The sequence below is a fragment of the Chenopodium album genome, chromosome 4 (genome assembly GCF_948465745.1).
Source record: "Chenopodium album chromosome 4, dcCheAlbu1.1, whole genome shotgun sequence".
Lineage (NCBI taxonomy): Eukaryota > Viridiplantae > Streptophyta > Magnoliopsida > Caryophyllales > Amaranthaceae > Chenopodium > Chenopodium album.
Window position 1 is genome coordinate 1,363,913 of NC_137837.1, and position 141,797 is coordinate 1,505,709.

The 141,797-nt window shown below is 36.0% G+C and overlaps 14 protein-coding genes, 2 non-coding genes and 1 pseudogene across 18 annotated transcripts in view; 6 read left to right on the top strand and 11 right to left on the bottom strand.

Moving 5' to 3' along the window:
- Positions 1-372: 372 nt before the first annotated feature.
- Positions 373-456, bottom strand: TRNAL-CAA (transfer RNA leucine (anticodon CAA)). The gene has a single exon. It is a non-coding gene; the product is annotated as a tRNA-Leu (tRNA).
- A 3,324-nt stretch (positions 457-3,780) lies between these two features.
- On the bottom strand, positions 3,781-5,495 carry LOC145626209 (putative F-box/FBD/LRR-repeat protein At4g13965). The gene is made up of 3 exons (XM_081678637.1): positions 4,509-5,495; positions 4,230-4,379; positions 3,781-4,131 (listed from the first exon to the last, which is right to left on the bottom strand). Exons 1-3 carry the CDS (start codon positions 5,493-5,495, stop codon positions 3,781-3,783), a joined length of 1,488 nt encoding a protein of 495 aa, XP_081534763.1.
- A 5,320-nt stretch (positions 5,496-10,815) lies between these two features.
- Positions 10,816-22,283, bottom strand: LOC145628432 (xanthine dehydrogenase 1-like). Of its 2 annotated transcripts, XM_081680727.1 has the most exons (14): positions 21,877-22,283; positions 20,285-20,384; positions 19,783-19,891; positions 17,464-18,972; positions 16,852-17,094; positions 16,414-16,728; positions 15,658-15,897; positions 14,125-14,409; positions 13,758-13,979; positions 12,867-13,028; positions 12,630-12,764; positions 12,310-12,546; positions 11,706-11,879; positions 10,816-11,264 (listed from the first exon to the last, which is right to left on the bottom strand). In XM_081680727.1, the coding sequence occupies exons 1-14, from the start codon at positions 22,013-22,015 to the stop codon at positions 11,022-11,024; spliced, it is 4,113 nt and encodes a 1,370-aa protein (XP_081536853.1). In that variant the 5' UTR covers positions 22,016-22,283; the 3' UTR covers positions 10,816-11,021. The 2 variants fall into 2 exon arrangements, with proteins under 2 accessions (XP_081536853.1, XP_081536854.1); XM_081680728.1 differs by lacking the exon at positions 21,877-22,283 and having other exon boundaries at positions 20,289-20,369.
- A 1,280-nt stretch (positions 22,284-23,563) lies between these two features.
- On the top strand, positions 23,564-25,787 carry LOC145626213 (uncharacterized). Its single transcript, XM_081678644.1, has 2 exons — positions 23,564-25,067; positions 25,150-25,787. Exons 1-2 carry the CDS (start codon positions 23,564-23,566, stop codon positions 25,785-25,787), a joined length of 2,142 nt encoding a protein of 713 aa, XP_081534770.1.
- Positions 25,788-35,528: 9,741 nt separating this feature from the next.
- LOC145628433 (xanthine dehydrogenase 1-like) lies at positions 35,529-45,701 on the bottom strand (annotated as a pseudogene). The gene is made up of 15 exons (XR_014111446.1): positions 45,424-45,701; positions 44,977-45,141; positions 44,321-44,420; positions 43,277-43,385; positions 41,339-42,823; positions 40,854-41,096; positions 40,415-40,729; positions 40,024-40,271; positions 39,146-39,430; positions 38,785-39,006; positions 37,866-38,027; positions 37,635-37,769; positions 37,308-37,544; positions 36,823-36,996; positions 35,529-36,370 (listed from the first exon to the last, which is right to left on the bottom strand). The product of XR_014111446.1 is annotated as a xanthine dehydrogenase 1-like (transcript).
- Positions 45,702-47,647: 1,946 nt separating this feature from the next.
- On the bottom strand, positions 47,648-51,745 carry LOC145626273 (1-acyl-sn-glycerol-3-phosphate acyltransferase PLS1-like). The gene is made up of 11 exons (XM_081678704.1): positions 51,665-51,745; positions 50,650-50,772; positions 50,513-50,552; positions 50,229-50,302; positions 49,783-49,842; positions 49,215-49,292; positions 48,974-49,132; positions 48,592-48,717; positions 48,320-48,412; positions 47,985-48,071; positions 47,648-47,878 (listed from the first exon to the last, which is right to left on the bottom strand). Exons 1-11 carry the CDS (start codon positions 51,743-51,745, stop codon positions 47,648-47,650), a joined length of 1,152 nt encoding a protein of 383 aa, XP_081534830.1.
- A 1,062-nt stretch (positions 51,746-52,807) lies between these two features.
- LOC145626257 (polyadenylate-binding protein RBP47B'-like) lies at positions 52,808-57,351 on the top strand. The gene is made up of 8 exons (XM_081678691.1): positions 52,808-53,035; positions 54,247-54,730; positions 55,331-55,416; positions 55,515-55,645; positions 55,864-55,960; positions 56,070-56,225; positions 56,837-56,937; positions 57,042-57,351. The coding sequence occupies exons 1-8, from the start codon at positions 52,901-52,903 to the stop codon at positions 57,148-57,150; spliced, it is 1,299 nt and encodes a 432-aa protein (XP_081534817.1). The 5' UTR covers positions 52,808-52,900; the 3' UTR covers positions 57,151-57,351.
- A 3,932-nt stretch (positions 57,352-61,283) lies between these two features.
- LOC145626368 (putative F-box/FBD/LRR-repeat protein At4g13965) lies at positions 61,284-63,334 on the top strand. The gene is made up of 4 exons (XM_081678789.1): positions 61,284-62,384; positions 62,515-62,664; positions 62,759-63,082; positions 63,185-63,334. Exons 1-4 carry the CDS (start codon positions 61,284-61,286, stop codon positions 63,332-63,334), a joined length of 1,725 nt encoding a protein of 574 aa, XP_081534915.1.
- A 19,164-nt stretch (positions 63,335-82,498) lies between these two features.
- LOC145626566 (F-box/FBD/LRR-repeat protein At4g26340-like) lies at positions 82,499-84,679 on the top strand. Its single transcript, XM_081679021.1, has 5 exons — positions 82,499-83,584; positions 83,723-83,872; positions 83,945-84,277; positions 84,497-84,512; positions 84,615-84,679. The coding sequence occupies exons 1-5, from the start codon at positions 82,499-82,501 to the stop codon at positions 84,677-84,679; spliced, it is 1,650 nt and encodes a 549-aa protein (XP_081535147.1).
- Positions 84,680-87,841: 3,162 nt separating this feature from the next.
- LOC145626258 (origin of replication complex subunit 1B-like) lies at positions 87,842-94,501 on the bottom strand. Its single transcript, XM_081678692.1, has 16 exons — positions 93,481-94,501; positions 93,075-93,210; positions 91,972-92,124; positions 91,744-91,893; positions 91,510-91,661; positions 91,337-91,436; positions 91,117-91,239; positions 90,879-91,040; positions 90,739-90,796; positions 90,413-90,591; positions 90,185-90,299; positions 89,880-89,950; positions 89,542-89,637; positions 89,196-89,272; positions 88,545-88,628; positions 87,842-88,234 (listed from the first exon to the last, which is right to left on the bottom strand). Exons 1-16 carry the CDS (start codon positions 94,287-94,289, stop codon positions 88,171-88,173), a joined length of 2,529 nt encoding a protein of 842 aa, XP_081534818.1. The 5' UTR covers positions 94,290-94,501; the 3' UTR covers positions 87,842-88,170.
- Positions 91,987-92,064, bottom strand: LOC145629826 (small nucleolar RNA snoR28). Its single transcript, XR_014111960.1, has one exon. It is a non-coding gene; the product is annotated as a small nucleolar RNA snoR28 (small nucleolar RNA).
- Positions 94,502-95,526: 1,025 nt separating the features above from the next.
- Positions 95,527-100,018, bottom strand: LOC145628435 (aldehyde dehydrogenase family 3 member F1-like). The gene is made up of 11 exons (XM_081680730.1): positions 99,781-100,018; positions 98,880-98,948; positions 98,581-98,677; positions 98,270-98,476; positions 97,732-97,856; positions 97,522-97,626; positions 97,239-97,405; positions 96,831-96,921; positions 96,556-96,705; positions 95,682-95,987; positions 95,527-95,625 (listed from the first exon to the last, which is right to left on the bottom strand). The coding sequence occupies exons 1-10, from the start codon at positions 99,958-99,960 to the stop codon at positions 95,727-95,729; spliced, it is 1,452 nt and encodes a 483-aa protein (XP_081536856.1). The 5' UTR covers positions 99,961-100,018; the 3' UTR covers positions 95,527-95,625; positions 95,682-95,726.
- Positions 100,019-101,283: 1,265 nt separating this feature from the next.
- LOC145628434 (aldehyde dehydrogenase family 3 member F1-like) lies at positions 101,284-106,260 on the bottom strand. Its single transcript, XM_081680729.1, has 10 exons — positions 106,035-106,260; positions 105,174-105,242; positions 104,909-105,005; positions 104,573-104,779; positions 103,932-104,056; positions 103,720-103,824; positions 103,434-103,600; positions 102,713-102,803; positions 102,454-102,603; positions 101,284-102,089 (listed from the first exon to the last, which is right to left on the bottom strand). Exons 1-10 carry the CDS (start codon positions 106,212-106,214, stop codon positions 101,829-101,831), a joined length of 1,452 nt encoding a protein of 483 aa, XP_081536855.1. The 5' UTR covers positions 106,215-106,260; the 3' UTR covers positions 101,284-101,828.
- A 6,467-nt stretch (positions 106,261-112,727) lies between these two features.
- On the top strand, positions 112,728-114,326 carry LOC145628436 ((S)-8-oxocitronellyl enol synthase CYC2-like). Its single transcript, XM_081680731.1, has 2 exons — positions 112,728-112,886; positions 113,024-114,326. The coding sequence occupies exons 1-2, from the start codon at positions 112,848-112,850 to the stop codon at positions 114,167-114,169; spliced, it is 1,185 nt and encodes a 394-aa protein (XP_081536857.1). The 5' UTR covers positions 112,728-112,847; the 3' UTR covers positions 114,170-114,326.
- Positions 114,327-114,499: 173 nt separating this feature from the next.
- On the bottom strand, positions 114,500-123,047 carry LOC145628438 (uncharacterized). The gene is made up of 12 exons (XM_081680732.1): positions 122,562-123,047; positions 121,781-121,851; positions 121,400-121,483; positions 121,011-121,304; positions 120,426-120,565; positions 119,827-119,914; positions 119,378-119,557; positions 118,693-118,854; positions 117,630-117,823; positions 116,376-116,526; positions 115,254-115,419; positions 114,500-115,123 (listed from the first exon to the last, which is right to left on the bottom strand). The coding sequence occupies exons 1-12, from the start codon at positions 122,980-122,982 to the stop codon at positions 115,041-115,043; spliced, it is 2,034 nt and encodes a 677-aa protein (XP_081536858.1). The 5' UTR covers positions 122,983-123,047; the 3' UTR covers positions 114,500-115,040.
- A 328-nt stretch (positions 123,048-123,375) lies between these two features.
- On the bottom strand, positions 123,376-130,094 carry LOC145628439 (uncharacterized). The gene is made up of 10 exons (XM_081680733.1): positions 129,698-130,094; positions 128,300-128,374; positions 128,167-128,220; positions 127,966-128,044; positions 127,727-127,854; positions 127,527-127,610; positions 127,047-127,130; positions 125,456-125,607; positions 124,769-124,919; positions 123,376-124,203 (listed from the first exon to the last, which is right to left on the bottom strand). Exons 1-10 carry the CDS (start codon positions 130,064-130,066, stop codon positions 123,799-123,801), a joined length of 1,581 nt encoding a protein of 526 aa, XP_081536859.1. The 5' UTR covers positions 130,067-130,094; the 3' UTR covers positions 123,376-123,798.
- An 8,721-nt stretch (positions 130,095-138,815) lies between these two features.
- Positions 138,816-141,797, top strand: part of LOC145626259 (transcription factor MYB83-like) — a 3,564-nt gene continuing 582 nt past the window's right edge. Inside the window, exons 1-2 of the mRNA XM_081678693.1 lie at positions 138,816-139,498; positions 140,979-141,797. The exon at positions 140,979-141,797 is cut by the window's right edge and continues 582 nt beyond it. Of these exons, the coding sequence (XP_081534819.1) occupies positions 138,978-139,498; positions 140,979-141,797 (1,340 nt within the window). The 5' untranslated portion in view covers positions 138,816-138,977. The remainder of the gene's footprint in view (positions 139,499-140,978) is intronic.

Genomic DNA, 141,797 nt, shown 5'->3' on the forward strand with positions numbered 1-141,797 from the left:
ATTTGTTGTGTGACTAGGAATCCACTACATACTTATATCGAAAGATATACATAAATGTATCGATCATGCCATCCACACTTCTATTTTTAAAAATTCGACTCAATTACTATAGTTATATACTTTTTATACATGTGTAAAGTTTATCTATCTTCACTTTGTCGGTTGATGAGAAATGTACGCTTTTGATTTAGGGCCTAATCTGATTGAATATTTTATGAGGAAAGAAAATTAGAACCTGAACTGAAAATAACCTGAAGAGAACAGACCCTAGATGATGCAAAATAATACACTACTACAGTATTAGAAAATCTCTCCAATTAATTTGAAACCAATACAATTGTACTATATACTAAAATCATTCTAATAAAAAAATGTCAGAAGTGGGGTTCGAACCCACGCCCTCGTAAGAGGACCAGAACTTGAGTCTGGCGCCTTAGACCACTCGGCCATCCTGACTTATTAATGCTATTATCATTAATTTAATTACGGATTTACATCAACCATGAAAGATAAACATCATGTGAACGTCTGTTAATTACAGATACAATTAACAAATCATGCAAATAAAATACTTCGTATATAATATGCTTTTTAAATATTTTTGGTATTATTTTATGGACTCGGTACAACCACTTTGATCCCTATGGTCCACCATGATTTTAATGGGCTTGGTGCACATTTGATCCAACTTCATTTTTATGAACCGGTTATAGTAGTAAGCCCAAATACATGGCCTACAGAGTATAGACCAATTTTTTTTTTTTTTTTTTGAGAAGGTAAGAAGAAATAAACATTAGGAAATAGGAAGCCCACCTCATAAGGGGAATTCTAATGTAAAAATGTAAGATTTTCACCACTAGAACGCGGGATCTATAACTAAGTACAGACCGTAGTTGGTTAATAGCAAAACACTACAATCCCTAATATAACCAAGTTATGATCACCTTAATCAATCTAGCTTATTTACGACTATATTATTACTGTACTATTACCATGTAAGTTGTAAAGTCTGTACACTTTTTTTTCCTTCATGAAACTACTAGTTTGAATCTGAAGCATGCAATAGCAAAAGACGTATGAAAACATTTGGAAACTACTCGTAGTAGCACAAGATCATCAATCCAGAAATATAAAATATACACAAACTCGAATAATTTCATTATTTCTTATACAAACAAGTACACGGTACAACAATTGAGGACATTTATTACATATAATCTTAACATCCAAGCATTAGTAAATGAGTAAACAAATCGAGGAACGAACTAAACAACACAGCTTATTTTTTCATAATTTTTAAATAAAGTATAAAATTCACGGTATGTACTTGTAGGAGTACATGAAAAAGTGAGTATATGGGCAATTTTAATTAGTAAGGAGGAGACTTGTAGTCGTAGGATGGAGGCTTGTACGAAGGGGACTTGTAGGAGTGCTTGGGTGAGTGGTGATAATAGTGTGGTTCAGGAGACTTATAATAGGATGGAGAATAGTAATACGGAGGAGACTTGTAGGGTTCGTAGGACTTGTAAGGTTTAGGAGACTTGTAGGAGTACGAAGGGGACTTGTAGGGTTCGTGGGACTTGTAAGGTTCAGGGGACTTGTAGGAGTACGAAGGGGACTTGTAGGGTTCGTGGGACTTGTAAGGTTCAGGAGACTTGTAGTAGTACGAAGGGGACTTATAGGGTTCGTGGGACTTGTAAGGTTCAGGAGACTTGTAGTAGTACGAAGGGGACTTATAGGGTTCGTGGGACCTGTAAGGTTTAGGAGACTTGTAGGAGTACGAAGGGGACTTGTACGCCTTGTAGGGTGGTGACTCATGATAGTATGGTTCAGGGGACTTGTAATAATCATAGTGTGGTGGAGACTTGTACTCGTATGGAGATCGATCTTTGTAGTTGTCGTATGACCCTGCAGCTACATTAGTGAGCAATGGAAGTAGTGTAAAGGCGCAGGCAAAAATAATAAGCCCGGAAGTAGCCATTATTGTATGTGTTGTGTGCAGGCTATTTGTGAATGTTGCTTCTAACTTGGAAGATATATGCCTCATTTATATAGGTAACATATCGTACGATTTGGTGAAGGGTTTGTACTTTGTAACATTTGTTAGTTGGATTTTCGTTGAAGATTTCAACCTTCAAACACATATATTATATCATAGCTGATCACATACACCCCCTTAATTTCAAATTTAAGATTGGTTTGTTAAGTCATCTTATATTTATTTGTCCGTTCACGTTACACACGAATACATGTCTAACAAAGATGACATTAATTTCACCTTATCTTTATTTGCTCTTTTACTATGTCAAAACTACATTAACTAATCAGACAAATTACAACATCTAGAATCGGTCTACGTAAATGTACATCATGATCATGACCCTTAGCCTAAAACATAAAAATTCTTTTTTTTTTTTTTTTTTTTTTTTTTTTTTTTTTTTTTTAAGTAGAAATGGTCTGTTACACCCTTAGGGCTGGAAATCGTACCTTGATTATTCATTACAAGTACATAGTGTTTGACTTTGCTCCTACCAATTCTGAGATCAGTAGATTTATTTAGCTTATTATGTATGTAAAGGTTATTTGACTTTGTTTTTCTGAAAATTGGATTCATTAGCTTGAAATTTATTATGTGAGCTGATTAAAAAATGATCCATAAATTCAATATGCTATACTATGATCATGTATAAGCTAAAGTTGCAATTCATATAAGTTTGGTTCATTTATTAGCTCGAAGTTTATAGTCATTTATAACTAATTTTTCGACATTGGCTAATTATTATTTTTTATTTACTTATGTGTTATGTCCATCTGTTATAAATTCTTTTTCCCCTTCTCTTTTTACTTATGTAAAGCAAATTATAGTTCAGCTCATAACTAAATGTGTTGAAGAATAGACCTTCCTAGTTTCACGACATACTCCTATTGTCATATAGTTTTGGGATCCTTTGAACTTGTGAAGTGAACTCTCTCTCTTGATTTGCGGATACGGTCTAGACCCGTATTAACAGAATGCCTTTAATCAATATGCACTTTCAAATACTTAAATACTAGTATATATCTTGACGAATTCTTACAGATAAATTTGGTCAATTATAGATGACATCAGGAACGTGAAAATCGAATTAAAATTAGAAGGTTTTGGAGTTGTTAAAATTGGATCTCACCATATTTGAAATTATGTGATTAGTTTTATGTTTGACCGTTGACTTTATGAATCTAACTCAAGCAAACTTGAGCTTTTACAATAATTCATGATTTTCAACATTTTAATTCAGCTCTAGCATTTTTTGAGCCGAATTCATATTTGAGCATCAATATTCAAGTTCATAAATTCATGAATTCGAGTCATATTCTTAAATTCAATATTCAAGCTCATAAGAGTTCGTACAACGAGTTGATGCAAGTATATATGCAACATTAACAAAATATGCTTGGTTATTAAGTGGACCTGTATATGTTACTCAAACTTAGGTACTCGATCATATTCAAGTGTGCACACTCAGCTAATTTGTGAAAAAGTCTAACGGACTTAAAAGTGGTAGGGGAATCGAGTTTGAACCTCAGATGAATTCGTCTTTCTTTATTATTACCACCGTATATATAATAGCATAAGAAGAATGATAGAGACGTGGCTCACAAAACATTTAAAAGAGAGAAACAGGATGTAGAGTGGCATGAGATTGAATAATAAATATGCAGTAATTTTTACTATCATATAGTAGAGCCACACAATAAACATAAATTCCGAAATCATAATTTGCAATCCTATTTAATTTATTATAGAATCACCACATCAATACCTTCTCGAATTCGCTTTGCAAGTAGTTGTATTTGTTTTCTCCAAAGGTTGATATTTTCAGTCATAATAACATTTGCACAGTCCACATGTATGTGTGTATTTTCATCCATTTGGGAATGATGAATATTAAAAATTAACTTGTTAAGATTGGAAGCATGCTCGGCCAGAAAAGATGCTAGATTCACCTCTGATTCAGTTCCTGAAAAACGAGCAAACTCTACAGCAGCAAGGTGCTTATGGGCACGTATTCTTTCAATTTGAACATCACTTTGTACAAACTTTGCCGCCCTCTTTCCAGGCGATCTTGATAGTCCAGGAGTGGGAAAAACCTACAAACCAACATCAAATGATAGATAGACCAACCATCATTAAATCACATCTTAACTAAGCATTTATTAAATTTGTAAGGTCAAAACAAAAATTTTACCTTCAACTTTAAGGTGTGCAACACAGGGCAGGCCTCAATGAAAGGGATCAAAGCAAGAAGGTCGTCTTTTCCATCTTTTAAAAGCGTAACATACATCTCCAATTGCTTAACATTAGGAAAACTCGGAAACTTAGTTGGAAGAGATTTTTTCTGCATACAACATTAGAACAACCCAAATCCAGTTGAAGGTTAAATATACAAGACATTAATACTATACAATAAACAAGTAATTGATTTCGACACATAATAATTAAAATAGTTAAGCTTCGGATGACTAACCTTTAGAGACCAGGAAAGAGAGAGTTGCTCAAGTTGATTAGAAAAGTTTGAAAAGACGTTGAATTTGCGATCGTGGTACCAATATCCACCCTCAAAGGTTACATTTACAAGTGCCGGAACACTAGTATACTGTATTTTTGTATCAACACCCATGAATTTAAACCAAGTAAGATTTGGAGCTGAAATCTGAATTGATTTAATGTTGTCGCAGTCATATAACTCTAAGTGCTTCAGCTTAGAGGAGGAAACAACAACTTGTGTTTTAGGTAAAATCCCTACCGATCCACACAAGTAAAATATACAATTATTGACGGTTAGACGATCAAGATTGAGACAATTCGACAAAACATGTTCAACCACATCTCCCTCGACTACTAATGTTTCCAAGTGAATAGTTTTGAGGGTAGTAATTCGATTATTGGAGAGAAAATCCTGTCGAAGTATGTAACCATTGGTCTCCATACAGAGGCCAATACTAGTTGAGAAGTTCAACTCCAAGTTGCGTACATTTTTGGTCAGGGCCATAGCTATCCACTTATCAATATCAGCAGTATGTGATTCATAAAGAGGAAAATGAATTCTGAAGGTGCTCAAATACGAGGCACGATTCACATTCACAACTTGATTAACCCATTTAATAAGATATTTATCATAATGACCTAGATCGGTCCAACCCCAGTGTGGGTCGATCAAGTAAAAATCAGGGTGTTCGAAATCAAGATGAGCTAAGTAAGTCCAAACATATCTCCACCTTTTGGAAACAAGGCTAGTTGTCACTGCTGATTTCATATCCACAAAAGATAACAAGTGCAACAATATATCATTAAGCAAATCACTAATTCTATCCACATTGTTATTATTATTTTTGCTTCTCCTTCTCTTTGGAATAAGGTTGAAGATGTCTTTTGAGCTAATAATAGTCTTATTATTATAGTCCTTCAAATTCCTCGAACCACAATTTAAAGCTCTGTTAATGATCGAATCCATAGTCGAATACAACTGCCTCCTTAATGAATAACATAAAAACTAGTTAGTACTAGAGCCGGAATTATAGATTATTGTTTGATACTTAATCGTTTAACCAGTATTATACATTAAACTAGTTTGTATGCTTCCACACAAGTAAAATTCACACAATTCTCGCAAGTAATCTAGTTAGCATTAGTAGTCGTGGGAGATATTAGGTACAAATTAACATAAAAACTAGTTAGTACTAGAGGGCGTATTAATTAGGTACAAATATTGCATACAGATTGATAATTATAAACAATTTTTATTTTAATTTAATATCAGAATGTATATAGTATTAGTATATAGTTCAATAGTCTAAGAACCCTAAATTAACGAACCAGAGGATTTGATTAAATTAAAGAAAGATTTAATTAAATTAAAGGTAGTGTGAAAGTAAACTCTAGATTATACATATTCCAATGATTAAAAAAAAAATGCATACCTCAATGTAGCGTGAAAAAATCGATCTGAAATTGCTAGGCAAGGCAAGGCAAGGCAAAAGCTTGAAGGCTATATATTCTTATTGAGCATCCAAAATATTAACTTAAAGAAAATAATATTACTCGTATCTTTCTGTTTGTTTGAAGGAAATAATATTATATAAGGAAACAATCCTAGTTTAATTTTATATGCCCATAAAATATACAAGGAAACAATCCTAGTTTAATTTTATATGCCGATAAAAAATATACACAAATAATAATCTACTTAGGATTTAAATTATTTTTTTTTAAAAAAACTTATCAAATTAAAAATTTTACCCTACTATTTGATGACTGTACAATATGTACTCGTACCGTACAAATTAAAGTAATTATTTTGACTAACAAAAATAAGTGCATGCTATTCAAAATCAAGTCAATCAAACACAATTAAAAATCGACTCAAAATGTTAACGTGTCAAGTCTAACTACCCTAACACGAACTCAAATACACGGAGTAATTAATAAATGTGGATTTCTCACAAGGCAAATAAAAAGAGAAGGCATATATATACACTTTGAGGGTGAGAGATAGCTCAAATGGTTAGAGCTCCCTCTCAATTCCGAGAGATTTTGAGATCAATTTATATAAAATTTATATATACATCACTTACTCAAACATGACAAATTATAAGCTACATGACTACTTAAAATTGACTTAGTCAACCACGGTAAAATTAACTTGATTAACTCTTGACTCGAAACTTTAACAAGTGAACTCGAGCTACTACATACATAACCATACACGATTCGACTAGTCGACTAGCATCATAAGCTCACCCCTAATTGCACACTCAGAGCATAATTATTATCCAAAAGCCCAAACTGACGTGGACAAAACAAAACTCCTGAAAATTTAAAAGACGCGCGCTCATTCTCTCTCTGTCTAAGTTGTTAGATATTTCAAAGTAATTTGGAGTAAATAAAAACAGAGTTCGTTACAATTTGTTATGCCTCCATATCTCTCTATAAATATTAAATATTCTACTTCATTCTCTCTCACCTTCAACTTCTCTCTCTAAAATCAACTCAAATCCTCTCACTTCTCTCTCCAAAACCAGTTAATCAAAGTCGCTCAACTTCTCTCTCTAAAACCAGCAACTCAACTTCTCTCTCTAAAACCAGCAACTCAACTTCTCTCTCTAAAACCAGTTGATCAGCAATGGAGGAAAACAGACCAGAAAAGGTTGCGAAAACGGAGGAGAAGTCGACAGTTACTCAAGAAACAGTGAAGAAACAGGAAACCTCTGAAGAAAACGCTGTAATGGAGGATAAGAAGATAATCTCCGACGTAAAAGCTGAAATGGCGGTTGATAAGAAAACAGAGGATACTGATTCTTCTCAAGAAAAGAGGAAGATGATCTCTCAAGGAAAAGCTCCAATAGTGGAAGAGCAGATTATATACCTTGATTATGATGATTATGAAGATTTACTTGATGAATTTCTCGCGGAAAAACGTCCGAAAAAGGAGATGAATGTTGATGATCGTAAGTTTTCAAACGATTTTCTAAATTTCTTTTCCAGTTAGTCTAAATTGAATGAATAACCTAGTGATAGTTCTCGAGGATAACAGTAAATTCGTAATCGAAATCAATTGATGAAATTATGCTGTGTTAATTTTATGGTTCTTGATTACTTGATTTACGACTAAATTTTGTGTTGTGGTGTATTTCAGTATTTGTACTAGCTACATTTCTAATGCGGTATAATTATTTTACAGCATTATCGATTAAATTTTATCAAGATTAAATTATATTTGAGATGAGTTTTCTTGAGAAAATGGTTGATTTTATAATTCATCAGATCAATTGAAATGATCGACTATGAAGAATTCATATCCAAATTAATTTAACACAAATAATTTTGTACGTGTAAGCTTCGATTAATTGATGTTATCTTGAGAGCTAAGATCGAATTGAATAAATAACCTAGTGTTAGTTCTTGAGGCAAACAGAAAGTTCGTGGTCGAATTCAATTGATGAAATTATGTTGTGTGAATTTTATATTTTTTATGGTTTCGTGATTACTCGATTTTATTTTGTGTTGTGTTATATTTGTACTAGTTACATTTCTAATTTTCCGTCATTAGCGATTAATTGAGTCATACTTAAGAGTTTTCATGAGAAAATGGAGAGATTGATTAACGGTTGATGCTATTTTTCATCAATTAATTAATTAATTGACTATGAAGAAATCATATCGTACATAGTTTAATACAAAAAGAAAAATTATACGTGTAAGCTTCTATTAATGTAAGGTTTAAATCATATTGCAAACTATAACTATAGTTGTATATTTCTAAAGATTTTTTTTATAAAGAAATATGAAATTAAATGTCTTCATTTTTTTTTTTTTTTTTTTTTTTTTTTTTTTTTTTTTTTTTACAGAAAGTTGGACCGGTGCTGAAAAATTGTTTCAGAATATTGGAGCTGATACTGTTTATACTGCTTATACAGAAGCTTTCCAATCGAAGAACATTGAAAAACTCGATCGTGAGCTCAAACCACATGGAGAATACTCAGGGATTTTAGTGATGTTCAGCATGCAGAGCCACAAGAAGTATAAGAAGACAGATTTATATTTTTTGCTGAATCTTCTCAACAAATATGTGATAGAATCGGAGTTTGATGTCTTTGGTTTCAGTGCGAGCTATGATGTAACAGAGGAATATCAGCCAACCCTGCAACGCGGAATGTGGCATGTGATGTTCATTTTTGATCAGGCAGATGAGGTTCATAAACCAGCAGACATGGTTGCAAAGGCAATTGTAGGTGCTTATACAACAAGGATTTGGGGTGAAGAAGTTTTCTCTACTCTATACACCTTTTTGAGGTCTCGAAACGTGAGTAAACTGAGGGTTGCATTCGCCACAGTTACTGCCTTGGTAAAGCGTTATAAAGACGAAAGCAATCAGGAACTGTCCACAGTGATCCACAAAATCAAGGTCGTTGAAGCCATGTCCAAGATAAACGTACCTAAACTCCCTACAGGAGTCCAACAGCATGCCAGACGCTGTGCTGAAGAGCTTACAGATTTGCCAAATCCACCAGAGAGTGTGTCTGTGATTGCTGCTGATTCTGCTTCTGGTAAAGCAACTGAATTGGAGAAGCAGGTACAATGACTGCATTATTTTACTCGAAATCAAATCGTGGTTGAACGTGGAGACTTTAGCTGGGGATCATATATGGAAGAGTTACATATATACCTGTAGAGAAACCTTACCTTTGGTACAAGTTTTAGAGCTATGATCGTCTTTGTTACTTGATAACTGTCTATAGTATGTAGTAGAATAATGAGGCTAGCTAAAAGCTGTTGATAAGTGTCTTAGTAAGAGTTAGAGAGATGCATGGTATAGTATAAACTTGGACTATGTTAGCTGATTACTGTCTATATATAGTATGTACTAGAATAAGCCTGTTAACATTCTTTCTGTTATTGCTTAGTTGAGGTGCAATATCTTGAATTCATGGTATAAATAAAACTGATAGAAGTATATACTTTGTCGTAACAAAGTTTGCCTTGTTAACTGTATCTTTGTTCAACTGTAATGTTTCATTGCTGTATGGCCTGTATCTAATGAATGGTATACCACTTTGAGATCAGAGATTCAGGATTATGTCAGATTCTGATTATCGATCATGACTGTTGCATTCTCTACTGCTGATCAGTATCACTATCAGACAGCTATTTAGTTAAGCTAGTGCAGTGTTGCATGCATCAGCTGAGGAAGATGTAAAACGGCCAACCTCCGCCTAAAGATCCTAGAGAATGCGACCTTACATGAGCCAGCAATAACTAAATGTCAATGTGCTTCTAGCCTTCTATAAATAAATAAATGAACAAATAAATAATCAGTGTTAATTGAGGGTGTCTGTCAGATATGGTATCTAAATAAAAAAAGAGCTTAAAAGATTACATAGATTAAATTGTATAAATCTACATAGTTTTATATTCTTCCAACAGATTTGGGTACATGCCAAAAGCAACTAATTAAGTATATGATAAGAGTTATACATATATTTGCAAAATTCAATGCTGATCTTTACTTCAATAACAAAATTTTGCAGAATGAAAATGGAGTTTCGATTGCTAGCAAAGATAGAGGTCAGAATGTTAAATGGTCCCTGCCAAATAGGGGGAACAAGAAACTCAACACTGCTTGGAGCTTGAAGGGTTCTAACCTGATTGGTGGAGGTGGTGTTATTCGAAATGATGACGGGTCTTGGCTTGCAGGTTTCTCTATGAAGTTTCACTCTATTTCTCCTGAAGCTGCAGAGCTTCTTACAATAAGAGAGGGCCTGATTACTGCTAAGAAGTTTAATATCCGGCGTCTTGAGCTGGAAACTGATGTTGATGAATTGAAAACAATGATCCAATATCATGAAGATTACCTTAATCATGAGCTGGGCATGATTATCCAAGACATTGTGGATTTGCTTAAGAAAGATTGGATAGTTATCATTCTTCGAGCCAAAAGAGCTGCCAACGCTGTTGCTTACAATTTGGCTAAGTTTGGTTTACAGTTGACTGATGATGACATCAAGTTTCACTACTTCATTCCCCCTTGTGCTCGTGATGCCTTTGAAAGAGACTGCGAAAGGAACTGACCTGCTTTCGCTGCTGCCTTCGAGTGCTTGGGATGATAACCACACTTCAGACTTGTGCTTATCTTTATTTGTGTTTGCTGTTACTACTAGTTGTATGCAGACTAATGTAGTTTACCTTTGTTTAAGATAAACTTTAGCAAGGTTATCTTCCTTTCTACCTGCCTTGTATGTACTCATCATTCTTGAACTGATTATATGTCAATGTGCTTCTATAAATAAATAAATGAATGTATAAATAAATAAATAATCAGTGTTAACAAAAGGTCTGTCAGATATGGTATATAATTAAAATAGAGCTTAATAGATTACATAGACTATATGTATTAATCTACATATTTATATATATTCTTCCAACAGATTTGTGTACATGCCAAAAGCAGCTAATTGAGTACCATACACAGCTTATTAAGCGCTTAGATACTGAGTTTAGGACGGAATTTTGAATCAACAAATCTTGAGGTGATTTCATCAGTACAAGCCATGCGGATTCTCTCAGGTGTAGCAGGATTGTCCAGAGGAAACCACCCACTGTAGCCTGCTTCTGTTCTAGCGGCTGTGATTGCATCCTTGATAGCAAATAAGACAGCAGAAGCAAGGAAAAATGGAGGTTCGCCAACAGCTTTTGAGGAATGTATAGCTTTAACATTTGGAGATCCCTGCATATCAGCCAAAAGTAGCATGTTATAGAATATTTGAGACAGATTCTTATTTGTAGTGTCACACAGAAATACAACTTTAAACAAACAAGGAATATTAGCAATAATCATATGGGATCACTTTTACTTTGGCCATGTATATGCTTCTCATCTAGAGACAAAGTTTCATAACGATATAAAAAAGACAAATTTTTAACCATCAGCATCAAGCTCGAGCTTCCTTCTTACAGCCATGCCCTTCCGGAGTTTAGAGGCAGTGAGGCCCATACGGCCATACTACATTTACTACAGAGTATGTAATAACTGGAAAGGATTTATTGGCAGAATACTCAATCAACCAGATGGTTTTTTAGCCTACTACAGATCCAATTCTATAACTCACAAATTGGGATGTATATAGAAGCATCTAACACTATAACTGAAAACGACAGGTGTACAAACCTTCAAAAGAGAGACGCTGAATTTTGAGGGAACATCATTCAGGGATGGAATTTTATAATTTCCAGGTCCACATGTGTAAAGGAAGCCAGGAGGTATCCACTTATGAGCTGAATCTCCCCACTTGAGCTCCTCTAAAGCAACCCAACCCAGCCCCTGTACGAATGCCCCTTCAATCTGCAATAAACATGGATTGTACAAAAATGAATATGCAGGATATACATTCAGTAAAGTTCAGCATTGATTTTCTGTGATTAATGTGCGACTATCCTGAGCTCTACACAATCAAGCGACAAGAGTCAATAGTATCATGAAGACACGGACGGTAAAAACAAAACTAATAAACAACTGCAGTCAATCATATAACAACATTGCTCCTGACATTTGCCCCATTTAATTTTTTATTAAAACGAGGACAAGACTCACTACTTACTATTCTTCAAAGTAAATACAGAAGATAAAATATAAAGGTTTTAAGCAAAGACCAATTTTGAATAGGTTAAAACCAAACCAAACAATGCAACTTCTACCAATATTTCCAACCATTCTTCTATCTAATTCATTAAGCCCAAGCAGCTAAGATGGAGATTTCTGCAGTGGAAAGTACCTGACCAACATCAATGGCCGGATTGAGAGAATGTCCAAGATCAAGAAAGATGTTTGCAACTCTTGTATGGAAATCTCCAGTTAATGTGTCGATTTCAACCTCAGCAAAAGCAGCACCATACGTGAAATAACTGAAAGGTTTTCCCTTGCAAGTTTTCCAATCAAAGCCGATATCAGGAGTAGCATGGAAACCATGAGCAGATAGGTCTATTCTCTCCAAATAGCAAGCATGTGCCAACTGAAAGAAACAAAGTGGTCATCATTTCCTAGAGGAAAAGGAAATTTTTTTGGAAAATGTATGTTATTATCTAGACACACTACCTCAGCAAATGAAAAAAAGTTCTGTTTTGAAGCAATAGGCTCCATCCTTGCTTTTATTTGCTCACAAGCATCTAGAACTGCAGCACCATACATATCAGAGCTTGCTGATGCTGCAGTTGGTGATGAATTTGGAACCTGTTGGCCGCAAACAAAAACAGCATAATAGAAGTAAGTGCCTGTAGATTCTACAGTAAAATATTTATGTATGCGAATTTGAAATCTTCTGCTGCTTGTTACCTTGTCTGTACTAGTTTCGGATATGAATACAGAGCTAAGAGGAATGTCAAAAGCAGAAGCAGCAATTTGGGCTACTTTTGTATGTAAGCCTTGACCCATCTCAACACCACCATGAGTAACTAGTACAGTGCCGTCAGTATAAACTTGGACAAGGGCACCTGCCTGCATTCATTGCAATCAATACATAAGAACAGTGAAAAACAAGAGATGAAACACCTCTCCCTAGTCCCTACTCACTTTATAGACATGCCAATCTTTTTAAAAAAAATATCCTCTGTACATCTTAAATCACACTGCATGTTGACACATTATTGACCAATGTAAATCAAACCTCAAAAGTCTATAGGAGGCAATCTTTATTGAACGGAGGGAAGCTTGTCACCTTAACTTGCATGTGTATGGTAAATTGATAACATGTAGAGTCAACAATGATAGAAAATGCACACAGGAATGGATACTTTGCAGGCTCACATCAAGGATAAAAATGTAATGCATGATCTTTCTACCAAAGATTCAAATCCAATTTCACAGAACCTAATTCAAATAGAATAATAAATCATTGCCACATACAATTGACATTGGTATGAATTCAATACAACCAGATTAAAGCCTCAAAATTCATGGAAGTACCCAATATTGCACTTCCCACAAGAAAAATCATCATCATGCCTGGGTCTGATTAAGGTTAATGTAGACGACAGGAGCGAAAAAATAAATTGTGTTGACATTTTTTAAAAAAGGGACCTGGTCATGCCCACTAAGTGGAGGAGAGTTGAACCACTTATAAGCCTAACAGGGTTTCATCCCAAAACCAAGGAAGTATTAGCTTCTCAAGTAGTCAAGTATAAAAACTGTTAGGCAATTCACAATGTCTATTGCATTATAGGTTACCTGATTCATAAATTTGGTTGTAAATGAGATGCCAAATTTAGTGGGAATCATAGCAATTCCACGTTTTATCCATCGATTTTGAACATTAAACTCATCGGCCTCTGCACGTGCCTTTGGAAAGTTGCATGATGATTTGAGTTGATTCCACAGCTCACGCAATGTGAAATGCTCAAGAACTTGGCCATAATGCAATATTGATCCTTCACTTTGGAAGTTTATTTCCTAAGACAGCACAAATTTGAGAATTATTTAGAACTCAACAAGTATATTCACAAACAAAATGTTGATTTCATCAAAACTGATGATATTTTGTAAGCAAAGCCTCAGTGCCTCACACAATAAAAACATATACAGCAGTTAGTCTTACCCTGATCTCCTCTGGGCTCTTCTTGAGCTCCATGGCTATCCTCTGGATCCAATTTTCAGCAATAAGCATCCCTTGAGGGCCACCAAATCCACGGAACGCAGTGTTGCTTGGAAAATTAGTGAAGCAAACATTTCCATTAATCTGAACATTAGGTATCTCATAAACATTGTCCGAATGAAACATGGCACGTTCAAGGACAGGAAGAGAGAGATCATGTGAATTTCCAGCATTGTTATAAATCTCAAGGTCCAGAGCAAGAACCTTCCCCTCATTTGTAAATCCTACCTGCTCAGTGATATATTACATCAATTAAGTTAAAATGTTTAATATCAGGATCCGTGAAACAAATTCATAGAGAGGCTATCTTCATAAAGAACTGTCAATCTACACACACACACAAAACTGAGTGAGACAAGGATGCTAGGGTTTCAAAATCATCCATATTTGACTGAAAGCAAGACAACTTTTCACTTGAAATCAATTATATCACATACCAATGGCAGATGGTTGATTAACTGTGATGCAAACACACACACACACACACACACACACACATCATAATACCCCCCTTTATTGTGAAGTAAAATTTAGAGTTTGATCCCATAGATTTCTCATGGTGTTTCTCTCTATGGTTAGTGTAATATTGTCCCATACTGTAAAATTTCCACTTAATTTTTTGGTGTGCCTATCTTGTATCTTCTAGTACATTATGTTGTGGTCCAATACTTCCTTTATCTTAATGGCCCATTTGGTTATAGTTATAAACAATGGTAATGGGAATGGATTTGTATGTAAATTCAGAAAGAAAGTCAATGTTCATTCCCAAGATCACTCAAGATGACCCCCAAATCTTTTTATTTTTCTTCATAAATTTCCATTCCCACCTAATATCACTTCCCAAGTGGTAATGAATGGTAATGGTAATGGGATGAGATTGTAATCCCATGTAGGTTGTTTTCCAAACTAAATTACACTTAAAATTGATTTCCATTACTGCAATTTATTACCTGCTGCTAAATTGGCTGTAATAGTACATACTACATAACCCATACCATAGTCCTACCATTGCTATGCATAAGTTATGAGCACAAATCATTGCTATATTGGCATGAAGCAAAAATCAGCACCTAAAAACTTGATAATTTAATCATCATTGGAAAAGTATGGAGGTAATTTATTAATGCAATTTTTACAGGTTGGAAATATTCTTGATCACTAATCTGAGGTTCTGGTGACTACTACTTTGATCTTGAAATTTTAAAACACCATAATCCATTTAATTCCCTCCTCTTCTCCTTTCAGTACATTTCAAAAACCAAATTTAGAATTATCTTTGTTTATGCACAAACAGCGTAAAAGTTTGTTGGAGCTTTTCATTTGGAATGAAGATGCTGTTTGAGGGAATAATAATCTAACGTGTGAGGCTTTTTAAGGATTGTTTAAGTTTACAATATACTCCAAGTCTCCAACATGCATGTCAATCACAGCTTAACAAAATAATTGTATTAGCCAACTAGAGAAACTAAACTGTACCTTATACTTTCCAAGAAAGCTGTGACGCTGTCCAGTTATCATCATGTCTACATCTCGGTCTAAGGTGAGTTTTACATGACGATTTAATAGATAACATGGAACAGAAGCTGCAGCAGCAATAAAAGCTGATCTTGTCTCCTTGCCACCAAATCCACCACCAATTCTCTTCGTTTTGCAAACTACTTTTGACATAGGAAGACCGAGTACGTGACTGACATACTTCTGGTGCTTCTGAGGTGCCTGCAGAGGGATTATTATAATGCGAACTAATAAACAAAAAAATAAAGAAAAATTTCATGCAGAAGACATTTAAAAATTAAACATTTAAAATTTTATTCATAGGGCATATGTCATGTACCGACATGGCTAGGTATTAAACAGTAACTAATGGCAGAAAATTGCAGATTAAAGAAGGAATAATAAAAGCTAAATGTGAAATATTATAATTGATGAGATGAAATGACACACACTAACACACTAAACAAACTACTCGTAAGATAGATTATCAAGCTTTCGAGAGGCTTGATTCTCTCCCAATCGGTAACTTTAGGTTACCACTCTCCAAGTGACTTGAGGTCACAACTCTCAACAAGTTTCATCCAATTTTTTGCCTACCTATTTCCTTTCCTTCCCTCTCTATTTATACTAAGGACTATTAACCTAGTGAGCTAATATTAGTAGAATACCTATACTACCCTTCCTTAGGTTGATCTATTACAGCATAAGAGAAACTAGCAACTTAAGTATGATAGATACCTGAGTGGATGAGATCATATGGACCTCATTACCACTGTCCATGGTCCACACTAAACTGCTCATTGATTCCAAGTAGAAATGTTCCTGACCACCTACTTGTACTTCACCTTCTATGATCCTGTCGCACTCACCTGATTGAAAGCAGAGATCAACATCACCTTTCTTGAATTGCCTCTCTGAACCAGGATGAAAACTTCTAGATTTAATTGCATCTTCTATAGATAAAATAGGAGGCAGCTCTTCGTACTCCACATGCACGCTTCTTGCTGCTAGTTTTGCATTTTCATGGGTATCAGCAACAACTATGCCAATCACCTGTAAATTCACAGATACTAGTCAAAAGCTGCCTGAATAAGATTCAAAAGAGGTATCAAATTCTTTTGGATGAGCTAATAACCGATAAAATGAACTCAAAAATTCAGTAAGATTGGAGTTTACCTGGCCCACACAAGTTACCAATTCTGAAGCAAAGAGCTCCTCATCAGCAACCACGGGCCCAATAAAATTATCCCCAGGGACATCTTTGGCATAAAATATGCCTTCAAAGCCAGGTAAAGACTTTGCACCGGAATCATCAATTGAGACTATGCGGGCATGAGGCTTTCTACTCAGGATCAATGCAGCATGTAAACCATTAGGTGGCATTGCTATATCATCAGCATATTCTGCCTCGCCTGTTACCTAAAAAGAGTGACAGAATAATATGGTAAAAGCGCTAAGTATAATGTATAAAATCTATCTTGATAACATGATTGAATAAATAGGAATAACCATTTAAAATTACCAAGCACTTCACATTTAAAAATATATTACATTAATAATGCCAACTTCAGCCAATAACTTTATAATGAGCAACCAGTTGTAATAAAAAAAAAAATAAAAAAAAAAAGGTTTAGTGCATTAACCACAACCCTGATCCTTAACCACCCCTCCCCCCCCCCCCCCCCCACCCCCCCCAAGTCCCAACACACAAACCCACACACCAAAATAGAAATATTTTAAAGCAAATAAATCTCTGCGAAGGGATATTCCCAAAATATTGTTGCACACCTGAAGTGTTGCAGATAGATGCATCTCGGGAGATCCTACAGCTGTCCCATGTTTGACAATCTCATAGTCCTGACTCCCAATCACAGGTGGCTTATGGGATGGCTGTATTGCTGACAAATATGATGGAGGTACACTCTCTGTCAAAGTTGTCTTTACATCTAATTCTCGAGATACCCACAAAAAATATTTGAAGAAAAAACTTAACGTCAAAGATTTTCTGAACTCCACCATCCCACCTGGTGCATCTTCCTTAAGTAACACATCCTCCTCCAAGACTTTTAAGGCTCCATCTAGCAACTCCTTGTTCCAACTCTTTCCTATGAGAAAATCTTTTGTTTTTGCCGCAAAAAAAGAAACAGCAGCAACCCCTCCATATACAATTGATGCATCTGAAACAAGCCATTCTTCGTTCTTCTTCTCAAGGTGAACACGCATCCCAGCATTAACTAATGCAATATCATCATCTTTACGATGAGCTTGCTTAAACTCTTTCACAAACTCAAAAGGCCTTGTCCATGGTAAATGTATTGATAGTAAAATCTCATCACTTGACAAATCAATCTTACGATACCCCAAGAAAAAGTTCTCTGCCAAAATTGTTCTAATGTTTCCCTTGCTATTGATAATGTGAAACTTTGCTCCGGTAGCCATCCAAAGAGGATTCAAATCTGATATTGGACTAGCAGTGCATATATTGCCACCAACAGATGCAACATTTCTTATCTGAGTTCCAGCAAACCATTTTATTTGCTCAATAAAAGCATTACAAGATGATACTTCATGAGCAGCACGGTCTAAAGAAACTCTTCTAAGAACACTCAGAAGCTCAGACAGTTTCACAGCAGCCCCTATCTCCAATCCGTTATCTTTCACATGTAAGATGTTTAACTCAGGCACCTGTGCAACTGACACAAGAACTTTATACTGCAACCACTTCAGCCTCATTTCGATTCCAACCTCAGTGTTACCATTTACCAACTTTGCCTCTGGATATTTGGCTTTTAACTCTAGAACATGTTGAAGTGACACAGGTCGATACCACTTAAGCCCACCAAAACCACTCAAGCTTAAAAAGGTAGATTTCCTTAGCAATAGCTCAGGTGGAAAAATAAGCTCTCTATCATTGTATTTGCTACCATCAATATCACTATAAGAAAGTTGTTTGTAACTTTTATTGCATGCCCCGCTTTCCTTCATATTATCAGAGTTGCAATCAGATTTCAATCCACAAGAGCAGGGTTTACCAGTAGATGGACATATGAACTCATTGCCTTGACGATCTGCCAAGGTAGCACCAGTGTATATCATGTCATCGGTTTTAGCAAAAACTCTGAAGGCATCAATAATTGGCCTATAACCTGTGCAACGGCACAAATTCCCTGCCAAACTTTCTTCAAGTTGCTGCTCAGTTGGAGGAGTTTGACAGGATCTTAATAAAGCATACATGGACATGACAAATCCAGGAGTACAAAATCCACACTGGGAGCCATGTGAGCTTGCCAATGATTCCTGCAAAGATGACATATAATAAATAACAGAAATGTTGCAAAACAGTTCCTTTTCCTCATTAAAATTAGTCAGGAAAGTGCTATCCTGTCAACGAAGGAATTTTAGATAAACAAAAGCCGAAAAATTAACACTAAGGGCCTGTTTGTTCACCTAATTTTCACTTTCTTCAGGAAAGTTCAAATGATATAAGTTTTGGATAAATAAGTTCCAATAAGATTTGATAAGGGTTAATAAGGGCTGCCCAAGTTCAATTTACGACTAAATTAAGTTCTAATAATGTCAAATAAGTTTTGACAAGTTCAAATAAGTAAAAATCAGGTTAATAGAACAAACACTAAAATTTTATAGACCCATGCGGAGTTTATTTGTAAGTATGGACCAATAACGCTAGAGGGCATAACTTTGGATTTCCCCTGCCTTGCCTATTTCTCATAATCACCAACCAGAAATATATTCATGTACAGAGTAAATTCTCAATAAGAAAAAGAACAACACCCGGTTAAAATTTGGTTTTCGTTTTAGAAACATTCGTCTATCTTTACCAAAATTTAAATTTGGGATGGGGGAGTAGTCTATCAGGCAAATCAACTCCGCATCTTCTTTATCTAATATAGAATAGGATAGGAAGTTAGCTGTGAGTAAGGATATGCTAAATCCTTCATTTTTAAGTATCCTTTCCTCAAGTTTGTTTGATGGAGAACTTGCAAAACAACTCAGCATCTGAAAAGCTCTGGGTTACTTATAAATTATAATGATGTATGCAGTACGCACCTATTTAGATGAAATCATATAAAATGGAAAGAATTGAACCTGCACGGGATGCAAGCCAAGTTTACGATTTCCAATGCCTTCCACTGTGATTACATGCATTCCTTCTACAGAGTACAGTGGGGCCAAACATGCATTAACTGCATGGTGCCTGTTAGAGGAAAAAAATAAGAAATTGAAACAATCTCTTTAATTTGGTTTGTCAACCATTATAGATGCGACGATTATGAAAAAAAGATGCTCGACCCATATGGAATGATGTCATAATCCTGCTAGAACAAAGTGCAGCTATGCCAAATATCAAACAGACGTAACTACTATCAGAATGGCTTTATATGATTCAATGCTCCCTACATTCACTCATAGCCCTAAAAAATAACAGCTGCTTTTGGCACCATAATATTAGTTTGCCATTTTTAATATTATTCAGTAGACATATGTGAGCATAGTAAACAGATGACAGGGACAGTATCCACTTAAGTTTCTTATAATTAATTTACGTTAGGAGCAAACAAGCAGATAATTTTGTTTTGCAGAGACTCACACACATTTCTTGTGCAGCTGATCAAAGTAGGAGACCATAACCGTACAAGCACCACAACCTCCTTCACCACAGCCTAATTTTGTCCCAGTTAGGCCAAGATCTGCACCAAAAGCATTGATCACAACATCATTAATCCACAACAAATCAAATAGCAACAGAAAAATAATACTACATAATACTTAAAGCCAAATCACAAGATTGGTAAATAAAGAAATTAAAAAATCCCTCAGCCACTTTGAAGGTGTTAGTGCATGACTGTATGAAATTGAACAGCAGAGATCCTTTGGGCCTATTTTGTCATCGGATATAGGTAATCCTCCTTATTTCATCTTGGTTTTCCCAGCTCCTTTCTCTTTCTCTTCCCTTGATTCACCTCTCCCTCACACAGTCTCTTTCCCTGCTTCTCCTCCCCTTTCCACTGCCATAGGAGATAAGAAAAACAGATTGCTCCCTATCTAAGGCTCTAAGCTTGATTACAGTTGCATTCTCAATGCATCAAACTATGCATAACAAATTACTAGATAGGCTTACAGTTGCCCACCCTATCTTTGTTTTCTTCATTGTATGATAAGGGGGTGAAGGAAAAAATTCATACGGATGAGAAAGAAACTCAACATAGTAGATGGATATATTGTCAACTTTCCATGAAGTAATCAGAGTATAATATTCATTTGCACAATATATCGAGTGCCAAAATATGTCCATCTCTTCACTAGGGTATTGGGGTGGTAGCTTGCTTAAAAAAAATGGTTGGTATTTGATACATTAGAGAAAGTCCTACGATGCAAAATGAAACCGAGTAAATTGCAAGACAAGAATCGTAACCAGAAAATTGCAATAAACCAATTACTCTATATTGCCTTCATGTCATAAACTCATATTTATTCCCCAACAAACCTCACTTTCAGGGTAGTTTACTTTATTCAATTGAAGCTCCTAATCTATGTGATCAAAAAGTTTCACTAAAGAAAATGGATGGATTTTTGGGCTCATAATTGATCAGATAGATCTTTTTTTTTTTTAAAAAAAAAAAAAAGAAAAAAGAAAAAAAAGAAGCATAATTTTATTGGATTATCCCTCTTTAGAGAAAAAGGGAAAAACTAAATTTCTTTTGGCTAAAAGGGTAAAGTTGATTCTTTTTTCTTAATCATTTTCTCCAACACACCTCAATCAAAACCTTCTAAAGCAAAACCACTTTAATTTCATTACATGATACAGTTAAAGTTAACATAATTCTACCATTATCATCTACTCCTTTCAAATTTGAGGATAACTTGATCAAAATTCAACTTCAAAACCCGAAACCGACACAAATTTTTGAAACCAGGGAGTAAGGGCCTATGATTTAGCTAAATTCCTTAATTTTACTGTAACAGTCATACAATTCTATGATTTCCATAAAAATTCATCAAAAGTCAAACATCATTGCTCAATAACAAAGCACCGTAACAACTAACAACAGCATAACTCATGATCATAAACTTTACAAAATACAGAATTTAATACAATCTTCAATTTAATATATTCAAAATATACAATTAAAATAACAAATTAAAAACAAAATTAGAGAATAAAAATTAGTATTATCATACCTCTGAGATACTCAAGAAGAGTCAAGTGAGCTAAACCATCAGAAAGAACTTTACGAACACCATTGATGTAAAGTATAGCTTCATATGATTCTTTTTCTTCGATTATTCCAACTTTTTCTTCACTCATCAAAGATCCCATCTTTTTTTCTTTTAGAATATCACTATGAATATTCTCCAAAATTAAATCAAATCTCCAAATTAAAAAGAAATAAATTAAATTTAGAAAGAAATAGACAAAAATTGGATGAACAAAGAGTAAGTGAATTGAGAATTTCTAGTATAGTTTCGACCAAATAAAAAGAAAGTGATGAAATTTGATGAGATCGGATGTTTGAAGAAAAAAAATTGAACACGGAATAAGTTAATTCATACTTCGTAAATCGTACTTTTGTTTTCTAATCTTAGTTTTTTTTTTTTTCTTTTTTTTTTTTAAACAAGAAACAACTCTTACCTAATATGTTTGTTTGTACTTGTGGATAAATAGTGGGATAGGTCCACCAAAAAAAAAAAAAAATAAATAAATAAAATAAAAAGGGGGTTTTTAAATATCGCCCTCGATTTTCTAAGTAACGCCCGCAAAATGAAATTAAATTACGTATTTAACCTTATTATAACGATTATAAAAATAATTAATTTTACCTTAATTTCATACTTTTACTGGACACAAAATTTTTTACCGCTCTCTCTAGTGGTGAACGGCCACCGACCTTCATCGGACAACCACCCCAACCACCGTGAAATCAAACAAATTTTATAAATTTTGCAAAATCAATTTCGTTAGATCTTATGGACAACAACGAAATACCAGAAACACAACCTTTGACGCTTGCCGAAGGCTCGTCGAACCGATCAGAATTGGTACGTTGCGTTAATTTTTTTAAAAAAATCGAAACCCAGAAAACGCCTAGGATTTTCGAATGACCTAGGCTGAAACGCCTAGTTTTTTCGAATATCCTAGGATGTTTCGAAAAAACTAGGCGTTTTAGCCTAGGTCATTCGAAAATCCTAGGCGTTTCCTGGGTTTCGATTTTTTTTTTTTTTTTTTAATTTTTTATTTCACGTATTGGTTGATTGTCATTGGATTTTATACTTTTGAAATTATTATTGTTATTAAAATTAGTTATTATTATTATTATTATTGTTATTGTTATTATTATTGTTATTGTCATTATTATGGTTGAAAGTTTTTTTTATAATTAGTTGTATTGTTATTGTTGTTATTACTAATAGTCGTCTTCTTTGGTTCTAACTTTTATTAATATTTATATAGGATTCTGAGTCCGAGGATGGTGACGGTGTGGACTATAGTGGACATTTTTTGACAAACGAAGTGTTTCCGAGTTTTGAGGATGCTGTTTTATGGGCACAAAATGTTTGTCGACCGCTCGGATTTATGTTAGTGAAGGCTTCTTACAAGACCGATCGGAGTGGTCGACCGTATCGATATGTGAGTTGTGATCGTGGAAAAAAGGGCATGATAAGAGACATGATGAACGCGATACGCAAAGACACCAAAAGCAAGGCAAACAATTGTCCCTTCAAACTCAAGGTTGAGTATGTCAGAGTAGTAAATGGTTGGAAGCTTAGTTGCTTGAACGGAACTCACAATCATTCTTTGGTTGTTTATCCCGAGTGACATCGACAAATTAGTGGTCTTAGTATTGCTGCTAAGCAGGTAGTGCGTGACATGACTCAGGCACAGGTGCCACCTCGACATATCATGAGAACTCTTGTAGAAAAGTTTCCCGGAGACCATCCTAACATCAGGCATGTCTACAACTGCAGAAGTAAAATAAGAATGGAGCAATTTGAAGGAAGAAAAGTAGTTCACCAGGTGCTTCATTTGGCCAGACAGAGCAAATACCTCACTTGGGTTTTTACTGATTCCAACAATGTGTTGCAACATGCTTTCATGGCACACCCGATCATGACAAATTTGCTTCGCACATACCCGTACGTGATAGGTATGGATTCCACTTACAAGACGAATCGATATGGCATGCCATTCTTTGAGATTGTTGGGGTTACACCGACTAATCAAAACTTTCTTGTTGCATACGCATTCATGAGGTCAGAGTCTCAGGAAAGTTATCGGTGGGTGCTTGAGTGCTTGAGGTTGTTGATCGGTTATCATAGAGAGCCATCGGTACTACTGACAGATAGGGAGCTTGGCCTTTGTGCAGCGTTGAAGAGCGTGTTTCCAAACACAAGACACATGTTGTGTGTGTGGCATATTAACAAAGATGTTGAGGCGAAGGTTACTTCCATGTTTGAAAAAAAAAAGGAGATTGGTGCCAAGTTCAAAAATGGGAGGTGGAGGCTTGTGATTAATGCTACATCTGAAGAGGCATATAACAGAGAACTTGCAGTGCTGAAAACCAAGTGGAGTCGATGGCCGAAAGTGATTGAATATGTTATGGACACTTGGCTCGTACACAAGGAGAAGTTTGTATTGTTTTGGACAAACCAGGTACTACACTTTGGCAATGTTAACAACTGCAGGGTTGAGAGCCAGCATTCAGCATTGAAGTGTTGGATTGACAGTTCAACAGGCTCTTTGGACACGGTTTGGGCTCAAGTGCACTGCTCGATTGAGAACAAGATCATAGCCATTCGTAATGGATTGGAGGCATGTAGAACAAGTCATGGTCAGAAGTACAAGCATAAGCCTTTACATCAGCTGAACGGAAAGGTATCCCACTATTGTCTGTCTATTCTTCTCGGTGAGACAAACAGAATGCGAGGGTTGAGTACGGATATTCATCGACGCTGTGGGTGTGCTCTACGTACTACCCACGGCTTACCTTGTGCGTGCCAAATATATGACTCGATTGCTGCAGGGAAGGGGTTGTATTCTAAGAATATTCATCCATTTTGGAGGACCCTTGTCATTGGAGATGGTGTCGACATTCCTAATATAGTTGATGAAAATGATGAGGATCGAGCTCATTTCCGCACCCTTGTTGATCAGATTATTGCCAGTGATCCTGTGATGCTTAGGCACATGTCACGAGTTATTGAGGGTGAGATGGATCCTAACTACGATGACCTTCAGGAGCCTAGAGTCAACCCCCGTGTAAGGGGACGACCACCCGAGAATCGTAATAGGCGGGATCCTTCATTTTTTGAGCATGTTGAACGTAGTGGGCGAGAGAATCGATCTAGAAGTAGACCGCCCCCATCTAATACAGGTGATCATCGATTTAAATAATATGTTTATTCATCCTAAATTTTAATTTAACTATATGTCATATTATGTTTTTAATTTTGTAGGTACTGGGTTCGACATGCGCCAATGCAGATACAGCTACGCTATTCCCAACATCATTTGGCCTTACGTCGTAGGTGTTAAGGATGTAATTGGTGATGGGAACTGCGGATTTCGTTGCGTAGCAGATTTATTGTACGGAACTCAGGAGGAGTGGCGATTGGTTCGGCATCAAATGGCAAATGAGGTTGGTTCTCACCCTTGGCTGTACAGCATGATTTACTACGACATATGGGGCCAAGGGGTTGGTTCAGGACTGCAAAGGGAGATAGACCGGATTAGATGGGATGGTGATGCGTGTGGAGAGGAGCACTGGATGGTAGCACAACAAGATTTTTTTGCTATTGCCACATTATGGAATGTGGTGGTGATTTGTTATGGAGTAGGAAATAGACCGTCGAGCTACTATCCATCTACTACTGTTTTGCCGTTGAACAATCGTGGACCTTTAGATAGGCCTTCTGGGGAGTTTGTGATTGGAACTGTTGGTGGATCGCATTTCATTCGGTTGCATATGGAACATGACCACCCACTACCTCCAATTTCACCAATGTGGTTTAACGCTCGACAGACAAGTGTAAACGGGTGGGAGAGAAGGTACGATAGAAGGCTTCAATTGTGGCAGACATTAATCAACTCTTGAGTACCGTTGAGTATTGTTGTGGATTTTGATTCAACTTTATTTTAACTTTATTAATAAACATGGTTATTTTTTTAATTTATTTTAAGCATTTCTTTTGTGAAGCAAGTACACAGTCTATTAGAAAATAAAAAAAAATAAAAAAAAAAAACTCAAACATAAATGTCAACTTGATTATTTCCAACAAATGTGTAAAACTTAAATGGCCACTAACAACATCCAAAACATAGTCAACATCCAAAACATAGTCTAATAAAAAAAATAAAGTCCAAGCTACAAATAAATATTACAACTAATCAGCAAGTCCATTTATTACATTCCAATCAGAAATCACTTGCTCCAACATTGCTCTGGTGTCTCTCGATAGTGTAGGGTACTCACTAAGTGATCGCTGTGCTGTAACCATGAATCGTCCTACCCACTGCATAAACAATTATAATTATATTAATAATAATAGGAAAAATAAATTAAATAAAAAAAAACAAGTAATAAAAAACTTACGTAATCAACGTTGGTCCTCTCAGGAAGACCGTGATCATCCTCAACATTAGGAGTGACGATAGGATGACTAACTCTCCTAAAACATGATAGGTAGTCAGGTGCACAAGTATGTCCGCCAGGCGGAACTCTAGTATATCCACCAAGCAGAAGACTGAACGCAGCACCGGGAACAAAACCATTCCACATGCGAGTAGTCATCTGAGCTGAAAAACTGACCCTATAAGACTTAACACTAACTGGTCTATGAGCATCATCAGGCCTAATCATGTCACCGGGAACCTCCTGTATAAACCCCAACTGTCGAACAACTCGACCGGGCATATATGGCTCTATGATGCCTCGATATCGAATACATCCAGTAAACGCAGTCCTAGGCACCTGTAATGCAGGAAAAGCTCCGTACGGCAACCAGCATACCTACAAATTAATACAAGAGTAAATCAACTGTAAATTAAAGCATTGTAAAACAAATAGTATTACGTATCTATTTATACCTCATGGTCACCCAGCTGGTCAAGTCGAGTACGAAAGGACACGAGACGCTGTTGATGCTTCCGCGCCATACCAACATCCCATAACCCTGCACGTGCATATGGAACGTCTCGCGTCAACACACCCTGGTAAGGCCGAAAACATGGAAAGTACTCATATATCCAAGACTGGAGAAGAGTTAGACAACCCGCGATAGAATCACATCCATTTCGGGTGGCATGCCCGAGCTGACGATACAAGTACGCTAGTGTGGCTGAACCCCAGGAGTATCTCGTCAACCTCTCCAGGTTATGCTCCACAAACAACTCAGTGAGAAAAGAAGGGTGGGTACGACAACCGCTCTTGTCAGTAAAGAGCGTGTTACCCAAAAGGACCCACATGTAACCAATGACCTGAACCTCCTCTGTAGTCTCTACAGTACGACACCTATCAAAAATCTGGTCAGTATGGACGCCACCATTCCTATATATGGCAGTCTGAGTCTTGACCTGTAGCTCCTCTGTAGTCAACTGTAACAACTCAGCTGTAAATGTCTTATACCGGTCACTAGATAGATCCTCGGCAACCATATCACCTTCAACCCGAATACCAAGTATGTGGTAAACGTCATGCAACATGATGGTCATCTCACCAAAAGGTAGGTGGAAGGTGTTTGTATCTGGCTGCCATCTCTCCACAAAAGCAGAAATCAGCGGAAAATCAAGGTGGTCGTGCATAATGCTCGGCAGGTGCGACAACCCAGTCTGTCGTATCCGCGTAGCAGTGTCTGCCGTAAATCCCTCCATCCATTCACTCAACAATCTACACACACTAGCTCTAGTATGACACCGCAAAAACCGTCGATCATGCCCGTCCCAAATATATCGAGCAACATGGGCCCCAAAACTAGGAATAACGGTCCCAACATCGGGTCCACCGTCCATCGGCCCCTGAACAAGCCAAGGCGCTACAGATCGAGGTGGTCGTGAACTCGTAAATCTCCCATCAGGACCTCTCGTCACGACAGTCGGCTGCTCCTCAGCATCAGCATCAGCATCATCGTCCTCAGGTCCATCATCATCGTATCTCGAACCTGAACCCGAAACCGAGCTAGTAGTCCTCAACAAAGGATTAGGACCGGCTCCCTCCCGCTCATCCAAATAAGTCCCAGAACTACCCACTTCTCTATCGCGCTCCGGTAAAGAACTACCTTCCCGTATACTAATCCCCGGCCCCCTATCTCTCCTAACCGACGCGTTAATGCCGCGTGATCTAGCATGCCGTGGACCAGAACCCTCGACTACATTCTAAATTTAGAATAAAATGGCATTAATACTAACAAAATCAACCAACTAATATTTTTAATAACTAACAACTAAATATTCAAACTTTCAACCAAATAATAAACTAGTACACATATCATCCAATTAATTATAACAAAATCCAACAAATTTCTAATAATTAACAACTAAATATTCAAAATTTTAACCAAATAATAAACTAGTACACATATCATCCAATTATATATAACAAAATCCAACAAATTTCTAATAATTAACAACTAAATATTCAAACTTTTAACCAAATAATAAACTAGTACACATATCATCCAATTATTTATAACAAAATCCAACAAACAATATTTCTACATTATTCCTTAGTTAATCTTGCATTAGCCGACATAAAGTAATGATATAATACTAGTATCACCATCAACTATAAGAAATAAGAAATAATGACCGAAACCAAACTATCATTACACATTCACGTTAATTCGAGAAATCTAAGGAACTTGCACATAGACTAATCAAATTGCCGATTTTAAAATTTCTATCGGTAAAAAAAAGCTATCTTTCTAGTCAATTTTGGAGTAGGGTAAAGTCAAGACAATCTTGAAGTAACGGAGCAAGCAACATTTAAAATCTAATCAAAACCCATTTTCCTACTCACATCTTTATAGTAGATAAAAAAAAAGGATCAACAAGTATAGGAATATAAAAATCAGCCAATAACCATTGCTTATAGTATGAAAATCTGAAAAATGAAAAAGAATCAAGAATGCTCAACAAGTATTTTCATATAGATGAATTCGAAATCATATTTAATCCTCATCAACTATATATCAACACAAACCACCCAAAATATCAACAAAACTTCAAACTAAACATCACGAAAATTCTCAAAAAAAAACTTCCAAGAAATTCTATACGGGCATCGAGATAGATAGTAATGGTTGGAACATCTACGAGGCTAATATCTAAAACAATAATAACTCTTAATCAATCCAACAACACTTAAAGAAAATCCATTATATACAGAGTACAAATATTGCCAACAACGTCATTTCTCAAACACAATACAACTAACTACTACATATTTATAATCCGATTGTAAAATCATATTAAAATGTATAGGGTGTGAATATATGAGCACAAAGCATAGATATCTCACTACTTTGTTACACGAGATGCTAAAACCATTTATGATTGAATTAAAATTAAAGCATTACAAAAATTAAATCTACACTAACAAATCCCAAAATCAACAACTAAAAACCAAGCAATTGAAGTCCTTCACTTTAGTTGATTAAAACCCAAAAATCTTGAACTTTAGTTGATTATTTAATTTCCAATTTCCAAACAGTTCTTAATAATAATAACAACAACGAATTTACAAATTCAAAGCCAAGCAATTAAAACCCAATACCAAAAAAAAAAAAAAAACGAATTTAAAAAAAAAAAATAAAAACCCAGGCAAACGCCCAGTTTTTTCGAACAGCCATGGCTGAAACGCCTGGTTCGTGCGTACAACCGTGTGGTTGTACGAAAAAACTGGGCGTTTCACCTCAACCGCCCAGATTTTTCGTACAACCACACGGCTGTACGCACGAACTTGGCGTTTCAGCCATGGTTGTGCGAAAAAATCAGGCGTTTGCCTGGATTTCAGAAAATAAAAAAAATAAAAAAACACAAACCTCTTCTCCGCCGGCGATTGACTTGCCTTTGTCCTTCCGCGGCATTATCACGGTGTAGATCGGCGCTCAACCACTGCTCCGGCGCTTTTATCTGCGGTGATAGTGGTGGCGGCGGTGGATGTTGTGGTGGTGGAGGTGGATGTGGTGGTGGTGGTTTGTTTAGAGAGAGAATGAGAGTGAGTAAGGAATGAGGGTTTTGTTGGGGGAGGGAGGTAATTTTGTTTGAGGGTTATTTTTTTTTTTTATAAAAAGGGTAAGAATGTAATTTTAATTTATTTTGCGGGCGTTAGTTAGATATTCGAGGGCGACGTTTAGCTTTCCACAATAAGGATAGTGGGATAGGAATTTTTTTTTTTTTTTTTTTTTTTTTTGTTTTTTTTTTTGAAGGGGATAGTGGGATAGGAATTAATAATGCATTGTATTATTATATCCCATGAATAAAAAATGGAGTAATCCATCTATTCATATATCCTTTTTATATTAGCTGATTAGGCCTCATTGAATAAATTGCTTCTCGATTTTCCGTAATAAAAAAAAATATATATAAAAAAAAAAAGGATAAGGGGGCAAGTATAAGATTTGGGACTAAAATGGAAAGATTAGTAACAATAGTTAAGTAATTTTATTACTCATCCCAATTTACTTCCCAAAACATACCAAAGGCAAACAATAGGTAACATAATTTAATTTCCTTCCCCCATTCTTATCCTACCTTTTTACCCTCATTATCTTTATCGGTGTTATCGATATTGCTAAATGTCCATTAGTTATTAAATAATCCCTAAAAATGGATTAAAAGACAAAACTACAAGTAAATTAACAAAAAAAAGTATAGTTAGTACGGATTACATAGTATGACATGTCTGTAAATATATTAGCTAGACCTATTAAAAAAAAGGGATTAATTTATTTACAATTTTGACACTTTATTATTTAGAAGATAAACTTGTATTTATTTGTATAGAGCGACAAGTAAATCTACTAAATGTAATTTGTATCTTATACGGAGTATAAAATGTTTGAAAAAGGACTGTTAATAATAAATTAATAATACATCTGTCTCTTATCGATAGTAATATATATTTTGATCTTCACGGTTTTCAACGCACATTATGTACATATTCAATATAATTTGAGTAAATTTTTTAATAAATTAACATTTTGAAAATATATGTTAGACAAATACAACATTCCATTATATTCCAAAATTTCAAAACAGAAACATAACTCATTCTTGGTACTTTATAGACATCTTTATAGGTGTAATATGGTTTCAACTTTCAAACCACATTATATGACCCCGGGAGTCACCCCACGTATTTTGTTCAATTTTAGAGAAAATGTCAAAAAATGACCCAAAATCGTGTATTATAGCCTTCAATTTGGGACAATTTTTCACTTTTTTAGACCCGGAAACAAAAATTGCCGAGATGCTTCCCATGAATCCTAATACACCCCGGGAGGCCATTTTGGGAGGGTAAAACCATCCAATATACCTTCAAACTGTCAATTTACCCGTTTACAACTAGCACCGATTTCATAAACTCAAGGCTACCACGGACATTTATGGCAACATATAATGATCATATATGGTTCCAAACGTCACTATATGACCCTGGGACGTATCTACTGGTATCTCGAAACTTTTTAACACCGGCCCGGGTCCCGAAACCTACGAAATTACCACAAAAAGCGTGTATTACAGCCTTCAGTTTTGCCAATTTTTGACTTTTTATAGACATCTTTATAGGTATAATATGGTTTCAAACCACCTTATATGACCCCAGCAGTCACCCCAAGTATGTAGTTTAGTTTAGGAAAAAATTTCAAAAAATGACCCAAAATCATGTATTATAGCCTTCAAATTTGGACAATTTTTCACTTTTTTAGACCCGGAAACAAAAATTGCCGAGATGCTTACCATGGACCCTAATACACCCCGGGAGTCCATTTGGATAGGTAAAACCATCCAGCATACCTTCAAACTGTCAATTTACCCGTTTACAACTTGCACCGATTTCATAAACTCGAGGCTACCATGGACATTTATGGCAACATATAATGATCATATATGGTTTCAAACGTCACTATATGACCTAGGGATGTATCCCCTGGTATCTCAAGACTTTTCAACACCGGGTCCCGAAACCTCCTAAATTACTACAAAACGCGTGTATTCAATTTTGCCAATTTTGACATTTTATAGACATATTTATAGGTGTAATATGGTTTCAAACCACCTTATATGACCCCAGCAGTCACCCCACGTATTTAGTTCAGTTTTTGAAAAAATGTCAAAAAATGACCTAAAATCGTGTATTATAAGCTTCAATTTTGGACAATTTTTCACTTTTTTAGACCGGAAAACAAAAATTGCCGAGGTTCTTCCCATGGACCCTAATACACCTCGGGAGTCTGTTTAGGTGGGTAAAACCATCCAATATACCTTCAAACTGTCAATTTACCCATTTACAACTAGCACCGATTTCATAAACTCGAGTCTACCACAGACATGGCAACATATAATGATCATATATGGTTCCAAACGTCACTATATGACCCTGGGACGTATCTACTGGTATCTCGAAACTTTTCAACACCGGTCCGGGTCCCGAAACCTCCGAAATTACCACAAAAAACGTGTATTACAACATTCAATTTTGTCAATTTTTGACTATTTATAGACATCTTTATAGGTGTATTATGATTTCAAACCACCTTATATGACCCCGACAGTCACCCCATGCATTTAGTTTATTTTTTGAAAAAATGTCAAAAAATGACCCAAAGTCGTGTATTATAGCCTTCAATTTTGGACAGTTTTCACTTTTTTAGACCCGAAAACAAAAATTGCCGAGATTTTTCCCATGGACCCTAATACACCCCGGGAGTCCATTTGGGTGGGTAAAACCATCCAATATACCTTCAAACTCGCAATTTACCCGTTTATGACTAGCACCGATTTCATAAACTCGAGGCTACCACGGACATTTATGGCGACGTATAATAATCATATATGGTTCCAAACGTCACTATATGACCCTGAGATGTATCCCATAGTATCTCGAGACTTTCGACACCGTTTCCCAAAACCTAAGAAATTACCACAAAAAGTGTGTATTACCACCTTCAATTTTGCCACTTTTTAACTTTTTATAGACATCTTTATAAGTTTAATATGGTTTCAAACCACTTTATATGACCCCGGGAGTCACCCCATGTATTAAGTTAAGTTTTTGAAAAAATGTCAAAAAAGACCCGAAATCGTGTATATTAGTCTTCAATTTGGGACAATTTTTAACTTTTTTAGACCCGGAAATAAAAATTGCCGAGATGCTTCCCATGGACCCTAATACATCCCGTGACTCCATTAGGGTGGGTAAAACCATCTAATATACCTTCAAATTGTCAATTTACCTATTTACAACTTGCACCGATTTCATAAATTCGAGATCACCACGGACATTTATGGTAACATATAATGATTCAAAACGTCACCATATGACCCTAGGATGTATTCCCTGGTATCTTGAAACATTTCGACACCGGGTTCCAAAACCTCCGAAAATTACCACAGAAAACGTGTATTACAGCTTTCAATTTTGCCAATTTTTAACTTTTAATAGACATATTTATAGGTGTAATATGGTTTCAAATAACCTTTTATAACCCCTTGAGTCACCCCACGTGTTTAGTTAAGTTTTTGAAATAATGTAAAAAAATAACCCAAAATTGTGTATAGCCTTCAATTCTGGACAATTTTACACTTTTTTAGACCCAGAAACAAAAATTGCCGAGATGCTTCCCATGAACTCTAATACACCCCGAGAGTCTATTTGGGTAGGTAAAACCGTAAAACAATCCAATATACCTTCAAACTGTCAATTTACCCGTTTACAACTTGTACCGATTTCATAAACTCGAGACTACCACGGACATTTATGGTAACATATAATGATCATATATGGTTCCAAACGTCACTATATGACCCTGGGATGTATTCCCTGGTATCTGGAGACTTTTCGACACCGGGTCCCGAAACCTCCGAAATTACCACAAAAAGCGTGTATTACAGCTTTCAATTTTGCCAAGTTTTGACTTATTATAGACATCTTTATAGGTGTAATATGGTTTCAAACCACCTTATATGACCCTAGCATTCACCCCACGTATTTAGTTCATTTTTGAAAAAAAGTTTAAAAAATGACCTTAAATTGTGTATTATATAACCTTCAATTTTGGACAATTTATCACTTTTTTAGACCAGAAAATAAAAATTGTCGAGATGCTTCCCATGGACCCCAATACACCTCAGGAGTCCATTTGGGTGGGTAAAACCATCCAATATACCTTCAAACTGTCAATTTACCCGTTTACAACTTGCACCGATTTCATAAACTCGAGGCTACCACGGACATTTATGGCAACATAAAATGATCACATATGGTTCCGAACGTCACTATATGGCCCAAGGATATATCCCCTGGTATCTCGAGACTTTTTGACACCGGGTCCCGAAACCTCCGAAATTACCATAAAAAAGCGTGTATTACAACTTTCAATTTTGCCAATTTTTTACTTTTTATAATCATCTTAGTAGGTGTAATATGGTTTCAAACTACCTTATTTGACCTTGGGAGTTACCCCACGTATTTAGTTCAGTTTTTGAAAAAATGTCAAAAAAATGACCCAAATCGTGTATTATAGCCTTCAATTTTGGACAATTTTTTACTTTTTTAGACCCGGAAACAAAAATTGTCGAGATGCTTCCCATGGACCCTAATACTCCCCAGGAGTCCATTGGTTGATTAAACCATCCAATATACCTTCAAACTGTCAATTTACCCGTTTACAATTTACACCGATTTCATAAACTCAAGGATACCACGAACATTAATGGCAGCATATGATGATCATGTATGGTTCCAAACGTCATTATATGGTCCTGGGATGCTTCCCTTGGTATCTTGAGATTTTTCAACTCCGGGTCTCGAAACCTCCAAACTTACCACAAAAGGCGTGTATTATAGCCTTCAATTTTGCCAATTTTTCACTTTTTTGGACCCGGAAACAAAAATTATCGAGAAGCTACCTATAGACCCTAATACCCCCCGGGAGTTCAATTGGGTGGGTACAACTATCCAATTTGCCTTTAAGCATCCAATTTAATAGTTTCCCTATACGCCTCTTATAGTGACTATATCACTATAGGCTTCCACGAGGCGTGTAGTGGTAACATCATATGCTGCTGGAACAAATGAGTGCAAATGTTTTACAGCCAAAATTAGACCCTAAAAACACCCAGATGTAAATAACAGTATACCCTTTTGGTTGGGTCTCTTTGTTGAAAGAACTCGCTTCACACACCCAAAACTGTTAGATTCTCAAAGCCTGACTGATATTTACCATCGAATAACTATTTTACAACAAGAAACAGCTCAACCAATAAATGATAAAGGTGTATCCTGAAGTACCTTTAGGATGCTTTGATCTTCAGTCCATCTCTTTTTGACAAAGATATACTCAGAAAACCACAGTGACCAACCAATAACCTGCATTTGGTGCACGAAACTATTGATTAAAAACGTAAAGGAACACCCTGTGATACCTGACTGTCACCTTGTATTAAATTGCATAGTAAAAAAGGGTCTAATAGTATGGAATCATCATATATCAATATGTAAGGAACTGATGAACTGCATAATCATACATAAAATAATTTGACTGCAATAGCAACGATCATCATTAGCAATCTCAAATTCTCAAGAGATTTATTTAGTTAGTCAAATGTTTCTTTAAACATTATAACTCAGATTTCAGAGTAACATGTAGATCATAAAAAATGAACTTGAACATCAGTTGCATAAATGTAGATTTGCTGTCAGAGAAACACAGTAGTCTCATCCATAGAAACTCACTGGAAGTTGAAAATCTCAGACATGAAAACTCCTAATGCAAGATTACAGCTCATGAGGAATTTCACCCATATTACATTGAAATCCCAATCTCTCACAACAATTGAAGCAATAGGAATTCACCGGAAGATACTTTACGAAATCCATCTCGATAGCCATAGGCCCATAGTAAAACCAAGGCAACCTGCTCTCTGTTATAGAGCAAACACACAGCTGTAAATGACTTGGTTGTATGTACTCATCAGTCTTGAACTGATTAAAGGCCCTTAGGCCATTATAATCTTTGTATATAATATATATATCACCTTTATGTGTGTCAGTTAAAAAAAAGTACATGGAAAGGTTATTTCTTTTGGAAGGTAATGTAGGATAATAGCATAGGTCCACTCATACATACGAATCGACCTCAAAACCACCAGGGTCAGAGTTATCTTTGATTACAGGTAGAGACATTTTTCACCAAACACTGCTTAATTAGGTGCTCAGATACTGAGTTTAGGACGGAATTTTGAATCGACAAATCTTAAGGTGATTTCATCTGTACAAGCCATGCGGATTCTCTCAGGGGTAGCAGGATTGTCAAGAGGAAACCATCCACTGTAACCTGCTTCTGCTCTTGCAGCTATGATTGCATCCTTGATAGCAAAAAAGACAGCGGAAGCAAGGAAGAATGGAGGTTCGCCAACAGCTTTGGAAGAATGTATAGCTTTAGGATGTGATGATCCCTGCACATCAGTCCAAAATTAATATGTTGTAACATATTTAACTCGCAATCAGATACAGGATTGTAATTTGTAGTGTCACACATAAGGACAATTTTAAGCAATAACACAAGGAATATAAGCAACATTATTAGGGGTCACTTTTACTTTGCCCATATATATGCTTCTCAACTAGAGACCAAGTTTCAAAATAATATAAAAAAGATGAGATTCTAGCCATTAGCATTAAGCTCAAGCTTCCTTCTTACATGCATACCCTTCCCGAGTTTGAAATCAGTGAAGCACATACTACGGAGTATATAATAAAGAGCATGGATATATTGGCATCATACGCAATCAACCAGATGTTTTTTTAATCTTAACTACGGTCTATGGATTTCATTCTATATAACTCACAAATTAGGATGTATACAGAAGCATCTAACACTACAACTAGAGACAACAAGTGTACAAACCTTCAAAAGAGAGACGCTGAATTTTGAGGGAGCATCATTCAGGGATGGAATTTTATAATTCCCAGGTCCACATGTATAAAGGAAGCCAGGAGGTATCCACTTATGAGCATCATCTCCCCACTTGAGCTCTTCTAAAGCAACCCAACCCAACCCCTGTACGAACGCCCCTTCAATCTGCAATAAACATGGGTTATGAAGAACTGATCATGCAGGATATACGTTCAGTAAAGTTTAGCAGTGATTTTCTCTAACTTATGTGAAACTATCCCAAACTTTACAAATTTAAGTGATAAGAGTCAATACCAAATTCCAGAAACAGTTGGTAAAACAAAATTAATAAACAGCAGCAGTCAATCCTATCAATATATGGGTTGTCAACTTATAACCAAACCAAACAATGCCATTTACACTTGACTTCCCCAACCATTCTTCTAATTCAATAAGCTCAAGCAGTTGAGATGTAGAATTTCTGCAGTGAAAAGTACCTGACCAACATCTATAGCCGGATTGAGAGAGTGTCCAAGATCAAGAATGATGTTTGCAACTCTTGTGTGGAAATCTCCAGTCAATGTGTCTATTTCAACCTCAGCAAAAGCGGAGCCACACGTGTAATAACTAAAAGGATTCCCCTTGCAAGTTTTCCAATCAAAGCCAACATCAGGAGTAGCATGGAAACCATGAGCAGATAGATCGATTCTCTCCACATAGCATGAATGTGCCAACTTAAAGAAACAAAAGTCGTCATTAACATCTAGAAGAGAGGGGAAAACTAAACAATGGAAAAAGTATGTTATTGTCTAGACATATACTACCTCAGCAAATGAGAAATAGTTGTGTTTTGAAGCAATAGGCTCCATCCTTGCTTTTATCTGCTCACAAGCATCTAGAACTGCAGCACCGTACATATCAGAACTTGCAGATGCAGCAGTTGGTGAAGAATTGGGAACCTGTTGGCAGCCAACAGAAACAACAAAATACAGGTAAGTGGATTCTACAGTAAATTATATCTGTATGAGAATTTGACACCTTCTGCTGCTTGTTACCTTATCTGTACTAGTTTCAGATATGAATACAGAACTAAGAGGAATGTTAAAAGCAGAAGCAGCAATTTGGGCTACTTTTGTATGTAAGCCTTGTCCCATCTCAACACCCCCATGAGTAACTAGTACAGTGCCGTCAGTATACACTTGAACAAGGGCACCTGCCTGCATTCGTTGCAAATTTGCAATCAACAAATAACAACAATGAAGAATGAGAGATGAAACACCTCTCCCAACTCACTTTATAGACATGCTAGTCTATGAAGAAGTTATACTTTGCACATTGTAAATAAAGACTATAGGAGGCAGTCTAAAATTGAACAGAGGGATGCTTGCACCTAAACTTGCATGTGCATGTACGCATGATACCATGTAGGGTCAACAATAATTACAAAATAGCGAATACACACACGAACGTATACTTTGCAGTCAGTCACATATCAAGATTAAAAATTCATGCATGATTTTTCTAACAAGGCACCAGAAGATCTAGAGGCACAATTATCTTATACGGCATAAAACATAATTGTAAACTAAAGAAAAATACCCAGCTCACTTGGATAAGTAATCAATCAAAGCCTTAATCTCATAAGTGGGATCGGCTACATGAACCAAAAATTGATTATTCCGTGTAGTCATCAACAAAAGTCTTCCTCCAACCCTTATGATCCAATGCCTCATCCTCATGCAAACCCATATACATGATAAGTAAACAAACATTCGAGAAAAAATGAAGTTGAGAAGGACAAGGAGGGTCAAGTACCCACTACTTGACTACTTCCCTTCCACGAGCAATACCATCATCATACCCAGATCTTATTAAGATTAATGTAGAAAACAAAATATAAAACTTAGAAAGTTCCATCCCAAAAGTTCCATCCCAAAACCAATTGGCAATGATAGTATTAGTTACTCAAGCTACCTGATTCATAAACTTGGTTGTAAATGAAATTCCAAATTTTGTGGGGATCATAGCAATTCCACGTTTTTTCCATCGATTTTGAACATTAAACTCGTCAACCACTGCACGTGCACTTGGAAAGTTGCATGAAGATTTCAGTTGACTCCACATCTCGCGCAATGTGAAATGCTCAAGGACTTGCCCATAATGCAACATTGATCCTTCACTTTGGAAATTTTTTTCCTAAGACAACAAAAAATAGAAAATTACATAAATCTTTATAAGTATATTCAATGTTATTTCATCAAACTGATAATAATTTTATAAGCAAAGCCTCAATGCCTCACAAAAAAAAAAAAACTAATACAGCAAACAGTCTTACCCTGATCTCCTCTGGGCTCTTCTTGAGCTCCATGGCTATCCTCTGGATCCAATTTTCAGCAATAAGCATCCCTTGAGGGCCACCAAATCCGCGGAAGGCAGTGTTGCTTGCAAAATTAGTGAAGCAAACATTTCCATTAATCTGAATATTTGGTATTTCATAAACATTGTCTGAGTGAAACATTGCACGTTCAAGGATATTAAGAGAGAGATCAAGTGAATTTCCAGCATTGTTATAAATCTCAAGGTCCAGAGCAAGCAGCTTCCCCTCATTCGTAAATCCTACCTGTGTTCAGTGAAATTTCACATGTTTTACATCAACTTAGTTAAAATATTCAATATCTAAAGTCCGTTAAATAAGTTCATAGAAAGGATAGAAAGGCTATCTTTTACATAGAAAGGACACAAAGGCTATCTTTCACATAGGAAGGGTCGCATAGAATGCAAGGTTTCAAACTCATCCATGCTCAACTGAGAACAAGATACAAGTCATACAAGGGTAAGACATCTTTTTCACTTGAAGTCTATAAACAACTGCCCAATGGAGGATGATTGATTAACTGTGATGCAATAAGATATAATTTTAAATAAATAAATAAATCAAATAAAGGTAGAGATAAGAACATTTTGTTTAAAAAAATTTCTCATGGCATATACCTTATTCTATACCATGGTTATTGGCCCATAAAGTTTTCATGAAATCTCCAATAATTTGTGAAAGGAATATTCCACGTAGATTTTGTGGTGTATTCTAGTACACTATGTTCTTTATCTAGATAGTACACTATGTTTTAGTTTACAACAAACAAGTCTCCAAAATGCATGCCAATCACAGCATAACAATAGCCAAAATAACAAACTAGAGAAACTAAATTGTACCTTATATTTTCCAAGAAAGCTGTGACGCTTTCCAGTTATCATCATGTCTACATCTCGGTCTAAGACTCTAAGGTGAGTTTTACATGACGGTTTAGCAGATAACATGGAACAGAAGCTGCAGCAGCAATGAAAGCTGCTCTAGTCTCCTTACCACCAAATCCACCACCAATTCTCTTGGTTTTGCAAACTACTTTTGACATAGGAAGACCAAGTACCTGACTAACATACTTTTGGTGCTTCTGAACTGCCTGCAGAGTGATTGATTTTATGAGAATTGATTAACAAAAAAATAAAAAAGGAAAACTTACAGGCAGAAGACATCTAAAACTAAACATTAGCAACGCCGTCAATGGTGCATAAGAAAAACATGCAACTTTACAAAGATGCATACCTGAGTAGATGAGATCATATGGACCTCATTACCACTGTCCATGGTCCAGACTAAACTGCTCATTGATTCCAAGTAGAAATGTTCCTGACCACCTACTTGTACTTCACCTTCTATGATCCTGTCGCACTCACCTGATTGAAAGCAAAGATCAACATCACCTTTCTTGAATCTTCTCTCTGAGCCAGGATGAAAGCTTTTAGATTTAAGCGCATCCTCTATAGATAAAATAGGAGGAAGTTCTTCGTACTCTACATGCACGCTTCTCGCAGCCAGATTTGCATTTTCATGGGTATCAGCAACTACTATGCCAATCACCTGTAAATTCACAGACATTAGTTCAAAAGCTGCCAGGATAAGGTTCGAGCAAGGTAACTAATTCTTTTAAATGAGCTAACAACCAATAGAGTGAACTCAAAAGCTCTGTATCATAGTAATATACCTGGCCTACACAAGTTACCAATTCTGAAGCAAAGAGCTCCTCGTCAGAAACAATGGGTCCAATAGAATTATCCCCAGGGATATCTTTAGCATAAAAAATGCCTGCAAAGCCAGGTGAGGACTTTGCGCCGAAATCATCAATTGAGACTATGCGGGCATGAGGCTTTCTACTCAGGATCAATGCAGCATGTAAGCCATTAGGTGGCATTGCCATATCATCAGCATATTCTGCCTCACCTGTGACCTATAAAGAGTGACAGAATAATATAGTAAGAGCACTTAAAAACTATGTAAAATCTAGCTTTATGAACAAGATTGAAAATATAAGAATAATCATTCAAATTTATCAGGTAATTCACATCTATAATTGTACTTCAGATTACATTAATGACGCCAACTTCAGCTTGTAACATTATAATGAACAATCACAAGTAGAAATGAAATTTCTGTGTGAAAAGGGATATTCCTGAGATTATTGTCACAGACCTGAAGTGTTGCAGATAGATGCATCTCAGGAGATCCTACAGCTATCCCATGTTTGACAATCTCATAGTCCTGAATCCCAGTTACAGGTGGCCTATGGTATGGTTGTATCGCTGACAGATATGATGGGGGTACACTCTCTGTCAAAGGTGTCTTTACATCTAATTCTCGAGATACCCACAAAAAATATTTGAAGAAAAAACTTAATGTCAAAGATTTTCTGAACTCCACCATCCCACCTGGTGCATCTTCCTTAAGTAATATGTCCTCCTCCAAGACTTTTAAGGCCCCATCTAGCAACTCCTTGTTCCAACTCTTTCCTATGAGAAAATCTTTTGTTTTTGACGCAAAAAAAGAAACAGCAGCAACCCCTCCATAGACAATTGATGCATCTGAAACAAGCCATTCTTCGTCCTTTTTCTGAAGGTGAACACGCATCCCGGCATTTACTAATGCAATATCATCATCTTTACGATGAGCTTGCTTAAACTCTTTCACAAACTCATAAGGCCTTGTCCATGGTAAATGAATTGATAGTAAAATCTCATCACTTGACAAATCAATCTTACGATACCCCAAGAAAAAGTTCTCTGCCAAAATTGTTCTGATGTTTCCCTTGCTATTAATAATGTGAAACTTTGCTCCGGTAGCCATCCAAAGAGGATTCAAGTCTGATATCGGACTAGCTGTGCAGATATTTCCACCAACAGAGGCAACATTTCTAATCTGAGTTCCAGCAAACCATTTTATTTGCTCAATAAAAGCATTACAAGATGAAGTTTCATGAGCAGCACGCTGTACAGAAACTCTTCTAAGAACAGATAGAAGCTCAGACAGTTTCACAGCAGCCCCTATCTCCAATCCGTTGTCTTTCACATGTAAAATGTTTAACTCAGGCACCTGTGCAACTGATACAAGAACTTTATACTGCATTCTCTTCCGCCTCATTTCAATTCCAACCTCAGTGTTACCATTTATCAACCTTGCCTCTGGATATTTGGCTTTTAACTCTAGAACATGTTGAAGCCCACCAAAACCACTCAAGCTTAAAAAGGTAGATTTCCTTAGCAATAGCTCAGGAGGAAAAATAAGCTCTCTATCATTGTATTTGCTACCATCAATATCACTATAAGAAAGTCGTTTGTAACTTTTATTGCAAGCCCCGCTTTCTTTCATATTATCAGAGTTGCAATCAGACTTCAGTGCACAAGAGCAGGGATTACCGGTCGATGGACATATGAACTCATTGCCTTTACGACCTGCCAAGGTAGCATTGGTGTATATCATGTCATCGGTTTTAGCGAAAACTCTGAAGGCATCAACAATTGGCCTATAACCTGTGCAACGGCACAAGTTCCCTGCCAAACATTCTTCTATTTGCTGCTCAGTTGGAGGAGTTTGACAGGATCTTAGTAAAGCATACATGGACATAACAAATCCAGGAGTACAAAATCCACACTGGGTGCCATGTGACCTTGCCAACGATTCCTGCAAAGATAACTTATAATAAATAACAGAAAGGTTACAAAACAGTTCCAGTTTTCACTAAAATTTGTCAGGAAAGTGCTATCCTGTTGTCAGAGGAATTTGAGATAATCAATAGCCAAAATGAAAAAGAAAACGGTGCTGCATCTGCAGTTCTTCACCAAAGTGCTATCCTGTTGTCAGAGGAATTTGAGATAATCAAAAGCCGGAAAAAAAAATGAAAAAGAAAACCAAATTTTATAGACTCAGGTGGAGTCTATTTGTAACATGGAAGAGGATATGAAGTTAAGAATTGCTAAATCCTTTATTTTTAACTTTTAAGCATCCTTTCCTCAAGTTTGTTCAATGAAGATCTCGTAAAACATTTCAACATCTGAAAAGCTCTTGTGTACTTATAATGATATATGAAGTATGATCCTCTTTCGATGAAATCAAATAGAAAGGGAAGAATTGAACCTGCACTGGATGCAAGCCAAGTTTACGACTACCAATGCCTTCCACTGTGATTACATGCATTCCTTCTACAGAGTACAGTGGTGCCAAACATGCATTAACTGCATGGTGCCTGGTAGAGGAAGGAAAAAAAAATGAAATTAAAGCAATCTCTTTAATATGGTTTGGTTTGTCATCCATTAAAGATGCAATAGTAAAATAATAGTGCTCAACCAACATGGATTCATGTTCTAATCCTGCTAGAACAAAGTGCAGTTCACAGAAGTAACTACTATCCAAATGGTGTAAAAATTAAGCAGAAAAATGGACAAGACGAGTTTCTGCGGATGAAACTATGCCATCCTTCTAAACTTCTAAGGTAATTCCTGATGGTAGAAAAAGTATTATACAGTCATCATTGCAATAACAGTGACAGAAGCAGCACCTGACTAGTTACTTTGTACTTCATGAGTCACAATTATCACTGCATCAATTGATACATTTACAAATACTTCGATTCATCTTTGTGATTCATTATATTTGGAGGTTAATCATAGGCTATACTGCATAACATAATTTTTGAAGAATTCAGTCGTTCAGATGATATTAAAGTATCAAGGTGCATCACGCCAATATTAACAGATTGCTAATGCAATAACATGATGGGCTATCAGTCACAACTGATTTCATAGTGCTAGTTAACACACATAGTCCAAACTGCTTTCCGCACAACAGTTAGTTGAAAAACTTTACAGAACTTTGTATGACAGTAGTCTTTAATATGACCCAAGCTCCCTACATTCATTCATAGCCAACAAAAATAACAGCTGCTATTAGTTTGCCAATTTATTATAATTCAGTAAATTTATTTGAATAGCTGTTTGAAAGGAAAAAACAAGGTAGGACCATTAGACTATCAAACGCTCCAAGCAAAGAACCTCCCAACTCTTCTAAGCAATACCCAACTTATAGGCGGCGACAGTAACCACTTTAGTTTCTTATAATTAATTTTAGTTAATGGGCATAAATCGAGCCAAACAGGAGCAAACAAGCAGATAATTTACTCACACACATTTCTTGTGCTGCTGATCATAGTAGGAAACCATAACTGTACAAGCACCACAACCTCCTTCACCGCATCCTAATTTTGTCCCAGTTAGACCAAGATCTGCATCCAAAAGCATAGATCACATCATCATTAAACAAACAAATCAAATAGCAACATGAATATAATGTTATACCCATGAATACTTACAATCAGCCACTTGTAAGGTAATAAGTGTATGACCATATGAAAAAGAGCAATGAGCCTATTTTCTCATAGGATATAGATAAATGGGTTCATTTTATATCCTCCTTATTTCATTTTGGTTTTCCCTACTCCTTTTTCTTCCTCTTCCCTTGACTCACCTGTCTACACAGGTGAGTCATTTTGGTTTGCATTCTCAATGCATCAAACTATGCATAACAAGTTATAATTATTTTTTTTTTTATTTTTTTTTTATTTTTTTTCTTCATTGGACATTAATTTTGGATCATAGGGAGTAGGGGACTATCATTAAGCTAAATCATTTCTCAACAACAAAGCATAGTAACAACAGAATAAGTCATGATCACAAACTTGCAAAATACAGAAATTAATACATACTTGAACTCAAAAAAGTAAATTTAAGATTACAAATTTAAAACAATAATGAAGAATTATAATTAGTTTAGTATTATACCTCTGAGATACTCAAGAAGAGTCAAGTGAGCTAAACCATTATAAAGAACTTTCCGAACACCATTGATGTAAACAATAGCTTCATATGATTCTTTTTCTTCTGTTACTCCAACCTTTTCTTCACTCATCAAAGATCCCATTTTATTAATCAAAGAGCATCATCTACCTGATAAAGTTATGGGAAAAAAATGTTGGAAAGCTTAATTATATTGATGTGATTCTATGAGTATATATATAGTACATGAGTAAGCAATATAATACGACTGGATACATTAGAGTACAGAGTACTTGTCTAGGTACATTAGATAAGAATAAGGATATCTTTGAGTATCAACCTAAACAGTGAATCAAGTGATTGCTAACTATAAACAATATCAGTAAATATGATTTGATCAAATCCTTTATACTACCTAACATTCAGCCCACCTTTCATGGAGGCAACACTCACCCATTCCCGATACCACCAACATTCACCCAGAAAAATCCACCTCCATGAATCCCACCACTATTTAACCAAAAAAAAAAAACTTCTTCTCACCCATTAACAACGGCTTTATTTACTCAAATTTGACCATTAAAACCTCCACATTAACTTTAATGGTGGTGATGAAACACATAAACAAGGAATTTGACTGTTAAAAACTCAACCTTAACTTTAATGGTGGTGATGAAACACAGAAAGAAGGAAGATAGAGGAGGAAGAGCCCGTCATCCGGGTCGTTGCTGGTGAGTGGTGGGGAAATTTTGGGCCCAAATCGGGCTTGCTGAGCTTGAAAAAGGCCCCTTTGTTTTTGGGCTCAAAATAGTGGACTCGAGTACACGTTTTTTGCCGCCCGGTCTAAATGGGCCAACTTGTTTGACCCAAGCTCAATCCGATCCATTGGTGATCAAGTTTACCACATTGGATACTTATACCCAAATATTTTAGGGGTAGTTTGGTTCATTAAGCTGAAATGGATCGGTATGAGTCTCATACTTGCATGATGTGGATTCTATATATCATATCAATATAAAGTTGTTTGGTTTAAGTTGTTTGGTTTAAGCCGAATGTATTCTCATACTTGAGTGATAATATGAATTATTATGAATCTTTGAGGGGGAAGTGGGTATGAGATTTCAAGGGAATGGGGTGTGGAATTAGTATTCCCTAGATATGAGATTTCATACTTAAATAGCCAACCCATTTCCAAGAAGTTCACCAAACAACACCTAGCTTTTAGGGTAGTTTTGTTATTTGGATAGTTCTTTTCATAATTAGTTTCACTTAAGCATTTTTATCCCCATTTTTAAAAATAAAATAAAAATAAATAATCTTACATTTATTCTTCAAACAGCGCTTCATTCCCCTTCCCGGTCTCGATTTTTTAGTATAAGTTTATCTTCCTTCTCTTTTTCCCAATTCAATTTCATACATGAATATAATCTCTATTCCCTCCTTCCTATTACAAATTACAGGTAAGTTTGAATTTTATTTCTCTTCCTTTTTTTCCTTCCCCAATTATGAATTTGTGAAGTAAGGTAAATTTTGATTACTTTACTTGTGAAGTATTTGGGTTGAATCATTGTTTTTTTTTTTTTAGTAACAATTTCACAAACAATAAGGCATGGTTCTATGATCATGATTATTTATTTTTATATACTTGATTATTTGCAAAATTTTATCAAACATATACTTATAAGAAGGATGATTATTTAACCATCGAATCCAATCATCAACCATGTTATAAATATGAAAATAAATGTATATTATTGCATGCAAATCACAAGATCTAATTAACTTTAAAAAATAAAAAAGGACAACTTAAATATCAAATATATATTATCACTAAGAATAATTAAAGTAGCTACCCGGTGCAACGTCCAGGATATACACTAGTTATATAATAAAATAAAAGGCACTTAACCAACAAGTTTAACCCCTACATGGCTAAATTTTACTCTAGTTATTTCCGGAAATGGTCTTTTTAATAGGTAATTTTTGAAATAAAAAAATCTAGTCAAAAAATTCTATCATAAATACATTTCTTAAAACACATTTCATAGAAGAACTATATTTGGAGGTGAGGCTAGTGAGCAATAGATATCAATTATTAACCCTAATATTCCTCTATGATAATTATAAAGATGATATGATAATATTCTTCTAATATTTCTAACATGAACTGAGCTGAAATGAATATTTTATGAATGAGAAAGGGAAATTAGGAGCTGAACTGAACTGAACTGATTAGAGCTAAACTGTACTGAAATTAAGTAAATGTGAACAGGCCCTAAGTCTTAAGAGTGCCAAATCAACCTATACAACTCTTCAAAGATTATTGTAATAATGTAATTTGGAGTATTTGGAAATACAAGAATATGAATTAATTAAGGTCTTAAGAGTTTTAAATCAAGCTATACACACTGCTTTATATATATCAATCACTAGTCCCCATATCTAGAAAATTATTCCTGATTTGACTTTTTTGTCACACAATCGTCATCCAAACAGGAATAACTTTTAGAAATGAAGAAATTATACAACAATAAAATGATATACTCTAAAAAGAAATTGGTTGAACAAAAAATTAAATGAAAGGAATTCAAGTGACTTAATGCCCAACATTTACCTATGATTACAGTAAAGTTCATCCCATCCTAAGGGTTTTCAGTCATTGCTATGAAAAATCTGTTCAACTTTGAAGAAGAATCTCTTTCACTGGATCTTGTGGCAGTATTGTGATAGGCGTAGAATCAATATTAAGCTCGGACTGAGAGAACAGAATGATGATCTGCATGGTGACTATAACAAGTAGCAGAAACACAGCCGATACTATTACTCCTTGCCAAGTTGAGAAGAGGCTGGTCCATAACAAGAATCCGAAAGCACCCATACTAACTAAACACGACCAAACAATCATCACCTGTTCGTAAACAAAGCAGATCAATCATGCATACACCAAAAGAGTGAGTATAGTAATCAGTACGTTTTGAGATAGATGTTGCAAGCCAACAATTTTAATGCCTTACAGTTAATGACTGCTTTGGTCGACCAAGATCTTGAATTTCCTCATTGCCAAAACTGCCGCCTGAAAAGTACTTGTCCAAAAATGCATCCTGGTGGTGGAGTTCAAAGGACACAGGATTCACATCAAGCAGCCTCACAAGGATCAACTGAGGATATACTAGTTCTCTTTTCTTGTTTGGAAAATTTCTTGATAAGAATGATCTAAGTTTATTTTTTGTTTCAATGCAAATTCACAAGTATATTTGCAACAACTTAAATAAAGTGTTTACATTATTATTCTAAGGTGCTGCTAATTTTATAGGTTCTAAGTTCTAACTATAGCTCTTAGTCTTCTCACCTTGGCCACAAACAAGTTTGTGCACCACTGTGCAATATCATCGCTTGTTTCAGGCAATTCATGCATCAAATGCCGCTTAACTTGCACTTTTACCTGCAACATAGAGTAGCTATCACATCAGCATCAAGAAAGTCTCAAAAGGCACTAATAACTCATCATAGCAAACAAAAGAAAGAAAATGGGGAATACCAAAATCAGCAATTTTTATTATATTAGCTAGATTTATTTTACTATGCTTCTCTTACTATAATGACAGATCGACTGCTACTTACCACAGAAGATTTGCCCTTTAATAAAGTTAGCAATGAAGGTGGGGAATTATCTCTTGCTACAGTGAAGGTAACATCATATACTGCTGGAACAAATGAGCGCAAATGTTTTACAGCCAGAATTAGACCCTGAAAACACCCAGATGGATACATCATACATCAGTATACATCATTAGAAGGTAGTTCAAACCACATAGATAGTCCAGATAACAGCTAGAATAAGACTCTGAAATCAACCAGACGGAAGGTTATACTCTCTAGAACAAGCAACAAGAGTAAATTAGGCAATAGGCACGTACACATACACGCATGCACTCACACACAAGATAGGGAAATTAATAAAAAGAAAGAGCAAGCTTAAGAAAATCGGTAAAAATAGAGAAACCTTTGTACGAGGAAGCAAAACGTTTCTGGGAACAGCTAATCCTTTTGAAATAGCAAACTGCTGAGCATCTAGAAGTTTTGGGTGTGTGAAGCGAGTTCCTTCAACAAATAGACCCAACCAAAAGGGAAAAGGAAAATCCTTTAATTTCTCGTAGCCTGACTGTGTGATTTATACCATCAAATAGTTATTTTACAACAAGAAACAACTCAACCAATAAATAATAAAGATGCTCTTGAAGTACCTTTAGGATGCTTTGATCTTCAGTCCATTTCCTTTTGACAAAGATATATTCAGAAAACCACATTGACCAACCAATAACCTGCATTTGGTGCACGAAATTATTCATTTAAAATGTAAAGGAACACCCTGTATACCTTGACTGTCACCCTGTGATAAATTGCACAGTACAAAAGGGTCTACTGGTATGGAATCATCATAAATCAGTTTGCAAGGAACTAATGAACTGCATAATCATACATAAAATACTCTGACTATGATTAGTTAGCAACGATCATCATTAGCAATATCAACTTCTCAAGAGATTTATTTGGTTAGTCAAATGTTTCTTTTAACATTCAGTTTAGACTTCAGAGTAACATATAGATCATCAAAAATGAACTTATACATCAGTTGCATAAATATTGATCTGCTGTCGGAGAAACACAGTAGTCTCATCCATAGAAACTCACTGGAAGTTAAAAAACTCAGGCATGAAAATTTCTAATTCTAGTTTACAGCTTGCAAGGAATTTCACCCATATTACATCGGAATACCAATTTCTCACAACAGTTGAAGCAGTAGAAACTCACCGGAAGATACTTTAAGACATCCTTCATGATAGCCATAGTACAACCAAGGCAACCTGCTCTCTGTTATAGAGCAAACAAACAGCTGTTAATGACTGAAAATTGAACATTTGGATGATGATCAAATGATAATTATATAAAATAAAATAAAAAATAAAAAAAATAAAAATAAAAAAAATAAAAAAAGCCATTCTGATATAAATGTGCAAGTTTTTTTTAATTATAATTCCAAAATTGAGTTATTATGGCAAACTAGCCGTAGCTAGTGCAGTATACCTTTTTGGTGCAGTATATCTAATAACATCACACAATTTTATCAGCATACAGGCATTCAGCACTGAGGTACTAGACAAATGTAATGCAACAAAAGAGTTATAAATACAAAATGAGTGCTGCATTCATAGAGTTATAGTAGTTCTAGGAACTAGAATAAAGTTTTTGAAGAGCACCTGAGCTAAAACCCATCCAATAAGCCAATCAATGTCACTTCTGTGGTTGGAGATAAGAAGAGCATGTTCTTTACCTGTAAAAGGTGTCATTAAGTTGAAAAAAAAAGGAATACATTATAAAATAACCCAAATCTGGAAGCGATATTAACATTGCCTGTGCAAGAAAAAAGAGGTACAAGAAATAGGATACAGAAAATTGACCCATTTAGATACTTCAGAAGAAACAGAACAGTTATGAAGTACGACTTATATAAAGTAGTTCTTAGAGCTAATGTGTCTCTCACCCATCAGATTAAATGTCTCAGAATCAGTGTGCAGCTCCACCTATAACAAGCCAAATTTTTAACAAAGGAAAAACAAAAACAGAGAGTGTAATTGTGTAAATGTGTCTTATAGCAAACTGTCAATGTCGAATTCAAACCTTCACACCAGCCCACCAATCAAAGAGCCAAACAGCCTCCAACCATAGCAGTTCTGTTACTACTTTGTTAAATCTCCGATACATATTCTTTGACAGGGGTCGAACTAAGACATAAAGAATAGCCTGAAAACACAAGAAAAACAAAGTAAGTGTTTAAGATATGCATATCAGTCAATGAAAATCATCACCAACACACAATAACAATTATACAGCAACTTATTACAGAAATAATGACATAATCCTGTTTTAAGACAAACAACATGATATTTTTGTGTTAATATTATTTCGTGGCCTTGGATCATACTACACCGCATCATGACACAAAATTGTCACATCCCAGTTCACTTAACACGAGAAAGTCTAAATCCAATTGTTCACCCACCTCTATGGCAAAGAGCATAACATAAATGGATTATATATCAACCATGTCCTATTCTCCTAGCAACAAGTATTACAAGTTAACAAGAATCCCATTATTGATCCCACTTTCTCTAGAATTGAAGATTCTAATGTACATTGTAATTTGGGGGTCAATACTGAGACTTGTTCCCAAAAACCCTAGTCCTATAAAGTATAAACAACCTTCAACCATTACACATTCACCATTTCATTCCAACTTCTATTCAATTGTAGCCTAGACAAATTGAACATATGAACTACTTCCCTTTTTTATCAAACATATTTACATATACATTTAAATGCTAAACTTAGTGTAAATTACACTAATATACCCACAATGCATGTTATATAATAATCCATCAGATGATTAATATATTAGCCTAATCAAACTTCAATTCAAAGATAATATATTCTAGGCTAGCAATTTTACCCAGCACTAATTTAAAACCCCATCAAACAATTTTATTCAGCAAAACCAAAATTAAACTCACTATTGAAGAAAAACCCATCAGAATTCAGAAGTATATTCAACAATCAATTTGACTATAAATAAATAAATAAATAACAACAAATTATAAACTTCAACAGTAAATGAAGTGGGGTTTAGTGTATTTACCTGAATGAGATTAATAATGAGGCCTGAAAGAAGGAAAACTAATCCCACAGGAATAATTACAAAAATAACAGGTATTTCCATTACTTGATTGACACCTTAAATTTAATTTTCCAGCTTAAAAATAAATTAGATTGTTAAATTAAATGAAGAAAAATAATTAGGGAGAAAATGATCTGAAGAGAAAATTGGGAGACCAATCTAAAAGTTCAAATGCTGGGAATAACATAGTTTGTAATTTTGTATGCACATGACGTGTGAGCAACAACCCAGAATGATTAATTAACTTATTAAGTACTCTAATTTTTTTTGAAAAGTATTAAGTACTCTAATTAGCAGCATAATAAAATAGTCATAAGCATCTTATTTTGGAGTTGACTCATGTCTTGAAAATGATATGACTTCAGGTATTGGGCTCTATGAGTACACCTTGTGGGCTTGTATGAGTTGTATCTATTGATGGTTGTTGGCCGTGTCGATTGAGCTAGTGTGAATTTAGGTTAGTTAGGCCTAACTCATAAACTATGAGTTGTATGTGTTGAAATTTACAAAAGGATAATCCAAGTCTATGTGTCAGTATGCTGATTAAATAAGACAATGATAATTTTTCTAATGTCAACACAAAATGTCACTTACAAAGGCTAAAATTAGATGGAAATTAGTTTCATGGCTACAACTAATTAAAGATCCCTCGTGTTGGTTTTACCAAGTATCGATATGAAATTTGGATTGAAGAGTTGCCGAAGCTAATACGAAATTTATAAAAATCATAACTTTTGCGATTGAAGGTTTATTTTATATGAGCATGTAATGGTTTTTATTTTGGTGTAATTTTTAATGATATCAGCGTGTATTGTACGGAATCTAAGCTAGTACAAATTCATTCATACGTGAGGCAAAACCAATTAAATGTTAACAATTGTACATTTTTTTTTTTGACGGGAACAATTGTACTTACTACCTCCGTTACATATTATGTGTAACAATTAGACATTTTTCCTCTATATTTTATTTTAAATCGTAGCACATAACCTGTAAGGCTGTAACGGAGATAGTAATTATATTAGTAGCGGGTTTTACATTTTCTAATGTCAAATAACCGGCAATCGCTAACACGGTAACACCCATTAGTATTACACAAGAATTCTGCCGCTCTACTTGTACAGTTCTACTCAAACAAACGAAACGAAAAGAAAAGAAGGTTAGGAAAGTTGAGAAGTGCGAAGACAAACAACAACAATGGCAGCTCCTCACCCTCAACCGCACCATCATCAACCACAAACCCTAGAAGAAGTTCGAACTCTTTGGATTGGTGACCTTCAAATTTGGGTTGATGAATCCTATCTTCACAGTTGCTTTGCCCAAACTGGAGAGGTATCATCTCTCTCTTTCTTTTTTCTTTTTTTTTGATTGAGTTCTAAATTTTTCATTTGTGATGCTCCTTTTATGATTTTTGAGGTGGGGTTTTGTGGGTTTTCTGATTTTGGTTGTTAATTATAATTGAAACACTATTTCTGGAAGCAGAAATCCATTAATTTTGTCGGGTATGTAGCTGTTTAATTGATGCGTTGGTTATATATTAATTAATGAATTAATTGTGAATATTTTAAAGTTTGAATTTGGCTTTGTCTATTATTTACTGAAGAAATTGTGAATAAAGTTCGATTTTTCAAAGAGTAATAGCAAAAATTAAGCTACTTTGAATGAGCCTTGTTTCTTTGAGCTAAATCCAGGTTTTCTAAGAATGTAGTTTGAATTTGTGATATGTAGTGCTTAGTTTAGTCTATTTGAGACTTCCTCTTCAATGCTCTTGTATGATCCTACTGTTAGTCAAATAATCACATTGGGAGTTGGAAAGATGTTCGGATATTAGGTTTTGGAGGTCCGGGAGGCGGTTGGTGGGGACTGACTGGCTGAGGGCCTGATATGTGGGTGCCATTAGGGGGCAGGGTTTGGTTTCAGGTTGTACAAAGATTATCATGGTAAAATAAGCTGTGGAATATGTACATTATATGCCTTTTATTGTCATAACATATATCACCATCTAGTGAGGCGGTTAGGCCTCTCCAGTTTTCTCATTTTTCCCCCTGTAACAATAAGAAAATGGCGTGTCACTAATTTAAAGTTTTGAGCACATTATCATATCGACAAGTAATGCAGCTCACTTTAAAAAAAAAAACAACTAGTGGTGGAAACTTAGAATACTTGGTGTAAAAGTTCACATATAGGAGTTAGAAACTTAGAATACTTGGAGAGTGTAGAAAATTGCTTTGTGGATATTCTGTTTAAAGACATACAAGAATGCTCCCGAGGATCTCAAGTAATTCACTTTCAGAAGACATGGATTGAGTAGCCTGGCTAAGACTAGTTTAACTTGATTTTAATTTCTTTGTTCATGGGAAGGGGCTCCCTCCCTCTTGAATCATTGATAGTTTCTATGACGAGTTAGGAGAAAAGCAGTGTACGTTTTGGCCTCTCCTGACCGTGCCTCTGTGAAATTGATACAGAGTGTGGTTGTTGTTTTTACTGTTATTGTTATTGGTAATGTTGATGTCGTAGTAAAATGTTGTGAATTATCTTTGTAGGTTATTTCTGTGAAAGTCATACGTAACAAGCTTACTGGCCATCCAGAGGGGTATGGATTTGTTGAATTTATTTCACATGCAGCTGCTGAACGTGTTTTACAATCATATAATGGAACTCCCATGCCAGGAACTGAGCAGCCTTTCAGATTAAATTGGGCATCTTTTGGAATTGGAGAAAGAAGACCTGATGCAGGTCCTGAGCATTCTATCTTTGTGGGTGATTTAGCCCCTGATGTTTCAGATTATTTGTTGCAAGAGACATTTAGGGCTCACTATCCTTCAGTTAGGGGAGCAAAGGTTGTAACTGATCCTAGCACTGGTCGTTCAAAGGGATACGGGTTTGTTAAATTTGCAGATGAAACAGAGAGAAACAGAGCCATGACTGAAATGAATGGTCAATATTGTTTGTCAAGGCCCATGCGTATTAGTGCTGCCACTCCTAAAAAGTCACCAGGGATTCAGCAGCAGTATTCTGTAGCAAAAGGTACCCTATTTTCAGGCATATAGCATATCAATACTTATTTTCAAGTCTTCTCAGGACATTTTTGCATCTAGAACTTTTCCTCTGCGAGTTTGATTATGCAGCATGTTGTAATAGATTAACTAGCTGGAATTGTAATTTAATTGAGATTAAGGAAATTAAAGGCTGAAAGCTTGAGTACTTGATTTACTGATGGTTGAATTACAAAAGGATAGGCATAACTTGAGGTTATGAATCTCACAGTTGCTTGAGGCTACAAGTCTCTCATGTGTTTTCTCTAATTTCTGGATAAATCCTACCAACAGCTAAACTACACTACTTATACTCAAGAGTTAGATAATACATGTGACAATGATTAACTAAAATGGAAACCCACAACATTGATGATTAAAGGCAGCTTCTAACTTTCCCTCACTTCTCTTTAATTAACCTTGTCCTGTTGCTCATTGTTGCTTCTCACAATTGACCCCTGCTGCCTTTGTGTTGCTCTGTTTTGCGCGCCTGCTATACACCAAAATGGGTGGCTGGCTTGGTTCCCTGGGTTCACTGGCCTTGTTGACTCGCTCCATTACACATGAATTCAACTTTTTGTTACTGTGACAGCCTTATATCCTGCTCCAACATACGTAGTGCCGCCAATCCAACCAGTACAACCATTGCCAGTAGAAAATGATCCTAACAATACTACGGTAAGTGGGATTCAGAGATTGACCATGTGTAATTTTGACTTTTTAAAATTTCTTATTAGCTTTTACATGTACTTTTTTTTTTTCCCTTTTTTCTGCAGATATATGTCGGCAATTTGGACCCAAATGTGACAGAAGAAGAGCTTAGACAGCATTGCTTGCAGTTTGGAGAAATTGGCTATGTCAAGATCCCAGCTAGTAAGGGATGTGGCTTTGTGCAGTTTGCAACTAGGTAGGTGTATGTAGCTTTCTGAAGCTGGAATCTTGTTCTGGAGTGCCAACATTGCAGGATTTTATTATAGATATACTGTCTATTTCTCTGCTTTTCTAGCCTCTTCTGAATTGGATTCTTCTTTAAAATTACCTGAAGACTTGACTTTGTTTCGATTATATGTTATCTTTCTCTTTTAACTAATAACTTAGCACTGAAATATATGGTGCTGTTTGCAGGGCATCTGCTGAAGAAGCTATGCAGAAGCTGCAAGGAACTGTGATCGGTCAGCAAGTAGTGCGTGTTTCATGGGGCAAGAGCCCTACTGCTAAGCAGGTAATGTTTACCTGGAAAATTTAAGTCCTCTGTGTATATTGCATCCTTTTGGAGTAATTTGCTTTCAGCTTTGTTTTTAAGCTGATACTTGACTCTAAATTATCTATAGGACGCTGCTGCATGGGGTCAGCAAGTGGATCCAAGTCAGTGGGGTGCATATTATGGCTATGGGCAAGGTTATGATGCTTATGCATATGGTGCTGTTCAGGACCCATCCCTATATGCTTACAATGCATATGCTGGGTATGCTCAATATCCTCAACAGGTGTGGTTTTTATCCCTAAGTTCTTGATACAGTTGTTTGCTTGTTTCTGTCATACTGGAAATGGAATTGAGCCTTTGCCTCAACTTTTCCGTAACATACCATGATACAAACTTCTCATGGTTGGGTAGGGTCTGGGGATGATATATGAATGCTGTTTCTGATGAATTTTGCATAGGACTGAAAGGAGAACATCCTTTAGCAAGAAGGGAAAAGATGGGAATACTGGCGACTTAATTAAAAAACTGGCATGAATGTGTGAACAAATGATATAAACCATTTAGTCTGAATAACATCAATAATAATTTGAACTTGCTAGATGACTGGTGAGCTGATACGGTTTTTTAACTTCTGAAGCTTTAATTAAAGCACTAAATTAAGATTTAGTTATAATGCTTGAAGCTTGGATGTTGGACTTAGCAATATGCAGAGTCTTTCTGCTATAAATTTCTTTTTTGTTGGGTGCTGGGGATGGGAAGAGAGTGTTTATGCCTAGGACACATGACCCTGTGATGTAGCACAGAGGTTGAAATTTAGTAGATAGCTAAAAATGTCAGTCTTGTGTCTTTTATTGCTCGGGTATTCATCTTTACCAGTTGTGGTGTTGATTACAGCCTGAAGGTGTTCAAGACATGGCTGCTGCAGCCAGTGTTGTTCCAGGAATGGAGCAGAGGGAGGATCTCTTTGATCCCCTGGCTACACCAGATGTTGATCGGTACTCCCAACTTCTTTTCCGCTGTATTTTCATCTGAAAAATTTTCATTGCAAATTCTGATACTAGCATTATTTATTAATTATTTCTCATCCTACTCCATCCAGGCTCAATGCAGCTTATCTTTCTGTCCATGGAAGTGCAATTCTGGGCCGTCCAATGTGGTCAACAACCTCTTCACTTGCAAGACAGGCTTCAGTAAATGGACCCCAGTAGTTACGTCATTTTCGACTGTTTTCAGTTTTCATCAGTCTAGTCATGCAAGCTCCATCATTAGCAGCTAGTTTTTCAGATGCTGCTGCATAAGATCAGTAGATTCAGTAACAATACATAAATATGTTGTGGCAGTCTTCTAGTGATTAAATTTTTGCCGTTGTATTATACGTAATATATCCAAAGGCATTTACTTTATAATGATCTCTTTTGAGCTAATTGTATGATCTGTTGGTGCTGGTTACAATGGTAGCTATGAAGCAGCTTTGCAGGCTATTCCTTCTCACATTTTCTAGGACTAAGGTTGGAGGCCACTAGATTCAGTAGATTGAGGGCGTTGTCAATCGTATTCCTAGGAAGTGGGACACTCGGCTAGCTAAGGATAACATGAAAGTAGCTAATTTGTACGAGTATTAATCTAAGCTTATCAGAATTTAGTATACTATACACTACATACTTTTATACCATGAATTCAAGATATTGAACCTCAACTCAGCAATAGCAGAAAAAATTTAAGCAGGTTCATTCTACTACATGCTATAAACACTTATCAAATAGTCTAAGATTATACTACTCTGTATACCAACATATACGACTCTTCTATAGACACTTCTCAACATCAGCAGCCTCATTTTTCTACTACAGTTATCAACTAACAAAGATGATCATAACTCCAAAATTTACACCAAAGGTGGTAAGGTTTCTCTAGACATGACATATGCAACACTTCCAAGTATCCCCAGTTACAGCGCGCTTCCACAAGACCACAGCCATGATTTGATTTCAAGTAGAAGAATGCAGTCATTGTACCTGCTTCTCCAATACAGTAGTTGCTTTACCAGCAAGAGCAGCCATCAAAGACGACAAACTCATAGTTGGATTTGGCATTTCTCCAAGCGCTTCACAACAGACTGTTGCATGGTTTCGGATTCCCTCAGAGAGTTCAGTCAAGTTCATCCTGCCCATGGCATCAACAATCTTGGCTTTATGGATCATCGACGACAATTCTTCACTGCTTCTCTCTTTGCTCAACTTTGCCAAGACAGTAATTACGACAAATGCAACTCTATGTAAAGTCGTGTATTTAGACCTCAAAAAGATGCTTAGAGTAGAGAAAACACCATCATCCCAAATCCTTGATAGATACGCGTCTATAATAGCTTCTGTAATCATTTTTGCTGGTACATCAACCTCGGTTTCCAGATTAAAAATGCACATCACATACCACATTGCACGTTGCAGGATTTCCTGCAGCTCAACTTCTTCTGAATCAAACTTCTTAGTGAAACCAACGACATCAAACTTGGATTTTAGCATGTATTCCTTGAGAATTTTCAGCACCAAATATACCTCTTCCTTTGTATACTTGTGGTTGTAATAAACACAGAGCATAACTAGAATCCCTGCGAAAGCTTGATGAGGTTCAAGGTTATGACTGAGTTTATCAATGTTTCCGGATTCCAGGGCTTCTTTATAAGACGCAAGAACAGTCGAAGCTCCAATTTTCTGAAATAATTCATCAACAGAGATCCAATTTTCTGTAATAAAAAAATCAAAAATAAATAAGAAATAATTAATTTCACATTCCTTTCTATAAAATTCTTTACAAATATATTTACTATTCCGTATATAATTATATATTTATATACACGTATAATGATTGTTGTGTCCCGTGTGGTCGTGTCTAAATCATCGAACCGGACACTTGGATCTTATCATACATTTTTTCCCGATTTCATCTAATATAGTTGTAGTATAACACGAATTGCATATACAAGTATAATGACTAACATATTAATATGCTTGTATCAAAAATGACTAACAAGTAATTAGTGTGATTGTACGACTAACAAGTAACAATATATTCATAGTAACATCAAAATTTGCTTATATCATATAATGTTCTTATTATACGACTAACATACTTCAAACGGAGTATATTAAAAATAATTATTGTCTTGATAACAAAATCGATCATAAATCTTTTCTTTTCCTTGATTAAGAACCCTAATTTTTACTTAGAAACAAGTAGATTATAAGCTAGTAACCTGAAATCAATTGAATAATAACATCATTCATGAATTTTGTGATCTCCTCAAGAACTAACACTAGGTTATTTAATTTAAATCTTGATATTATTAGTTAATCGTAAAAACTGGAAATGAAATTCTGAAAGCATCAGAAAATTAAACTTACGATCAGCGTCATTTTCTTCGATTAAACTTTTTTCAGCGAGGAATTCATTGAATACATGATCGATTTCATCATAATATTCAAAATCAATCTCAGTAATCTGCTGCTCCGCCATTTTAGGTGGTGAGATATTCTTCTTCTCCTTCGCTTCTTCTGGTGAGATTTTGGTCTTCTCCTGTGTTTCTTGAGAAGAATCGTGATGCTCCTCTGTTTTCTGATGATCCGCCATTTCTGTTTCTTGAGTCTTCTCCTCCGTTTTAGCGAATTTAGCTGGTCTATTCTCCTCCATTGTTGGTTAGCTGATTTAGAGAGAGAAGTTGAGTGTATTTGAGTTGCTGATTTTAGAGAGAGAAGCTGAAGAGAGAGAAAGAGGGGTTGAGAAATGAGGAGGAATAACAAACTCTGAGTATTTGATTCGATTTTGAATAAAATAAGAGAGAGTTAGCGCGCGTCTTTGAAATAGGTTAGTCTGCATAGCACTTTTTTTTTATACATATAATTTCTCTCTCCTATGAAATGCTCGTATAGTTCATATTATAATTTGTGAGTAAAAAAATCACTGAATTCGGTATGATTTTTAACGTATAATTTTCCTAAAATTTTGTGCAATACGCAATACATAGTATTACGAGAATTAAAAAAAAAATGGATGGAACATAAATTACGAAATACATACATTGTATTTATTAAAGATTACTATAAAAATATATATAGTAATTAAATTAAAATATCTTAATTTGATTAAATATTTAATATTACTATATAAAAATTTATATTTTAATTATATAAAAATATTCAACTTTCTCACGAGCTTTCGAGTCAAATAACAAGTTGTCCATCTAACAACTCGACGCATTAAGTCATTAATGCTTCAAAGGCGATTTTGAGCCCGTGTCGAATTTTTGTTAATTTTATGTAATTTATAATGTAACTTTATGTGATAATGTTGATTTTATGTAATTTATATGAAAATTAAATTAATAACCAAATTATAAATATGGTATTTCCTTTGTCAGTGATTAGAATGTAAAAAGATAACTTTTTTTGCTTTATTAAATAATTCAAATACTAAATAATTAAACTATTCAAATACTAAATCACCAGTTGTAATTTTTTTTTTATGCACATAAAATTAAACTATTCAAATCTCAATCGTTAAGCGATTGATTTTTTAATTTTAATTCCAAACTTAAATAGTAATATTTTTTTCCGTTAGTCAAAATAAAGATGTTCAAATTGAAAGAATATGTGCCGGTATAAATCTCATTCGTCAATTTTTCTTAAAATTAAAAAATTTAATGATTTAAATCCGATTATTACTGGTGTTGTTTTTTACCGGCAAAAAAAAAATAAAAAAATTAGGATTGTATATGTTATTATTTCCTTATTCCTTCAATAAATAAACAAAAAGATACGGAGAACGGATTTGCATTTTTCTGATTTTTTTTTTTTTTTTTTTTTTTTTTTTTGCTATAATCTCTTATTATAAGGAGTATATATGTTGGATGCACAATAAGAATATATATTTTGCCATGTTCTATCGTTCCTAAGAATATATAGCCTTCAAGCTTTTGCCTTGCAATTTCAGATCGATATTTTTTACGCTACATAACCTTCTTTTATTGAGGTATGCTTTGTTTTTTTTTTTGTGTTTTGTTTTTTAATCATCGGAATATGTATAATCCATGGTTTACTTTCAAACTACATTTTATCTAATTTTATCTCTCTTTAATTTAATCAAATCCTCTGTGTAGCTAATTTAGGGTTCTTGGACTATTGAATTATATACTAATACTTTATACATACTGATATTAAATTAAAACAAAAAAAATTGCTTATAATTATCGAATTGTTTGCAAATTTTCAACACTAATTTTATGTTGCTAATTAGTTGCTAATTAGTTTTTATGTTTTTCATTAATGAGGCAGTTGTATTCTCGAATATGGATTCGCCAAGGGATGATTATATCCCAAGCTGTTTTTCGATCATTTTCGGAGCTTTAAAATGTAATTCTTTTCTTCTTGATAAAGCCAAAGCAATTCTTGCTGAAAGGAATTTGAAGGACTATGGATTTTATAAAAAGGTTGTTACCTCAGAAGACTTGTACAACTTTTCAAAGAGAAGGAGAAAAAACGATGATGTTAATGAGGTTAAGTTATCAATCAATAATAATAATAGTAATGTGGATAGAATTAGTGATTTGCCTGATGATGCATTGTTGTACTTGCTATCTTTTGTGGATATGAAATCTGCTGGGAGAACTAGCCTTGTTTCCAAAAGGTGGAGATATGTTTGGACTAATTTAGTTCATCTTGATTTCGAACACCCTAATTTTCATTTGATCCGCTGCCCTTTTCCCAGACCATTTGATTATGAAAGAGATAGATATTGTAAATGGGTTAATCAGGTTATGACTGGGAATCGTGCCTCGCATTTAAGCACCTTCAGAATTCATTTTCCTCTTAATGGACGACGACGATGGAATACTGCTCATATTGATAAGTGGATAGCTATGGCCTTAAGCAAAAATGTAAGCAACTTGGAGTTGAACTTGTCACATGATACGGGATTTTGTATTACGAATAAGTATACTTACATAATTCGACAGGATGTTCTCTCCAATAATAATGGAATTACTACCCTCAAAACTATTCACTTGGAAGCATTAGTAGTCGAGGGAGATGTGGTTGAACATGTTTTGTCAAACTGTCTTAATCTTGATCGTCTAACCGTCAAGAATTGTGAATTTTACTTGTGTGGATCGGTATGGACTTTTCCTAAAACACAAGTTGTTGTTGCCTCCTCTAAGCTGAAACACTTAGAGTTATATGGTTGTGCCAACATTAAATCAATTCAGATTTCAGCTCCAAATCTTACTTGGTTTAAATTCATGGGTGTTGATACAAAAATACAATATACTAGTGTTCCGGCACTTGTAAATGTAACCTTTGAGGGTGGATATTGGTATCACGAGCACAAATTGAACGTCTTTTCAAAATTTTCTAATCAGCTTGTGCAACTCTCTCTTTCCTGGTCTCTACAGGTTAGTCGTCGGATGCTTAACTCTTTTTAATTACTATGTGTCAAAATGAATTACTTATATATTATATGGTATTATTGTCTCTTATTTTTAACATTCAATTGGATTTGGGTTGTTCCAATGTTGTACGCAGGAAAAATCTCTTCCAACTAAGTTTCCGAGTTTTCCTAATGTTAAGCAATTGGAGATATATGTAATGCTTTCAGACAATGGAAAAGACAATCTTCTTGCTTTGATCCCTTTCATTAAGGCATGTCCAGTATTGCACACCTTAAAATTGAAGGTAAAATTTTTGTTTTGACCTTACAAATAAAATAAATGTGTAAGATATCATGTAATGGTGGTTGGTCTATCTATCATTTGATGTTGTTTTGTAGCTTCTTCCCATTTATGGAATATCATGGCCGGCGAAGTTTGTACAAAGTGATGTTGAAATTGAAACAATACGTGCCCATAAGCACCTTTCTGTTGTAGAGTTTGCTCGTTTTTCAGGAACTGAATCAGAGGCGAATCTAGCACTTTTTCTGGCCGAGCATGCTCCCATGCTTAACAAGTTCATTTTTGATCCTCATCAGCCTCAAGTCGGTGGAAATACACACATGCATGTGGAGTTTGCAAATATGATTTTGTATGAACATATCAGCCTATGGAGAAGAAAAGCAGAGGATCTTGCAAAACGAATTCGAGGAGGTGTTGATGTGGTGATTCTATAATAAATAGGATTGTTTTCATTTGAAATTGGACAATCATATTGTTTTAGGATTGAAAATTAAGATTTCAGAATTTATGTTTATTGTGAGAAGGCAAATTTTGTTACGACAAAGTATATACTTTTATCAGTTGTATTATTTATACCAAGAATTCAAGATATTGCACCTCAACTAAGCAATAACAGAGAGAATGTTAACAGGCTTATTCTACTACATACTAAAGATAGTTATCAGCTAACATAGTCTAAGTTTATACTATACCATCTCTAACTCTTACTAAGACGCTTATCAAAAGCTTTTAGCTAGCCTCATTATTCTACTACATACTATAGACAGTTATCAAGTAACAAAGACGAACATAGCTCTAAAACTTGTACCAAAGGTAAGGTTTCTCTACAGGTATATATGTAACTCTTCCATATATGATCCCCAGCTAAAGTCTCCACGTTCAACCACGATTTGATTTCGAGTAAAATAATGCAGTCATTGTACCTGCTTCTCCAATTCAGTTGCTTTACCAGAAGCAGAATCAGCAGCAATCAAAGACACACTCTCAGATGGATCTGACATGTCTGCTAGCACTTTAGCACAGAGTACTGCACGCTTTTCGACTTCAACGATTTTGGAAACGGCTTCAACGATCTTGGTTTTGTGGATCACCATCAACAGTTTTTGGTTGCTTTCCTGTTTACAAATCTTTGCCAAGGCAGTAACTACGACGAAGGCAACCCTTAGTACACTCACGTTTGGAAACCTCAAAAAGTTGTATAGAGTAGAGAAAACTTCTTCACCCCAAAGCTGTGATTCATAAGCATCTACAATTGTATCTGCCACCATGTCCACTGGTTTATCAACATCAGCTGCCTGATCAAAAATGAACATCACATGCCACATTCCGCGTTGCAAGGTCGGCTGAAAATTCTTTAATAAGCCATAGTTATCATATTTTTCAGTGAAACCACAGACATCAAGCTCCGATTCTATCACATATTTATAGAGATTTCTTGTAAGACATTTAATTCTGTCTTTTTACACTTCCTGTAGCATTGCATGCATAAAATCACTAATATCCCTGAGAACTCTCCATGTGTTTCGAGCGCACGACCGAGTTTTTCAATGTTCTTCGATCGGAGAGCTTTTGTGTAAGCAGTATAAACATCAAGAGCGTCCAAATTCATAAAAAAGTGATCAGCAACGGCCCAACTCTCTGTTAAAAATTTATAAATAAATAAATCAGAAATAAATAGCTCATATTTCTATACAAAAAATTCAATAGAAATATATACTGTAGTTATATATATAAAATGATGATTCATGATTGCATATAACAGATTAAAACATAGAGTATATGATTTGTAACTAAGTTTGCAATATGATTTTAACCTTACACGAAATATAGCATCTCAGCTCTCAAGATAACAACCTTTACATATAAAAAATTAATTACGATCTGATTTCTTCATAGTCAATTAATTAATTGATAAAAAATAACATCAACCGTTGATCAATCTCTCTATTTTCTCAAGAAAACTCTTAAATATTATAATCCTGAAACTATTAATCGCTAATGGAAAATTACGAATAATGCAACTAGTACAAATATGAAATATAGCACAACACAAAATATAGTCGTAAATTGAGTGACACACCATAATTTCATCAATTGAATCCAATCAAGAATTTTCTGTTTTCCTCAAGAACTAACACTAGGTTATTTATTCAATTCGATCCTAGCTCTCAACATAACAACAATTCATCAATGCTTACCCGTGCAAAAAAAATTGAGTACTGTTAAATTAATTACGATATGATTTCATCAACTGAATATATAGTCGTAAATTGAGTAATCCTCAAGAATTATAAAATTAACACAACATAATTTCATCAACTGAATTTGACATAATTCAATACCGAATTTACTGTTATTTATACAATTTAGATTAACTGGAAAAGAAATTTAGAAAATCGTTTGAAAACATACGATCAGCATTCGTCTCAATTGCCGGCCATTTTTCCAAGAGAAATTTATCAAATGCTTCATCATAATCACGGAATTCAATCTGATCTTCCGCCATTGGAGCTTTTCCTTGAGAAGAATCAGCCTCCTCTGTTTTCTGATCAACCGCCATTTCAGCTTTTTCGTCGGAGATTATCTTCTTATCCTCCATTACAGCGTTTTCTTCAGAGGTTTCCTGTTTCTTCACTGTTTCTTGAGTAATTGTCGAATTCTCCTCCGTTTTCGCAACTTTTTCTGGTCTGTTTTCCTCCATTGCGGATTAACTGGTTTTAGAGAGAGAGGTTGAGTTGCTGGTTTTAGAGAGAGAAGTTGAGCGACTTTGATTAACTGATTTTAGAGAGAAGTGAGAGGATTTGAGTTGATTTTAGAGAGAGAAGTTGAAGGTGAGAGAGAATGAAGTAGAATATTTAATATTTATAGAGAGATATGGAGGCATAACAAATTGTAACGAACTCTGTTTTCATTTACTCCAAATTAGTTTGAAATCTTTAACAACTTAGACAGAGAGAGAATGAGCGCGCGTCTTTTAAATTTTCAGGAGTTTTTTGTTTTGTCCACATTATTTTGGGCTTTTGCATAATTATGTTCTGAGTGAGACAAGGGGTGTGCTTATGATGCTAGTCGACTAGTCGGGTCGTGTATGGGTATGTATGTAGTAGCTCAATTTTACTCGTTAAAGTTTCGAGTCAAAGTTTAATCGAGTTAATTTTTATCTTGGTTGACTAAGTCAATCTTAGATAGTCATGTAGCTTATAATTTATCACGTCTAAGTAAAAGTGTAGGAGTCCTTAAAAAGTGTATAATGCCTTCTCTTTTTATTTGTCCTGTGAGTAATACATATATGATGATACGAGTATATATAAACTACACATTTATTAATTATTACTAAAAAAATTGTATTTAAATTAAAAAAAACTATTTGAGTTTCACACAAGGTAACTTATAAACATTTCTAACGGACTCAAGCCTATAGCTTTTTTTAATTAGGTCAAACATTAAAAAGCTACCCATATTTCAAAATCTACGCTCTTGTAGTTTTATCTCTACATCGAATATACCTTACTACTAACACGTCCCAAGACCCAACATCAAATCTTGTAAACGAGGCCCTTGAATTGGGAGTTCAATTCAAAGCTTTCTAGATTGTCCATAAATTTGATTTTATTCACTTTCCAGGTAAATCCTCATATTTTTCAGTTGATACACATCAGATAATAATGTACTAGCTTACCACATAGTAATTAGCAATCCTGATCAACAGTAGCGCATACAAAAGTATAATCACTAATAATTGGAATTATCTGACATATCATGAATCTTTCAAAAGTGGTACACCGCATTCATTATTTTAGGTACAACAAAGCAATGCAATGCAACATTATACTTGAGCAAAAAAACAATGAATAACAGAAACTATATACTACATACTTTTATACCATTATAATGCAAGATATTGAATCCAGCAACATTAAGAATGTTAAGCAGGCTATATATGACTCTATATATGACTCTTACAGTCTTACTATATATGACTCTTACAGTCTTACTACATTAGACATGATTTAGACAATTATCAAATAGTCATACTATACCAACATCTATATATGACTCTTACAGTCTTACTATAGACACTACTAAACATCAGCTAGCCTCAATTTTCTACCTCAGTTATGAACATCAACTAACATAGATGCTCATAACTCCAAAATTTATACCAAAAAGCAAAGTTTCTATACACTTAACACTTCCAAGTATCCACAGCTATAGCACCCAAGGACAGTTTCCACAACGAACCATTTCCATGTACTATAAATTTCGAGTAAAATTATGACGAACTCTCTGATGGCAACGGCATTGCTTCAAGGGCCTTAGCACATCGTTGAATAGTTAACCGGTATTCGTTCATCTCCTTCACAGTTTCAACAATTCTGCTTTTTATAGAGCACCGCTGTCAAATCTGGTCTGGCTCTATATGTGCAAAGCTTGGCGAATGCAGTTACAAAGGTCAATCCCACAGCCTTCAAAGTCTTGTCTGGACACCTCAAAAAACGATATAGAGTCTCGAATGCTTCATCTCCCCATACTTGTGCATCATAAGCATCTAGAATAGCTTCTGCAACAATGTTAACAGGTTCATTATCTTTCCCTGCCTTCACAAAAATGCACATCACTAGTAACAAACCACGCTGCAAGGTAGTCAGTGCAGTAAAACTCTCCTCTAACTCATACTTCTTGACAAATCCAACCACATCGATTGATCCATTCTCTATCAAGTATTCCTTGAGAATTGTCAGCACCACTTGTTTACTCTTTTCCTTCTTGTGGTAATGTAGACAGAATATCATCAGAATCCCTGCGAAAGGTCGATGAGGTTCGAGCACATGACGGAGAACTTCACTGTTTCCGGACTCAAGTGCTTGCCTAAAACACTGGTAAACAGACAGCTCTATACTAATAGTGTTCTCAAAAAAATCTTCAGCCCTGCACGCCACTATTCAAAAATCAAAATTGCATGTTATTTTCTTAGAGAAATAAGCTATAGAAGAAATTGCATGTTATGTGATGTATTACGTATAACATATGACTTCTTTATTGATATCAATTGATGAATAATACGAATTAACATCAATTAATCACTCCTAATTTTTTTTCCTCAATAAAACTAGTTAAAATTTAATTTGTAGTATTATTAATTGTTAAAGCTAGAATTTAATACAGTAACAAATTGGAAAATTGACTAGTACACAAACACAATTAAGGCAATAAAAATAATCATGAAACAGTAAATTTCAGAGATCACAATTTAGTTGCTTATATCAAACTAACACCGATTTAACTAACAATCTCACAATTTCATATATTCAAATAAAATAATTAAATCATAAGTTATGATTTATTCAAGTAATAAATTCAACTTAATCAATAAAAATCTTTGAATCAAACACATTCAGACGAACCCTAGGATGTTTAATCAAATATATAAACCATCAAAGAAAAACTGAAAAATAAATGAGTAAGGGTTACAAAACTTACTAATATCATCCAATTCTTTCTGGTCCGATTCTACAGTTGGATCCGCGACGAATTCTTCGATTAAATCGTCGAAGTTGTTATCTACTTCAAGATTCTCTTTCTCTGCCGCTGGAGTGGCTTCTTCTGAAGAGATTGCCATATCCATTTCTTGAGAGGTTGTCTGGTTCTTCTTCTCGGTTTCTTCCATTTTAGTGACTTTATCAGGTCTTCTGTCCTCCATGGGAGCATCGATCTTCCTCTTCTGCGACATTTTAGCAGCATCTTCTGGAGAAATCATCTTCTCCTCTGCTTTTCCAGAGTTAGCCTCATTTCTCTCTGTTTTTTGAGGAGAAATCATCTTCTCCTCTGCTTTTCCAGAGTTAGCCTCATTTCTCTCTGTTTTTTGAGGAGAAATCGTTTCCGTTTCAGCCACTTGAGCTGTAATTAAATTAAACGTTATGAATTTTTTGTTTGTTCCAATTAGATAAACAATCAAAAAAATAAATCCAGTAAGTGATTAGAAAACTACTCAATTTTTCCTCGTCCGATTCCGTGAGTAATTCTTGGAGTAAATCGGTGAACTCGGCAAGCTTCTCTTCCTCTATCACAGGAGCTTCTTCTTGAGAGATTACCTCCATTTCAGCGACTTCTAGAGAAGTTTTCATCTCTGTTTCTTGAGAAATTTCCAGTGTATCTTGAGAAATTGCAGAATTCTTGTCTGTTTCGGTGGATGTAGCTGGTATATTCTCGAATTTCTCCTCCATTGTTGCCGATGTTAGAGAGAAGTTGAAGAGAGAGAGAGAGAGAGAGAGAGAGAGAGAGAGGTGTTTAGAGAGAGAGAGTGGTGTTTGGAGAATAACAGATTTTTGAGAGAGAAGTTGAATAGAGTATTTTATAGAGAGGAAAGGAGAAATAACAAACTCAGTTGTTATTATTCCAAGTTTTTGAAAAACAATAAGAGTTAGCGCGCGTCTTTGAAATTGGAATTAGCAATTGGGCATTATTTGCCTATTTGGGCATGGCTTCTTAAATTTATTCCGTATTAGTTAGGGCGTGCTATAAAAAAAAGTTAGGGTGTGCTCGCTTAATATGCTTATGATGCTCGAGTTCGTGTTTGGGTAACTAGCTCGACTAGACGACTTGACATGTTATTATTTCTAGTTGTCTTTTTTAATTTCAAATAATTTATTAATTAAATTTAAATTTAATTGAGTTGATCTCCTTGTACTTTGTTCCACCTTACATCCTTTTTATTTTTCCGGTAATTTCTTTGTAGGGCCATATAGACACGTGTTGCTTTGTTATTGGCCAAAAAATAAAAAATTAATAAAAAATTAAAAAACAAAAAATAAAAATTATAAAAAAATAAAAAAAAACCTAAAACTACCACAGCCACCCCAGCTTCACCCACCGCGCCACCACCGCCGTCCCCAAACCCACCCCCTGCCGGCGTCCGGCATCCCAGAGAATCGTCCGGCGCCGGCGACCCCACCCCCACCACCCTTTCCTCCACCTACGTACCCCACCCCTTCCCTTTCCCCATTTTCGTTTCCCGACCCACCACCCCGAAACCACCATAAACGCCCCCTCCCCCGGAAAACGCCCCTCCTCCCCTTCCTCCTCCCCCGAAAACGCCCTCCCTCTCCTATCCCCCTCCCTTAATCCATTCCCTAACACCCCAAACGAAACCCTAAAACCCGTTTAGGGTGGTTTCGGGGTTGTGGGTCGGGAAACAAAAATGGGGAAGGGGTGGGGTGCGTAGGTGGAGGAAAGGGTGGTGGGGTCGCCGGCGCCGGGCATTCTCTGGGACGCCGGACGCCGGAAGGGGGTGGGTTAGGGGACGGCGGTGGTGGCTCGGTGGGTGGGGCTGGGGTGGCTGGGGTAGTTTTAGGTTTTTAATTTTAAAATTTTTTTTTTAATTTTTTTTAAACAAATAAAATAGTGACACGTGTCACTGTGGACCACATTTAACGGAATTTTTTAACGGAAACCGTTAAGTGGTGGTAATACCAATTTTTTGGAAATTTGTATAGTGTTAATACCCTTTTTTTTTTTTTTTTGAGGTGTTAAAAACCATTTTCGTGTTTTTAGCAGGTGTTAAAATCTAAAATAACCTAATGTTTATATTGTTTTCCAAGATAATATTATTTTCCTTCAAATAAACAAAAATTTACATTATTTGATTTATTTTCTAAAAGTTAATTAGGTATTTTCCTTATGACTTTTGCCATACCCTCAATATTATATACTACGTATATTCTGATTGCTCAATAATTAATATATAGACTTCAAGCTTTTGCCTTGCAAATTCAGATCGATTCTATTCACGCTACACCCTTCTTTTGAGGTATGGTTTTTTTTTTTTTATTCATTGGATCGGAATTTGTATAATCTAGGGTTTACTTTCACATTAGTACAATACCATTAATTTGGGTCGTAATTGAACTATATACTAATACTATGTGTTTCGGGTGAAAACAATGGGGCCTTGCCGAAGGCCCGTTGAAGTGGTGAAGATTGGATTCGGTCCAAGGGATGTTGGGCCGAAGGTTTCCTGCACAGCAAACACACGTAAACTAGCCTCGGGGGTGTTGCCGAGGAAGGCCCCTCCGATGCTAAAGTCAGTACAATGTGTAGAGAGAGAAAGCTATGCAAGAGAATTAATTGCTTGAGGCTTTGCGTGTTGTATACAAATGAATGAATTGAAGGCTTTTATACCTTAGCACATGTGGAGAATGTGGGCCGGGGCCCAATTGACATGTCTGGTGGACTGACCTTGACTTTAGCACAATTGGAGAGTTGAACCTTGACCTGGGGCTTTTAATTGGATCATTTAATGACTAGGCCCAATTGGACTAAATTGGACCCAAACAACTTGCCCCCCAGACCCTATTTGGAAGGATGACGGGTCGGGTTTGATTCCAATAAAAAATGGAGGGAAGTGAATGATTTAATTAAATCAAAAGATTTGAATTTTTAAACAGTTATTAATGAAATAACTGTAATTTGGATAATTAACAGGAAGTGGAGTGGATAGTGGGCGGTTAATCAAGAGAGAGAGTGTTTAACGGTTAATTAAGGAGGCATTTAAGAGAAATTTGAACTTTTCGACCTTTGGGATTCTCCTTCCTGGAATTATAAGGTCCGATTCGCATTTCACCCTCATTTCTTCACCAACTTACACTCAAATTCTCGCGCAAACCCACCTTCGCTCTGAATCTCCAGCGTACCTTTTTCGAATCCAAGTTCGAGACTCAAATCCACCGCTTCCACCGATTTGACCGGCGTATTCCGTCCAATTTGAAGGTAATTTTCTCCGAGTTTTTTCGATTTTCTTACCCTTTTTTTTTTTGGGGAAATTCTTCTTCTCCCTTCTTTCCTTCTCTGAATTCGATTATGGCTCGAGAAAGGAGGCGTCAGTCGGGTCGACGGGGTCAGGCTAGGGATCCCCGTGACCGCGCCGACGTTTGGAACGGGGAACGAGCCGGTGAAGACCCGGAAAGAGGGATTCCGGCAGTTCCTTTGAACGCCGCGCCACCTCAGCGAGACGCCGAGGGCGGCGAGGCGGAGCAACCTGAGCAGAGAGAACAGGCCGGGCAGGCTGAGGATTTGCCCCCTGTGCTCTGGGACCTGCTTCCTGGGCATGCTGAATGGCAGGACGCCGAGGCCCAGGAAGCCATGGTGAGAAATACTCCCTACTCATGGTGGGTTCGGCATGCCGAAACCTACCGATTCGCCGAGCAAGTTGAGTTGCACTACGGCATTTTTGAAGAGGATGGGCATTGGTGCCGAATGCCCTCGCCGACTGACAGGATTCACCGTCCCCCTCCTGGGTATGTAGGGGTGTACACTCGGCAATTGCAATACGGGCTTCGGTTTCCTTTGGATCCCTTTGTCAGGGACATTTTAATAAAGTACAGGATCTCCCTGTGCCAATTAACACCCGTTAGCATTCGGCGGGTGATGACTTATCTCTGGGTGTGTCGGTTTTTTGCTTTTGAACCGAATTTGCACTGCTTCCGAAAGATGCATTAGCTAGTGCAGAACCTCCAGAGCGTGTATGGCCAACACGGGTCTTCGGGCTGGTGGCGAATAGAGAGTCGCCCCCAATATCTGACAATGTGGCCGAACGACTCCTCGGATAAGGATTGGAGGGGTCAATGGGTCTGGGTGAGAGTTCCCGCTGATCCGGAGCATCCATACTTTTTCGGAGCTCCCCGATACCTCTCCAGGCCTGATCCGAACATGCAAGACTTGGGTCCTGAGGACCCTGATGCCACTAGCCACCCGAGTTACGAGCAAATGAGCTTCTTCGGGAAGCAGAATAACCCCGGGGGAGTTGGCCGAATGAAAACTCTCCCGGCCAGATGGCTTCCGGATAACCATTACATCTTCCAAGAGAAGATGTTGGCAGTTGTCGGCCTCAGCCGAAAGTACAGGGGTGGTAAGTATGTTCGGCTGGGGCCGAGGACTTTAACTTAATCAACTTTGATTTGCCTTTGATGCTTATTCCCTTAGTCTAACCTTCGTCTGTTCCTTTCAGAGCTGAGCGAAGCTACCTCGGGAATTGATTATAACCGGCTCGGGGTGAACGCTGAAAGGGTCATTCTAGACCGGGCTCCGGCAATCACAGCTCCGAAGAACCGTCCGCTGCATCTGCACGAAACGGGTCTTCAGATTGAAGCCGCTGCCGAATACACCAAGCAGAAGCCTTGGTGGGAGAAGCGAGATCCCCTTCGGCCTTTACTACCTGAGGAAGCACAGGCTGCTCAAACAGCAGCTGACGTGTCCCGAGTAATCAACTCCTTAGAAGGAGGTGTTGGGACGTCTGGTGCTGCTGGGAGGGATATCCCTATTCCTGGAGTTCAGCCGAGGGTTCCAGTAAGTTCCTGGCTTGCTTGGGGTTTTTTTTTTTTTTTACTCATCCTTTGCTGCCCCCCCTTTCTGCAGTCTGAGGAAGGGAGCGGAAGGAGAGAAGGAAAGGCGCCTGCTCCTTCTGAAGATCCATCTTCGTCAGAATCTGAAGAAATGGACGAGCAGCCCTTAGCAAAGAGAAGGAGGAGGTTGGCCGTGCTGGGGCCTCGGCAGTTTCAGATGGGGATGAGGCCTACTGGGGGCATCCTCATACGGGAGCCTGATGAAGGTAGACGCTCGCCGAGGGCTCCCCCTCCGCCGGAAGCTCCGCGTCCTCAAACCCCCCCTCCACCTCCCGAAACTCAAGAGATGGAGGTGGACCAAAAAACTCCTGATCCGAAGGGGGGGGTTCAGGGACACCCTTCTGAAGAATCTGAGAAGCCGGTTGCTGAAGGCTTCTCAGATGATATTGATAGGGAGGTTGACACTTTTCTTCGTCAACCTGATCTGGGGGAGGAAGCAGAGAAGGTCGTTGCTGCTGACCCTGGTGGAGATCAACTGGGCTCCGCCGAAGGAGAAGGTCATGCTGAACCTGAGAAGATTCAGGAGGTTCCCTCTTCTTCCTTTCCCTCATTCCAGACGCTGAACTCTGGAGATTTGGGTTTCTCGGCCCCCCGTATCACAGTCCTAGAACCTGTTTGGGAACGAATTTGGGGTCAGAACCGTGAAGGGGCTGCAGGCTACTTCGGCGACTTGACTAGCCTGTCCGAAGTGGACCGAGCAAGGGTGTGGTCGCTGAAGGCCACGGCTGGGATGGGAGAATCCAGCCGAAGGGTCCCTGACCCTGCAAGAGACAACCAGCGTTTGCTGATGCAGGTATTTAACCTTTTAGCTGCTTTGCTTTCACTCAGCTCTTCTTTATTACTTTATTTATTTTGACTGATGTGCCCCTGCGAACATGTTGTGCACAATCAGACTCTTACTGTAGAGTTGATTGACGCCCTCCAAGACAAGCTGGAGCATGCCTGGGAGGAGGCAAAAATCGCTCGGGAAGAGGCGAAGCTTGCTGAGCTGAAGCAGCAGGCTGCTGAAGAGAAGCAGCAGCAGAGCGAAGAGTATGAAAAGAGGGCTGCTGAAGCCATTCAAACCTTCTGCTCGGCTATGGAGAAGGAAGTTTTTCCCCCGCTGATGGAAGGGGAGAAATTCCTTCAGGAGCAAATGGGAGTGGACATCTCCAAATTTAAAGCTGCCATAGAGATCCGAATTCAAGAAGGAGCTGCTGCACAAGCTGAAGTGCAGCGGAAGCTGGAAGCTCTTGAAGCCAGCAGGATGGCTGCTGAAGAGGCTCTACAGGCTAGGGATGTTCACCTTTCTATTGCCCAAGCTGCTGCTGAAAACCGGGACCAGGAGCTGAAGGAGTTGGAGGATCAGCTGAGAGTCAAAGGAGATGAGCTGACCCAGGCCAAAACCGAAGCTTCCAATGTCCAGCTGGAGCTTGATGAGCAGAAGACTTCTTCCTCCAAACTCTCAGAGGAGTTAGACAAATCTAAAAAGGATTTGGAGGAGGGTCGAAAGAAGTTGGCTGATGCTGAAGCCCTACTCCAAGTCCGCCTTTATACCCAAGAAGAATATGAAATGGGCTACATTAATGGGTTTAAGGTGGCTCGGAGGTTGGCTCTCCATGCTGAGCCTTCGCTGGATTGGTCCAAGTGTGCGCTTTGGGCTCAGGACCCTGAAGATCCGCACATGCTGTATGCCACTCCTGCTGAGCATGAGATCCTTCAGGCTGAACAAGCCGAGGAGGAAGCTGAGCGGCAGGAGTTGGAGGCTGAACAGCGAGCCGCTGAAGCTCAGGCAAGGGCCCAACCTGCCTCCTCTGCTGCTGGAACCGAGACTGCCCCGGGGCTTGGCCCGGCTGATCAGCCTGATCCTCCAACTAAAGCATAGGGGATCGGGCAGTCGTCTTCAGAATCTTGCGGATCAACATGCGCTTAATTTCAGACTCGCCGCTTTCTGAATCTCTTTTTGCCTTATCTTTTTGCTTCAGCTTGCCTTGATGTACAAACAGTTTATTTTTGTTTCTGTACGTATTTCAGCAGCTGTTATTTTCCGCTTGTGGGCGGCTGCCGACATAGTTTTTGATTTATTTGAATCTTGTAGCTCACTTTCTGAGCATGAGTCGTTAATTTGATGTTCCTGATCTTGAGAAATTTTTGCGAAAATTTGCGAAGTACAAAGCTTTCGGCTTGAAGTGCCTCTTGCCCCCTCAGAAATCTGAAGATTCATATCTTTGGATTACAGGGCCAACTGAAGGCAATGTTATTCCTGATCTTGGTTTGACTTCCGAAATGGATATCCGAAACACAGGGCCAACTGAAGGCAATGCTTCGGCTAACGGCTTTCTGGGATACAAGGCTCAGTTAAGGCAATACCCCAGACTGAAGAACAAGTCTTTGGAGAACAAGTCCTACTGAAGTTTGACTTCAGCTGAAAGACCGGAGTTCTTTAAAAAGACGAGCTTGTCAGCAATCCGAAACCCAGTTACCCGGAGGCGAAGGTTTCAGACAGGGCTGAATAAAAAATTTCCAACAGTTGCTGATATCCTTGATTTTCTGTCTATCTTTAAAAATGGATATCCGAAACACAGGGCCAACTGAAGGCAATGTTTCGGATAATGGCTTTCTGGGATACGAGGCTCAGTTAAGGCAATATCCCAGACTTGTCCATGGACTCATGTCTTTGGAGAACAAGTCTTACTGAAGCTTGACTTCAGCTGGAAGACCAGTGTTCTTTAAAAAGACGGGTTTGTCAGCAATCCGTAACCCAGTTACCCGAAGGCGAAGGTTCCAGACGGGGCTGAATAAAAACCCTTAAAGAGTATATAGAACAAAGAAAACTTTGAAAGAATAAAAAGTTGCAAATGTTTATATAAATGGTGGCTCCAAGGCCTTTCATTAATTCAAAATGTACTTACAAAGATTGTTCTGCCCCGAAGGGTTTACACATGATATTTCTTCAGTACATCAGCGTTCCAGTGATTTTTCAACTCAGTTCCATCCAACTGCCGAAGTCGGTATGTCCCTGGTTGAAGCTCATCACTGATCTCGTAGGGCCCTTCCCATGTAGCTGAGAGTTTCCCATGGATTCGGCCTTTCTGAACTGCAGCAGCATTCCGAAGGACAAGGTCTCCAATTTTGAGGGGCCTTGCATGGACCCTTCGGTTGTAAAATTTGCTGATTCTCTGCTTATAAGCAGCCATTCTGTCTCGGGCTGAGTCTCTTACTTCGTCGAGGAAATCGAGAGATTCCTTCATCAGTTGCTCATTCTCAGCTGAGAAGTGGTGCACTCGTAAGCTCTCAAAGCCAATTTCCACTGGAAGGACGGCTTCGGCACCATACACCAGTTCAAAAGGTGAATAGCCCGTTGCCTCTTTTTCAATTGTCCGTAGGGACCAAAGGGTTCCTGGGAGCTCCTCCAGCCACTTGGACTTTTGATCCTCCACCCTCTTTTTGAGGGCATTTAGGATCTGTTTATTTGCAGCTTCGGCTTGTCCGTTACTTTGCGGGTGGCATACCGCTGAATATGCCAGTTTGATGCCGAACTGATCTGTATACCGCTTCAGCGGTAAGTTATCGAATTGCCTCCCATGATCGAAGACAAATACTCTCGGGATGCCGAAACGAGTGATGATATTCTGCCAGATAAATTTTCTGACAGTTTGCTCTGTAATGTTCGAGGCTGCTTCGGCCTCGATCCATTTACTGAAGTAGTCAACACCGACTATCAGCCATTTTTTCTGGTACATAGCATCTGGAAATGGTCCCAGTATATCCAGTCCCCATTGGGCAAACGGGAGTGGATTAAGAATCGGCTGAAGATCCCTAGCTGGCTGATGGATAACTGGTGCGAATTTTTGACATTTTTCGCATTTCCGAACCAGCTCCTTAGCATCTGAGATCATGGTGGGCCAGTAATATCCGGCCCTCAATGCCTTGTGGGCTAAGGTCCTTCCCCCGATGTGGTTCCCGCAGATGCCGAGGTGAATCTCCCGTAGGATATAATCTGCATCTGTCGGTCCCACGCATTTCAGCAATGGGGCTGAGAAGGATTTTTTCAGAAGCTCCCCCCTGAAGACGATGAACCTTGAGCTGGTTCTCTTCAGCTTGGAGGCCAAAATTCTATCTTCGGGAACCTCTCCCCGAAGCTTGAAAGCTAGGATGGGGTCCATCCAGCTGGGCTCTGGGTCAGCGCAGCACACTTCAGGTGCTTCGTCGACACTTCTTTCTCGACGCACCTCCACATATACAGATCTGTTCAGCTCAGTGAGAGTTGAACTAGCAAGTTTGGAGAGTGCATCGGCCTGAGTATTCTGACCCCTTGGGATCAGTTGAACCTCAAAGGTTCTCAGCTTTGCAATGACTGATTTGATCTTGGCAAGATAGGCTATCATGGAGGGCTCTTTGGCCTCGTAGCTGCCACTGATCTGATATGCAACTAGCTGAGAGTCTGTTTTCAGGCAGACATGCTCGGCTTCCAGGGAGATGCACAGCTCTAGGCCAGCGATTGCTGCCTCATATTCAGCTTCGTTGTTCGAAGCCTTGAAAGAAAATTTTAGTGCATACTCAAAGGATTTGCCTTCGGGAGAGGTTATCACTACCCCTGCCCCTGAACCATTTACGGTGGAGGATCCATCCGTAAACACAGTCCAGACTTTCCTTTCATTATCTAGCGTCTCTTGGTACGAGCATTCGGCCAAGAAATCCGCTAGAGCTTGAGCCTTTATGGCAGCCCTCGGCTGGTAGCTGATGCTGAATTCGGTGAGCTCAAAAGCCCACTTGGCCAGCCTACCAGATTTTTCAACTTTGCCGAGAACTTTTTCCAGCGGCTGATCAGTTAAGACCACTATCTGATGGCAATCAAAATAGGGCCTCAGCTTCCGAGCCGCTACCACTACCGCAAAGGCGACTTTCTCGAGTAGAGGGTAGCGAGTCTCGGCATCCGTCAGGGTGTGACTGACGAAATAGATCGGTTGCTGAATTTTGCTTTCTTCCTTCAGCAGTACTGCACTGATGGTGGCTGGGCTAACAGCCACGTACAGATACAAAGTTTCTCCCTCTGCTGGGCTAGCCAGCGTTGGGAGTTGAGCCAGATGCTCCCGAAGCTGCTTGAAGGCTTCTTTTTGCTCTTCCTCCCAAACGAGCTCCTTTGTTTTCGGGAGTTTCAGGGCTTTGAAGAAAGGTAACCCCTTATCCGAAGCTCTGGAAATGAACCTCGAAAGGGCTGCCATTCTTCCGGTGAGCCGCTGAACATCCCGCTTTGTTTTCGGCTCGGGAAGGTCAAGCGCTGCTTTGACTTTGGAGGGATTGGCATCAATCCCCCTCTTGCTGACCATGAACCCAAGGAATTTCCCTGACTTCACGCCGAAGACACACTTCTTCGGATTCAGCTTCATTTGATGCTTTCTTAAGGTGGCGAAGGTTTCAGCCAGGTCCTTAACATGGTCCTCAGATTTTTTGCTTTTGACGATCGAATCGTCAACATAGACTTCCATGTTTCGGCCCTTTTGATCGGCGAAAACTTGATCCACCAGCCTTTGATAGGTTGCCCCCGCATTTTTCAATCCGAAGGGCATCATTTTATAATTGTACACCCCGGCGTTCGTGACGAATGCCGTCTTTGCTCGATCGTCGGGGTGCATGAAGATCTGATGATACCCTGAGAATGCGTCCATGAAACTAAGCAAGGCATGGCCACTTGTCGAGTCGACTAGCTGATCGATCCTCGGCAAGGGATAGAAATCCTTCGGACAAGCCTTATTTAGGTCCGTGAAGTCAACGCACATCCTCCAGGTACCATTGGCCTTCTGAACCATCACCACATTTGCCAGCCATTCCGGATATTGACAAGGCTCGATGAAGCCTGCCTCCAGCAACTTTTTGACCTCGGCTGCGATGTCTCGGTTCTTATTTGCAGAGTAACTCCGCTTCTTTTGCTTAATTGGTCGACACGTTGGGTCAACGTTAAGCTTATGGGAGATGAGGTTTGGACTTATCCCGGGCATATCAGCTGCCGAGAAAGCAAACACATCTCTGTTGTCCCGAAGGAGCTGAATAAGTTCACAACGGGTGTTCGGATCAAGGTCCATCCCGATTGCTACGCATTTCTCCGCGTCTCCTTCGGTCAATTCGACCGTTTCAGTCTGCTGGTCCATGTCCATTGTTGATGGACTGGACTCTTCACAATCTGGCCTGCTGTCTATGTCAGCCGGCGTCCCAGACTTTCTGTTCTTCGGCTGGCTCTCTGAGTCTTTCGGCTCGGATGAAGAGCTAGCCTTTTCCCTTTCTGGCCCTTTTTCTCTGGGCACAGAACCTTGGGCCGAAGCGCTTAGGCCTTTCGGCTTTTTTGTGCTTGGCTCTCTTTCTTTTTCTTTCTCCTCCTCATCCTTGTCGTCGTCATCTGGGCGACTAATGGATGGCTTGAGGTAGTTGCACCTTCGGGCGTCCTTTTGGCTGCCCTGGATCCTTTCGGGGAAGCCGGCGTCTGAGACGTAAATCGTCAGCTGATGATAAGTTGAGACGACCCCTTGGATCTCGTGAATTATGGGTCTCCCCAAAATCACGTTATACACTGAAGGAGCGTCAATGACCAAAAATTCAGTCATGACATTCCTGGCTGCTTCATCGCAGCCGATGGTGACAGGAAGTGTCACCTTCCCATCTGGGTAAGTTGAAGCCCCATTGAATCCGGATACCGGGTAGGGTACTGGCGTAAGGTGCTTGGGCTTCAGCTTGATTTGATTGTAGGCCTTTCGGAATAGAATGTTTGCTCCACTGCCACCGTCAACAAGGACTTTGCTGACGTCGTGGTTGGCCACCGTGGCGATGATCACCAACGGATCCTCGTGAGGGAACGTCACCCCCCGGCAGTCGGCGGCTGTGAACGTCATGTTCGGCACCGGCGACTGGGGAGGCTGAATGTCGGCGTTGTTCACCTGGTGGGTCAGAGCCCTAAGGTGTCGCTTGTGTTACCTCCGAGAGCGTATTCCTCCCGAGATAACATTGATCGGAGAGAATTTTCCCTCCGCATTTTTACTGTTCTTCCGGGGGAAGTCGAGGTCTTGCCGAGAGTCCTTTGCTGACTTCTCGGCCTCCTTTTTCTCGCGGTGATCCGCGATGTATTTTTTTAAGTATCCCTTCCGGACCATGTCTTCGATCTGGTCCTTCAGCTGGATACACTCCTCAGTGTTATGTCCCGGAGATTCGTGGAACTCGCACCATTGATTTTTATTTTTTCGCTGATACCACTCTGGGAGTGGTCTCGGCTTTCGGTAACTCTGCTCTTCTTTCGTCACGCTGTAAATTTTGGCGCGTGGAAGAGAGAGCGGAGTGTAAGACTCGTATCTACCTGTGAACGAGGCAGATTTTTCCTTCCTCGGCTCGTTGGCCGAAGATTGTTCCGAGGCCTTGGCCTTTCCCTTTGTCCTCTGGCCTTGGCCTTCAGACAAGGGTGTTTGTTTTTGCTTCCCTCCCCCAGATTGAGGTTGGGTTTTTGTTTTGTTCCACTCTTCGGCTCGGATGAATTTATCCGAGGCATTCAGAGCTTCCTCCAAGGTCTGCGGGGTATGCATGACCATGAAGTCTAGGAACTTCCCAGGCTGAAGGCCATTCTGCATTGCAAAAACGGCTAACCCCTGGTCCAGCTGAGAGATGCTGGATGACTCGTTGCTGAAACGGGTCAGGTAGTCTCGGAGGCTTTCGGTCTCCCCCTGTTGCAGACCCATGAGTTCTGCAGTAGTCTTCTATCGGCGGTTTGCCGTGGAAAACTTGCTCCTAAATTTGGAGGACAGATCGTCCCACCCTGTTATAGAGCCTTGTTTCACTCCCTTGGAGATCCATGCTTGCGCGACCCCCTTGAGAGTGGTTGGAAAATATTTGCACCAAGTCGCTTCGGACCTGGGGCAAAGATGCATGTGAGCCTCATATGAGGCAATGTGGTCCTTCGGATCCGAAGTCCCATCATATGTAATGTGCGACGGTATTTTAACCGTGGGCACGTGCTCTTCCAGTATCCATTGCTCAAATGGCGAACTGGTGGGTAGCATCACAGCCTTGCCCTTGTTCCTGGCCGAAGGGACCGCGCTCCGCCCTCTTAGAGAGGTAGGAGTGGTTTTCGTCCCTGGCTGGGAAGTTTGGGCTTCGGCTGCAGGGAACGAGAGGCGACTGTGCACGCTCGGTTCCTTGCCGCCGAGTCGGTCGAGAACGCTTCGGCGAACAGTCTCAGGTTGTTCTCGGCGAGCAGATTCTAGCCGAGAAGCTGAGCTGCTGCTCTTATGCGTTTCTGGTCGAGAGGTTGAGGATCGTGAGAAAAATTGAGGGTTCTCTTTCCTCTCTCTCTCGGTTCTCCAGGTATCCTCTTCCCACTTTTCCAGTTCCCGGAAGGAAGGAGGTTTTCCACCATCATGGTCTAGCTTCCTCCGCTGATGCCGGGTGTGCGGAGGAATTCGATCGCGAGGTGGAGGCATATTTTGTGCCCTCATGGCCTCCATGAGCACTGCCAGCGCTCTCGCCACCTCCTCCGAGCTGGGCCCCGTCAAAGGGGTCCTCGGCTGAGTGTGGGAATGAGAGCGGACGGTCAATGGTTGGCTTTGGGGCACGGAATGAGTCCTATGACCGGACTGATCTCTACTAGACCGAGAGGGACTCGGCCTCTGATGAGAGTTGTGAATTACGGGAGAAAGGGAATCCTCCCTGTATGATCCTCCTCCCGAACTGGCACCCTTGGGAGAGTTCCGGTCCGGTGAGGGTGATGGTGTAGGAGTTTTAGGCCTTTCGCCTGCTCCCTGATGGAGGCTTTTGCTCTTGCGGTTCTTAGCCATTACCACTAAGATGATTGCAAGATGATTTTGATTAGAAATTTGGCTTAAAGATTTTTGAAAGTCTTCCCCACAGACGGCGCCAAATTGTTTCGGGTGAAAACAATGGGGCCTTGCCGAAGGCCCGTTGAAGTGGTGAAGATTGGATTCGGTCCAAGGGATGTTGGGCCGAAGGTTTCCTGCACAGCAAACACACGTAAACTAGCCTCGGGGGTGTTGCCGAGGAAGGCCCCTCCGATGCTAAAGTCAGTACAATGTGTAGAGAGAGAAAGCTATGCAAGAGAATTAATTGCTTGAGGCTTTGCGTGTTGTATACAAATGAATGAATTGAAGGCTTTTATACCTTAGCACATGTGGAGAATGTGGGCCGGGGCCCAATTGACATGTCTGGTGGACTGACCTTGACTTTAGCACAATTGGAGAGTTGAACCTTGACCTGAGGCTTTTAATTGGATCATTTAATGACTAGGCCCAATTGGACTAAATTGGACCCAAACACTATGTACGCTTATAATTATCCAATTTGTCTCTAGAACTGCAATTAATGTTGAAGATTTGTGTGCAATTTTGCTGTCATTGCCGAATTGTTTGTTGAATACGGGTCCAGTGCTAACTAGGTTTTATGTTTTTCATTAAGGAGGATTATCAGTCAATGGGTGATTTAATCCCACACCCTTATACGATCATTCGCGGAGCTTTAAATTGTAATGATTTTTCTCCTGACACTATTCGAGATAATTATGATCGTGCTAAGAGGGACTATGATAAGTCTTTTACCCTAAAAGACATCTACAACCTTATTCCAAAAAGAAGGAGAAACAACGATGATGATGTTAATGAGGTTAACTTATTAATTAATAATAATAATAATGACGACAATGTGGATAGAATTAGTGATTTGCCTGATGATATATTGTTGCACTTGTTGTCTTTTGTGGACATGAAATCAGCAGGAAGAACTAGCCTTGTTTCCAAAAGGTGGAGATATGTTTGGACTTACTTAGCTCATCTTGATTTCGAACACCCGGATTTTGTCTTGATCCGCCACTATACTGAACGGTATTACGATGATTATAAGAGTAATAAATATTGTAAATGGGTTAATCGGGTTATGAATGGGAATCGAGCCTCATATGTGAGAACATTCAGAATTCATTTTCCTCTTTATGGATCGTATATTGCTGATATTGATAAGTGGATAGCTATGGCCTTGAGCAAGAATGTATGCAAATTCGAGTTGAACTTGTCAACTGATAGGGGCTTCCCTATTTCTAGAGCAAAGAATACTTACATAATTCGACAGGATGTTCTCTCCAATAATAATGGAATTACTACCCTCAAAACTATTCACTTGGAAGCATTAGTAGTCGAGGGAGATGTGGTTGAACATGTTTTGTCAAACTGTCTTAATCTTGATCGTCTAACCGTCAAGAATTGTATATTTTACTTGTGTGGATCAATAGGGATTTTACCTAAAACACAAGTTGTTGTTTCCTCCTCTAAGCTGAAACACTTAGAGTTATATGGTTGTGCCAACATTAAATCAATTCAGATTTCAGCTCCAAATCTTACTTGGTTTAAATTCATGGGTGCTAAAACAAACATACAATATACTAGTGTTCCGGCACTTGTAAATGTAACCTTTGAGGGTGGATATTGGTATCACAACCGCAAATTGAACGTCTTTTCAAACTTTTCTAATCAACTTGAGCAACTCTCTCTTTCCTGGTCTCTAAAGGTTAGTCGTCCGATGCTTAACTATTTTAATTATTATGTGTCGAAATCAGTTTCTTGTATATTGTATAGTATTTATATCTCTTATTTTCAACCATTTAAACCTTCTACCGGGTTTGGTTTGTTCCAATGTTGTATGTAGGAAACATCTCTTCCAACGAATTTTCCGAGTTTTCCTAATGTTAAGCAATTGGAGATATATGTTATGCTTTCAGACGATGGAAAAGACAACCTTCTTGCTTTGGTCCCTTTCATTAAGGCATGCCCGGTGCTGCACACCTTGAAGTTGAAGGTAAATTTTTTTACTTTGACCTAGAAATTAATTAATTAAGTGCTTGAGATGTTATTTGATGTTGGTTTGCAGCTTTTTCCAATTGAAACAATACGTAATCCATCAAGATCATCGGCGATGTCAGTACCAAATGATGTTCAAATTGAAACAATACGTACCCATAAGCACCTTTCTGTTGTAGAGTTTGCTCGTTTTTCAGGAACTGAATCAGAGGCGAATCTAGCACTTTTTCTGGCCGAGCATGCTCCCATGCTTAACAAGTTCATTTTTGATCCTTATCAACCCCAAACGGGTGGATTTACACACATGTATGTGGACTTTGCAAATTTTGTATTTGAAAATATCAGCTTTTGGAGAAGACAAGCAGAGGTACTTGCAAAGCGAATTCGAGAAGGTGTGGATGTGGTGATTTTATAATACTTCCTCCGTTAATGGTTAATTGCAACAAAGGGGTATTATTTGTGAGATATAAAATATTGTTTTGTTGCAATTAACCATTGAGGAAGTAAATAAGATTGTTTCCTTCTGAAATTAATAAATAAAATTATATTGTTTTAGGATTGTAAATTTTGATTTCTAAATTTATGTTTATTGTGGCTCTACTATGATTTTTTCGATTTGTAGATATATGTTTACACTTGTAAGACCCAACATCAAATCTAGTAAACAGGGTTTTTGGGGGTTCAATCCAAAGCTCTCTATATAAGATTATAATCCAGAAATTTGCATTCGTTCTCTCTAGGTAAATTCTCATCTTCCTCAGCTGATGCATATCAGATTGATAATAGCAATCCTGGTCAACAGTAGAGCATACAAAAGTTAAGATCTATAATCATGAATCTCACAAATAAAGCGGTATATACCATTCATTAGGTACATCAATGCAACATTATACTTGAGCAAAACAGCTAATAACAGAAACTATATACTATATACTTTTATACCATGATATTGAACCTAAACAAAGCAATAACAGCTAGAAAGAATTAATGTTTGGTAGCAGGCTGACTACATCATCAGCAAACATGTCCTAAGGTTATACGTACTCGATCTTACTATACAGTTAACAACATCTATCAGCTAGCTTATTCTCTACAGCAGGTATATACGTGATTCATTCATCAGACGACGAACTGTCTAATGGCTTGGGCATATCATCAAGGGCATCAACACAGGCTGTTACACGCATCACGACTTCTTCTTCGAGTTTAGCTGTGTCCATCTTGTGCACGACTTCAACGAATTTGTTTTGGTGGATGACCTTGGACAATTCAGGACTGTTTCTGTCTTTGCAAAACAATGCCAAGGAAGTCACTAAGACCAATCCAACCACCACTAAAGTCTTGTATGGAGACCTCAAAAAACGGTATATAGTACCGAAAACTTCATCACCCCAAATCCCTATATCATAAGCATCTAACATAGCCTCAGCAACCAGTTTTGCAGGTTCATTAACCTTACCCGCCTCCTCAAAAATGCACATCACTAAAAACATAGCGCGTTGCAGGGCTGCCTGATGAGTCTCTCCTATATCATACTTGTTAACGAAACCAATTACATCACACTTCCTCAATCCATCACCTATCATGAATTCCCTTAGAATTGTCAGCACCACTTCTTTCCCCTTTTCCTTCTTGTGGCAATGCACACCGAATATCATCAGAATCCCGGCAAAAGGTCGATGTGGTTCGAGCTCATCACGACTGACAACTTCAAGGTTTCCGGATTCAAGAGCTTTTCTGAAATACCAGTAAACAGTCGATGCTCCAATTTTCTGAAAAAAATCTTCAGCAAGGCTCCAACTAACTGAAAAAATCAAGCATAAACACGTACTAAATATTAAGTTCCATATTTCTTACTGTAAAATAATACTACTACTTAGGTATGTATATAATTATATATGATTGCTTGTTGTTTTCGCGTACCAATGTATCCAAATCTCGAAATTAAAAGAGTTTTCGCGTGTTTTAATTTCTAAATTTTCAAGCCAGACACTAGAATTCTATTTGACACTTTTTTTCGAGTCCGTGTAACATGTGATGTAGCACAACATGTAATTTATATATTGACATCAATCATTTGATGAATTATAACATCAACCATCCATTAATCTCTCTCTCGATTTTTTAATTTCCTCGAGAAAACTAGTTACTGTAACATTTAATTGTTAAAGCTTGAAATTAATAAAATCATTAACGCATTAGATAATTGGCTATTACACATTATAGGAAATAAATTCAATTGGCACATTAAAACAAAACCAAATTTATTGCATGCTTATATAAAAAAATACACTGCGATTTTTTCAATTTAACCAATAATAATCTTTGATCAAACACTTTTATACGAACCCTAGGTTGTTCAATTAAATCATACATAGATCATGAAATGGTTATTTTCCTCAATTACTAACCCTAGGTTTATTCAATTAGATAATAAAACTGTAAAATAAATCCAGAAAACTTACTAGCAGTTTTTAATTCGTCAGTATCAGATTCCGAATTAGGATCCGCGAGAAATTCGTCGTATAAATCTTCATAATCGTCAAAATCATCATCACAATATTCAACATTAACCTCTGTAAGCTGTTCTTCTTCCTCCGTCATTGGAGCTTTTCCTTTAGCGATCATCTTCCTCTTCGCAATTTTAGCGGCTTCTTCTGGAGATAATTCCATCTCCTCCATTTCAGCGGTCTGGTTCTTCTCTGTTTCTTGAATATCCTTCATTTTAGCGGCTTTATCAGGTCTGGTATCCTCCATTGGAGCTTTTCCTTTGGCAATCATCTTCCTCTTCTCGGCCAATTTAGCAGCATCTTCTGGAGAAATCGTCTTCTCCTCTGTTTTTTCAGAGTTCACCTCTTTTGTCTCTGTTTTCTGATCATCCGATTTTTCGTCAGCGATTACCTTCATCTCCTCCGTTTCAGCGATTTCTTGAGAGTTTTTCTTCTGATTCTTTTCTGTTTCTCGAGAAATTGTCGCCTTCTTCTCTGTTTCTTGAGAAACTGCAGTCTTCTCCTCTGTTTCAGTGATTTTAGCACGGAATTTCTCCTCCATTGTCAATTACCTGGGTTTAGAGAGAGAAGTTAAGTGTATTTGAGTTGCTGATTGTAGAGAGAGAAGTTGAGTGGATTTGATTAGCTGATTGTGGAGAAAGAAGTGGAAGAGTTTAGAGAGAGAAAATGAGGCAACAAATTGTAACAAACTCTGCTTTTGTTATTATTCCAAGTTTTTAATCGTTTTTGAAAAAGAATAAGAGAGAGTTAGCGCGCGTCTTTGAAATTGGGATTGGCAATTGGGCATTGGCTTCTTAGATACATAATTAGGGAGTGTTCTACTACTTAGGGCCTTAGGGGGTGCTATATTTCTTATGATTTTCGAGTTCATGTAGCTCGACTTGACATGTTATTATTTTGACTCGATTTTTTTTTTTTTACAGTGTTTGATTGAGCTGATCTCAAGTAGCTTTACTTTGTGTCGCGTTACACTTCTTTTTTTCTTTTATAATTTATTTCTCCTATGAAAAGTTCATACACTTTACTCATATTATAATAAATAAAAATAAATAAATAAATAAAACTCATACACGTAAGATAAGATCTGTTAGTATTGCTTTATGAATTTCTTGCTCCTCAAATTTGCTTTCTAGAAACTTCTCTCTTACAAACACTAAATTTCTCTCTAAAATTAATCAAAATTAGTAAATTGCAAACATTGGGATATTTAATTTTGAAAGCTATGAAATGCCCTTCAATTGAGATGAATTGTCTAATTATTTTTTTTCAAAAGCTACCTCTGTGATTTCACACCGGGTGCATAATGACTAATGAGCATAGTGCACCCTAGTGTAGCATGTAAATTTCATATTACTAACGCTACTCGTACTAATTATAATAATATTATGCTGAAAATGTTCATCTACAACAATAGCTTAGAAATTTCTGGTGATGTATAAGGGGATTTGAACTAAACAAATGAGCGTTTTAATAAATTTTGATAAAAAAAATCCTTTATTTAAGCAAATCTACAAAGGCAAGGGAGCAATTTTTATACTTCACTATCCCTTGTTTCACGTACATTAACACCTCAAATGATACATTTGTGTTCCCTGAAACTCGTAAGTCCTCCCTATTTAACTTAGAAAGCTAACAAAATTTTGTATTTCTTGTTTACCGATCAATGCATAAACTAGATACAAGTACATGCTGAAGTTCAGATGAACTCGATTCTCCATCGATTAATTAAGATGAATACTAGAAGCAACGCAGCTGAATACCACTGATGAAAATCACCATTCTTCAATCATAAGTATTTTGCTAGCCATGGAATCTCCTGACAGTCCTTTAGAGCAAATGTCACATCATCGCTGATAATTAGAAGCAGAAAAAAAAAAAACCGAGTTAGAAAACATACAGGCTATGTAACTTGCACTTGACTTAAACTACAGTGGTAAAAAAAAACATTTGATGACTTATGCTGTGTTGCTTCTAGTATTCAGATATATATCGAAAGCAGAGGGAGTGGAGCTAAGAAAACCAATTTAGCAGTCTGAGTTTGAATTGCAATTCAAACGCGGATACTATAGTTTGTAAGAATATCAGAAAGTACTTAATACAAAGCCTTGCAAACAAGTAACAGTAGATTGATATTATTAGACAATGTGTACTGAAGCTTACCTAGGGAAATTCAACTGCAACTTCTGCAACCGGTGCCTGGAACCTGGCTCACAAAGGATGATTCTGCATTCACCGAGTTTACAGCTGTGTGAAACCAGATAGAGTTAGTCAAGGTATTAGCAACCTCAGTATACTAAAAGAAGGAACGAGTAGAAGTATCACTGCAGTCCCTCTTCAAGTAAGATACTCCCTCCATCCCCAATTAACAGGTCACAATTGATTGTCCGGTCTCTACAAAAATGGATCCCTCCTTCAATATTCACCACTATGTTTCCACCTTACTATACAGCCTTTCTTTTGAATCCTTGGTGAAAGGTATCTTTCAGGATAATACAGGAATGTCTAAATTTTAGTTTACTAAATCGGGTGCCTATTATTTTGGGAAAGGCCAAAAATAGAATTTGGCCTTTTAGAAAAATAGGAAATATATGTTTGGTAATCTAGTAATGGATAGTTTGGCTAGTTCTTTCCCAAGGTAGTTCAAGATTGTTTAAGAATTCATCATTCAGCAGTGATTGACTGGCTGTATAAGTTCAAGGACAACTTACAAAAGGCAAAGAATATCATCATGGACTAAAACCCTCGGAGCACCAAAGCACCAAATTGGAAAAAGGGAATACAATAAAATGAGCAACAGATATTAGTACTTACCCAACTCTTAAGAGAACATCACATCCAGGAAATTGCTCACCATTGCTTGTACAAAAGCAAGAAACCGTGAAAGCCAGCTGCATAAATAATGAAGAAAAATAAATCATTTCAAAAAGGTTGTACTGTGTCTTGCCTCCAGTTTTATCATTTCTCACAGATGTGTGGGTGATCCAGAGTTTGTTTGTATGGAGGCTTTTCATTGGCTCAATCTCAAAGATAATATGACAGGACAACAGTTACTATAATGAGCAGTTGTACATCACAATTTTTAGAGCTAATAAAACAATGTTTAGGAAATGATGATACGCAACATAGCAAAAGATGTCAACGGTCTGAAGAATCCAACCTTTTCAAAGGTGGTCTCGGCCATTCCTGTCTTGTAAAGCTCTTGCACCATAGCCGCCAAAAATATCTTTCCCAATCTGCAGGAGCTCCTGATCACCTATTAAATCAAAAAAAAATTATTGTTAAGAAATGTCATCAGAAGAATATTCACATGCTTTAGGGTGCAGCAACAGGGTTCCTCCGACAACTCAGCAAGCAGAAGGGGATAAGGGGTCATCAAATTCAGGAAGTGCAATCAGAGAAAGATGAAAATGACCCAAATATGATGTGTTTGAGCTGGTAAAAAAAAAGTTGCTTTGAATTTTTAACTCCAACAATTGTGCATTAAATTTCACTCACTTGAATGTGAGGTGCCTGAAACATTTCCTGTATGGCTGCTTCAACTTCTGCCATCCCAACATGTGCTTCCCCTGAGAATCGATAAACATAATGAAGTCATCAAAAGTGATTCAATGAGGATCATATGAAAAGGAATAGAACTAGTAAAGCCAGTGGTAAGCTAGATTTGGTCATTTGACAAAGTGAAACAGGACATGATTCAAGGGTAGGGCGTCAAGATAATAAAAAATCACAGAGAACACAGCTTTCTATCTTTCATAATCTGAATTTTGAACACATATTCTTGAATTTGGAATAGTATGTACCAGCAGAAGCCGTATCAGCTGGAGTGACCTGATTCTTGATACGGTAATCTGTAATTTCTGCTGCACGGCGGCATATCTCCAGAGCCCTACGTGCATCTCCAGAAATAGCAGCTACCTGATTACAAAAATTGACTTGAATATCATCACAGTATACGGTAAAGAAGATACAATGATAGAGAAAAAAGTACATCTAGATGCGACAACTTTCAACAAGGCAATTATAATGACCTTTCTAGAAGCGAATTCCACAGCTTGCTTATCAAAAGCATCAATTCCTTTAAGCCGGCTCATTATGATTTCTTGAAGTTGCTGGAAGGTATAGGGGCCAAAACAGAGTCTGTGTATTCCCATACGACTTGAGATACGAGGAAGCAATTTCTCAGGAAGGTCCATTGTATTAGCTATTCCTGCAAGCATAGTATGGATTATGGAGTGAGTATTGATTGCCACTACTTTCATTCGAGACATTATGCCACAGCAGAAAAGGAATGAATTTTCGCACATCAGAACCAAGTCTAAGCCCTGAGAAGTGAGAATTACAAGCAAAATTCTACCTATCACAATGAGCTTGGAATTTGGTCTAGTTGGCCAATCAAGAATGTTATAAAGAACCTGAAACAAAAGGAAGGGCCAAAAAATTAGTTTCCTAATGACAAAGTAGAGCTACTAGAATATATAAAGGTGTAAAAGTTACCGATTGGTTTCTGGTTACAAGAAGATCAAGTTCATCAATGAGAAGAATGCATGGTTTGTTCTGTCCTTTGCCTACTTGTTTCCCTTCTGAGAAACGCTCGTTGAGTAAGTGCAGGGCCTTTTTCCAACTGACTCTATGTCCACTCAGTGCTTCATAAATAACCTGTTAGGAAATTTTGAGTTCAGATGTTAGGCCACAAGTATGGTATGTTGATCAAGGAGCTTTTGCAACAGCATACCCTGTATATGTTCTCTGCCGTAGCTAGTTTCAGACCATTAATCTCTATGAAACTGTAGGGTTTAATACTGCCAGACTCAAGTTCAGACTTAAGGCTTCTCATCACCGCAAGTACACTCATAGTCTGCAACATGATACAAGTGAAGGTTGAGCAGATGTGATAATATTTGGTGCATCAAAAATCTTAGAGAAGGGAAAAGGTGCCGATGCAATTACTTTACCTTTCCAGTCCCAGGAACACCATGAATGTACAGGCAACGTCCAAGACATTGATCATCACATATAGCACCTTTTATAAATGCAGAGACCTCTTCCATTTCTCTGAGTAAAAACATATATCAGTAAGAAGTGAAAAAATAGACAGAGTGGAGCAAAACATTCAGCTTATGCATACTTGTTGCGGCAGGGAAGTGACTTCGGTAAAGTTGCTAACAGCAGTGTCTGTTTGGCCCTTTCAAGTTCTGTTTGTTTATGACATCTTACATGCTGCGGAATACTCTTTGTACCTATTTTCTGAAGTCCAAAGATGCGTCCCTTCCTTGAATTCTGTTATAAATTAGGATTAGATGGATTGAATTTAGTCAAGTAGGAAGTAGAGCAAATTTAGTTAAGAGAATCTTGACCATACAGCAGCTAACTCTTGAGATGATGGACCAGAAGATTTTCTCCTTTCAATCTCCTCCTCAAAGTCCATATCCTCCTCTGACTCATACTCTAAGTCCTTTGTAGATTTCCAATCTTCATCACTAGCACTATCATCATCATCATTATCTTCATCCTGTTAAATGAAAAATAAGGTACTGTCAAGCTTCAAACAGCCTCTGGCCACTGGGCACTGAACTTATTGAAGGCTTACCTCTTCTAAATCATTTATCTCTGCAAGCCGCTTGAAAGAATGCCAACGTATGTCATATTCATACTCACAAAAGAAGACATCATCCCCTTCATTTTGGGCCTTAGCATACTCTTTTGGACTGAATACATAACAATGCCTAAATACAGACTCCATCTGCAGCAGCAGTTATGCAGAAAGTTAAGACTCAAATACATAACACAAATCCGAGTAATCTGCACTTTTTACTTATACAAATAAAAGTCATTATATACACTAGCTGAGAGGCAGCAATGCAAACTACTATGCAAAAGTCCTAAATACTAATCAGAGAGATGGCTCAAAATAGGATGCAACACTGGCTAGCATATCAGAATCACAACCTTACTATCTTTTCTATAAGCAATTTGTTCAAATGTTGGACTTGGGGACACAATACAAACATGTATTTCATTTGACATTAGTGGACTAATCAGTCATAATATCTATTTCCCAAAAATCATTCCAAGGGATCTATGGAAAATTTATCTAAAGTTTCAGCACTAGTCAATATTTCCAGGTTAGGGATTTTGAGATGAAACCTTTAACAAAATAGCTATGGGAATTATAAAACAAGCTATACGGTCTGCCTCATTAGAAATCCTATGTATAAAAATGGGAACTACTGAGGTGGAATCACCTCATCACTATCTTACTAGAATGCTATGAGTAGTGACTTTGGCATTACTCTTGAAGAATATCAGGTACCCAAACAAGTTCGATCCACTAAACATCCCAGTAGATATTCATCTATCTTCAAACATAGGCAACAGGCATCTTCTATATTAATGTGATGACTAATTCAACTTTATTTTGATCTTAATGGATCAGGTGAGTTAAGATTCTACATATCCATCTCTAATTCGCTTATCCTTCTGATATTGGATGCTTTCATAGTAGATTTGTAGTAGCCATTGTGAGCCTTTTAAAATAGAACCAAATTTAGAGGTTCCTCTCTTGTCTGTTGAATAAAAGTATTACGATCTTTCATACATCATATCACTCCATCATTCTCCTACCAACTAGAGACCCATGTTGACAAAATGAAACAAAAAATGCACAGGAATTCGAAATCCAACTCATCCTACCTCTACATCAGCAAAATCATTGGTACGATAAAGCTCTCGCCTCAAATTATGTGGCTGTCTCCCAGCTTCAGTCTCCTCCGGGATCATGTACCAATGTGCCCGAAACCAAAAGGTTCCATCCACTTCTTTCCATATACTGCACAATATCACCAAAAGCTCAGCCACATTTCAAAACCTTTCAAAGACCAATTCATCAAACTACTACCTTTATCCCACATATAATTACTGAATCAAATTCAACACCCAAATCATCAAACTACTAATTTATCCCACATATAATTATTGATCAAATTCAGAAACCAAATCATCAAACTACTACCTTTATCCCACATATAATTATTTATCAAATTCAAGACACAAAACCATTAAACAAACAATGCTGTAAAAAAATCAAAAGACAATATACCTATCAATCCTAGCAGCCCACAAATCACTTGTAAGAAGCTTTTCTTTCAAAGTTCTAACTCTCTTCTTTCCCTTTGGTGGCTTAGGAAGCTCAACCTCCTTCCCCAATTTCTTAGCCTCACAAAACACACACATCCAATCACCTTCAGGAATCTCTTTCAATGGAGGCTTTAAGCACTTCAAATGAAACCCACCAAGGCAATCGTCACACTCGACCATCACCGCCTTTCCGCCTCGAAAACACATCTTACATTCCTCCACCTCAGGGTCCTCCTCATCGGAGCTCGCATTCTCTCTCCTCTTCACATAAACATCATCCCCCACTGCAAATTCACTCTCATCATACTTTATTTTCTTATAATAGACCCTTTTCTTAGGCACATTTCGAGCTCGAGCTCGAGTTTTTGCAACATTTTCCGATTCAACCCCTCCATTTCTCTTCCTTTTTTCAGACAAGGCAGGAGACTTTGGTTGAATTGATTCTAGGGATACCTTCTCAATCCGGGTACTACTAGATTTGGATTTTTTAGCAGATTTGGGGGTTTTGGGAGATTTTTCTAGGGTTTTGGGGGGTAATTGATTGATGGGTTTTTCTGGGGTCGGGAAAAAATCATCGGAATTAAGCGCTAATCGACGAGAAGATCGACGAGGTGGAGTTGATTCAATCGGTGATGAAACAAGACGGGAAAAACGGCGAGATGGAGTTTGAGTATTAGGGGTTTGAGGAGAGAGAAAAGAAGGTGAAATTGGGGATTTTGATTTGCTTTTAAGATCTGATTGTTTATTGATTTTGATCGGAGTTTCCGCCATTGAAGCTCTGAAAATGAATGTATTGACAAGAATGTGAAATTAGGAGAGAGAAAATGGAGGAAGAAGGTGAGATAGAGCTGAGGAGGAAGAGAGTGAGTGACTGAAATTTGGCGGGAAAATTAGCCTTCCTTTTATATCAGGGTTACCTTTAGAACATTGAGCCGTTGGGCTTTGACTAAAGTCCAAATTTAGTGGATTTTTTTTATTTTATTTTATTTTCAAAACTCCTCTTTCTACTCTTTTGTCTCCGGATTTACTAAAATAGTTCAGCGCTAACAAAAGATCAATCGTTCTTAAAAAAAACTAAAAAAAAAAAAAAAACAAAAAACAAAAGATCAATCGAGTAATCCCTAACCATTCAAATAACTCTTAATGGAATAATTCTAATCACGTTATATGATCAGCCACATATATAAATAGTCATATGAAATTGGTAAAATTATTGTATTCTCTACTGATTGAAATGAATTAAACAAGAACTTACAAAATACTTCGTGCTCTACAATATTTTGATTTTTTAAAAAAAATAAATATTTTGATGTTTTTGTGAAAGGAAGTATACAATGTATTTGATGATTTTGATTGAACATTTGATCAATATTTATCCTTGATAGGTAGAATGTAACCATTTAAATTTGGGTGAATTTAGTATATGTTACACCTTGATAATATTGCTTGTCAATACATACCACAATTCTTAACATTCAAGTTTGTCATGTACATTTATGTCATGTATGTGTCGCTACTTTTTATTTTTTTCTTGTGTGTATTAGGGTATGTTACATTTATTAAATTTCAGTTCAGTTCAGTTCAGTTCAGCTCCAATCAGTTCAGTTCAGTTCAGCTCAGCTCTTAATTTTCCTCTCTCATAAAATATTCATTTCAGCCCAGTTCAGCTCCAATAAGTTCAATTCAGTTCAATTCAGCTCCAATTCGTTCAGTTCAGTTCAGCTCAGTAAATATGAACAGTCCCTTAGTTTGTATGATTGAGTTTTTCCCTAATTATAATATGTGTCCAAGTATAATTAACCAACGATATGAAATTTTCCAACAAGTGGCTAATAACGATTGTTATAGGTAAATAAAGTATAACTTTTTCTAAATAATCCAAACATCCATAAGTTTCAATGTTTCATACACTTGCAAAGTTTAATTTGTAAATTACACTTTTCAATCAAATTCATTTATCATATAGTTAATTATATATGTATACAACTTATTAATTAATTCAAGGAGATTTTGAATAGAACTAACAATCACATCATATATAAATATTAAAATAAGGATTGTAATCACTATTTTTTTTTTTTTCACATCATGCATCGTACGGATTGGATTTAATACTAGTATATAATGATAACACAACTTTGAATTTTAATTCTTAAATATTGGTTTAATACTAGTATATAATGATAACACAACTTTGAATTTTAATTCTTAAATATTGGTTGGAATTTTCTTAGCCTTCTTCAAGCCCAAAGCGATGAGGAGAACATTAAAGTATTTGAAAGCAAATGCCGCTCTTAAGAGTTCTAGCTTCTTATTGGTCCAAGGAGGATACCGGAACCAAAAATCTGGGAATAAGGCTCTCTTCAGCACAGCCTTCTCATGGCTGAATGTGTCAAATGAAAATTTTCCATGGTATCTTCCAAATCCGCTTTCTCCCACCCCTCCAAACGGAACCGTGTCAGCCGCATACTGCATCGTATAACAAATAAAAGTTACAACGACTTTTGTATACATGTTAACATTAGTGGTGGATCGAGGAATTTTTATAATTAGTGTGCATGATTATAAATAAAAAAAACAATTCATAAATCTTAAGAGTTTTATATGATTTATAAGTTATAACATATGTTTTTCGATCAATAATGTTTTGGTAACATCTATCATTTGGCCGTGAGATTGAAATTAAATTCGAAACTCTATGGAGTATGTACAAGTAGGGCCTATTCTCTTACGTTGAAATTCAGTTCAGCTCAGCTCAGTTCAGTTCAGCTGAGTTCAATTCAGCTCCTAATTTCCTTCTCTTATAAAATATTCAGTTCAGTTCAGTTCAGTTCAGTTCAGTTCAGTTCAGTTCAGTTCAGTTCAGTTCAGTCAATGAGAACAGGCCCGTAGTCACGTATTTTTCAATCATAAACTTTTTTATACTCCGTATTATTTTTTTAATTGATAATCATATTGAAAATTAAAGCTATGTTTGAAATCATGCATTGACAATTATGACAATAATAAAAATGGATGAATTATAAAAAGTATAAACCTGAACAATTGTGTCATTGAACATGAGTGAACCCGATGATGTCTCGGATGTAATTCGTTGCATGAATTTATTGTTGCTAGTAAAACAATATATTGCGAGCGCCTTTGGCCTTGAATTAATGAAGTTTATACTATCTTCAATTTTATCTACCTGTTTTAACAAATCACAATAATATCGTTTATTATTTTGACTAATAATTTTTTCAATAAATTAATAGTTGTAATTAATTTATTATTATGAGTCAAATGCATGGGTGATTTTATTTATTTACATACCGTAATTATTGGGAGCAACGGGCCAAATATTTCTCCAGTCATAATTTCAGCATCAAGTGGAGGATCCACTAATATTGTTGGCTCAATAAACCTGCTCAACAAATTAAAGTTATTATTTCAATTGGATTATTTGCCAACTATATTCTCATTTATACAGTAACAAAATTATGTAAATTATAACCTACGTAAAAAGACTAGAACTAGTAGATTAACTAGGGAATTCACGATAAAATCACATTTTATTCGATATTATTATAGTAAATCTACCACGTAATACTTGTATATATATACCTGTACAAATAAAGGGTTTTTAATCCCTCTATATTAGGGTTTTGTTTATCTATTTTGATTTCATAAACTCATATCAAAGTAACACTAAGTAAATTTCAGGAAATTAAATTAACTTACAGCTTATTTTCGTCGAATCTTCCACCATAGACTACAGATTGCTTGACTCCAAATTCATCAAGAAGTCCTGTTAATCGCCTAAAATGATGTATGTTGACAATTCTTGCAACAAATTCTTCGGGGTATTCCCCTAGACTTCTCTTGATTCCAGCCTTTAATAACTCAACCTGAACATACATACAAAATTATCATACATTAAGTAGTATGTACGTACTAATTGTTATATTGTCAAAAATGAAAGAAATTTATCGTGCATTTCGTATTATTTCCACATAAATCATACCAAATTCGAGCATTGTTTTCTTTCTACAAGGATGTAATCCACTCCAATGCATACTTGACCACTGCATATTCCGAATTTCCCTCCTAGCAATCGCTTAATGATAATCTAATGATTGTTTTAGTAACCAAAGAAAAAAAAAAAGCATGAAACAAATTTTAGCAAGTTAAACAATTGTAACATACTTAAAGAACGAGTTAAGATTTAATTTACCTCTGTTAACCATGAATTCGATATCGAATCAACGATACATGGACATTTTCCACCAAGCTCCAACACTACTGGTGTCAAATGCTTTGCAGCAGCAGCCATAACAATTCGTCCCACTAGACTACTTCCTATGAAAATATACCAATTTGCGGTTAGCTAAGCTACATTTCTTACTTATTGCACGTTTGGTTGGCAATAATATTAGTAAGGGTATTGGCGTAATTTTACGATCAACGTCTAATGTCAATATCTAAAGTACAGTAATAATTTAATTTCACATGGTATTGTACAATGTATTGTACTTATAATTTTCTAATGTTTCACTACCACACACTCACACAACGCCAATCCTAAATTGGTAACGATTGAACTTACACAAAAAAGGCACCAATATTAAATCAATACGTACTTGGTACTAAGCATCATTTATTATAACCTATCAAACTAACTGTAAATATTTATTTCTAGCAATAACCGACACGGTACTAAGTAATGTAGATCTATGAAGAAAAAATAAGTGATAGTAGTTAAAAGACTAGACCTGTGAAGAAGATCTTGTCCCATTTACACAGCAAGAGTTGGCCACACACATCGATTCCGCCTTGAATGACCTTAACAGCTTCAGGATCGACGTAAGCTGGGATGGCTTTCGCGAGAAGAGCAGAGGAAGCAGGGGATAATTCGGATGGTTTAATCACTGCAGTACATCCTGCTGCTATTGCACCTATAAGTGGCTCCAATGCTAAACCTTCACCATTGAAAAAATAAATATGTTAACAAACCATGTTTTGAATATATATTTACTAGGCTAGCAGCTTACCAAATGTTCATATATTTATCTAGGCTTTTTACCAAATGGGAAATTCCAAGATGATATTATGAGGACAACACCAAGGGGCTCCGCGACCAGTTTTGCTGAAGTACGATATGCAGCTAATGGTAATTTAATCTGCGAAATTTATTAAAAAAAAAAAAGGGTTAATTATTCGCGCTATATTAATGTTGATGCTAGTATCTCTAGCGGCTCAGGCTTGTATTTAACATGATCTATTCGTGTACGTGTTATTTTACTCATTGTTGATTCAATGATGAAATAATAATGCTATTTATGTTTTCATGTTTTGTTTGCATTGGGAACTATAATAGCTGACCTTTTTACCAGACATCCATTTATCAAAGTTATCCAATGCTATGTTAATATCCTTGATCAGGGTTCCTACCTGCAAAATAAACACACAAACAAACAAACAAAATCAGTTTGTACCAAACTAATTATTATCAATGGACTGGATCGGCCCAGCCGATGGGTATAACCTAGGAGAGGGACCAAACTATTGGCTAGAGCCAGGCAAACATACTTGGCTGAATCGGTCTGGTTTAATTCAAGACCGATCAGCCAACAAGTTAAATATATTCAAGATTTCAATTTTTAAAACATTGCACGAGTTTACGTGTGGCTCATAGCAGACACGCGTTATGCCTTTGGTTAGGGTTGTTCAATTCACTGTAGTCTATTAGGCTAACACACCTTTTAGATTATGGCGATTAATAAATAGAATGGGCTAGGCTAAGTTTGTCACATGATCCATTGATCGGGTCAGTTGGACCATCGTGATCCTAGTCTTTGTAGACATTGGATGCATGGGAAGGATTTTATGGGCATAAGTACATAACAACTTTAAAATTAAACCATAAAAATTCTAACAACTAATGACCTAATTTATCATCTCTACCTACAAAAATAATGTTGTAAAACATACACATAAATACTCAATCTCATGTCAAGAACCCAATATGATTATTAAAGCCTATAGAAAAGGCTTTAATTATTAAAGCCCAAGTGGTCCAAATATAACACGATTTTCACAAATCTCATTTTCCTCTTTTTTTTTTTAGAAAAATATAGATCGAAATAAGGTATTTATTAAATCAAATCAAGTTCCACTTTCTTTAAAAATAAAAAAAAAAAAAAAAGTCAAGTTTAACTACAGAATTTATTAAATCAAATCAAGTTCCGCTAAAACATTGATATATATACTTGTATTTTTGTACCTCGTCTCTGAAAGCTTCGACGGGGTGCTTGCCAATATCAAGCTTAAGGGCTTTAAGTATATCTTCTTCTCTTTCTTTGACAAACTTGAGCAAACCTTTCAATTGTTGCTTCCTCCATGATGCTTCTCTAGTTTTCCCAGCACAAAAGTACTCTCTTAGTTCTTCAACTTCTCTCTCCATTTTGTTACAACAAAAAAAACTGATTATTATGAATGAGTAATAAGAAGATAGGTCTCTATAAATATACTGTTACAAATTTTAAAAGAGTATGGGTTATCACTCTTATTACTCATTTATCATCAGTGTAACTACTTTGTAGTACGTCACCCCACCCACCATTTATTAGTTTCTCTATGATTTCTTACAATTTCCTGAGCTAACCATCACTGTATGGCAGTAATGTCTTTTTCTACAATTCAGGTTAGGTTTTCATATGATAAGCTTATTTTTTAGGCAATCATATGATAAGCTAGTACAAATAATAATTAGTGTTCTTTTTTTTTTTTTTTTTTTTTTTCACGACAAATATGTACTTCCTCTGTTCTTTTTTACTTGACCTGTTTCTTTTATCACGCTTGCCAATGCAAAACTTTAACGATCAATAACTTAAATTATCTATAAGTAAAAATTATAAAGTTATATATTATGATAGTACTTATTGAGATGAATCCAAAAAGATCATACATGAATATATTTTTCCTTACATATTATTCACAAAAGACGGTCAAAGGAGGGGTGGTGAATAGTATAAAAGTCAAAGCGGGTCAAGTAATAAAGAATAGAGGAAGTAGTTTTTAGTTGTTCTCGAGTATTGTACACTGTACTATATGCAGGTGTATCCATGACTGTTTTTTTCGCTCATTTTAAGATAAGATCGAAATTGTGCAAGGGTATTGGTTTTAGAACGAGTTTAGTACTTTAGTCATATCTTTAAAATTTAGAAATGATATTGACCTAATTCTAATTGGGTTAAAAAGTAGATATCCAGAGCTTTCCAATGATATATTAATCATTGTACTTTGAGTTCTTGATCAAAAGTTATGATAAAAACAAAATTTGTAAAAAAAATGAAAAAGGAAGTAAGAAACGCCTAAAAAATTCAAAACTCCGATCCGTGGGGAGAAAACTAGGTAATTGGCCTCCAACCATTTTTTTTTTATTAAAAAAAAGCACGACTTAAATTCCGTCGATAGATAACCTCGCTCTCGATCAGTGGTGGCCTAGTTAGTGGTGGTTTATTTGTTGGAAGGAGAGAATATTAATTATATTGAGTCAGCGGGAAGAAAAGCATAGAATACACGTGAGGATATGTTTTGTCCATTCATGTTTAAATGCAGGCATTACTTGAAAAAATGAGGATGTCGTTTAGCTTTTACTTTTAGAAATAATGTGTATAATTTTCAATATTTGATACACTTGCAAAGTTCTCAAAATACACATTACAATAAATTCATTTACCATATACTTATACAACCTATTAATTAATTGAAGGAGATTTTGAAATTAACAATCACATCACATGAGTATTATTATCGTAATCCTTGATTAGTTTTCACCTCACACATCACATTTTTTTTTTACAACGGTTTAAATAAAGGAAATTTTGTGAAAAACTACCTATTATAGTCCAGAATTTGCGAGAAACTACCTATTAAAAAAAATGTTGTAATTGACTACCTAATTTTCGAAAAATGTTGTAATTTACTACCTTACGCCGGATTATGAAGGAGTTTGACCAAAGTTCTCCGGTGTTGACTTGGTCACGTGACCATCACGTGACACTTAGTGACCCTTTTCTTTCACAAGTGTCATGTGACCAAGTCAACGCCGGAGAATTTTGGTCAAACTCATTCATAATCCGGCGTAAAGGTAGTAAATTACAACATTTTTAAAAAATTAGGTAGTCAATTACAACATTTTTTTTAATAGGTAGTTTCCCGCAAATTCTGGATTATAATAGGTAGTTTTTCACAAAATTTCCTTAAATAAATATAAAAGTATTAAGGCTAGTATATAATGGTAGCACAACTTTTAAGTTTAATGAATGCTTAAATATTGGCGGGAAGTTTCTTAGCCTTCTTCAAACCCAAAACGATGAGGAGAACACTGAAGTATTTGAAAGCAAATGCTGCTCTTAAGAGTTCTAGCTTCTTATTGGTCCACGGAGGATACCGGAACCAAAAATCTGGGAATAAGGCTCTCTTCAACACAGGCTTCTCATGGCTGAATGTGTCAAATGTAAATTTGCCATGGTACCTTCCAAATCCGCTTTCTCCCACCCCTCCAAACGGAACCGTGTCAGCCGCATACTGCATAGTGTAGCAAATAAAAGTTACACAGTACATATATCGACTTTTGTATGTCAAACTCAATTAGTGGTGGATCGAGGACTTCTTAGAACAGGTTTTATTGAAAAATAATGCACAAATAGTTACATATCCTATGTAATCATTTATTTCAAAACACCACGTATGTTATTTTTTTTTTAATATATATATCTATAATGCTCGGTAAATGGTAACCTAGGCGGATCCTAATTTTTTAGGCGGATGTTTTATTTCAATTTACAAGTATATACTTTTTGTATTTTTTTGTTATTGATAATTGAAATTTTATGTTTGATATCATGTATCGACAAATGTATCAATTTAAAAAAACGGATGAAGTATAAACCTGAACAATAGTGTCATTGAACAAGAGTGAACCCGAAGATGTCTCAGATGTAACTCGTTGCATAAATTCGTTGTTGCTGGTGAAACAATATATTGCAAGCGCCTTTGGCCTTGAATTAATGAAACTTATACTATCTTCAATTTTCTCTACCTGTGTTCACAAATCACAATAATATTGTTTTGATTAATAAATTTTTAATTGGTTGAATGTTTATTTACTATGAGTCAAAATGCATGGGTGATTAATTTTATTTACAAACCGTAATTATTGGAAGCAACGGGCCAAATATTTCTCCAGTCATAATTTCAGCATCAAGTGGAGGATCCACTAATATTGTTGGCTCAATAAACCTGCTCAACAAAAATTTTCATTTTGGAAAATTTAATTAGTCAACTATTTTTCATTGATAAAGATGTACAAAAAAATCGACCCTTAACAGAAAATTTACAAGTTATAAGTTATAACCTACCTAGAAGTCTAGAACAAGTGATTAACTAAGGAATTAACAACATAATCACACACTCATTCGATATTTTTTTTTTTTTTGGTGTTCTATCCGGTTCACCCTTTGGGTTAATCCGGATTCGGGGATCAGTTCTGGGTGGTTAGGATCCAGTCCCCTCCCGATTGTTGTTACGGGGGATCGAACACGGGTCCTCCCTACCAAGTGTAGTCCCAATCACCAATACACCAACAACCAATTGGTACTCATTCGATATTATTATAGTAAACGATTCATAGTTTCTTTTTATTGTCTATAGCCTTAGGCTTCCATTTATCGATTTTATCTCGTTTTACTAGCTTTTATCAACGTAACACTATCCTTTTGTATAACTATACAACTAATGTAAGTGATAATATATAGGGTTATTAATAATACATGTAACGTTAGGAGTGGACTATGTATAACATTTTCTTCGTATATATATGGAGTCACGGAGAGAAACAATTGTAAATTTCAGGAAATTATATTAACTTACAGCTTATCTTCGTCGAATGAACCACCATAGACTATAGATTTTTTGACCCCAAATTGATCAAGAAGTCCTGTTAATCGCCTAAAATGATGTTTGTTGACAATCCTTGCAACATTCTCTTCTGGGAATTCCCCGAAACTTTTCTTGATTCCGTCCTTTAACAACTCAACCTGAACATTCATACAAATTTACCTTCATCAGTACTAGTACTAATATGTAACAATTGTTATTTTGTCAAAAATGAAACAAATTACTCGTGCAATTCGTATTATTTCTAAATAAATCATACCAAAGTCGAGCATTGTTTTCGTTCTACAAGGATGTAATCCACTCCAATGCATACTTGACCGCTACATATTCCGAATTTTCCTCCTAGCAATCGCTTAATGATAGTCTGGTGATTGTTTTAGTAAAAAAAAAAAAAATCGTGATGAAATAAACAAATTTTAGCAAGTTAAACAACTGTAACATACTTAAAGGACGAATTAAGATTTAATTTACCTCTGTCAACCACGAATTCGATATCGAATCAACGATACACGGGCATTTTCCACCCATTTCCAACACTACTGGTGTCAAATTCTTTGCAGCAGCAGCCATAACAATTCGTCCCACTAGACTACTTCCTGTGGAAATATACTGATTTGCAGTTAGCTAAGCTACATTTCGTACTTACGGCCCGTTTGGTTGGCATTAATATTGGTAAGGATATTTGCGTAATTTTACAATTGTGTTTTGTGTATACGGCACGTTTGATTGGCAGTAATATTAGTAAGGGTATTCACGTAATTTTACAATCAATGTCTAGTGCCATTATTTTTTTTTTTTTTTTTTTTTTTGAGGGAGTCTATCAATATCTAAGATTCTAAGGTACAATAATACGGAGTAAAATTTATCTCACATGGTATGTATTGTGCTTATAATTTTCTAAAATTTCACTACCACACATTTACACAATGTCAACCTAAATTGGTAACGATTGAATTTACACAAAAAAGCACCATTATCAAATCAATACGCACGTAGTATCATTTATTACAACCTAGCAAATACATTGTAAATATTTATTCCTAGCAATAATAACCCATAAGTAATGTAGATCTATGAAGGAAAATTAAGTGATGTTAGTTAAAAGACTGGACCTGTGAAGAAGATCTTGTCCCATTTACACAGCAAGAGTTGGCCACACACATCGATTCCGCCTTGAATGACCTTAACAGCTTCAGGATCGACGTAAGCTGGGATGGCTTTCGCGAGAAGTGCAGAGGAAGCAGGGGATAATTCTGATGGTTTAATCACTGCAGTACATCCTGCTGCTATTGCACCTATAAGTGGCTCCAATGCTAAACCTTTACCATTCAAAAAAAAAAAAAAAAAAAAAAACATGTCAAAAAAAACCATGCTTTATAGTTTATAGTCTTTATACTAGCTTAGCTTTCCAAATTATGTTCATATATATATTTATCAAAACATTTTACCAAATGGAAAATTCCAAGATGCTATTATGAGGACAACACCAAGAGGCTCCGCCACCAATTTTGCTGAAGTACGATATGCAGCTAGTGGTAATTTAATCTGCGAAATAAAAAAAAAAAGGTTAATTAATCGCGCTACACCTAAGCAGCTCAGACTCATATTTAACATGGTCTATTCGTGTACGTTTTATTCTTTTCAGATTGTGGTTCCAATTACGAAACGATGCTACATATGTTTTGTTTGCATTGGGACCAAATAAAAGCTGACCTTTTTACCAGACATCCATGTATCCAAGTTATCCAATGCTACCTTAATATCCTTGATCAGGGTTCCTAGCTGCAAAATAAACACACAAATAAACAAAACTCAATTTTTATAGAACTAACTATTAGAAGTGGACTGCTTCGGCCCCAGTCCGTCCACAGACGACTTGCATAGCCTAGCAAAGGGACCAAACTATTGGCTAGAGCCGAGCAGGCGGACTGGCTGAGTCAGTCTGGTTTAGTTCAAGACCGATCGATCAGCCAACAAGTAAAAAATGATTCAAGATTTTAATTATGAAACCACTGCACGATTTTACGTGTGGCCCATGAATCCCATGAATAACACGTACGTGCAGCAGTCGTTGTGCCCTGGGTCATGGTTGTTCACTGTGGTTCTATAAGGGATAAGGCTAACACATCTTTTAGATTATCGCGATTAATAAATAGAATGGTCTAGGGACTCTAGGCTTAATTTGTCGCATGATCTATCCATTGATCGGGTTTGTTGGACCACCGATCCTAGTCTTCGCAGATACCGGATGCACGGGAAGGATGTTTATGGGCTGAACAACTTCAAAATAAAAATCATAAAAACTCTAACAACTAATGACCTAATTTATCATCTCTACCTACAAAAGTAATATTGACAAACATACACATAAATTCTAAATTTCATGCCAAAATAACAGGCTTTAACTATTTAAGCTCAAGTGGTCCAAATAAATATAACACGATATTCACAATTTTTATTATTTTTTTCCTTCTCATTTTCTTTTATAAAGAAAAATATAGATGAATCAAAGATGAGGAATTTATTAAATCAAATCAAACTCCGCTAAAATACTGATAAATATATTTTTTTTACCTCGTCTCTAAAAGATTCAACGGGGTGCTTGCCAATATCAAGCTTAAGGGCTTTAAATATATCTTCTTCTCTTTCTTCCATAAACTTGAGCAAACCTTTCAATTGTTGCTTTCTCCATGATGCTTCTCTTGTTTTCCCAGAACTAAAGTATTCTCTTAGTTCTTTTACTTCTCTCTCCATTTTGTTTTAACAAAAAAAACTGATTATTATGCCTTAAATAAGAAGATAGGTCTCTATAAATATACTGTTCCAACAATTAAAACCGTATGTTTTTTTTAAAAAAAAATATTAAAACAGTATGGGTTATCAGTCTTATTACTCATCAATTAGTGTAACTACTTTGTAGTCCCCTCACCATTTATTAGTTTCTCTCTAAAATGTCTTAAAATTTCCTGAACTAACCATCACTATATGGCAGTAAAGCCAGAAATGTCTCTTTCTATATTTCAGTTTGGGCTTTCATATGATAGGGTGGTACAAATACTAAATTGTTCTCAAGTACTTTACACGATAGGCAGGTGTATGGTGTATTCATGAGTGTTCTTCGTTCATTTTATTTAAGCGAAATTAATCAAATGAGAGGAAATAAATAAATAAATTACGTAGTATAAGATATATAACAATTAATTATAGGTGTACTTGGGAACAGTACAATTTAAAGGTATTGCAGTGCATGTTAATTTTATTTCTTTTGAGATTCTATTAATTTTTTTTATTTTTTTTATTATTATTTTTTTTATATCTATATATAGCCGGGATAGATTTTAATAAGTTTCGTAAAATAAATCAAATAACTTATCGAAATATTTTCAAAAACTATATTGAAAATTAAGGTTGTATATATATTGAGTAGGAGAACACGGGTAAGGAAAATATCTACCCTCATTGTGCCCCTTGTGGAGATTGAAGGACAATTCAAAAGGCTCAATTTTAACCATTAAGTCAAAGCTTTACTAGGTAAATTAAAGTAATAATTGTAATCTTGAATGGAGTTGTACCATATTGTACATACGACTATTTACTAAAGCAAAATTTTTAATATTTTGAATACAAAAGGAGTACCCTTGTACTCATATATGTTCCAAGTTTCCAACCAAAGTACCAAACTGTGCCCTAGAGTCCTCAAAAAAAAAAAAAAAAAAAAGGAATTTAAGAAATTAAGTATGTGGCAATTAATTATTATTATTTTATTACCTATGCACATGCGAGAATTTATTACATAAATGTACCATATCTCATTATGAGTAAGAATTGTACAAGTAGCTACCAATGTCTTTTATGAAGTTATGAAGCATATGAATTGTTACATTTCATCTTTTTATAACGCAAGTAGAATTGACAAGAGTTAAACCTAATGGCTTAATTTTAGCAAGATGAAAGCTATATATAAGGCCCTAAGAGTTAATATAATGAAATCTCAAAGCCACATAATTAAACAAATTAAGTTTAATTTTCCATCTTCTCAAATCTCAATCATCATTTATCATGAGCAAAATGATGTTTGGGCAATCAAAAAATTTAAAGTTCATCCATCCAAATCTTTTTTCAAACAACCACAATGCACCACCAAATCACAATAATTTTCGACATTTTTGTAACATCAATTAATCCATTATTGGTCATGTTTCTTTCCTTGTGCTTAAAGGGTTGAATCTTTGCAACATAATTATGTCGCACCATCTATGTAGTAAACGTGATTATGGTTATCGTACATTTACTAACATGAGTATAAACATGTTATGGGTACTAAACACTACTTTAATACTAGTTGGATGTTTAGATATTGCAAGTAAAATAGACCGACAACGTAAAAGAAAGACATACGTCTTGAATTGTTTCCTAACCTATACAAGCAAATTAAAGACAATCATGTCTCATGGATGAAGTATGATACCAAGTATATAAAATAATAGTAATAATTTCACTCAAATTTTGCAATTGGCTTTTCTCCATTTAAGGCCTAAAAAGCATGATCATAAATTCATGACAAGACAGTTGACACACGTTTTTTATGAATTTATTTTTTTGTTTTTTTTTTTCCGCACAAAATATAATAATATCTAGATGAGCCGATGATTAAATTAATGTATATATTGATCCAACTAATTAAGTAAAGTTATTATTGCGTTTTGTATTGATTATATATCTTGTTCTGATTTGACAATATCAGATTCATCGGTTGATCGGTTGCCACTTTACTTGTTGAATTGTTCAATGCTTTTAATTGAACATTTTGACCCATAACTTGTTTCCAACTACAAACTACCTACAATAACTCTACACAATTTGCATTAAAAAATAATTAATCCGTAGATAAGTTGTATCTTTCTAATAGTTTGAATAGTTTTAATGAATACTCCGTAGTTAGAATAAGTTTTAATTCATTCAAATAAGTTCTACGAGTAGTCAATATCAAAGTCACAACTGATGATTGTACAAAAATGTATGCTTTGCCTCACTCTTGTTAGTTTAACAATTGGGACATTTGATTAGGTATAGCACATGATCTTGCCTTAATTATATTAGTTGGTGATAATGGCTTGAGTTTACAAGTTGCAACTTGTTAGTACACATTAAATTATGGTCTAATTACAAGCATATAATCAATCAGGACACCACAGTTGTGTACCCCAACTTACAAGCAATCTTCTTTATGTTGAAAATTAAATACTACTCCAATAATTTACCTAATATTCTAATCTAATATATATTATATATTAGGAAAATTTTTAAATTACCACCCAAAAATGTAACCATTTTCAAAATAACCACCCGTTTAATTATTTTTTTTAAATTACCACCCCTTAAATTAAATAAATGCTTGGATTACCACCCAATTCAAAAAACCGGTGGATTTTCTGTCTATGGGCCCCACCTAACGCTTATTTTGACCCTTTTGACTAATTTTTTTCCCCGATTTTTCTCTTTAAAAACGCTCTCCTAACTTCAATTCACATTTTTCTCTTTGAAATTTGGTAGAATTTTGTGAAGGGAATGTGAATTAAAGTATAGAGAGCGTTTTTAAAGAGGAAAATTGGGAGAAAAATCAGTCAAAAAGATCAAAATAAGTGTTAGGTGGGGCCTACAGACAGAAAATGCACCGGATTTTTGAAATGGGTGGTAATCTGAGTATTTATTTAATTTAAGGGGTGATAATTTAAAATAAAAAATTAAACGGGTGGTTAGTTCGAAAATGGTTACATTTTTGAGTGGTAATTTAAAGAGATACATAACATTTAATTTTCAGCGTGCCATGTAGGATAATACATTTTAGTAGTAGCCAATTATATACGAGATTATTAATTTCTTTTAGAATTAAATAATTTAAATGACACACAAGCAAAATTGGCGAATGAGATTTTCCAGTTTAAATTAATTAAATATAAAATATAATATTTTAATATAAGGAATTTTATCTAAATATATAACAAATTTTAGCACATAAATATATATATAAAAAAATTATTTTAAAATATTCAAACAAACCGTAGGTAAGTAATAATCTTAACATATAAATTGACAAGACATACGACACATATATTTGTGGTGTTGATTTACTACTGTTGGAACATTATGGATCAAGACAAGGCTGCCGAATATGATACCGCCAAATTTAGTTTTTAATGGTTGATGATTATGAATTTATGATTGATCTTGATCACAACTCTATTTTGAGCTGTACTTGACTATTTTTTGTTCCTTTTTTATATATACATTTTTTATTTTTTATTTTTTTAAATACGTATGTAAATTTAGTGGATAGCTAGATAGCGAAGTTTGTAGAATGAAACAAGACCAACAAACCCTAGCCCTACTATACTAATAATCTCATCACTCCTCAAGCCCAGTTAAAGATAACAATTAATTTCTTAACGGGAGAAAGACATATTAGCCGATCACAAACTTTTAAATAAAACGGATGTTCAGTAAATTACTGAGCATCCGTTATAAAGTGACAATAAAATGTGCAAAAGTTACACTTAAACGCACAAAAGTTACCGTGACATATATAAGAGTTATTTATGCTTTATTGATAAATTTGACAAAAGTGACACTAAATTTGACAAAAGTGACACTAAATCTGACAAAAGTGTACCCGATGTACAGTAAATTACTGAAAACCGGGTGTATACAAAAGATTTCCTTAGCCGATATACCTACTACTCCGTAGTACATTACTACACTAAACCCATGTAAAATCTGATTGATATAGGTATTAAACATAACATTTTACGAATATGTAAAATTAAAATAACAAGATAACTAATTATTAAAAAAGTTGAGTCTTCTAATCTTGAGGTTAGAGTTACATCATCATTAGAGGTACCAGAGGATAAAGATTTTCCTTATTCTTCCCCTAAACTCTAAGTGTTTAGTCCCGTCCTTTGTATAATACGATGTTTACAATATTGTTTTTCCCAAAAATGGAAATTCAATTAAAAAAAATAAAAAATAAACTCAACTTTTTTACATAAAACTTTTATCCTAGTCATTTTAAACATCAAACTTAACTTATGACATAGTATTTGCTAAATTCTACTAAAATGAATACTCCCTCCGTGTTTTTTTAAAGTGTTACAGTTTAACCAGCACATAGTTTTAGACAATTTAATTTACTTAAATAAAATAGGAGGTAAGTGGGGTAATTAGAGTATTAAAAAATTGTAAGAGAAAGATAGTGGGGTTAATAGTTTATTGAAAAGTATTGAATGTGAGAGGAGAGATATAATAAAAATAGTAGTAGTGGGTTGGGGTGGGGATCATGAGAGAAGAGATGTACGAAGTATAATGTTTTAATGGATTTGATAAGTGTAACACTTAAAAAACACGGAGGGAGTATATTTTTAGCTTATTTATCGTTAACTTTTGACCATTAAATTAGTGACACTGTTAACTATTTTCTTCGTTCTTTTTAATTACACGATTGAGAGTTTATGCTTGCCAATACATATTATGGAGTATATCACTAATATCTTTAATTATATACTCTCTCTGTTTTTTTTTTTTTTTTTTTTTTTTTTTTTAAATACAACTTTGATTTTTGCATTATTCATATACCATGGTTGACTTGATTTTTTCACCTCTAAAAAATAAATAAAGTTATTATATTAATATATCATTAGAATCGTCATAATGTCTAGTTTCATAATATATTTTTTGTTATAATTTTTACTAATTAACAATTAAAGATATAAATGGTCAAAGTTGCGTCTCGAAAAATATATCGGTCAAAGTGATGCAAATGCAAGAAAACAGAGGGAGTAAGGGTATGTTCTCATTGACTGAACTCAGCTGAACTAAACTGAGTTGATCTGAATATTTTATAAGAGAAGGAAATTAGGAGCTGAAGTGAACTAACTGAACTGAAAAATAAACGTATGAGAACAGACCCTAAGTCACTAATACATAGTCCTACTACCTCCGTTACAGGTTATGTGCAACGATTTGACATAAAGAAAAGACGGAAAGTGTCTAATCGTTGCACTTAACCTATAACGGAGGTAGTATAATAGTGTCAAATTTCAAACATTGTTTTTTAAAAACATTGAAAGTATAATAACAAATAAAAATAAATAAACATATAAATAAAAATAATAATAAGGCTTATTAGAGAAAAAAAAATGTACTGTATAAAGAAAGGCAGTGCCAATAAAAATAGTGGAATGCTAAATACCGCCGTCCAAATTTATCGACACCGTCATCATTTTGAGCAAACTGACAATTTTGCCCTTACTAAACCCAAACCCATCTTTGACCCCTTTTTTTTTCTCTCTCCTCAAACACCAACCACTCACCTTTTTTTACCACACAACCACATATCTGGGGTTTACCGGGAAGAAATTGGCGGCGAGCTCAGGCAGCGACGGTGGTGCGATCTCAAGCGGTGGAGGCGGCGACAACTACGGCGGAAAGGAGTTAAGTAGTTTTCGATTAGTTTTTTTTTTTTTTATGAAATAAGTGGGTGGTAACCGGAGGAGAAAACCGGTTGCCAACACCGGTAACCGGCGACCAAATCCGGTTGACCGCACCGGTAACCGGTTTTCACCTCCGGTTACCGGTGGTGGGCAACCGGTTTCCACCTCCGGTTACCGGCCACACCATATTAATTTTTTTTAAAAGAAAATTGAGCAACTTTTGAATTAGGCTCCGATTACCGTCCATGGTAACCGTTTTGGCCTCCGGGTACCGTGGACGGTAACCAGTTTTGACCTCCGGTTGACCATGGTAACCAGAGCCCAAAACCGGTTAACGACCACGGTACCCGGAGGCCTAAACCGGTTACCGTGGAGCTCTGGTTGATCCTTGATTCTTTTTTCATCAAGCCACCACGATCACTATCCATTTCTCGTCGACTTTCGTCGTCGTTGTGGATGTGCGGTGTAGAAGGTGGTGATTGATACAGTTGTAGTTGATGGACTAATGTTAGAGAATGAAAATGGAAAAAAAAAAAAAAAGTAAGGGCAAGATTGTCAATTTGCTTGAAATGATGACGGTGGCGATAAATTTGGACGGCGGTATTGAACACCCCCTAAAAATAGTAGTTATTGAATTATGCATATAAGTGATATAGCGATGACATTTTTTATATCGAAAATAATTTTTTAATAATAATTATTCGGACAAAAAATCCTCATCTGCATCTCGAAACTCTCATCATCACACCTAAACAGTAAACACCTATTCACGATCTCACGATACCACCAAACACCCCCCCCCCCCCTCTCTCTCTCTCTCTCTCTCTCTCTCTCTCCACCTCAATCATCATCTTCTTCATCACAAATCCCATTTCATCTCTCTCTCTCTCTCTAAACCATGAGCTGGTGGTGGGCTGGCGCCATTGGTGCAGCTAAGGTAAGCTAATCTCTCTTTCTCTCTCCTCTTCAATTTCCCAATTCAATAATTCATTCAATTTTTACATAATCATTACATCCATTAATTTGTAATTAATCTAGTTTTATCCTGATTTATTTAATCGTAAATTATTGCAGAAAAAACTCGATGATTCAGATTATGTAGCAATAACATCAAGAAACTATCAGAGCGTAGCTCTGGTAGTTGGAGTGACAGGAATCGTAGGCAACAGTTTAGCAGAAATTCTCCCTCTTTCGGACACTCCGGGCGGGCCGTGGAAAGTTTACGGCGTGGCCCGACGTCCACGGCCCAACTGGAATTCGGATCACCCAATTGAGTATATCCAGTGTGATGTCTCTGATGAAAACGACGCCGTATCGAAACTTTCCCCGCTTACTGATGTTACTAATATTTTTTATGTATGTTGGGCAAACTGTGAGTCTGAAGCTGAAAACTGCAGGGTTAACAGCAGTATGTTTCGGAATGTTATCAATGCAGTGATTCCGAACGCGCCGAATCTGAAACATATTTGTTTGCAGACAGGGGTGAAGCATTACTTGGGACCTTTTGAGTCTTGGGGAAAGATTGAGCATCATGATCCTCCATTTACAGAGGATATGCCTAGGTTGAATGCGCCTAATTTTTATTATGATCTTGAGGATATATTGTATGCTGAGGTTGATAAGAAGGAGGATTTAACATGGTCAGTCCATCGACCTGGGGGGATTTTCGGGTTTTCCCCGTATAGTTTGATGAATGTTGTTGGTAGTTTGTGTGTTTATGCTGCTATATGCAAGCATGAGGGGACTCCACTGCAGTTCCCTGGTACGAAAACTGCCTGGGAGAGCTACTCCCAGGCGTCTGATGCGGATTTGATTGCAGAGCATCAGATATGGGCTGCAGTGGATCCATATGCTAAGAACGAGGCGTTTAATTGTAGCAATGGAGATGTGTTTAAGTGGAAGCAGCTGTGGAGAGTGTTGGGGGAGCAGTTTGAGGTTGAGATCGTGGAGTTCGATGAGAACGAAGGCGGGTTTAGTCTCGAGGAGAGGATGAAGGGGAAGGAAGGGGTATGGGAGGAGATAGTGAGGGAGAATAGTTTGGTGCCTTCAAAGTTGAATGAGGTAGGGACTTGGTGGTTTGTGGATGCAACTCTTGCTGGAGAATGGTATTTGGATAGCATGAACAAGAGCAAGGAGCATGGATTTTTGGGGTTTAGGAACACCAAGAATTCTTTCATTTCTTGGATTGATAAAATGAAGGCTTACAAGATTATCCCTTGAAAAAATTGAAAAATATGTAAATGTTTTTTCAAAAGTTATTGTAATTGGCTTTTTTTTTGCCTTTCTTTTGGTGATAATTATTTCTTGTAATCATAATAAGATAGGAGTAATGTGACTCCTAAAACTGAATTCAATTTAATTGGCTTATTGTTTCTTACTCGAAGCACCAGTGTTCTTTTTAATTTGGATCACTTGTTATGTTAATATGAAAATTGAAAGGTAATAATGCATCTTAATTCTTACCAAACTTATCCCAAGCCTTGAGGTTCACTTTCAGATATCTCAATCAAAAGTTCTGAACCTGTCAACGTCAAAAGAGGGAGACCAATATCGGTGTTAAACTCAATATTTAAATTTAGATCAGCAAAGATAAATGAACAAGTATAACAGTTACTCAACTATACTCGGCTCCATATGCCTCATTTAAATGCTACATTAACTCATTAAGGTAGTTTTAAGTTGTAAAAACAATAAATTGTTGACAGATAACTACTATACAACATAAGCTATAGACAAATCCATAGATAATTATCGTAACAGCTACGCCATCATTTAATAAGCTTCCCCACAGCACCAACCTCCATACCTCACCAGAACTGTTTGATTATGATACGCTCTATCATGAGAACATTCACGATCTCAGCAGAATTTCTGTACTATCGAAGGCTTCTTAATCATGTACTTGTGTGTATGAGGCGTTGAATGGCATAAAATAGTGCCACAAGGAAAGTATGGATTCAAAGAAACTCAACCATCATTTTTTTAGATCTTCAGCTGAACCACCAATCTAAAACTCTTCAATACAGCTCTCACTGATGCTGAATTGCTGATAGTTGTTCAAGGATGTCCAAAGCTTGTCTAATGAACAATATTATACAGTTGCAACTTCTTTTCTTTGATTTTTATTGCTTGAAAGTTTTACCCGCGTCTTTGTTGATGTGCTTCGGCTGCTTCCTGTAAAATAATGCAAGTAATTAATAGTCAGCAGAGCAGCCTGCAAGATTATGTAATGATTAAAAAAAAAAATTCCCCATTGTTCAACTTTCAGTAGAAGCGAAATATGTATATGAAACAGCATGATGACCTGCATCTTTGACAGTTTTCCTTCTGCTGCGCCATAAAAGACGAATTGGTGTACCAGCAAATCCAGCATCTGAACGCAATTGCTTCTCCATATAGCGACGATAAGTCTCAGAGAAGAGCTTTGCATCATTGACAAAGAAAACAAATGTGGGAGGCCGGATAGCAGCCTATATGACAAAATGTGAGCCTTGAGGAACTTCCAAATAGTAATGCACCAAATATAAGTAGGCCAAAAAGTTTAACAAAGATCGGATACTAAAAAATCACTAGAACAATAGTCACATTACTCACATATAGTAAACAAGATAACCACATAATAGTCCCTTTCCTCAAAGTAGTGGGAAAATAGAGAGTAGATTTTCCCATTGTATCAATTAGATTTAGCAAGAGATAATTTGGATATAGCACAACTATTGTAAGGGTTTACTGTTGAAATTATAGTCAATCCTTACTGTTGAGGGGATGGGATGATGTGACTATTATCTTTAGATGAAGAAAAAAATATTTTGCACCTAATACCGATTTCTAGAGTTTCTACATCAATTACTATTACATGCCAATATGCTTTGATTGCACTCCATAGGACAAGCTACAATCAATATACTTTAAAATGATGCCACACTTTGAATGTTTTCGTTTACTTGACTAACCAGGGAGCTGGATGAAAATTGTGATTTTAACAATAAGGATATCTCAGTCACCTACAGTCTGACACTCAACCCTCAGCAATGATTAATGCAATAATTGTCATATAATGGATACGTTGCTCACTGAATTATCTCAGAAATGATTTGTCACATAATGGATAAATTGCTTGCTGAATTATTTCAGCAATGAATTGTCACATAATGGCTACTTTGCTCGCTGAATGTCTGTAGCAATTTGATATGCAAGTCCTAGCATTCAATTAGCTCACCTGATTCTCATGTAGTGTAGACATTAAGATAGAATGCCAAAAATAAAAATATTAGCACCAATGGGCAAAGAGACAAGACGCACTGAAATAAATGCTTGTTCAAGAAACTGCAAGACACTAGGGACCCGATAATCATGCTCCAAAAGATAGAAAGCAAGAAATTTTCCAGTGTTTTTAAAAAATAAACCAAAAAATATATATATATACCTGTGTGCAATAATATACACGTCCCCTCTTCCCTGCTCGAGTTCTTGGTGGAGCTTTAAAAGCCACAGCCTCTCGGACAACTTGATTCAATGTGGCCGTACTTAGCCTTCTTGACCTTTCTTTCTCTACTATGCTGGCAGCAACAATTATCCTATAAAGTATAAACATGATGGAAATATCAAAATGTCGGCAAGGACAGTAACTATTGGATGTAGCATGTATCTCCTGATAGGTCCCAATTAGATGTAGAACTCATGCATTTCATGCTAAAAATTTCCAGGACTAAATGCAATAACCTCTGGAACAATAAAATTGAAACTTTAAGCAAACTTAATAGTCAATATAAGTGGAAAGCTTTTACAAATTTCACAAAATATCACCAACTCATGTATATAAAGCCTGACATGAAGCTCTCATTTATGGCAGTGTGGAGAATCAGATATGCAAATACTTAAACCTACAATTTCAACTATGTTTCTGCTCATTAAACTTCTTCTAAAGTCATTCATTACAGGATACACACCAAGTGTTCCTAACTTCCTATCTTGGTACTGCACTTCTGCTCACTCCCCTGCCAAAACCCTAAAATATCTGAAGATTACTGTTGAATTTATACGGCTACTACTATTTTTCAATGGAAATACTTTACAAAATAGTGTTATCTAGGAGGCTAGGACTTAGATGACAATTAAAAGGAATAGAGTGTAAGAATGCAGACCACACTTTGATTCACAACAGCTCAAATCCAGGTCCTATAATGGTGTCATATTGACCATGGAGTTCTGAAAGTTTTTCAAGTAAAAAACCATCTTTCACACGAATCACACAACATGTCATAAGCTCTCAATCCCACAGCAAAGAGGATAAGAGCAACAGCTTCAAGGGGAAAAAAGGAAAAGAAAAAAAAAAGAAAAAAAAAAAAAAAAATGTAAAGGGCAAGGCATGTATAATTGTATATAATTAGGCAAGGACTTCAATTGCCATTTTGCTCCAACCAAAATATAATCTCAGATTTCAGCCAGTAATCCACTGCAACGGATAATAGTCAATTTCATCAAGAACCCTAACCCTATAAGTCGCAAAGAAAGTCTTTTAGCATAACAAAGAAGTAGAAGAGTATTAGTAATCATTCAGTAAGTCATAAATCTCATCCATCCCACATGTATGTAAAAAGCCAAATAATAGGATTTTGATTCAAAATATGCTGATTTGCAATCATGTTTATTGAAAAGCAACTATTGGGATAGTTCATACTTATCAACACTTTGACCAGATATTGCAGCAGCATAAACAATGGGTGCCCAATGAAGACTGCGAATCTTCTGTCTAACATCTTGCTCATATAACACCGCTGTCTGTTGGTTCTTATTTGGTATTGTATCCCATTTATTCACAACAATCAAACAGCCCTTTCCTTCCATTTCAATTCTTTCTGCAATCTTGTAGTCCTGGAAAATAATATAAATGGTATCAAGCCCTCAGATTACAAAACAAGAAGCCATAAGATAGACCGTCAGGAGCATATACACTTTTTCCTTCAGCCAATATGAATGCACAGAAAAACCGCAAACGATTAATTTATAACTACCAGATGATCTATAGAAATATGTTGCATAATTATGTTTGGAAAGAGGAATAATATCAGAGTGATTCTACAAAGAAGTAGAAAACTAAGCACTATGCAAAAGCTGAGCAACCAAAATGTGAAAAACGTTCCTATTTTCTAGGAACCTAGCCAATGACCAGAGCCTCTCAGCCCTCAAGAGAAAAACAAAATAATAGAAAGTAATTTGTTAATATACTCCGCATTAAAGCATGGCAATAAATAGCATGATTACTCCCTCCCCTGCCAAACCCACCTGAAGAAAAGGGGAAAACGACTGCAATTTTATGTATAAAATTAAGTTCATCATCTATTACTCTACATACACAGCATCCACAATGCTGAAACGCAAAGCTTCTAAGTTCTAATATTTCATTTTCCAAGTTGGACAGCCAGTGTTATCAGTCATGGCACCATCTCCGAGCATAAGTCCATACAAGGTAAACAACATACAAGAAGTGAAACTGAAGGTATGATAATTATGAAATATACAAATCCAGACCTCTAACAAAACAGAAAATTGAAAGCCTAGCATTGACTGTCAGCCAAAGGTCTAAAAGACCAAAACACATTAAGAAGATAAAATTCATTATTTGGGCCTTTGGGGAGCACCCTGGTCATTAATGCAAAAGAAGCAGTAAAACTACAAGTAATTGTATAAAACAATTAAAAATTTACCCTTAACTGCCATGGAGAACCTGAAAGACAAGTTACCTGTTCAGTTATACAGGCCATTGCCTCAATGACAAGAGCAACAACATCAGAGCGACGAATAGCACGGAAAGCTCGATTAACAGATAAGCCCTCAGTGATGCTCCCCGATGATGCTACAGCCGATTTTCTTCTGATTCCAGCAGTATCAATAAGCCGGAACTTCTGCAAAAGATGTCAGAAGTTACAAATACCCCACTATCAGAGTCCACTAGCAAGCAGGTAAAATGTACCACACTATGGAGGGAAGTACTGGTAACCCACAGGAGGTAAGGGGAGAAAGGTAGCTCAGTGGTAAGACTGGTAACCACTAACCAGAATATTATGACTTGGGAGAGAAGAAGGGAGTTTAAAGAAGGTGGTTCTTGCCACCACCAGTGTTTTCATTTTGAATTAAGACTCTGAAACTGGAGACAGAGAACAGGTTTCCAACTAAAGACAGAGATAGTTCCCCCAGTGATGGCCATGTTCATTGTTCATACAACCAAAAATAAATAATATATAAATAAAATAAAAATAAAGGCTAAAACTTGATAATTTGCATGAATTTTTATAGAATTTTAAAAGATGACATAAAACAGGAACAGAAAAATTACACTACACAAGCATTTCAACAAAAATCTGAAAGTTATCCGCCACCAAAATGCAAAGATAGAGCGAAATAAATAATATTCACACAGAATCCAACCTGTCCATCTGGTGCTGCAAATTCAGTATCGATAGCATCACGAGTAGTACCACTAACAGGACTCACAACAGTCCTGTCCTCCCCAACTAATGCATTTAATATGCTGCTTTTTCCAACATTTGGTCTGCCTACAATTGCAATAGCAGGGATGTAATTTTCTTCTTCAAGATCTTCAGGCTCCTATACTTGCAAGATAGACAACACGTCAAATGTACACTTCATGAGTCAATATACTAACATTAATATTCATATAAAGGAGACAATGGAAACACAAAGAGCAGTTCATGCTTCAGGCATCAGTTACACCAACAATTGGAAAACAAGCAGAGTTAAGACTTTTCTGTTTCATAAAGAAGTCTTCGGTTTTCTTAGCTTCTTCCTAGGTCCTACAAACTTAAATTAGGTTAAAGAAACTTTTTTATAATTTTAAACGAACATTTATCAGCTACCTCAATTTTTGTCAACCCTGAACAAACAAGATCAAGGAGCTCCCCAGTTCCACTTCCAGAGATTGCAGAAACAGGAATAGGAGATAACCTACATCACCAAACAGAACATGAAAACACTTAAGAGAAAGGCAAAACAGAAGACAAGTGAGCATTTAACATTCTAATTTCTAAATATAGCTTGTACGGCTGTACATGTTTATCTAACTAGCGAGTACATCCATTCACCCTCATAAAAGGGCTAAAGGACTGAAACAAAAACATATAGGCTATATGCAAACAAGCAAATATCTACCCATATACACATTCATTGAACAGGCATGTATCCAGTTTTCGATACAATTGTAATACAGATGCAACCTTACCCACATATTCTTACTTCTTAGTTCTTACCCACATTCTCACATTTTCCTCTATAGAAGTTAGAGACTTCAACACTTTAAATTTTCCTAGATAGTAGCCCAAATATTGTCTTTGTCTTGCATTTGCACATAAATACTGGGACCACAAAGGCTACTTCCAGGTAAAGAGTCACCATAAGCATTTAAGGGACAATAGTGAAACATGAACATGAAAATAATCAAAGGTAAAGTATAACTCACCCCAAAGACCAAAACTCTGATACCTGTGCCAGCCCTTTATTGGGAGATTCACATTTGTTAACAGCAAGTATAGTATTTTTCTTTGAATAGTTTTTACGCAGCCAATCAGCTATTTCCACATCACCTGCAGTTAGGCCAGCCTGTTCAGAATTGTTCTAGTGAGATTTACTTGAGAGGGAAACAATATGATCAACTTAATCTTAATGTGGTGCACCTAAAATAAAAACTCAAGGAAAAATGAATGAAAGGTCTGTGCACCAATTAATCTTTATTTTTCTATCACCAGGGTCCTAATAGAAGATTTACGATAGATAGATAGGAGAGAGAGAGAGAGAGAGAGAGAGAGAGAGAGAGAGAGAGAGAGAGAGAGAGAGAGAGAGAGAGAGAGAGAGAGAGAGCTCAAAGACATAAACTCAAAAGAGGGAACGAGAAGCGTCCATATTCTATTCTTCACAAGCAAGAGAGTGAGAGATCTTATTGGAGGCTCCAGCCAGAATTAGGCTAAGGCATTTGCCCACTAAAAAATGTAAGCAAAATGCTTTGGTAATGATTTAAAAAGTACTGGAAAGCAGGATAGAAGCATACCTGACCATCAACGACAAAAATGATGACTGATGACTCTTCAACAGCTATAGCTGCTTGTCTCTCAATTTGAGAAGGCATTCTAGCCACAGCGGCCTCCCTAGCAGCCAATGGGATTCCCTCCATACCAATAGTTGTGGATACATTCAAGTCCTCTACAACATCTTCCTGTGATTTGGATAACGTCACAACTCCTCCAGTATCTATGACCATGAATTCATGGTCTCCCCAAAAAGACCTTCCATATAAACGGTCCCTAGTAACCCCAGGCTCATCCACCACAATTGCTTTGTTACCCTATGGAAACAAGATTGGAATCAAACAGGGAACAAAAATTTTCAAAAAAAAAAAATTGGTGGACGGAAACTCAAGCTAAAGGTTGCTAGATATACCCCCACTAGACGGTTAAACAATGCTGATTTACCAACATTTGGCCTTCCGAAAATTGCAACCTTTGGAAGAAGATGGTCTGGTATCTGCAACCATATATTTAAACAAACAAATACATCAAGCTTTCTATATCACTACAGAACTTTTACTCCTAAAGAAATCCTATGAATTCTAATTAGACATAGCTTATTAGCTTAAGACACGTAAAGTCGGAGGTACATATATCCTTGGTCCGTATGTTAACACTTTACAGAGAGCATCAACAACCACCCCCTACCTAAGTATAGTTGATCAGAATTAGTGAAACAACATATTTAACTAAGGAAATAACAGGCATATGCAAAATGTTGAAGATAACAAACAATAAGTTCTAATTCACTAACATTCTTAGGTACAGTTTTCTGTCGTTGCTGTTTTCCTCCCGCGTCTTTACCACGATTCGTCCCGTCTTCCTCTATGATCAACATACAGAGAAATTTGAGACCATATATCCAAAAAATCTCCTCAATGAAAGGAAGGTGAGTAGACTGAAATTTGCTCTAGCTACAATCGATTCTACATTTGCTCAGCGTATTCAACAGTTAAATCCATTAATCTCAATTCATATAAATAAAGCATTCAACTCCACATTTAATAGCATATATAACAATTTCATCCAAGAATTACATGCACGAAATCTACATAATAAGACTTTTAAAGCTAATTCAGATTGAAAATTAATAATTTATGTACATCAACATCGAATTCTCAGCTTATGTATACATGATTAAGAATTTCAAAGCAATATTAGATTGAAAATTAATTATTTAATATCAACATCAAATCCTCAACCTAAGTACACATTATAATAACAACTTCAAAGCAAATTCAGGAGAGAATCACTAACTTAAATAAACATCAAATTCTCAGCCTAAGTATACATTATAATAAGAATTTCAAAGCAATTTTAGATTGTAAGTTAATAATTTAAATATCAGCATCAAATTTTCAGCCTTAGTAGACAATCTATACATTATAATAACAATTTCAAAGCAAATTCTGATTGTAATTTAATAATTAAATATCAACATTAAATTATGAGCCTAATTATACTATGAGCTACCAATTGATTAGACAAAAGAGGAAAAAGAAAACGCCAATTGATTAAGCTTAGAAATAACGAACCAATCTTCAATTCACGAGACAAAGACGTCGAAAATTCGCGAACAACAGCCTTAGCTTCAGCTTCAAGCTCTTCTTCATCAATGATGAAATCCTCATCACTTCCCTCACTTTGATAACCTTCGTAATCCAAAATCTCCTCCTCCTCAACTTCATCATCATAATCATGGTCTTCTTCTTGTTCTAGATCTTCGTTTTCACCAGAAGCTTCAATTCCGCCATTGTTGGACGGCGAGCGAAGAACAGAAGGTCGAAAATGGAGGTTTAGGGAAGGTTTATGGAAAGAATTGGAGCGAAAAGGAGAAATTTGAGGAGGAGAGAGAGTGAGAGAAATAGAGAAACTTCGAGAAGTTTGCTGCTGAGGAGAGAGAGGAGATATGGTTTTGGAGAGAGAAAATGCAGCCATTTTTCCTGTAATCGCCATTGTTGAAGCTTGGTGGTTTTTGGGGGGTTTATCTTCTGTATTTTAATAGATTGAGAAGGCGTATGATAGAATAGAGAGCCAAATAAAGCTACTGTACGCTTAAAGCGGTAATACAAATAAAATGTCTTTTTTTTTTTTTTAAGTTCAAAGGTCTCGTTGTTCTCATATGATTATTTTTAGCTGAGTTCAATTCAGTTCAGTCAATGAGAACAAACCCTTATGTTTAGAAGATAGGATGAGTGATGGAAAGAAATGGGGTAATCAAAAACTGGAATATGTATTTATAGTTTTCGAGATGAAGAATGATGAATTAATATTCCGAAGAATTTTACCTTATTAAGTTGTCGAGTCAATTGATGGTATTATACTTGTGACCTTCAATTAATCATGAAATAGATGGAAAAATAAGTCAATTTTGCTTTTGAAGTTTTTGGAGATTACAAAGCCACGTGAACATTACCTAACAAAGATTGACGAGCTAATTATACAATTCTATTTTTACTATTTATATACTACGTAGTAACAAAGTTGTAAAACTGGTCAATAGATGTGATGCGAATACTAATAGATGTGACGCCAATTTACAAGCTGTCTCAGCAAAAATATGATATACTCCTTGAGACAAGATGCATACTACTCCGTACCAAGTAGATGAATATTACACATTTATTATGTAAACTGTGAAGTACAACTTCAGCACACTGCCTGCCTGTTGAACCTGTTCCCTTGTCTCGAAACTAGTTATACAAAATTGGAAACTCTTCAGCCTCAGTAAAAACAAACAAGAACACCCATTCAACTGCAACATTTTCTGCTTCAGCTGTTGCATCCAATTGGCGATAGGCTATCAGTTACCCCTTGTTCATCTTCTACTTGTCTACTAATCATGCTTGATGAATTGATACTTCCAACATTCTCATCTGTACCCAATTTAGGTTCCTCTGGTTTAACTTTGATTTTTACAGGTTTTCCAAGCTTTGACTTGTCTTCCATTCTGGCGATTTCAAGAGCCTTCTCACAAACTGGGAAACCTTCCTCGTCCCAGGATTCGAGTATTACGCCAGAGCCAATGCATGTCTTTCCTTGGTAGAAGGCAGCAAACTGACCAGCTGCCAAGCCTTGATCATCTTCTGACAGATGGACAACAGCTACATCTCCATTGCAGTTTTCACCAGATACCATTGTCAAACTGCAGGAATAAAAGCTAGGACCATGTCGAACCTAAAAAGAGAGATATATAGTGGGTAAGATGACCTGTAAGACAATTAACAGTAGCATCATTTCCTCATTGACTCAACCCATTCCCACCGCACCGCGCACTCCACACAGGGACACAAACCCATCCCCCCCCCCCCCCCCCCCCCCAAAAAATATATATATATATATTGGTCTTCATAAACTAATCATGAAGCATAAGATAATTGTTTTTCATGATTCCAATATAACTACACCGGAGTTTGGAATTTCATCGATTGTTGATGCTTAAAAAACCCATTCAACACTTTAAAGATGCAGTTCTTGCTGGTTCTCATAGTAACCATACAGTGCATAGGACTTCTGCCTATGGCAATGTCTGAAAAAGTTGGAGCACAGAAGTATGTAGGCATGTAGCCATGCCCTAGCAATTATAAAAAAAAAAAAAAAAAAAAAAAAAAAATAAAAAAAAAAGGCATTTTCAATGGCCTACTGCCACCCTTGATAAACAAAAATTAATCAAACATGGAACCTAAACTGCTACTTTATAAATGATAGTTTGACGAAAAACAATCTGCTTCAAGGCCATTACCTTGCACTGTAGCTCATTTATGTTGTCTGGGGGAAAGCCGCCAAGCCATTTTAAAGATCCAACACGAAATACACGCCTTCTTTTGTCAACTGAATAATAGTTTCTTGAGACAAATACTACATTATTTTTAATGTCCTTCTGTACAACATACCTGTACACCCACAAGAAAACAGGTTGTGAGGCAAATTTTAAAGATAAATGTAAAGCACAGTTGAGAGCACGGACACAGGAAAACTATAGGGAGGGACAAGCGGAACAACATTTATATTCTAAATCTAAGTTTATCTGTCACAAAAGTAAGTCTCTCTCTCCCTCCCCCTCTCACAGTCTCATCCTTTCATGTCCCATCAACAGCTAGATGATCAAGAAAACTAAAGTGAAGCAAGTACTCCATATAAAGTTTAATCATTTCAGGCAAAATTATGCTGCTATTAAATTGGTTCCCAAAAACTTGCACGGTGATTAAAAAAAATGACAAAAAATAACCAGTCTTTCATCTGCACAAAAATTAACCAAAAAATAATCAAAAAATTATCTTCCATAAAAGGTATGCACTGGACAAAGACAGTCATGGATACGTCATTTGTTTATGATTTAGAAAGAAAAAAAAAATCACCCGCACACTTATTACTAAACCCAACAAAAGAATAATGGATCCGTACAATTGAATTATTGACAAGAAAATACCATGGTCCCCCAGGAAGGCGTAGGCCTTGGCGTTGACCAATTGTGTAAAACCAAAATCCACGGTGATTCCCAAGAAAATCTCCTGTTTCAGCTTCCAACATGACACCTTCCATCTCACCAATATGCCGTGCAACAAAGTCACTGAATTTTATCTGAAATAGAAGGGAGCCTGTATAAGGCAGCAGTAAGGATAAAATCTCAAGAGAGAACAAGAACTGATACACAATTACATAATAGAATCAATACATGCTAGCAAAGCAATGGAGTATCTTCTTCCATCTATACAGGCAAAGCACAAAGTATAAACAAAACAATCAAGGACCATAAGTCCATAAGCAGTATGGAGTAGCAGTATATAAAGGGAAGTGGTATATTATATATATTAGGTCAATTGACCAGATTGGTAAATAAAAAAGACCTCTAGCGACAATTTGGTAAAAAAACTTACTCCAGCGACAGTTTGGTAAAAAAAGCTAACAATATGCGACAATTTGGTAAAAATAATAAACTCCGGCGACATTTAGACCAAATAATCTATTTTTTCCCGACAAACTCTTTAAAAATCCTATTTTAATTTTTTTTTGTGTTCTTAAATTTATTTTTTCCATTTAAAATTTTGAATTTACGTGTCATCCCTTTTTATTTCCAACCCCTTTTAAAAAAAAATTCGTTAATAAGGGGTATGAAACTTAAGTGAAAATTGATACTTAACGTTTTTTTTCTTCAAATTGTTATTTCCGTAAAAAAGGGTTGTTAAATAACAAGAAAAAGGAACTATATTAAGCATTCGCGAGTAATTTATCGAAATTTTTTGCATTTTTTGGGTTAATTGTCCCCTGAGATTATTTTATTTACCAAATTGTCTCTTAAGGTTAGTTTTTTTACCAATTTGTCGCCGGAGTAAGTTATTTTACCAAATTGTCGCTAAGGGTCTGTTTTATTTACCAATCTGGTCAATTAGCCTATATATTACGGCTCGTTTGACAGCTAGTCATAAAGAGTATTAATGGGAATGAGTTTAAATGTAATTTAACAAGCAAAATGACATCCTAATATCCGTGGTAATGCAATTTCATCCCCAAATTTGTGTTTTCCATCATAAACGGCCATTACCACCTGATACAACCAAGGAAATAAACATTGATTTCTCATACAAAAAAATGTACAAAGTCTATCCCATTGCCACCATTTTCTACCACCAACCAAACTGTCTGCTAATAGTACATTGAACCATATAAATCACAATAGACAAGGACCCAAAAAAAATTTTGATCAAGCCAAAAACTTCAAGGACGCATGATGTACAAACATTCAGGGTGCCAGTACATCAAAGTATCAAACTCCTATAAATTTTGTGACTCGTCAAGATGAAAAGAAAATCATCATGTTAAACACATACAGATTAATCACATAATACAGCACACAGTAAATTTCAAGTCGAATTAAAGCTAAAAGAAAGATTTTAAACTCGAGTCAAGAAATCAGACATCTAAATTCCATGCTTGCATTGAAGCACGAAAAGGAAGGAGACTTCAAAGACCAATGTACAGCAAACAAACCTTCACCAATAATATTAATTTGTTAAACATACTTTTCCAAGGAAGCATATCCCTTGAGAATCCTTTCTATCTTTGTTGGGTAGAGAAAATTCGCTAGCAAGTTTACGGACCTCGTCCTGAAAGTAAGTCAACACACGTATTAATGTAAAACAAATCTAAGAATGCAAAATGCCAGACAACAAAAGGATCAAGATATGAGGAAAACAAAGTAGTGAACAATAATTATTCAGCAGACTCCAGAATGAATATACATCCTAAGTATTAAAGTATATGGCTACAACACAAAGCTTCCTCAAAGGAACATCAACAATTAAAAAATCCACTTCACCAGCTACTTACACAACTGTACAACGGTTAGATATTTTTAGCATAATGCACTTGTAATTGTATTTACCTCATGCTAAAGACTCATCAACTTGTCTTATTGGTTAAACAACCACCAAATCGATAGGCATTAGCTCCAGTAGCCAGTTTGGTAAGCAACTAAGCACAAAGAAACAAATCACTCTCACCTTTGATATACATCCCAGAGGGAAAATAAGGCGTTTTAGCTGACGTTGATCTAGGTGTGACAAGAAATAAGTTTGATCCTTGACCTGAGGTATCAAAGATTCAAAAAGAATAGTTAAGTGTGAATTGTGGGAAGCTACCACTTGGCACTAACAATATAAGGTCAAGAAGAAAACAGAATAAAAATAGACGACATAATTACCATATCCCTTGACAGCTCCAGAACAGAAGGATTATCCAGCGCATCAATCGACGGATGAATCACATTTGCATAATGTCCTGAGGCTACATAATCAAAATCCATACTGCTAATTGCATCCATAAATGCACCTGAAAGAATAAAGAATATGAACAGTAAGGATAACATAACTTTGAACAAGAATATCATCATCCGAATTCCAGATTCATTTCTTTACACAGCAAAGAGGGCAAGCAACTAACCAAATTTTATTCTTGTATTACAGAGCACATCAGGATTAGGAGTACGCCCATTTCGATACTCTTCAATAATGTAAGAGACCTAATAGATAGTCCCATGAGTCTCAAGCCTTAAGAACACATGCAAAGAAAAAGTAGGCTAAGATGTGTGCATAAAACATATGGCAACTAGAAAACACGCATTTGCAACACGGAAAACAATACCACTTTTTCCCAATATTCATCAGTCAGATGCACAACTTCCAATGGAACATCAACCTGGAAAAAATGTCTTTCTAGTTCAGTCGAGAACCAATGCCAACCGCAGAAACCACTACTTAAGTACTTAAAGAGCTACCTGATTGCAAACAGCCTTAGCGTATCCCAAATCATCTTCCCATGGGCATTCAGACCAATAATTTTCAAAGTCCTCCTACAAAAATCAACCTTTAAGTTATATTATCAGGCATTAAAAATAAATAACGTGTGCATGTTTCAAGAATTTTCAGAAGTCGAGTCTTGATGAACCTTCATAAACTAGTCACAAATAATGATTGCAGCGGTACAAAGGAAAATTGAGCTTGTCATTTAGGACATCAACTGTTGAACACATCAAAAGCATGACACGTTCCTCTTGTTTGATTAGAGTCACAAAATCTCACAAATTTGTAAAAATTGCTTCTTAAAGTCCACAAGTTATTAGCATCCTAAACACAGAGCATGATAGACTAGGCTCTCACAAGATTAACATAATAACATCAACAATAACTCAACATAGGTAACTTCTAAGGCAGAGCATACCAAATACCAATTTAAATGAGCACATGACAAAGCAATAAAATTCAGCCGCTGTCTCCTCATCTTCCTATTAATATAAGTCACTGATTATTTCAACGCTTTCACTTTCCCATAAATTCTCCAAGAATAGCTACGGAAGATCTGTGGTTCCAAGGCATCAATATTGTTATTATAATTATTTTTATTGTTATTTTTAGTTTATTATTAGATGACCGAATTTATTAGGATATTTTTGTTAGTTTAATTCGGTTAGTATAAGATAAGCTTAACTTTAAAGATCATATTTGCAAAATATTATCTTTACAAGTTAGAGTTAGTTTCCTAGTTAGATTAGAATTTGTTTTACCGATTTTTAGGCTAATTATTTAGCTTATAAATACGTGATGGTGTTCAACGAAAAGTATGATTGATTGATTTGAAATTTATAAAGTTTTACGTAAGCTTGTGCTTGTGTATTCTTGGCCTAGTTTAGGTTTTAAGCTCGTGTTGCTTAGCGTTTCTTGACCGAGACTCAAGATTCCAAACCTTTCAACTGCGATTGAAGGTTATATCTATCAAAATTCATATCACATAGATACCAAATTTCATTTTGATAAACGCACAATTACTGCCGATTGAATTGGTTTCGCTCAATTCCTTAAATCAATTGACAAAATTCACTATAACCAAATTAAGAGCATAGCACAATCAATCAATCCAACAAACAAAGTAAGAAAAGGCAAAACATGTGAACAATGGATTCCAAAATGCAAAACAACCAAATTTATATCAACACAAAAGGAGGCAATTCAATGATTAATCAATTCAAACACCGAAATTCAGCCATAAATTCAACAAAATGCAGGTCAAATGAAGAGAGAAAATCACAAATTAAAGATTAAGCAATTCAAACAACGAAATTCAGCCATAAATTCAACAAAATGCTGGTGAAATGAAGAGATAAAATAACAAATTAAACCTGAAACCAAATTTTGAGATAGAAAGCAGTGCAAGAATGACCAGCAGCATGGAGAAGTCTCAAGGCGACGCTACTATCAACACCACCACTAATAAGAACAGCAACTTTGAGGCGATTACCAGGCATCGAACAAGACAAGTAAGGTTCGACATTGAAATCTAGGGTTTGAGAATTGGGGGAAAAAATTGGGGAAATTGTTGCAGAGGAGAGAGAAAATGGTCGAGAATTTAGAGTGAATTTGGGAAAATTAGGGTTTAAGGAGGGTTTAGGGATGAAGAAGGAAGGTTTTGGGGAAAAGAGGAGAGAGAAAGAGAGGGAAGGGAGGAGAGAGAAAGGGGTCATGGCTCTGGTAGTGTGTCTCAGTAGCATTGTGTTGTCCGGCGGGTAGACTCGCTTGCTTCAGTTACTTCCCGCTGTTACAGTTATACGGCTCATACCGCTGTTGATAGGTTTCAGCGTTGACTATCCAATCATTTTTTTTTTTTTACGGGGACTATCCAATCTTAAGTATTGAGTATCATCCTTAAAATTAATGAAGACATTCACAAAACATTTCTAAAATTAACATTAATATTCCCTTCGTTTTCAAAAACTTGCTCTGTTTTTTTATGGGTGGAGTTTTATGAGAAATTATAGAAAGTAATAAAATATGAAAATAGGTAGGTGGAAGAATAAAAAATTGTAAAAAAAAAAAAACAAAAATAGTTGAGAGAATTGGATGAGCGATGATATGAAATTAATAAAATATGATTTATGTTGGGCCCACTAGATGAGAGAAATGAATTAAATATTATAAAAGATTTCTAAATAAGAAAATGGAGCAAGTATTTAAAAACAGAGGTGTTTGACAATATAATAGTTAAAGTACTGTATTGGTTAGTGATGGAGATAGAGATTATGATTTACTGAACTGAGCTGAATTAGATTAAACTGAACTGCATTGGTTGGAGTTGAACTGAATTGTTTATAAAAGATGGAAATTAGGAATTGAACTGATTGAAGCTAAACTGAATTGAAATTAATCCGAAGAGAATACGCCTGTTGTTTTTCTTAAACGTAAAAAATGTTAATGTTTCAAAGTTCGCAAGCAATGTTAGAAAAAATACAAGTACTTATCAACTGCACGATATTTAAACAGCTAATCACTGCTATACGATGTCCGCTACAATGTTGTGATCAAAATCTTAGTTCAATCCCCTTGAAAAGAATGATCGAATAACAAACTTAAGGGTTTTTTTTAAATATATATATATATATATATATATATATATATATATATATATATATATATATATATATATATATATATATATATATATATATATATATATATAATTTTTTGTATTACCCAATAATTTATCCAACTAAGTTGATTGGTATAACCTATTACTTATAAAATATGAAGTTATGGTTATATGAAAATTTGGAATGGGAATGTAATTAGTGCAATCCTTATACTAAGTTAATTATTCCTATAACACCACAAAATTAAAGAAATAATTTTTGTATAAACACTTTTTTAAAAAAAAAACACTTAAGGGTCTGTTCACATTTACTGAATTGAGCTGAACTAATTGAAGCGGAGCTGAACTGAACTAAATTGAACTGAAATTAAGTAAATGTGAACAAGCCCTAAGTGATGGGGTTTTATTAGTTTCAAAATGAATTACCTTTGGTCATTTGGGCCTTATTGTTTTGAGATTAACGTTTCAACAAGTCATTACACCCTTGCCTTCATTTGTTTTTTTTTTTTTTTTAAATATTTTTTTTATAAAAAGGATATCTTAGGAGTTCCTTGTAACAAGAGGAATTGTGAAAGCATTTAAAACAAGAATTGGAGGGGGGGGGGGGGGGGGGAGATTAGGTGGTCAAATGTCCCACATTTGCATTCTATTGGTTGGCATTTTGGGAACTAGAGTACGTGTGAGTGTATGATATATTTCTCGACGTGAGAAAGAACACAATAACAAGTCAAGTCGAAGATGACATGATCCAACTTCTATGATTGTGTGATACGATTAATGTTACATGTCCCATAACTTACTTAAAAATGTAAATTTAGTAACATGAGTCATTTTTACAAACTTTTATACAAATGTGAATCCAAGCCTGCGATCAATCATCACGATGGATTACACACAATTATTTTGAAAATTTACTAAAAATCACTACTTGATGTAAAACTCAAGTGAACTAAATGTGGCAATTGTGAAAAAAAAAACAAAAAAAAAAACAAAGGAAATTAACATTTTATCCACTGTATACTTTTTTTTTTTTTTTTTTTTTTTTGAGGGAATTATCCAATGCATACTTAATTAATTACCATTCTTATGTTTTCAAAAAAAAAAAAAAAAAATTACCATTCTTATACTACATAATAATCTACTTTGTAAATAAAATTCTAAATAAAATTGTAAAATTTTTATAGAAATTTAAAAAAAGTGATCCATAATAACATATACTTCGTACATACCTAAGGAAATTTATAGTCTATAAAAATCATTTAGAAGTATAGTTTAAATTAATACTTGAAAATTCAGATGGCCTACTTTGCACCACCACCACAACAACAACAATAATCTACGATCTGAAAATTCTTTCCTCTATTTCTTTTGAATATATACAAAATTGTTTCAACAAAACTAACCATCATATCCAATAAGCCAATAGTAAAGCTTAATATTGATATCGCCTAGTACGAGAGGAAGAAGCATCAAAAATAAGAGAACCTACAAATTGAAGGCGATTATATATTACAGAAGTTTGAGCAATGAAATCTTGAAAAATATCTTCAAATTTTATAACAAAAATACTAAATCTTCTCATTGGTGGGATCAACAATATCAATGGCACTGCTGAAATGGCTGCTCCTAGCATCAACATCTTCCAACTTTGTTACAACAACAAAAAAAAAAAAAAAAAAAAAAAAATGTGAATAAGATTTTGAGGATGAAATAAAGCAAAATAATTAAACTTTTGAAAAATAATGAAAGCAAGAAAAATAAGAAATGGTGTGTATGAAATGGGACCCACTTTATAAAGGGCAAGATAATGATTGATTATTATGTGGGGGCTAGAAAAGGGAAGTTTAAATCTGAGATTAATTTGAACTTATTATGTACCTAGTCTTAATTTTGGGTAATAGAGATTGAGAATAGTGGATAATTTGCATTTCACCTAAACACATCATATAATTAATTAATAATCAACTTGTTTTTGAAGATAATCTCATTTTATTAAACAAAAAGTAAGCAAGTGGGTAGCAAAATTTTGAATATATATTGTGATCTTGAAGGATGTTGCCTTCCATGCAATTGACTTGCAAGTTGCAACCTTGTATTCATGATCGAACAAGTGTGATTTTTTAAATTACAACTTGAGTATTCAATAAATGTTGATCAACTAATTCCTTGCCTTTTATCTTCCTTGATCACACATAATTCACCTCCGACTTTAAGAGCTGTTGGTGAACTCTGGCTCAGACATCCAATTCTGGTAATCTAACTAGAATTCCTTGCATTCGACCCTTAGTTTTGTTTTCACTCAATTTATTTCAATAACTAATCTAATGATCATTACCATTTTTATAATAATCATTCGGCAAATGCAATAAATCGTCAAAACATTAGCCAAATGCATACAACAAAAGTCTATAAAACCGGTCATAAATTGTAGGGTTGAAAAATAATACTTGTATACTCCCTAATCCCTATGCTACTTAGAAGAGTTAGAACAAGTTGGATACAAATTCTTTGTTTTGAATTTGACTCAATTATTCATTTATTTTTATCAGATTGGATTGTTTTCGGATTAGATTATCATCCCTATTCTTGGTTGGAAAAAAAATGATAGTAAACCGAACAAGCCCAAAAAATCAAATAGCTTGCTTATAGCCTTTTACTACTAGCCCATTATTTAGTTAGACATAATTCACCAACAGGCCCTCTGACAAATTCAAAAGTAGCTTAGCAAAATTTGGCCCATTCTTTAGTTTGACAAACTGAAATATACAGCCCAACTCATCAACTAAAAACTTTTTCTATAATATTTTTTTTTTTCAAAAATCCGATGAAGCTTGATCGTCACGCCTCCGACCTCCGTGCTCTCCAATTGCAAAGTACAAAGTTTTTTTTTTGCAAGCATATCCGGCCGTCCTTAAATTACCTTCCTATTTTTACTGACGAAGGGAGTAGTAATTTTAGTTAAGAAGCAATACTAAGTTCGGATTCAAGTCGGGTTAAGCCCAATTGATGAAAGCACTCTCCCAACAAATGTTGTTGTCCTACCAAATCTCGAACCTAAGAATTGCTACGTAATGGCTTCAAATTTCTTCAAATCCATTCCGATAAATTGGTGAGGTTATTTTCCTGCTTAATTTATTGGTTTACGTTTAACTTCTCAATTTGCAAATCGAATGTTTGAGTTTATAATTTGATTAAAAATGAAGTATGATTTCCTATGATCTATACTTTTGTGAAATGTAAATTAGCTTTTTGCTTAGGATGTTAGATTTGCTGGTAATATCATGCTGAAAATGTTATTACACTGTAGAAATTTATTAATGTTGATTTTTTAGGTGTTTATGACTGTATTAATTCTGCAATTTTACGCTATTGTACTGAAAATTCACAAAAGTTAGGAGAGAAAATAATGGACATAATTTGTTCTCAAATTTGATGCTGAAAAAGGGGTTTGACATGAAAAAAAGTGGTAGAAAGAAGTGAAAGTGATACATTAAGCACGTTTTAATTGTCACTCCCTTTTTATGATTTTTGGGATTGTACATGCATTAAGGATTACTCAAAATCAATGTTGAGACACTTAGGCCATGTTTGGTAATTGACTTTTTAATGGCTTTTTGGTTAGCTTTTGGCTTTTTAAGGTGGTCAAACAGCCAAAAAATGTGTTTGGTAATTGGCTTTTTAGTCAGCGAAAAAGCTGGCTTTTAAGCCAAAATAAAAAAGCTGCTTTGAGTATCTTTTTTGTTGGCTTTTGGCTTGTTGGCCCACAAATTATCTAATAAACAGCCAACAACCACCAATTAATTTACCAAACACTTTTATAAACAGCCAACTTAAACAACCAATTTAAAAAGCCATTATAAACAGCCAAACATTCCAGCTGGTCAAACAAGCCAAGTGAACCAGCCAACAATCATTTGCCAAACAAGGCCTTAATCAACCAAATCAATTATCGAAAACCACAAGATCGGCCCCTAGCAATTATATGAGTTACGACTTACTAGTCTAAATATATGTGTTTTACATCAAGAAATGATTAACGAAACACAAGAGAGTTACATCGGACTTTTTCCTATTTGGGACGATTTTAGAGAGTTTTTTTTTTTTTTTTTGTAGGTAGCTTGAAATTAAATAAGCATTGGATGAACTCCTAGAGTCCTAGTTTAAACTTTACTTATCTTATGTCAAATGTTGAAGCTTTGTGATTTGTGTATTGGGTTAATACTTTGTTTTGGGTTGTCATTTTTGTATTCCAATTTTTGTTTTCTAATTTTGGATTGCGATTATAGAGTTTTTAACTTAAAACATTACCATTGTCTACGACTCTAAGATAAAATCTAGCTAAGCTAGGTTTTGGTATTTAACTTTGCCCCCATTTTTATACTACGTAATTCATCAATTGGGTGAAAGATTGAACATAATCATTAGAGGCACATGCCAAAATGTTTACATTATATCTCCTCCCTAATTTTAAGGTTGCTCTTTTAGTCATATTTTTTGTCTATTGGCATCATTGCACTTCCTTTAGTTTATTTTAGCAGGTGATTTGTGTGTCTAAGAAAATTTCAGAATTGTCCAGGTGGTCCTTATATTATGCAAAATTCAAGTTAACTTCTTCTAAATTTGTTTATTCAAATAAAACTTTCAATTTTATACTTTTATCTAATGAATTCTAATGTAATGGACTTAAAGACAATATAATTCTGGCCTGCAAAGAATAGAATATAGTATATAGTTTTCTTTCCACAATTGGGCCTGCTACTCATGATTTTTGAACAGGGCATGTTTGCTTGCCCAAGATAAAGACTCTAGACTACAGTAAAGATAAAGCATCAGAATTAAAGTTATTTCCCTTGGAGTAGCTTCTATGTTATCTATTCTTTTTTTAAGAAAAAAAAATAATCATTTTTATTATTTTTGGTTTTGTTTGTGGTATTCATTTGAAAAATTAAAAAAGAGAAGAAAAAGGCAATGGAGTGCTTTCTTTTTGGTACTATTTCAGTTCTTTTATTGTCTGATTTTGCATTCTGATAAATTATTGTCAAATGAAAGCATGGGAAAGTTCATTCTATTGAGTAGCTTGCATGTTATGCATACAATCTTATTAGTTTTGCACCCATATCTATAGCTATTAACAGTATGTCTTCAACTCTATCTTCATGGATAGATGCATTTGTTTATGTTACCTTCCTGTTGCAGTCACCTTCACTTTTCTTTTCGAATATTTAATTTTAGACTTTGTTAGTCATCTCTTTTTAATACTTGATCCATATCTCTAAAATTAACCACATTCGATTAGTGATCATTTTGTATGGTATTGTGTCATAATATTGTAAATATCATACATATATGTCATTCACCATTAAGAATTGTGTCATAATATTGTAAATATCATACATATATGTCATTCACCATTAAGAGTTTTATGTGTCAATCATGCCATAAATTAGTTAGTCTTGTAAAATTTCTAAGTGATCGTACTTGAAGTTATCATTAAGGGTAATACGGAAAAATTCAAAGTTTTACATAAATTATATAGAATGTGACCTATTATTTTCGGATTTAGGAGATGGGGTAGTATGAAAAAAGGGATCTACCTGTGATAAAAATTTCTATAGGCGCCCATTGTATTAACTTGCTATGATTAGGTCTCCTACAGCAGTTACTGTCTGTTTTTAGTTTTATGATGTAGCCCTTTATAGCTATTTTCTTTCTGATGTGATATTTGGAGGCTTATGGTATGAAAAGCATCAGGATGCATGACTATATTCTCTTTTGATTCGCTAAGGTTGTCACAATTTACCACTCCCTTTGTACAATATTAACCGTCACATTGATAGAATACTATAAACTAGCAACGTGACAACTAAAACTAGACGAGATAGTAATATGCACTGTTATTTTTTCTTTTCACCTTGATTAAACTGAACACGACGTGTCTCTTTGAGAATCACAAGTAAGTTTAATCATTATGTCAATGGTACTGGGTATTTGCTAATTGGGTAAATTGATAATTGCTTTTGTTTCCTCTGATGACTAATAGATAAGAGTACTTTTTGCATCTAGAAAGAGTTTAATGCTAGATTACATAAAAGTAAGAAAAATATAAATATTCAGAATACAACCCTTTTCTGCTTTGTTCCCTAAATTTTGACAATTTAGCTTTTGTTTCAATAAAAACATAGAAGAATCTTTGTGATATTGTTATCAAGGTTTTATTTTTTTGTTTTTTTTGTGTCTACATTAGAAAGGTGACAATCTTCTCTGTCTATTCAATTTCCCTAAAATGATTTATGATTAGTTCTGTGGAAGCACCATGGAAATTGCTTAGTAATTATGCAAATTCGTACATCTTATTTTTATTCCATTCATGGTCCTATACTCCTATATATATACATGGACCAGACTTTTTTTTACTTCAATTTTATCATTATTAATGCTACTGTACTTTGCAAAATTTAGTCATTCAATTCGATCTAAGTATTCCTCGTGTTAAATTAACGCGATAATTATTTTTAGTAATCCACAACCCAAAACATGTTACTTATTGTTACGAGTACTATACAAGATGCACGTTAACACGTACCCCTTTTGTACTAGTGTAACAAAACTAGGTAGCGAATTGCGACCCTGTCGGATTTGTATTACTCTGTATTGAAGCACAAATTAGGTAACACTGACTAATACAAGGACAGTGCAGGTACAGTAACATACTCTGATTTGCTTCTCAGAACAAATTCAGTTCATGTTATTCATGCTTAATAATTATTGTATTATTAATATATGCTGAATGAACCAGGTAACTGTAAATGTAAGGAAAATTAAAATAACTGCATGCTTGAATCATAATGCACTTTAATTATGTATAGATCAATTAACAACAATAAGAACTAATTGCACTTAACTTAGTGCAAAGTGACTGATGTTTATATTATAAATGGCTGTTAGTTTTCATTAATGGGTCCCATTTTATACTTGATTTCTTCCTAGAATTCCTCATGACTACTTGATTATAATCCAGGTTGGGATGATTCATGTGTGAGCTCCATGAACGCGAAAAGTGCTCCTGTACTTAATCTTCCAATGGATTTTCTGCGATTCGAACAGCAACTGTATGTATTGAGTAACATTCCTATCTCCTTCAATCTTTTCAGTTTTTTCTTGGAATTTTTTTGCTATAATTTGCTTACCATATTTATTTGTATGGCTCACTTTTATTCATTATTCGAATTATTATTACTCACCCAATAAACTTTCCATTTCTAAGACTGATGATCTGGACTTATGATCGTTCGATGCGTGGTATAACAATAATCTTATTAAGCTATTATTTCTGTTTATCATCTTTATTCACTAACTTCTAATACACGTGTGTATGCATGAGAGAGAGAAAATAAAGGAAAAAAAATAAAAAGAAAGAAAGAAAGAAAGAGAGAGAGAGAGAGAGAAAAAGGGATAATGTGTTTTGGAAGCAAAAATCTTGGCTTGGTTAGAAAACAAAGTTTTATATCTCACGCTGCCCTATGATCCATAGATGATATGAATGATGATTACCGTGAGAGTGAAGAAAGATAGTATTGGCAAAAGACAAAGCTATGGAGTCAAAGACAAGACCGGCCTTGTTAATTTACTCTTTCTCTCTTCGTCAGTTCCATAAAGTTCTTCTCATTTACTGTAGATACACATACGAAAAATAATAAATAAAGTAATGTAAGTTGGTACATGTGATCTCTTTAGGATGAGAGAGAGATATAGGGTGTAATGAAAAAAATGCGGTCTTAAAAAGTGTGTTAGGTTGGGGTAAGCTAGATAATTTTATGAGACGGTTTTTAATGAAAAGTGAGAAGAATATTATGGAACAGAGGGAGTATAATCTATCTCGATTTTATTTATTTTTACTTAGGATCTACAAACCGTTTTTCACTTGACCTATCAACCAACACTGTCCCCTCTTTTCGTCTTTCTCTCTCTCTCTTCCTCTTAATCTAAGCAAACCCCACAACCATCAAACTCATGATGATGAAGATCACTGCCACTATATGATACCTGCCTACATATACATATATACACCTTTCTCTTTCTCTATAAAAGTCTTTGTATTTCTGTACATCACCCTACTTGGAGAAATATTCACTCTAGCTGGTCCTCTCCCTTTCAAAGGGATTTTCATTGTGGGATCAGTGATTGTTTTTCCAAAGCCAAGATCGAGTAGCTCACGAATTATTCGATTTAAGCTGAGCCTAGCTATGAGGAAGCCTGCTGATCCCGCGGCCAAGGGCAATAATACTAATGGAAATGGTGGTGGTGGTAATGCTAATGGCGGTGTCAAGCTTAGAAAGGGTTTATGGTCACCCGAAGAAGATGATAAACTTGTTAACTATATGCTTACTAATGGACAGGGTTGTTGGAGTGATGTAGCTAGGAATGCTGGCTTGCAAAGGTGTGGTAAGAGCTGCCGCCTTCGCTGGATTAATTACCTCAGGCCTGACCTTAAACGCGGCGCTTTCTCCCCTCAAGAAGAAGAGTTCATCATCCATTTGCATTCCCTCCTTGGCAATAGGTAGATTATGCTTCTTTCCCTGCCTTTTTTTTCTCTCTTTTGTGATTGGTTTGGATTCAAGGAGTAATATTATGTGCCTAATGTTTTGATGGTAAAAAAAAAAAATTTAAAAAACGTAACTTATGTTTTAAGATACTTTTTTTTTATCATTAACTTTCCTAATTTATTGTAAAATTTCCCTTGTCTTAACATTTGATTTCTAGCATATAATTGCATTGATAAGTGTTTTTGAACTTTTGATTAATGCAATTCTACATTAAAATATCACCATTTGGAGGCTTTTGTTATGATCATTAAGATTTTGAAGTTGAGCAAAGTACTTTATTACTAATTAGATATATATATTTTGATTAAGGGTTTTTTTTAATCTTTAGTTAAAAGATTTTTTTTAACTATATTTGAGGTTGTCTGATTTACAAATTAAACCCCACATTTTAATAGTTAGTGCACTTACCTTTTGAATTTATATTCATTAATCGAAATTTGCGCTGATAATCGATCTTATTTTCTTCTAAATAGAAATGACTAGCATAATTAAACCTGTTGACATTCAACTGAGACTTTTGTTACCTTAATATCCTTTTCATATGTGTGCATCATTAGGTTCTTTTTGTACTTCTAGCTTACAATAACATTCTTGCATTGAATTTTCAATTAGTGTTCAAGTTTAAGATCGGAAATAGAAAAGAATTTCACCTTGGAATATATTTTGAATGAAAACAACTATCATTTGAGTTTTAGTACTGTATAACTCTCTTCTTGATCTTTCCTTTTCTCGTCTTTGAGTTTGGGTACTATATGGTGTTTGTGGTTGAAGAATGTGACAACATAGGGTTTTTTAGTCAACCTCAGCTCGATCCATTCATTCATGCTTTGTGATGAGGACATACATGATCTTGTCTGTTAATATTTTGTTATATATAAATATCGACATATGTTACTTAGATTTAGGAAGCACAATGTTCTAACGTGCTATTCTATGAAAAATTTGAAGTGTTTTTGTCCTAAATGATTGAAGAGTCTATCCATGTCTGAGTGTCGAGGATCTCATCCAACATCCGAGCAGTATAGACAAACACTTCTATTTTCCACCTTAGTTGCTATGAGTAGCATGGGTACTATATATTTATATGAGTTATTTTGATAGAAATGACTGACCCTACAAAACAAGCAATGTCCTATCCATACATATGATGTTGGTTGGTGTTGCACATGGTCTGTGATACTTGCGTGAAACTATATCTTCTTTAAGAAAGGGACACAAATTTTTCTGTTTAATTTTTCTGTTCCTAATATCTGCACTTTGAGTTGAAGACACTCCAAAAGTCCTTTTCCTTTTCAAATTTCTAGGTTCATGCAAAAAAAACCCATGCAATTTTGAAAACGTAATACTAGTTATTATCAATTTATTACTAACATCTTTGTCACATATACTACTACATTGTTTCTTGACTAAGCTTTGTTTATTTGATCAAACTAGATGGTCCCAAATCGCGGCTCGTTTGCCAGGACGAACAGACAACGAGATAAAGAATTTTTGGAACTCAACTGTAAAGAAAAGGATGAAGAGTTCATCAACCTCCTCATCACCTAATGCTAGTGATTCATCGTTGTCGACGGAGCCGAGAGATGGGATGGTTGGAGGATTCATGGCTATGCAGGATCCCTGCAGCATTATGGCCATGTATGTGAGCAACAACTCCGCCTCACCAACATCATCATCTATGCAAACCATGGTTCCTCTAAGTCATCATCATCATGGTATTATGGACCATCCTTTGCCCAACATGGTAAATCATAGCAATAATAATACTACTACTAATAGTCTTGACATGTCTTCATGTGGTAATGGGTACATGGATGCATCATCATGCATGAGCATGGCACCCATGCATCATGGCATGGGTAATGGTGATGATCATCATGGTATGATGTGTGGTAGTTATGGGATGCTTGGAAGTCACAACTATAATTATGGGTTATTACAAGGGGAGCTTTCTATTCCTTCTTTGGAAACAATAAGCATTGAAGAAAATACTCAAGTTTCCGAAAATATTGTTTTTGGTAGAAACACTACTATTAGCAACAACAATAATCATTTTGACAACAACAACAGCAATAATCATTTTGATCATAACCACCACATAATTAGCGGCACAAACAACACTACTCCTCTAAACAACTCCATTACTAGTAGTGGTGCTAAGAAATTCGAGGCGGCCGTGGTTCCCGGTGTTGGAAACAATTGGGAAGGAGGAGACGATTCGAGGTTGGGAGAATGGGATTTAGAGGAACTAAT

What these genes read in the sequence shown, in the direction of transcription:
- LOC145626209 (XM_081678637.1), bottom strand. Translation starts at nt 5,495, where the DNA reads ATGGATTCGATCATTAACAGAGCTTTAAATTGTGGTTCGAGGAATTTG. An exon ending in CTCTTTCCTGGTCTCTAAAG is followed by an intron (nt 4,380 to 4,508) that starts GTTAGTCATCCG and finishes TGTTGTATGCAG; the next exon opens with AAAAAATCTCTTCCAACTAA. An exon ending in TGCACACCTTAAAGTTGAAG is followed by an intron (nt 4,132 to 4,229) that starts GTAAAATTTTTG and finishes GTTGGTTTGTAG; the next exon opens with GTTTTTCCCACTCCTGGACT.
- LOC145628432 (XM_081680727.1), bottom strand. Translation starts at nt 22,015, where the DNA reads ATGGGATCTTTGATGAGTGAAGAAAAAGTTGGAATAATCGAAGAAAAA. An exon ending in TTGGCTTGCATCCCGTGCAG is followed by an intron (nt 18,973 to 19,782) that starts GTTCAATTCTTT and finishes TCATCTTTGCAG; the next exon opens with GAATCATTGGCAAGCTCACA. An exon ending in AGAGCCCAGAGGAGATCAGG is followed by an intron (nt 13,980 to 14,124) that starts GTAAGACTAACT and finishes GTGCTGTCTTAG; the next exon opens with GAAATAAACTTCCAAAGTGA.
- LOC145626213 (XM_081678644.1), top strand. Translation starts at nt 23,564, where the DNA reads ATGACTCAGGCACAGGTGCCACCTCGACATATCATGAGAACTCTTGTA. An exon ending in ACCGCCCCCATCTAATACAG is followed by an intron (nt 25,068 to 25,149) that starts GTGATCATCGAT and finishes TTAATTTTGTAG; the next exon opens with GTACTGGGTTCGACATGCGC.
- LOC145626273 (XM_081678704.1), bottom strand. Translation starts at nt 51,745, where the DNA reads ATGGAAATACCTGTTATTTTTGTAATTATTCCTGTGGGATTAGTTTTC. An exon ending in TTTTGCTTCCTCGTACAAAG is followed by an intron (nt 48,718 to 48,973) that starts GTTTCTCTATTT and finishes GGGTGTTTTCAG; the next exon opens with GGTCTAATTCTGGCTGTAAA. An exon ending in GACCAAAGCAGTCATTAACT is followed by an intron (nt 47,879 to 47,984) that starts GTAAGGCATTAA and finishes GTTTACGAACAG; the next exon opens with GTGATGATTGTTTGGTCGTG.
- LOC145626257 (XM_081678691.1), top strand. Translation starts at nt 52,901, where the DNA reads ATGGCAGCTCCTCACCCTCAACCGCACCATCATCAACCACAAACCCTA. An exon ending in TTTGTGCAGTTTGCAACTAG is followed by an intron (nt 55,646 to 55,863) that starts GTAGGTGTATGT and finishes TGCTGTTTGCAG; the next exon opens with GGCATCTGCTGAAGAAGCTA. An exon ending in ATGCTCAATATCCTCAACAG is followed by an intron (nt 56,226 to 56,836) that starts GTGTGGTTTTTA and finishes TGTTGATTACAG; the next exon opens with CCTGAAGGTGTTCAAGACAT.
- LOC145626368 (XM_081678789.1), top strand. Translation starts at nt 61,284, where the DNA reads ATGGATTCGCCAAGGGATGATTATATCCCAAGCTGTTTTTCGATCATT. An exon ending in CTCTTTCCTGGTCTCTACAG is followed by an intron (nt 62,385 to 62,514) that starts GTTAGTCGTCGG and finishes TGTTGTACGCAG; the next exon opens with GAAAAATCTCTTCCAACTAA. An exon ending in TGCACACCTTAAAATTGAAG is followed by an intron (nt 62,665 to 62,758) that starts GTAAAATTTTTG and finishes GTTGTTTTGTAG; the next exon opens with CTTCTTCCCATTTATGGAAT.
- LOC145626566 (XM_081679021.1), top strand. Translation starts at nt 82,499, where the DNA reads ATGGGTGATTTAATCCCACACCCTTATACGATCATTCGCGGAGCTTTA. An exon ending in CTCTTTCCTGGTCTCTAAAG is followed by an intron (nt 83,585 to 83,722) that starts GTTAGTCGTCCG and finishes TGTTGTATGTAG; the next exon opens with GAAACATCTCTTCCAACGAA. An exon ending in TGCACACCTTGAAGTTGAAG is followed by an intron (nt 83,873 to 83,944) that starts GTAAATTTTTTT and finishes GTTGGTTTGCAG; the next exon opens with CTTTTTCCAATTGAAACAAT.
- LOC145626258 (XM_081678692.1), bottom strand. Translation starts at nt 94,289, where the DNA reads ATGGCGGAAACTCCGATCAAAATCAATAAACAATCAGATCTTAAAAGC. An exon ending in CGGCAGAGAACATATACAGG is followed by an intron (nt 91,041 to 91,116) that starts GTATGCTGTTGC and finishes ATTTCCTAACAG; the next exon opens with GTTATTTATGAAGCACTGAG. An exon ending in CCGAGACCACCTTTGAAAAG is followed by an intron (nt 89,273 to 89,541) that starts GTTGGATTCTTC and finishes TTATTTATGCAG; the next exon opens with CTGGCTTTCACGGTTTCTTG.
- LOC145628435 (XM_081680730.1), bottom strand. Translation starts at nt 99,960, where the DNA reads ATGGAGAGAGAAGTTGAAGAACTAAGAGAGTACTTTTGTGCTGGGAAA. An exon ending in CGAATTCATGGTTAACAGAG is followed by an intron (nt 97,627 to 97,731) that starts GTAAATTAAATC and finishes AACAATCATTAG; the next exon opens with ATTATCATTAAGCGATTGCT. An exon ending in AGATTCGACGAAAATAAGCT is followed by an intron (nt 96,922 to 97,238) that starts GTAAGTTAATTT and finishes TTTGTTGAGCAG; the next exon opens with GTTTATTGAGCCAACAATAT.
- LOC145628434 (XM_081680729.1), bottom strand. Translation starts at nt 106,214, where the DNA reads ATGGAGAGAGAAGTAAAAGAACTAAGAGAATACTTTAGTTCTGGGAAA. An exon ending in TTGAATCTTTTAGAGACGAG is followed by an intron (nt 105,243 to 106,034) that starts GTAAAAAAAATA and finishes TTTATTTTGCAG; the next exon opens with CTAGGAACCCTGATCAAGGA. An exon ending in CATGGATGTCTGGTAAAAAG is followed by an intron (nt 105,006 to 105,173) that starts GTCAGCTTTTAT and finishes TTTATTTCGCAG; the next exon opens with ATTAAATTACCACTAGCTGC.
- LOC145628436 (XM_081680731.1), top strand. Translation starts at nt 112,848, where the DNA reads ATGAGCTGGTGGTGGGCTGGCGCCATTGGTGCAGCTAAG. An exon ending in GCGCCATTGGTGCAGCTAAG is followed by an intron (nt 112,887 to 113,023) that starts GTAAGCTAATCT and finishes AAATTATTGCAG; the next exon opens with AAAAAACTCGATGATTCAGA.
- LOC145628438 (XM_081680732.1), bottom strand. Translation starts at nt 122,982, where the DNA reads ATGGCGATTACAGGAAAAATGGCTGCATTTTCTCTCTCCAAAACCATA. An exon ending in TTGCAGCACCAGATGGACAG is followed by an intron (nt 118,855 to 119,377) that starts GTTGGATTCTGT and finishes CATCTTTTGCAG; the next exon opens with AAGTTCCGGCTTATTGATAC. An exon ending in GAAAACTGTCAAAGATGCAG is followed by an intron (nt 115,124 to 115,253) that starts GTCATCATGCTG and finishes ATTATTTTACAG; the next exon opens with GAAGCAGCCGAAGCACATCA.
- LOC145628439 (XM_081680733.1), bottom strand. Translation starts at nt 130,066, where the DNA reads ATGCTACTGAGACACACTACCAGAGCCATGACCCCTTTCTCTCTCCTC. An exon ending in TGGAGCTGTCAAGGGATATG is followed by an intron (nt 127,611 to 127,726) that starts GTAATTATGTCG and finishes TTGATACCTCAG; the next exon opens with GTCAAGGATCAAACTTATTT. An exon ending in GGATATGCTTCCTTGGAAAA is followed by an intron (nt 125,608 to 127,046) that starts GTATGTTTAACA and finishes CTTCTATTTCAG; the next exon opens with ATAAAATTCAGTGACTTTGT.